The 133565-nt window shown below is 58.3% G+C and overlaps 10 protein-coding genes and 2 long non-coding RNA genes across 35 annotated transcripts; 5 read left to right on the forward strand and 7 right to left on the reverse strand.

Moving 5' to 3' along the window:
* Positions 1 to 2535: 2535 nt before the first annotated feature.
* Positions 2536 to 6556, reverse strand: LOC103345315 (uncharacterized). Of its 6 annotated transcripts, none has more exons than XR_007915451.2 (4): positions 6459 to 6555; positions 5954 to 6055; positions 4303 to 4596; positions 2536 to 2997 (listed from the first exon to the last, which is right to left on the reverse strand). It is a non-coding gene; the product is annotated as an uncharacterized lncRNA (long non-coding RNA). The 6 variants fall into 6 exon arrangements; XR_515262.4 differs by having other exon boundaries at positions 4303 to 4427; positions 4521 to 6059; positions 6459 to 6546; XR_007915452.2 differs by having other exon boundaries at positions 4303 to 4593; positions 5954 to 6059; positions 6459 to 6542.
* A 1886-nt stretch (positions 6557 to 8442) lies between these two features.
* On the forward strand, positions 8443 to 25481 carry CAMSAP3 (calmodulin regulated spectrin associated protein family member 3). Of its 5 annotated transcripts, none has more exons than XM_070067515.1 (19): positions 8443 to 8698; positions 16730 to 16983; positions 17478 to 17600; positions 17686 to 17781; positions 17983 to 18015; positions 18817 to 18864; positions 19105 to 19243; positions 19737 to 19876; positions 19962 to 20055; positions 20141 to 20195; positions 20322 to 20395; positions 20655 to 20724; positions 20889 to 22299; positions 22875 to 23014; positions 23092 to 23408; positions 23997 to 24093; positions 24576 to 24688; positions 24778 to 24896; positions 24976 to 25481. In XM_070067515.1, exons 1-19 carry the CDS (start codon positions 8551 to 8553, stop codon positions 25279 to 25281), a joined length of 3777 nt encoding a protein of 1258 aa, XP_069923616.1. In that variant the 5' UTR covers positions 8443 to 8550; the 3' UTR covers positions 25282 to 25481. The 5 variants fall into 5 exon arrangements, with proteins under 5 accessions (XP_069923616.1, XP_069923613.1, XP_069923615.1 ...); XM_070067512.1 differs by having other exon boundaries at positions 8444 to 8698; positions 20838 to 22299; XM_070067514.1 differs by lacking the exon at positions 18817 to 18864 and having other exon boundaries at positions 8444 to 8698; positions 20838 to 22299.
* Positions 25482 to 26344: 863 nt separating this feature from the next.
* XAB2 (XPA binding protein 2) lies at positions 26345 to 34968 on the reverse strand. Its single transcript, XM_070067517.1, has 19 exons — positions 34822 to 34968; positions 33755 to 33903; positions 33320 to 33443; positions 32934 to 33131; positions 32157 to 32291; positions 31905 to 32069; positions 30456 to 30600; positions 30007 to 30158; positions 29811 to 29930; positions 29550 to 29681; positions 29338 to 29469; positions 29139 to 29252; positions 27843 to 28005; positions 27554 to 27744; positions 27355 to 27477; positions 27093 to 27264; positions 26770 to 26899; positions 26556 to 26665; positions 26345 to 26469 (listed from the first exon to the last, which is right to left on the reverse strand). Exons 1-19 carry the CDS (start codon positions 34870 to 34872, stop codon positions 26408 to 26410), a joined length of 2568 nt encoding a protein of 855 aa, XP_069923618.1. The 5' UTR covers positions 34873 to 34968; the 3' UTR covers positions 26345 to 26407.
* Positions 34969 to 35004: 36 nt separating this feature from the next.
* On the forward strand, positions 35005 to 36489 carry PET100 (PET100 cytochrome c oxidase chaperone). The gene is made up of 4 exons (XM_008249165.4): positions 35005 to 35208; positions 35894 to 35980; positions 36153 to 36185; positions 36351 to 36489. The coding sequence occupies exons 1-4, from the start codon at positions 35182 to 35184 to the stop codon at positions 36432 to 36434; spliced, it is 231 nt and encodes a 76-aa protein (XP_008247387.1). The 5' UTR covers positions 35005 to 35181; the 3' UTR covers positions 36435 to 36489.
* Positions 36490 to 36518: 29 nt separating this feature from the next.
* On the reverse strand, positions 36519 to 42308 carry PCP2 (Purkinje cell protein 2). 4 transcript variants are annotated; one of them, XM_008249169.4, is made up of 5 exons: positions 42257 to 42308; positions 41480 to 41589; positions 37281 to 37395; positions 37044 to 37183; positions 36519 to 36656 (listed from the first exon to the last, which is right to left on the reverse strand). In XM_008249169.4, the coding sequence occupies exons 2-5, from the start codon at positions 41483 to 41485 to the stop codon at positions 36537 to 36539; spliced, it is 381 nt and encodes a 126-aa protein (XP_008247391.1). In that variant the 5' UTR covers positions 41486 to 41589; positions 42257 to 42308; the 3' UTR covers positions 36519 to 36536. The 4 variants fall into 4 exon arrangements, with proteins under 4 accessions (XP_008247391.1, XP_069923620.1, XP_017193470.1 ...); XM_070067519.1 differs by lacking the exon at positions 42257 to 42308 and adding an exon at positions 41846 to 41974; XM_017337981.3 differs by lacking the exons at positions 41480 to 41589; positions 42257 to 42308 and adding exons at positions 37484 to 37502; positions 37949 to 38034.
* Positions 42309 to 42341: 33 nt separating this feature from the next.
* RETN (resistin) lies at positions 42342 to 58276 on the forward strand. 4 transcript variants are annotated; one of them, XM_070067498.1, is made up of 20 exons: positions 42342 to 42491; positions 43550 to 43599; positions 43850 to 43931; positions 44313 to 44389; positions 44653 to 44731; positions 44826 to 44929; positions 45345 to 45493; positions 45597 to 45681; positions 45764 to 45894; positions 45991 to 46098; positions 46266 to 46323; positions 46441 to 46506; positions 46603 to 46683; positions 47007 to 47145; positions 47325 to 47434; positions 47999 to 48094; positions 48644 to 48729; positions 57220 to 57353; positions 57704 to 57781; positions 58065 to 58276. In XM_070067498.1, exons 1-20 carry the CDS (start codon positions 42455 to 42457, stop codon positions 58199 to 58201), a joined length of 1887 nt encoding a protein of 628 aa, XP_069923599.1. In that variant the 5' UTR covers positions 42342 to 42454; the 3' UTR covers positions 58202 to 58276.
* A 5561-nt stretch (positions 58277 to 63837) lies between these two features.
* MCEMP1 (mast cell expressed membrane protein 1) lies at positions 63838 to 66503 on the forward strand. 3 transcript variants are annotated; one of them, XM_008249160.4, is made up of 8 exons: positions 63838 to 63970; positions 64268 to 64413; positions 64643 to 64735; positions 65187 to 65324; positions 65463 to 65513; positions 65600 to 65737; positions 65952 to 66017; positions 66102 to 66503. In XM_008249160.4, coding segments are annotated over exons 2-8 (582 nt in total). In that variant the 5' UTR covers positions 63838 to 63970; positions 64268 to 64319; the 3' UTR covers positions 66104 to 66503. The 3 variants fall into 3 exon arrangements, with proteins under 3 accessions (XP_008247382.2, XP_008247384.2, XP_008247383.2); XM_008249162.4 differs by having other exon boundaries at positions 63850 to 63970; positions 64246 to 64413; XM_008249161.4 differs by lacking the exon at positions 63838 to 63970 and adding an exon at positions 64058 to 64165.
* A 2317-nt stretch (positions 66504 to 68820) lies between these two features.
* Positions 68821 to 70776, forward strand: TRAPPC5 (trafficking protein particle complex subunit 5). Its single transcript, XM_008249159.4, has 3 exons — positions 68821 to 68952; positions 69936 to 70053; positions 70170 to 70776. The coding sequence occupies exon 3, from the start codon at positions 70182 to 70184 to the stop codon at positions 70746 to 70748; it is 567 nt and encodes a 188-aa protein (XP_008247381.2). The 5' UTR covers positions 68821 to 68952; positions 69936 to 70053; positions 70170 to 70181; the 3' UTR covers positions 70749 to 70776.
* A 2023-nt stretch (positions 70777 to 72799) lies between these two features.
* On the reverse strand, positions 72800 to 82071 carry FCER2 (Fc epsilon receptor II). Of its 3 annotated transcripts, none has more exons than XM_051835526.2 (11): positions 81932 to 82071; positions 79471 to 79572; positions 78590 to 78703; positions 78310 to 78363; positions 77807 to 77869; positions 77562 to 77621; positions 77381 to 77443; positions 77194 to 77283; positions 73908 to 74059; positions 73680 to 73786; positions 72800 to 73082 (listed from the first exon to the last, which is right to left on the reverse strand). In XM_051835526.2, exons 2-11 carry the CDS (start codon positions 79490 to 79492, stop codon positions 72854 to 72856), a joined length of 954 nt encoding a protein of 317 aa, XP_051691486.2. In that variant the 5' UTR covers positions 79493 to 79572; positions 81932 to 82071; the 3' UTR covers positions 72800 to 72853. The 3 variants fall into 3 exon arrangements, with proteins under 3 accessions (XP_051691486.2, XP_051691487.2, XP_002722072.2); XM_002722026.5 differs by lacking the exon at positions 72800 to 73082 and adding an exon at positions 73132 to 73424; XM_051835527.2 differs by lacking the exons at positions 79471 to 79572; positions 81932 to 82071 and adding an exon at positions 79150 to 79275.
* An 18170-nt stretch (positions 82072 to 100241) lies between these two features.
* Positions 100242 to 122046, reverse strand: CLEC4G (C-type lectin domain family 4 member G). 3 transcript variants are annotated; one of them, XM_008249153.4, is made up of 10 exons: positions 121862 to 122046; positions 104059 to 104363; positions 103398 to 103508; positions 103077 to 103130; positions 102886 to 102948; positions 102654 to 102758; positions 101754 to 101843; positions 101443 to 101591; positions 100997 to 101115; positions 100242 to 100748 (listed from the first exon to the last, which is right to left on the reverse strand). In XM_008249153.4, exons 1-10 carry the CDS (start codon positions 121906 to 121908, stop codon positions 100610 to 100612), a joined length of 1182 nt encoding a protein of 393 aa, XP_008247375.4. In that variant the 5' UTR covers positions 121909 to 122046; the 3' UTR covers positions 100242 to 100609. The 3 variants fall into 3 exon arrangements, with proteins under 3 accessions (XP_008247375.4, XP_008247379.1, XP_008247378.1); XM_008249157.4 differs by lacking the exon at positions 121862 to 122046 and adding an exon at positions 121488 to 121824; XM_008249156.4 differs by lacking the exons at positions 104059 to 104363; positions 121862 to 122046 and adding an exon at positions 103784 to 103956.
* Positions 122047 to 122585: 539 nt separating this feature from the next.
* Positions 122586 to 124029, reverse strand: LOC138847770 (uncharacterized). The gene is made up of 3 exons (XR_011385727.1): positions 123898 to 124029; positions 123246 to 123333; positions 122586 to 122715 (listed from the first exon to the last, which is right to left on the reverse strand). It is a non-coding gene; the product is annotated as an uncharacterized lncRNA (long non-coding RNA).
* A 2389-nt stretch (positions 124030 to 126418) lies between these two features.
* On the reverse strand, positions 126419 to 131129 carry CD209 (CD209 molecule). Of its 3 annotated transcripts, XR_011385726.1 has the most exons (8): positions 130977 to 131129; positions 130800 to 130886; positions 130531 to 130617; positions 130117 to 130203; positions 129597 to 129748; positions 128943 to 129052; positions 127322 to 127725; positions 126419 to 126937 (listed from the first exon to the last, which is right to left on the reverse strand). XR_011385726.1 is itself a non-coding variant. In XM_017337978.3 (7 exons), the coding sequence occupies exons 1-7, from the start codon at positions 131020 to 131022 to the stop codon at positions 127575 to 127577; spliced, it is 720 nt and encodes a 239-aa protein (XP_017193467.1). In that variant the 5' UTR covers positions 131023 to 131129; the 3' UTR covers positions 127307 to 127574. The 3 variants fall into 3 exon arrangements, 2 of the variants coding, with proteins under 2 accessions (XP_017193467.1, XP_051691470.1); XM_017337978.3 differs by lacking the exon at positions 126419 to 126937 and having other exon boundaries at positions 127307 to 127725; XM_051835510.2 differs by lacking the exons at positions 126419 to 126937; positions 130800 to 130886 and having other exon boundaries at positions 127307 to 127725; positions 130977 to 131098.
* Between the last annotated feature and the right edge of the window lie 2436 nt (positions 131130 to 133565).

Here is a 133565-nt window from a genome sequence, read left to right on the forward strand (position 1 = left end):
TGGAAAAGTGCCCTGAGCCTTGTTCAGCTTCCCGCCCCACCCCTCACCCTGCCAGCTCCTGGGGCTCGCTGAGTCTGCCTCATTTCTGTCTGCACACAGACCTCTCACTTCCAGAGGGAGGGAGAGGAAGAAAGTGGTGGAGTGGATACATAATTCCTTCCTGCCAAGGGCGCACACGGAGGTCTCTCTCACCAGAGCACACCCATGGGAGCAAGCCTTTAGCCTAGCAGTTAAGACACTCATGTGCCCCATCAGCATGCCCGGGTTCCAGTCCCAGCGCCGGCTGCTGACTCCAGCCCTGGGAGGAGGCAATGATGGCTCAAGACACACACAGAGATCTTCCATCCACTGATTCACTTCCCGAATGGCCACAACAGCCAGTGCTAGGGCAGCCCTATGCCAGGAGCCAGGAGCTTCATCCAAGTCTCCCACATAGGTGGCAGGGACACAAACAGTTGAGCCATCGTCCTCTGCTTTTCCCAGGCCACGAGCAGGGAGCTGGATTGGAAGTGGAGCAGCTGGGACACGAACCGGTGCCCATGTGGGATGCCGGCATGGCAGGCAGTGGCTTTACCTGCTATGCCACAGCGCTGGCCCCTTCTGTAAACTTTTAAAAAGTACCCCGGTGTGTGTGTGTGTGTGTGTGTACCCACACAGATAGTTCTATTCTTGAGTGCAGTTGTGTGGGTGTTATTGGGTATACTTGTAAGTGCCTGAGCATGTATTGGTGAGTATTTATTTAGTATTTGTCCTACTATGCCTGTTTCTTTAATCCACTTTATTTTATACAGCAGTGTTGTTCACAGCAAGCCGGAGCATCAGGGAGGGGCTGGCGTTGTGGCGCAGTGGGTTGAGCCGCCACTTGCATGGCCAACCTCCCGCATCAGAGCACAGGTTCAAGTCCTCATTCTTCCACTTCCGATCCAGCCCCTTGCTCATGTGCACCCTGGGAGGCAGCCGTGATGGCTCAAGAGCTGGGCCCCTGCCAGCCACATGGGAGACCCGGATGGAGCTCCTGGCTCCTGGCTTTGGTCTGGAGCTGTTGTGGGCATTTGACGGGTGAATGAACAATTGGGTTCTCTCTCTCTTTGTGTCACTCTGCCTTCCAAACAAATAAATAAATTGCCAAGTTTCTCAGGGTGTTTTCATGACCTGGCGGCTCCTCTCTGGGTAGCCCTGGATTGCTGTTCCACCATCTGCCTGCAGCTCAGGTTATTAATCCCACACCCTACAGAAGGGCGCCTTGGTGGTCCCTGATCCCCCAGTGCTTCTGCGTTCTGAGCAAGGACACGAGGCTCCGCCAGCCCTTTGGGGGTCCCAGACAGTGGTGGAGGCAGGAAGGGAGCCTGGGGCAGGCAGGGGACCGTGAGGTCTCCTTGCCGGCCCTCGGGGACTTGAAACCGCCCCTGCCCCAGGTAAAACTCAACCATCTCTCCCAGCCTCATCTCACGCGCCCATCTCAGCACATGGCGCTCCCACCTGCCCCGTTGCGAAAGGCAGCGATCGTCCAGGCCTCCTCCCTGCCTCTCCTCCCCTGATGGCGCAGGCTTCAGCCAACACCGTCAGTTCGATCTGAAAAACACATTCCGAATCCTCGAGCTCTCTGGGGCCCCAGGGCCACACCCTGGGATGGGCCGCCTTGGTGGTGGCTTCTCTGTGTTTTTTGGGGGCCTGCAGGATTCCCCTGGAGACCCTGGATGGCTCAAGGCCACCCCAAAGCTCGTAGGTACCAGGAGACTTCAAGAAGTTCATGGAAAACTGAATTCAAAGGTAAGTTTATTTTGGTGCAAAAGTGGTTTTTTGTTGCTGTTGTTTGTTTGTTTGTGAGATCCAGGCATAGTTTTTTCATAGAACACGTTTCCCACGACCTTTCTGAAGATCCTCTCATGCATAGACTTCAAGATTTGTTTTTGCACTAAATAAACATATTTTATTAAATTCATTTAAGAGGGAGAAAGAGACACACACACACACAGAGAGAGAGAGAGATCATCCATCCTCTGCTTCACTCCTCAAATACCCACAGTGCCTGGGACTGGACCAAGGCCAAAGCCAGGAGCCAGGACCTCCATCTGGGTCTCCCACCTGGGTGGCAGGGGCCCAGGCACTTGAGCCATCACCTGCTACCTCCCAGGGTGCACATCGGCAGGAAAGTGGGGTCAGGAGCCACAGCTGGGAATTGAACCCAGGGACTCTAATGTAGGATGCTGGCGTCTTAATGGCTGGGCTGAATAACTACCCCTAAGGAACTCTGTCACATTTACAGAAGACTTGAGCAGATAGTACAGAGGCCAGCACACTCGCTTCCCCACAGCACACGTACAGGGAACAGGTGCAGCTGCCACTGCTGCTGTTACCTCACACTTGGAGGCTGTATCGGTTACAATGAATGAACCTGCAGGTGTGCGTCCTCGTGAGCTATCCCCTGCTTCATTCAGATTGCTTTTCTCCATTTTCTCCGTTTGCTCCAGCCTGTCCCAGGTTCCTGTGTGACGTGTAGTATCACCTCTTAGAGTCCTTTCGACTTGGGACCACTTTTTCTTTTTTTTTAAGATTTATTTATTTATTTGAAAGTCAGAGTTACGCACACACATACACACACTCAGAGAGAGAGAGAGAGAGAGAGAGAGAGAGAGGTCTTCCATTTGCTGGTTCGCTCCCCAATTGTCCGTAACGGCTGGAACTACGCTGATCCGAAGCCAGGAGCCAGGAGCTTCCTCCAGGTCTCCCACATGGGTGCAGGGGCTCAAGGACTTGGGCCATCTTCTACTGCTTTCCCAGGCCACAACAGAGAGCTGGATCGGAAGTGGAGCAGCTGGGACTCAAACCAACGCCCATATGGGATACTGGCACTGCAGGCAGTGGCTTTACCTGCTACACATCAGCGCTGGCCCCTTCTTGGACTCCATTAATTTTCAGTGACTTCTGGAGTTTGGAGGACTGGTCAGGTCCTTGCATCCTGACCGCAAATGTCCTGATGTCTGTCTCAGGAGTCCACTGGCAGCAAGAACACAGATGTTAAGTGGCATTTTCCATTTTAAAAAATTTTTAAAAATTTCTTTTCATTTTATTTGAATAGGAGAGAGAGAGATCTTCCATATGTTGGTTCACTCCCCAAACGCCTGTATGGCCGTGGGTCAAGCCAGAAGCCAGGAACACAATCCTGGTCTCCCACGTGGGTAGCAGGGACTCAACGACTTGGGTCCACATTAGCAGGGAGCTGGAGTCAGGAGCCAGAGCCGGGGCTCCAAGTAGGCACCCAGGCAGCCAGGTGGTGTCTTCACTGCTGAGCCAAGCTCCCCCCCAACCCCCGGCTTCCTCTCACCTCTCTTTCATGGATGCTTGCTAAAGGCAAGGGTCACAAGCACATGTGTGTGCACGAGGTTGTCCTTAGAAATCATGGTGAATGTGGGCGCCCATTCAAGACTCAGCTGCTCCACTTCCCTCCAGCTCTCTGCTGTGGCCCGGGAAAGCAGTAGAAGATGGCCCAAGTGCTTGGGCCCCTGCACCCACGTGGGAGACCTGGAAGAAACTCCTGGCTCCTGGCTTGGATCAGCTCAGCTCTGGCTGTTGCGGCCATCTGGAGAGTGAACCAGCGTATGGAAGACCCACCCCCCTCTGCCTCTCCTCTCTCTGTGTAACTCTGCCTTTCAAATAAAAAATAAATAAATCTTAAGAAAAAAAGACATCTTGGTGAACTATTTCGGGCACATCTGCCTGAGATCCTGACAAGAAACTCCTTCTGGGAAGGCCGACTCTGATATAGGGCCGGCCAGCTGGGACGCTGGGCAGGCGGGCGCCCTGCCTGCCTCCTACTGCTCTAGCTCACTGTGGACTGGAGGTGCAGAGAGGGGACCCCCAACCTTCCTGTGCTCTAAGAACCCCACAACCACAGGCCTCGCCCATGTCCCATCCCAGGGGCCTCCATGTTTATAGAAAGTGGAGCTGGCCGGCGCCGCGGCTCACTAGGCTAATCCTCCACCTAGCGGCGCCGGCACACCGGGTTCTAGTCCCAGTCGGGGCGCCAGATTCTGTCCCGGTTGCCTCTCTTCCAGGCCAGCTCTCTGCTGTGGCCAGGGAGTGCAGTGGAGGATGGCCCAAGTGCTTGGGCCCTGCACCCCATGGGAGACCAGGAGAAGCACCTGGCTCCTGCCTTTGGATCAGCGCGGTGCGCTGGCCGCAGCATGCTGGCTGCGGTGGCCATTGGAGGGTAAACCAACAGAAAAGGAAGACCTTTGTCTCTCTCTCACTGTCCACTCTGCCTGTCAAAAAAAAAAAAAAAAAAAAAAAAGTGGAGCTGACCTGAGAAAGGAAAAGGGAAGCGCCCGGGTTCCATCCTTGGTTTTTCCATCTGTGAAATGGGTCTCACACTCTTGGTGTTGTCAGGATCCCCGGAGAGGGTGCTGGGGCGTATTGCAGATCGTGACCTGTTAGGGTGATCCAGGAAGTGCATGGCCAGGCAGGTGATTTTATGGGGATTCAGCTGCCCCCCCAAACCCACCAAACCCTCTGCTTCATACCAGGGCCTGTCTCAGGACTGAAGGAAGGTAGCTCCAGGTAGGGAGGAGGCGGGATCCTGGCAGGCACCTGGAGCTGCTGGAGTGGGGCGCGGGTGAGGGGGCGCGGCACACAGGGGAGTCAGTGTGTCTGAGGCTGGCTGGGCTGCAGGATCCGCCCTGGGGGCCAGGAGGGACCTCGATCCAGCCGGCCCGGGCTGGGCGTGGGCGGGACGTCTAGCTCAGCCAGGCCTTCCAGTTGGCCCGGTGTGGGGGCTGGGCCCCAGGAGGCCTCTGGCGCCCTAGCGAGCGGGCGGGTCCCAGCTCCAGCTCCCCCCGCCTCGCACCTGCGGACGCCCCCTCGCCCCTCCCCCCTCCCAGGCCAGGCCAGGTGAGGGACCTGCGCGCCGCTTCGGGGCTGTGCGTTCTCCACGCACCGCCGGAGCATTTGCTGTTGATGGCAGGTGCTGCCTACACCTGGGTTTGTCCTTGGGGTCTGCAGAGGTCACGGAGCTCTCCCAAAGAGAGCAAACACCACACTGGGAGCCAGCAGGACGCGCGCCACACCCTCCCCTGCTGAGGCCGTGGAGAGCCCCGGATCCCTGGCAGGGCCACTCATGGGGAGCCAGGACATTGTCTGGGCCCCTCCAAGGGGCATGAGAAGGGTGCCAGGCACGAGACTCGAACGTCATCCACCTCTGCACGAGGCTACATACGCACACACACACACCCTCTCCTGCACGGGCACATCCAGGCAGGAGGGCACGCCTGGCTCCCCTCCCTCCGGCACACCCACCCCCTCCCATTCACACGCTCTGGTCCAGGAGACCCACACCCAGAGGGTGTCCCCCGCACTCTGGCGTCTTAACACAGGGCCGGCAAGAGGCCACCATCTGGGACAGCCCTAGTGTTTTTCCATCTCGCAGCGTGTCTTAATATTTGTTTTCAGTTATTTGAAAAGCTGAGTTAGAGTGAGAGAGAGAAAGAGAGAGAGAGAGAGAGAGAGAGAAAGAAGAGAGAGAGAGAGAGAAGAGAGAGGCCAGGGTGAGCCAGACAGAAGCCAGGAGCCTGGAACTCCATCCGGGTCTCACACATGGGTGGCCTCTTGTACTTGGGCCATCTTCCACTGCTTCCCAGGCGCATTAGCAGGGAGCTGGACTGGAAAGTGGAGCAGGTGGGACTCAAACCAGCACCTATATGAGAGGCTGGCCCTGCAGTCGGCAGCTTAAGCCTCTTACAGAATTTTATATGGTAAAGATGTTGGCCAGCGCCACGGCTCAACAGGCTAATCCTCTGCCTGTGGCGCTGGCACTCCAGGTTCTAGTCCCGGTCGGGGCGCCAGATTCTGTCCTGGTTGCCCCTCTTCCAGGCCAGCTCTCCGCTGTGGCCCGGGAGTGCAGTGGAGGATGGCCCAAGTGCTTGGGACCTGCACCCGCATGGGAGACCAGGAGAAGCACCTGGCTCCTGGCTTCGGATCGGTGCAGCGCGCCAGCCACAGTAGCCATTTGGGGGTGAACCAACAGAAGGAAGACTTGTCTCTCTCTCTCTCACTGTCCACTCTGCCTGTCAAAAAAAAAAAAAAAAAAAAGATGTAACTACACAAACACGCACTCACACAGCCTCTCACATGTGACACACACATGCATCTCCATGCACTTGCACACACATCTCCCACCTTCCGTGGACAAACACACACACCTTGGCATCTGGTGAGTCTGAGTAATTGCTCCTACAGACTCTGCATTTGTCCACAAAATTACACCGGTGTAGACGTGAGCTTCACAGACACACAGGCCTGGGAAGCCCTCGCTGTTACCCAGATGTCTGTGCATTCTTAACAATGCTGTGACACAGAACACACAAATGGCCACACGCCGGGGCTTCCACCTTGACAAGTGTACCCAGTCCCACCTGCACGATTGCACACATGTCCCTGCCTGGCTGTGCGTATCACATACTCACGTGCCTTGCTGCTGACACACCCGACAGATTCACAGCACTCATGTACGTGCCATCGCTAGACGGCTGCGCACACACGCACTTCTACGAACGTGTTCAGACACGAGCATTCGCGCATGCGTGTGCCCTGTTTCCCAGGGTTGCACAACCTCAGCCTCAACATCACGTACCCGGACTCACAAATCCCTGGCACACTGTTCACGGGGGATGCGTGTGCTGGAAAGCCCATGCGTGGATTTCAAAACTTTGCGCACCCAAGTCAACTTCTCTTTGCAGTGCGTCTTCCCCCGTCGAGTGTTTCGAAGCCCCTCCCCCGTGCCTCTGTAGGCACAGGAACCAATCGGGAAGGGGGACTGGCTCCAGGACCTCAGAAGATGCGCTGACAGAGAACAGCGTGCTATTTGCATGGCCCCTGCCCACACACACCCTGTAGCCCTTGAATCACCTCTGGAAGATCGCGTGCAGTCATTCGTGCAATGCCAGTGCTATACAAACAGCTGAAAGAGGTGGGATTTGTTCAGGACAGACACCGTTCCTTCCCCCAACTCCCATCCCGAATATTCTCCATCCTGAGGGTGGCTGATTCCTGCAGGAGCAGAATTGATGGCCACAGAGAGTGGACCATACTCGGACATGCACAGAGATGCACATACACACGCCCACACAAAGCCCCGTGCCTGCACACATCCACACACAGACACACCTATGCACAATCAGAGCCCTCCCTCAACAAATATGGCAGACACCGCACATACACACGCGGGCATTTGTAAACATAACCCAGGCACAGCCACAAACCACACCCCCCATAAATACACAGCTGGATGTCAGCCGCACCCCCTGGGGCGTCCAGGTACCTTCAGAGGTACAGATATGAGCATTCCTCTCACCCACGAAACTGAGAGGCCCTCACGTGCACCCTCGGGATAGAGACACCTACACCCACACACAACACGCACTGAACACGCACGCACACACCCTCAGATACATGTTGCCACATTCATGCCCAGAGAGATGAGGATGCTTCCAAAAGTTGACACAAAAGGGAATTAAGAGATATCCTTGGGGTAGGTGTTTGGTGCAATGTTTAAGATGCCACCTGGGACACTGGCATCCCACATCACAGTGCCTGGGTTCGAGTCCCGGCTCTGCTCCCTAGTCCAGCTTCCTGTCATTGCACACCCTGGAAAGCAGCAGATGATGGCTCAAGTACTTGAGTCCCTGCCACTCCGGTGGGAGACCTGGATTGAATTCCCAGCTCCTGACTTTGGCCTTGCCCAGCCCTGGCTGTTTGAAGTCATTTGGGGAATGAGCCAGCAGATGCAAGATCTCTTGGTTTTCTGCCTTTCAAATACATGAAGATAATTTAAAAAAAAAAAAAAAAAAAAACCTATGTGCGTGCACACACACACACACACACATTCATTTGAAGATACAGCAAGGCTTTCTGGAAGTTCGTGGACAACAGAATAACAAGATAAATTTATTTAGGTGGCCCCGAAATTTTGAAAGCCCACAGATACCCTCGTGTACTTGAGGGCGCCACCCAAATAATTCAGACACAGAGGCAGGGAGGCATGCGACCATGTGCCCTCACGAACACCCAGAAACAGGTGCACCACGTGCTTGCCGCGTGCCGGCCAGGCCAGCACGTGACAAACCTGGTGCAGGTGGGGTCCCGCACTCCTGGCCACAAACCCGAGGGTCCCCAAATCTCCCCTGGGCCCCCTGTGCGCGCGCACACACCCGCACACACTCGCGCGCGCGCGCGCTTCCGCAGCGCCCCCACCCCTCGCCAGCACCGCAGCCCTAGACCGCACTGCCCGGGGCACCCCCGTGGCTCCGGGGCCAGGCCAGGACTGGGCGCCTGCCCGAGGTCCGGGTCCGGGTCGTAGGGGCGGGGTGCACCTGGGCTCCGCCCCCGGGGCGGGGCCGACGCAGCGGCGCCGGCGCAAGCGGCCGCACCTGGCTCACCAGCCCCAGCGGCGGCGGTGGCGGCGGCATCGGCGGCGGGCCCGGCAGGGGCGCGAGCGCGGCGCGGCGCAGCCCAGCCCAGTCCGAGCGCGGAGCCGGCGCCCGCAGCCCCGGCGCCGCCATGGTGGAGGCGGCGCCCCCCGGGCCCGGGCCGCTGCGGAGGACCTTCCTGGTGCCCGAGATCAAGTCGCTGGACCAGTACGATTTCTCGCGGGCCAAGGCGGCGGCGAGCCTGGCGTGGGTGCTGCGGGCCGCGTTCGGGGGCGCAGGTACCGGGTCCGGGGGTGGGGGTGGGGGGCGCGGCGGGCCAGGCGCGGCAGGTGCGGGGGGCGGGGCGCCGGGCCTGGGAGGCCAGGGCCGTGGGAACAATGGCGCGGGCCGCCGGGGGTCTCCGGGCCCGGGCTCCTCCGCGCCGGGCCTCCGGGCTTCCTGCTCGGCCCCGGAGGTGGACTTTGCCCGCCCGGCTTCGGGAGCGCCGTTGGGGGTGGGGCCGGCGGCCCAGTTCCGTGCGGGGACTCGGGGGTCTGGATCCCCAGGTGAGCGGGGCGGGGTCTGCGGCCCGGGTGGGGTCTCCGGGCAAGGGCCTCGCTTGCTGCTTCCCACCCCCATCCCTAGTCACCCCCAGGGCCTTCCCCTGCACGCCCCCTCCCCCTTTGCACGCTCCCATCACGCGCCCGCGAGGACCCTTCCTCCTGGCCTCCGGTGCCTGGCCCCAGTCTCGTCCACGGCGCCGCACGCCCCCCGCCCCGACACACACACACACACACACACACACGCACACGCGTCGTTCTGCCGCGCTGCGGGCGGCGGCCCGGGAGTCCCCATCTTTCGCCCCCGCGAGCCCGGCCGGCACTATGAGTATTTTGCTCCAATGGACCGAGGAGCAGGCGAGCCCAGGAGAAGGGACACGAATGCCCGGGGTGGGGGCCCCCATACTCCGCCCTCTCCCCTAGCGCCGCAATTCTTGGGGGGGGGGAGGGATGCGTGGTGGGTCCCCAGCACGAGAGGCCGTGCCCTGCTGGGTCCCTGCTTCCACCGCCCCAGGCCAGAGCCTGGAAGCTGGGGCCTGGCCTTGGGGAAGACGGGTTAATTAAGGTCTGGGCCTTCCTGGGAGCCTGGGGGACGCCTTGCTCTCCCTCTGGTCCTGCCCCCTTGGCAGCAGCTGGGCACGGCCCATCCCCCTCTTGGTGGCCGCCCGATCAACCTGTTCTGGGTGTGGGTCTCGGAGACAGCTGTCCGTTTGGTGGTTCCGCCCTGGCCTGCCTTTTTCCTCTTGCTTTCTCCCGATGTCTCTGGTCCCTTCCACACTCTGCCATCGGCTTTGAGGAAGAAACTGGGTGGTGGTGGGGGTGCCCAGGACTGCCTGTGGCCCTGACATTGGATGTTAGGAGGCCACAGAAAGCTCCACTTTGGGTCAGAATTTCGAGTTCCAGTCCCAGGTTCCACGGGCACATGGCCAAACTATTACCCTCATTCTCTGAGCTTCTGTAATTGATCCATCTCACAAATATTTGTGGGTCTCCCCCCCACCAGGTCAGGAGACCCCAGCACCTTCCTTGCATGGTTGCTGGGAGGGGCTGCAGCAGGTACTGACCCCCAGTGTCTTCAAACTGCCAGCTGGCACAGGGTGCATGTTGGACAGACACTGGGGCGATTGATGGTGGCATCCGATTACTGTTCCATTCTACAGAAAGGAAAGTGAAGTCTCCCCAGGGGGTGTGGATGAGATCCTGATGCCCTGATTGACCAGTTCTGGTCTCACTGGCCCGACATCCAACACTTACGACCCTGAGGGTTGAGTTCAGTCCGGCCCCCACCTGCCTGCCTTAAGCAGGGAGATGGCTCAAAGGAGCAGAACCCCTGCTAGATTGGCAAACTCCTGGACTCTCCATCTGTGACTATCAGGTGCCAGGTGCCGAGGATGTTGGGGGGCGGGGGGGAGCTGCGGCCAGGGCTGGAGGGGGATGGGCATGAAACCGGATCATCCCTGCTTAGAGTGATAAGGTCTGTGATGTGGAGGCGGCAGCAGCCGGGCCTGGGCCAGGAGGTCCCTGCATTTTGGGCGGGATGGAAGATGAAGGTTTGCGCTGTGGGGTAGGCGTTGGCAGGGGGAGGAGACCCTGTGTGCCGAGGCAAGGGGGCGTGGGCCCTCCGGGGAGCCTTCAGGAGGACATGCACGTGGAGGGAACAGGCTGGTGACGCTGGTGACATTCCAGGAGGCCGAGGGTGGGCGGGGATCTGAGGGCACTAGGCAGCCACAGATGATTCCTGGGGACTGACAAGATCAGACCTGTGCGGCCACCCAGCTGGGAGAAGGGGTGGATCCCGGGAGAAGGGGTGGATCCCGTGGCCCCCAGGCGCAGGTGTGAAGGGGCGGAGCAGGAATGCAGGCTGGTGGCTCAGAGATAAGGTGGGCTTATCAGAAGATAAGGTTTGTTTTTGAGAAAATGTGTTTCTTGGTATGCAAGTTTGGGAGAGACTTGCACATCAGTGTGAAGTGTGAGGGAAAACCAGGTTTATTAGCTGTGGAATTGTGGGCAAGTGAGCTCTCTGGGTCTTGTTTTTCTCATCCGTGCAATGGGTATACGTGTTGCAAGGAGTCGATGAGCCAATGCATGGATCGTGGTATAAATAAGTGGGTACAGCTGTGCCGACCACGAGAGCAGCCCCTGGCCACGGGTGACCGCCGAGCACTTGAGACGTGGTGGGTCTTGATTGAGATGCACTGGGAACACAGAGTACGAGGGTACTTCAAAAAGTTCATGGAAAATGGCATTAAAAGATAAATTTGCTTTGGCGCAAAAACATTTCAAATCCGTGCATGGAAGGATCTTGCAAACTTTCATGGAAAGTTAAGACAAAACTGCACGATTTCAACTCTTTTATTTTGCACCCAAGTAAATTTATCTTTTTCAAGATTTGTTTTTACTTATTTGAAAGGCTGGGTGACAGAGAGAGAACTTTTATATGCTGGTTCACTCCCCAGATGGCTGCAATGGCAGGGGCTTAGCCGGGCCAAAGTCAGGAGCCAGGAGCTCCATCCGGGTCTCCCACAGGGGTGGCAAGGCCCCAGGCACTTGGGGCATCTTCCGCTGCTTTCTCAGGTGCATAGCAGGGAGCTGGATCGGAAACAGCAGCCAGGACTCGGGTGTGGCACAGTGTCACAAGCAGCCCCACAGCGACGGCCTGTGTCACGCCTCTCTGGGACAGCATTGCCACGTGGAAGGTGCTTGCGGCACATTCACGGTGCAGGCCCTGGCTTCCCAGCTGGCCACGATTTTGCTCCTTAGCAGAACATTGGCAGCGTCTGCAGACATTCTTGGCTGTCACTCCTGGAAGGAGTCTGCTACAGATCCCACGCCACACAGGACAAAGAACCATTCAGCCCACTGCCGGTGCCGCCATGGCGGGCAGCACAGGTGTAGAATGAGTGCTCCAGGGGCTGCCGCTGTGGCGCAGCGGGTGGGCCCGTGTCCCATATGGGCACTGTTACGAGTCCCAGTGCTTCACTTCCCATCTGGCTCCCTGCTGAGGCACCTGGGAAAGCATCAGAAAATGGCCCAAGTCCTTGGGCCCCTGCACCCAAGTGGGAAGCCTGGATGAAGCGCCTGGCTCCTGGTTTCATCCTGGCCCAGTCCTGGCCATTGTGGCCTTTTGGGGAGTGAACCAGCAGATGGAAGATAGTTCTCTCTCTCTCTCCTTCTTCGGAACTCTTTCAAATAAATAAATACAATTTTTTTAAAAAAATATTTTATTTGTTTACTTGAAAGTCAGAGTTACAGAGAGGCAGAGAGAGAGAGAGAGAGAGAGAGAGAGAGAGAGAGAGAGAGAGATCTTCCATCTGCTGGTTCTCTCCCCAGTTGGCCACAACAGCCGGAGCTGCACCTGATCCGGAGTCAGGAGCTTCTTCTAGGTCTCCCATGCAGGTGCAGGGGCCCAAGCACTTGGGCCACCTTCTACTGCTTTCCCAGGTCATAGCAGAGAGCTGGATCAGAAGTGGAACAGCAGAGACTTGTCCATATGGGATGCTGGCGCTGCAGTCAGTGGTTTTACCCGCTACACCACAGCGCCGGCCCCAATACAATCTTTAAAAAGAATTAGTGTTTGAGAAGCATCTGGGATCAATGGCTCCGGCTCAAGGCTCTGACAAGTCCTGTAGGGGAGACACTTGCTCGAGTTTGATGATGGGAGCAGGGAGTGCCCAGGATTGAGGAAAGATGGGGAAGGGGCTGGATTTGGGAGGCTGCAGCCTGAGACCACCTGATTGGCTGATTGGATTCAGGTTGAGGCCGTCAAGGAGGGATGGGATTAGGGTGGGGAACAGGTTTGGAGCAGCATGCTGAGGCTGGTGGGTGAGGAGGGCCTGGGCTGCAGCGAGAGGCCATCCTCAGATGGCCATGGGAGCCATGGTGGGGCGGGCGTGTCCATTAATGCGGAGACCCCTGGGGGGAAAGGGTTCTGGAAGGAGGAGGTGCTGGACAGAGAGCCTGAGTGAGCTACCGGCCCACAGGTGAGCCTCATGGGGGCTGCCTGCCTTGGGGAGGCCTGGAACAATGAGGGCAGAGGCCAGGGCAGGCAGGAGGCCCGAGTAAGCTGGCTGGAAATCCCTTTGCCTGCTGGCTTTTTAAAAGATTTATTTGTATTTGAAAGGCAGCATTGGGGGGGTGGGGAGTGAGACAGAAACCGGAATCTGCTGGTTCACTCCCCCAAATGGCCTGGGAGGGGTGGCGCTGGGCCAGGCTGAGGCCCGGAGCTTCATCTCCCATGTGGGTGCCCAGACCCAAGAACTTGGGCCATCTTCAGCCGCTTTCTCAGCCACATTAACAGGGAACTGGATCAGAAGTAGAGCAGCTGGCACATGAACTGTGCCCATCTGGGATGCCGGCGTTGCAAGCGGCAGCTCTACCCACTATGCCAGCCCCCTCCTTGCCTTTTTTTTTTTTTTTTTTTTTTTAAGATTTACTTATTTGGGGGTTGGCACTGTGGCGTAGTAGGTTAAGCCTCTCCCTGAGGCACTGGAACCCCGAATAGGTGGCAGTTTGAGCCCCGGCTGCTCCACTTCTAATCCAGCTCCCTACTAATGCACCTGGGAAAGCAGTGGAGGATGATCCATGTGCTTGGGCCCCTGCACCCATCTGGAAGACCTGGAAAAAGCTCCTGGCTGTAGCTTTGGCCGAGCTCTGGCCATAGCAGCCATTTGGGGAGTGAACCAGCCGGTGGGAGACCTCTCTCTCTGTCTTTCCCTCTTTCTGTCTGTAACTGCCTCTCAAATAAAGAGCCTTAAAAAAATAAAAAGTCAAAAAATTATTTATTCATTTGAAAGGCACAGTGACAGAGAGAGCCAGTCTTCCATCCTCTGGTTCTGTCCCCAAATGGCTGCAATGCGCAGGGCTGGGCCAGGCTGAAGCCAGGAGCCAGGAACTTCATCCCAGTCTCCCACATGGGTGCAGGGACCCAAGTACTCCAGCCATCTTCAGCTCCTTTCCAAGCTGCGTTAGCAGGGAGCTGGATCAGAAGCAGAGCAGCTGAGACTTGAACCCACACTCGCGTGGGATGCTGGCATCGCAGGCAGCTGCCTCACTGCTACGCCACACCTATCCTTTCCAGGGGCTTCAGGGAGAGAGAAGGGCACCCAACACAGAGTGGGGCAGTAGGTGGGAAGGTCAAGTGTGGTTGTACGGGGTGGGGGAGGGGTCAGCACAGGAAGGAATGGGAAGCAAGGAGCCTGCATCCTCCCTGGCCAGGCGTCTCTGGAAAGCTGGCTTTGGGGAGGGCTGCCTGGGAGGGGTCTGGTCTGTGCCTCCCATTCTCATCACATCAGAAAGCTCGTGCACAAATGGAATTAAAGAACAAGTTTATTTGTGTACCCCAGATTTTAAATGCAGGCATAGTGTCTTTCTTTAAGATTTATTTACTTATTTGAAAGAGTTACACCAAGAAGGAGAGGCAGAGAGAGAGAGAGAGCACAAGCTGTCTTCCATCTGCTGGTTCACTCCCCAATTGGCCACAACAACCAGAGCTGTGCCAATCAGGAGCCAGGAGCTTCCTCCAGGTCTCCCACGTGGGTACAGGGGCCCAAGGCCTTGGGCCATCTTCTGCTGCTTTCCCAGGCCATAGCAGAGAGCTGGATCGGAAGTGGAGCAGCCGGGTCTTGAACGGGCGCCCACATGGGATGCCGACACTGCAGGCAACAGCATTACCCACAAAGCCACAGTGCCAGCCCCATAGTGTTTTCCATATGCATTTTCTGTGAACTTTTTGAAGATCCCATACATGTGTATGGATTTCAACTTTTTTTTTTTTTTAATTATTTACTTGAGAGAGACAGAGATCCTCCATCCACTGGTTCACACCCCAAATGGCCACAATGGCCAGGGCTTAGCCAGGCTGGAGCCAGGAGCTTCCTCCAGGTTTCTCACAGGAGTGGCAGGGGCCCAAGCACATGGGCCATCTTCCACTGCCTTCCCAGGCACATTAGTGGGAAGCTGGATCGGAAGTGGAACAAGACTCAAACCAACGCTCCCGCATGGGATGCTGGTGCTGCAGGAGTCAGCTGAGCCGCAGTGCCGGTCCTGATGCTTTTTTGCACCCCAAATAAACTTACCTTCTCATTCCGTTTGTTCATGAGCTCTGTGAGGTGCATTCCTGTATGGTGAAGCCCAGGACCCGCTCCCCAGTCTTTCTCATACACAGAACTTGAATACATAGGGCCGGCGCTGCAACGCAGCTCAGTAGGCTAATCCTCCGCCTAGCGGCGCCAGCACACCGGGTTCTAGTCCCGGTCGGGGCGCCGGATTCTGTCCCGGTTGCCCCTCTTCCAGGCCAGCTCTCTGCTGTGGCCAGGGAGTACAGTGGAGGATGGCCCAGGTCCTTGGGCCCTGCACCCCATGGGAGACCAGGAAAAGCACCTGGCTCCTGCCATCAGATCAGCGCGGTGCGCCGGCCGCAGCGCACCAGCCATGGCGGCCATTGGAGGGTGAACCAACGGCAAAAGGAAGACCTTGGCCGGCGCCGCGGCTCTCTAGGCTAATCCTCCGCCTTGCGGCGCCGGCACACCGGGTTCTAGTCCCGGTCGGGGCGCCGGATTCTGTCCCGGCTGCCCCTCTTCCAGGCCAGCTCTCTGCTGTGGCCAGGGAGTACAGTGGAGGATGGCCCAAGTCCTTGGGCCCTGCACCCACATGGGAGACCAGGAGAAGTACCTGGCTCCTGCCATCAGATCAGCGCGGTGCGCCCGCCGCAGCGCACCAGCCGCGGCGGCCATTGGAGGGTGAACCAACGGCAAAGGAAGACCTTTCTCTCTCTCTCTCTCTCTCACTGTACACTCTGCCTGTAAAAAAAAAAAAAAACTTGAATACACAAAACTGGGCTGATCGGAATGAGAGGGAGAAGGGGGCACATCCTCCTTGGTGGCCTCCATCCCTTCCAGCTGTGGCTGTGCCCCACCCCTCCCCCACGGGGAACTGCAGGCCCTTTCCCACCCTCCTCCTCCTCCTCTTTTTTTTTTTTTTTTTTTTTTTAAATTCTTATTTATTTGAAAGGCAGAGAGAGGGAGAATGAGAGACAGGGAGTCCCCCATCTGCTGGTTCATCCTACAAAATGACCGCAACAGCTGGAGCTGGGCCAGGCTGAAGCCAGGAGCCTGGAACTCCATCCCGGTCTCCCACGGGGGTGCGTGCAGGGACCTAAGCACTTGGGCCATCGCTGCTGCCTCCCAGGCTGTGCAGCGGCGGAGTCAGACTCAAACCCAAGCCCTCTGATGTGGGAGACCGGGCAGCATCCCGAATACCTGCTCTCCTGGTCTTATGGGAGTTCTCAGGGCTGCCTCTGGGACCGGCTTCCACCTCCCCACCTGCTGTCTCCCTGTGAGACCCTGCCAGGCCCCAGGCACCTCAGAACACACAGGGTCTGCATTCTGCTGGTCCCTCGCCCACCACCCCTGCGCTCCTCTGCCGCAGCCTCCAAGCAGAGCGAGAATTTGTTTAGGGTCTGGCTTTGCGTGCCAGGCCCAGCCTCCGAGAGCTGTGTGGTCTTGTGCTGGTCCCATTCCTTCTCTGTAAGAGGGCGTTGCCAGGGGTGTGCCCTGCCCGAAGTCTCCAAGCTCAGGAGGGCCCTGGTCACTGCTGCTCCCCGGGGCCTGCCAGGAGGCGCTGTGCTGCCCCCCAACTTCCGGTCCTGGTACCTGCAGGCTCCTCCCTGCCTGGCCACACCTGTGCTCCCTCCCGGCGCCTTCATGGGATGGTGTGTGTGTGTGTGTGTGTGTGTGGTGGCCCTGACCCCCGTGTCCCCCCACGCCCCTGCAGAGCACGTGCCCCCGGAGCTGTGGGAGCCCTTCTACACTGACCAGTACGCGCAGGAGCACGTGAAGCCCCCCGTGACGCGGCTGCTGCTCTCGGCCGAGCTCTACTGCCGGGCCTGGCGACAGGCGCTGCCGCAGCTCGAGACGCCCCCCAGCCCCTCGGCGCTGCTGGCCCTGCTGGCACGAAGGGGCACGGTGCCTGCGCTGCCGGAGCGCCCCGTGCGGGAGGCGGACCTGAGGCACCAGCCCATTCTCATGGTAGCTCCCACCCCTGCCCATCAGGCCCTGCCCAGCGGGCTTGGCCTCTGCCTGCAAGCCCCACCTACCAGACCTGGCCACTCCCCACCAAGTTCCTCCCAGCAGCAGCCTCTTCCCCTCAAGCCCACCCACCCGGCCCTGGCTCCTCCCCACAGGTCCCTCCCACACCAGCCTTGGCCCTCCTCTCAAGCCCCACCCAGCAGCCCTGACTCCTCCCTGCAAGCCCCACCCCCCAGCCCTCACTCCTCCCACCAATCCTGGCTCCTCCCTCAAGGTTCTCCTGCCTTGACTGGTCCTTTGTTCTAATGGGGGTCTTTTGGCCCTCATGACCCAGCACAACCTCTGGGCCATTACAGCCCATCTAAGACCCCCTGTACGGGTCCCTTACCCTATGACCCCACTCACTAACCCTGGCCCCACCCCCTGAGCCCCTCCCACCACGAGGGCTTTTACACCCCGCCCCTGGGTCTCACGCTATAGCCATTTTCCCACAGGGCGCCCACTTGGCCGTCATCGATGCCCTCATGGTGGCCTTTGCCTTTGAGTGGACAAAGACGCTGCCAGGGCCCTTGGCCGTGACCAGCTTGGAGCACAAGCTGCTTTTCTGGGTGGACACGGTAGGTAGGGCGTGAGGCTGGGATGCGGGGCCCGGAATGGCGCTGGGACCGGTGCGCTGACCTCTTCCTCTGCCCTTCCCCCAAGACCGTGCGGCGGCTGCAGGAGAAGACAGAGCAGGAGGCGGCACAGCGGGCATCGCCCGCAGCCCCCGCGGACGGTGCGGCCCCGGCGCAGCCCTCGGTGAGGCCCGGGCATGCGGAGGGACCACAGGGTGGGCGCGGGGCCCGCCGGGCGGTGGGAGCTGGCTGGGCCTTGCGGCGTTCCTGACGTGGTGGGGGGCTGGAGGTGACTCGCCCCTCTCTCTCTCTCTGTCTCTCTCTGGCTCTGCCCTCTGCCCCGCGCCGGCCCCTGCTCCTCTCCTCTCTGCCTGTCTGGCATCAGTGCCCCACGCGCTGGTACTGGAAGCTGGTTCCTGTAAGTGGGGCTCCCTGTCCGCCCCGTCTGCCTGTCCTGCTCGTGACTCTGTTTGTCCCTGTGTGTCTGTGTTCTGCCTGCCTGTCTGCTCCCTCTCCTGCCTCCCCCCAGCTGTGAGCAAAGGAGGTGGGACCCCCCCACCCCAGGAGACCCCCGCTGTGAGGCCCAGAGGGTCCATGGAGTAGATACCCTCCCCAACACACACTCTGTTAACTAAGACACTGGGGTTCCCCAAGCCTATCTCCTTCAGCCAAAGTGGGGAGCCCCCCAGCATGGCTGAAGGTGCCAGCTCCCGCCCATCTGTGAGACACAAAGATGGCGCCCCCCCAGCGGGACACCCCAACAGCCAAGGGGATTCCCCCTTGGGAAGCTGTAACCTCATCCCCACAACGAGCTGTGTGGCCATGCATAGAGTCTAAACCTCTCTGTGCTCCCCGTCAACCGCAGAGGAAAGTGGGGGATATAGGGGGCTGGATGAGACCCCACCTTTGCTCACCTCTTCCCATCCCCCCCACCCCACCCTGGGGCCTGGGTTGGGGGGCTCCTCTCCTGCCTACCTGCTTCCTCCAGCCAAGCTGGGGGGCCTGGGTCTTCTGTGGGCGGAGAACCCCCTGCATGGGAGGCTGCTCTGTTGGGTCCCTCACAGCCAGGAGGAGCTGGGGTGCCCCTAGCACCGGCCAGAGCATGGTCAGGGGGCTGCACGGCCAGGGCTCAGGACTCCCCGCTTCCCCAGCGCGGGCGTGGGTGCCCAGCAGGTCAGCGTGCCTCCCGCCCTGCTGACGGCCGCTCCTCTTCCCCCAGCACGCAATTGCCTTCTGTTTGAAGGAGTCGGGGAACAAACCCCCCATGGTAACGTATCCCCTGCCCCCGCTGCTGGCCTGGCTGCTCGCAGACACCTCTGCCTCTGCCTCTCGCTGCTGTCCCCTCCTTGCTCCAGGCTGGCCCCCCCCACTCTGGCTCTGGGACCCCTGGCTTCCCACCCCCTCATGGTGGAAACCCCAGGCCTCCCCGCCCCCGCCCCCAGCCTGCATGACTGCTGACCTGCACGGCCGGCCTGACTGCTCACTTGACCTGGCTCCTGCCCTGCAGATCCGGTACCGCAAGGACCGTGCCATGGCCCGCCGCGCCCCCTGCTTCCCCACCGTCACCAGCCTCCAGGACCTGGCCAGTGGGGCTGCGCTGGCTGCCACAATCCACTGCTACTGTCCCCAGCTGTTACGACTTGAGGGTGAGTGGGACATCGGCCTCCTGGGAAGCTGGGACTCCTCCGTGTCCGTCCCTAGGCACCTGTTCCCAGGTCCCCGGGTCAGCGTGACTCCTAGGATGCAAGTGGCTATGAGTGTAGCTACTGGAGTCAGCAGGATGTCCCCTGATGAGCTGTGTGACCTTGCATGAGGGTCTAAACCTCTCTGTGCTCCGTACTGAGGGCAGGCTGTGTGCCGGTCCCCGTTGTAGCTGGGAAGGATCCTGGGAAAAGCAAGAAATGGGGTTTTTTTTTGAGGGGAGAGGGTGTTAGGCCTTCCAGAGGGTGATGGGGGATCAGGAGAAGCTTTTCGAGTTTGGGGGGTGGCGAGCTGGTGTTCCAGGGTTAAGGAACCATTGTAGGCTGCACCTCTTGGAAGGGCTCCGGGCACTGCCCGGCCCACAAGGGGCATCTCCCCTGGGTGGCGTCCCTCGGGGTCCCTGTAGCGTCAGGAGCCCCAGGCATCCTGTCCCCGCAGAGGTGTGCCTCAAGGACCCCATGTCGGTGGCCGACAGCCTGTACAACCTCCAGCTGGTGCAGGACTTCTGTGCCTCCCGCCTCCCTCGGGGCTGCCCCCTGGCCCTCGAGGACCTGCTGTACGTACCTCCGCCTCTCAAGGTAAGGCCGGCTCCGGCCTCGTGGGCCCCAGGGGCGCCCAGGGTGTGTCCTGCCGGCTGACGCCCCCACCCCCGCCCCCACCCAGGTCAACCTGGTGGTGCTGCTGGCTGAGATGTTCATGTGCTTTGAGGTGCTCAAGCCTGACTTCGTGCAGGCCAAGGACCTGCCCGATGGCCACGGTGAGCCCCGGGGTCTGGGGTGGGGGTGGGGGTGGGGGTGGGGAGCCACAGCCTGCCTGACTTGCTCCCCCCCACTATGCTGCAGCTGCCTCCCCCCGGGGCACCGAGGCCTCCCCCCCTCAGAACACCAGTGGTGGCAGGTACAGTCTCCCTGTGGGCACTGGGGTGGGGGCTTGGGGGCACCCTCGTCTCCATCCTCCTGCGGGGGGGCGAGGGAGGAAATAGGGGGGTCCCTTCCTCCCAAGGCTGAAGTAAGTTTCTGGCAGTTCTCCCGTCTTCAACTTCCGCCACCCGCTCCTGTCACCCGGTGGCCCCCAGTCTCCACTCCGAGGATCCACAGGTGAGGGGGGGTGGCGGCTTCCGTCCCTGGGGACCCCCGCCCAAAAGAATGCCCCAGCTGACTTCACATTGTCTCCTTGGGATGCCCAGGGTGACTCTCCCCAGTGACTTCTTGGGGACACTGTATAGCGTAGCACCCATTTCTGGCATCTTCCTGCCAATTGGGCCCCCATAATCAGCCCATCAGTGACTTGCCTAGTGACTTGGGAGAGGTCAGCCCTATGGTAACCACTCCCTCTCTCCCCCTGCCCCCACCGCAGGCTCCCTGAAGTCCTCCCCGTCCATGTCCCACATGGAGGCCCTCGGCAAAGCCTGGAACCGCCAGCTCAGGTGAGCCCATCCTAAGCCCCCACCCCTACCCCATCCCTGGACAGTGGAGCCAGCCGGGGCCGGGAGGGCTGAGGCCGCCCTAGGGGCTGACCCCCCTCCCTCCGGCTGCCCAGCCGTCCCCTCTCCCAGGCCGTGTCATTCAGCACCCCCTTTGGCCTGGACAGCGACGTGGATGTCGTCATGGGAGACCCCGTGCTACTGCGCTCCGTCAGCTCAGACAGTCTGGGGCCCCCTCGTCCTGCGCCGGCCCGGACCCCTGGCCAGTCGACCCCAGAGCCCGGCGACCTGCCCACCATCGAGGAAGCCCTGCAGATCATCCACAGTGCCGAGCCCCGGCTGCTCCCGGATGGGGCTGCTGACGGCAGCTTCTACCTGCACTCCCCCGAGGGTCCAGCCAAGCCCCCGCTGTCCTCCTCGTACCCGCCCGACGGGCCCACCAAACCTCCCATCTACGTGCCCCACCCCGAGACGCCCTCGAAACCATCCCCCTGCCTGGCAGGGGAGGTCTCGAAACCGCCAGCCCCATCTGAGGGGTCGCCGAAGGCAGCAGCCTCGTCCCCGGCGGCCACCAACTCCGAAGTGAAGATGACCAGCTTTGCCGAACGCAAGAAACAGCTGGTGAAGGCTGAGGCGGAGGCTGGAGCGGGGTCCCCCACGCCCACTCCCGCCGCGCCCGAGGCCCTGAGCTCTGAGATGAGTGAGCTCGGAGCCCGGCTGGAGGAGAAGCGCCGGGCCATTGAGGCCCAGAAGCGCCGGATCGAGGCCATCTTCGCCAAGCACCGCCAGCGACTCGGAAAAAGCGCCTTCTTGCAGGTGCAGCCTCGGGAGGCTGCAGGGGAGGCGGAGGCGGAGGTGGAGGCAGAGGCAGAGGCAGAGCCGAGCTCGGCCCCTGGCGGCGAGCGGCCAGCAGGCGAGGGCCAGGGTGAGCCGTCCTCGCGGCCCAAGTCAGTGACCTTCTCGCCGGAGCTGGGCCCAGTGCCCCCCGAGGGGCTGGGGGACTACAACCGAGCGGTGAGCAAGCTGAGCGCCGCACTGAGCTCGCTGCAGCGGGACATGCAGAGGCTCACGGACCAGCAGCAGCGGCTCCTGGCCCCGCCCGAGGCCCCCGTGCCTGCCCCGGCACCTGCTGCCTGGGTCATCCCTGGCCCCACCACGGGGCCCAAAGCTGCATCCCCCAGCCCTGCCCGGCGAGCCCCGGCTGCCCGGCGCAGCCCCGGGCCAGGCCCCAGCCCAGCGCCCCGCAGCCCGAAGCACACCCGGCCGGCTGAGCTGCGGCTCGCGCCCCTGACCAGGGTGCTCACACCGCCGCACGACGTCGACAGCCTCCCCCACCTGCGCAAGTTCTCGCCGAGCCAGGTGCCCGTGCAGACGCGCTCCTCCATCCTCCTGGCCGAGGGGTCGCCTCCCGAGGGCCCTGCGGCCCGGCCCGGCCTCATCGAGATCCCCCTGGGCAGCCTGGGAGAGCCCGCCGCCGAGGAGGAGGGGGACGGGAGTCCCCCCGGAGCTGAGGACTCCTTAGAAGAAGAGGCGTCCTCCGAGGGCGAGCCCCGGGCAGGGCTCGGATTTTTCTATAAGGTGAGCGTCACCTAAGCCAGAGTGGGAGGGGACAGGTGGGCAGATGGAAGGACAGGAGGCAGCTCAGTGGTGGATGGGTGAACAAACGGTGGATGGGTGGGTGGATGGGTAGCCAGCTGTGGGGACCGACAGTGGTAGGTGGCCAGATAGATGGGATGGATGGTGGACAGACAGAAATATAGTAGATAGGTAGACAGACAGGAGGTGGGGGCAGGCAAACATGGCATCTTCTCCCCCACTTCCCTTCCCCCAGCAAGTTTTTGCCAGTTCCCCATTCTGACCCTGACCCACTGGGGTCTGGCTGTACTCCCTCCTCTTGGCACCCTCAGCTTGGGCCACCATCATCTCTCAGCCCCAACTGGCGCCTGTTGCCTTCTCCCCACTCCGTGGCCACTGTGCACCATTCCCCCTAGCCCTGTCGCAGCCACCCCAGCTCAGGGCTGTGCAGAGAGCAGGTGCCCACTCGGTGCCTTCAGGGCAGTGAGGACGACGAAAGGACAGGTGGAAGTGCCGGCAGCCTGGGGCGGGCGGGAGGTCGGGGAGGGGTGGCCAGCTGCACTGGGTGTGTGCCCCAGGATGAAGACAAGCCCGAGGACGAGATGGCCCAGAAGCGGGCCAGCCTGCTGGAGCGGCAGCAGCGGCGGGCCGAGGAGGCCAAGCGGCGCAAGCAGTGGCAGGAGGCGGAGAAGGAGCAGCGGAGGGAGGAGGCTGCCAGGTGAGGTGGCCCCGAGGCCGGCCCTTGTCCCGCCACCCCACACCTTCCTCTGACTGCCCCCTCCCCTCTGTCTGCAGGCTGGCCCAGGAGGAGGCTCCTAGCCCAGCCCCTGCTGCCCCTGCACCTGCTGCGGCCCCAGCAGTAGCAGCAACCCCGGCCCCCGCCGCCCGGGCTCCTGCCGAAGAGGAGGTGGGTCCCCGGCGGGGGGACTTCACACGGCTCGAGTACGAACGCCGGGCCCAGCTGAAGCTGATGGACGACCTGGACAAGGTGCTGCGGCCCCGGGCTGCGGGGAGCGGGGGCCCGGGCCGGGGCGGGCGGAGGGCCCCCCGGCCACGCTCCGGTTGCTGTGATGACTCGGCTCTGGCGAGAAGCCCGGCCCGCGGCCTGCTGGGTGAGGAGCCTGTGGGGGTGGGGCCTGCTGGGGAGGGGATGCCATAGGGATGTGGGGGCCTACCGTGAGTGGGGTAGAGGGGTCACACCCCTGTGGCCAGATGGCTGAGGCAGGCTTGGGGGTGTCAGGGGGTGAGATGCTGCCTGTGGGGGCTGGCCCAGTGCTGCTGGCTGAAGCCCCCTCCTCCAGGGCTGGGGGCAGAGGCAGCATTTGGCTTAGTGGTTAAGCAATCGCTAGTTAGGGTGCCTGCAACCCACATCAGGGGGCTAGGCTTGGTTCCTGGCTCCAGCTCCCGACTCTGGCTTCCTGCTAGTGCACACAGGCCATGGTGATGGCTCAAATACTGGGGTTCCCGCCACCCATGTGGGGGACCAGAGCTGAGTTCCCAGCCTGGCCCCAGCTGTTGTGGGCAGCTGGGAACTCTCTCCCCCTTCCCCATAGCAGCTATGTAGGTCAGGCTCTCATGGGCTGTGGAGGAGGGAGGGGACCTGGGCAGGTTCCAGCCACAGCCTGCTTGCTAGGCCAGGGCCCCTCGGGGTACTTGTGGCAGTGAGAGGGCTTCAGGGGTCTAATTCCTCCTGTTCTCAGGTTCGCGGCTCAGCAAAGTCTACTCCCAGTCCACCCTGTCCCTGTCCACCGTGGCCAACGAGGCCTCCAACAACCTTGGTGTGAAGAGGCCATCTCGGTGAGTTCCAGGGCCTGTGGGGGGGTGTGCATCTGTAGGAACCTCGGGTAGGGTACAGCTCCTGTGAGCAGCCAGGCCACTGTGCAAGCTTGTGTTTAGCCTGGTGGTCAGGACCCCCAGCCCCATGTTGGGAGTGTCTGGCGCCTGACTCCAGCTTCCTGCTAATGCGCTGTGGGCACTTGAGGAATGAGCCAGCAAAAAGGGGCTCTGTCTCTCAAAAGAAAAGCTTATTTTGGTACAAAACAAACCCATGTAGTTTCTTTCATAATACATTTTCCATGAATTTCTTGAAGTACTCATGCATGGGCCCCTGACAGGGAGGGGCGTGTGTGCACGAGTGGACCTGAGTGTCCAGGTTAGGGGATGAGAGGATGCGGCGACTCTGGGGAGCGCCTGTGCCGCAGTGAGCCGGGCGGGTCCCTCTGCCTGCTGGCGGCTTCCCCACGCCGACCCCAGCTCCATCCCACGCCTTCCACACGCAGGGCCCCGTCGCCGTCCGGCCTCATGTCCCCGAGCCGTCTGCCCGGCAGCCGGGATCGGGACTGGGAGAACGGCAGCAACGCATCCTCGCCCGCCTCGGTGCCCGAGTACACAGGTAAGCGGGGCCGGGGGACGCACGCACGCACGCACGCACAGCGCCCTCGCCTGGCGCCGCCCACCCTCGCTGACCACCCCGACCCCTAGGTCCTCGGCTGTACAAGGAGCCTAGCGCCAAGTCCAACAAGTTTATCATCCACAACGCCCTGTCGCATTGCTGCCTGGCGGGGAAGGTGAACGAACCGCAGAAAAACCGCATTCTCGAGGTGAGCCCGCGGTGGTGGGGGTGGAGGGGGAGGGCAGGCCCCGCCCCCGCCCCGCTGACCCCGGCTCCGCATCGCCCAGGAAATTGAAAAGAGCAAAGCCAACCACTTCCTCATCCTCTTCCGCGACTCGAGCTGCCAGTTCCGAGCGCTGTACACGCTGTCGGGGGAGACGGAGGAGCTGTCGCGGCTGGCGGGCTACGGCCCCCGCACCGTCACGCCCGCCATGGTCGAGGGCATCTACAAGTACAACTCGGACCGCAAGCGCTTCACCCAGATCCCCGCCAAGACCATGTCCATGAGCGTGGACGCCTTCACCATCCAGGGCCACCTCTGGCAGAGCAAGAAGCCCACCACGCCCAAGAAGGGCGGTGGCACCCCTAAGTAGCCCCGCCCTCCCGGAGGACAGTCCGGCTGTTCCTGGGTCCTGTCTGTCCCCGGCCTTGTCCGGGTGGGGCTGGAGCCCCCACCCCCTAACTCTGAGTCTGGTCCTGCTGTGGGGGCTGAGCTGGGAGGTTCAGGGACTCAGGGCTCAGCTCGGTCCCCTTGTCTGTCCCCCCCTTCTTGAATAAAATAATTTAAAGAGAAGTAGAGTATCCACCCCTTCCTGGGGCTCCCATCTCCCTCACCCCAGCCCTGTCTCTTCTGCCCCCTCCAGGGCCCCAGCGTGGCCTCTGCCAAGGTCTGCGGCCCTCCTGCCGGCCACCCCCACCCCCAGTTTAATCTTCCTCCTACTGTGGCTGCTGTCGGAGGCCCTGCCTGCCATTTGGGCCCCGGCCAACTTCTAACTTGGCCCGTCTCCCCCGCCAGCCAGTCCTGATTTCCAGGTTCAATTACTGCCCCTGAGCCAGGGCTGTTTCTCCCGAGTCCTGCAGCTGAGAACCCACCAGGGCGTCTCGTGTACGGGGCCCACACGGCGACCCTGAGCCAGGCTGGCCAGGTCCTGCTGGCTCACCCTGACCGCCCACGCCCCCAGCTGCCTCTGCCCACACGGCAGGCAGCCTGTGGGACCTGCCTGAAGCACAAATCTGATTATGTCTCTTGATGCCTAAAACCCCTTAATCGCTCAGAGCCCGCTAATGGCTTCCCAAGGCTTAAGGGCAGGACCACGCCCTGGCCACAGCCGAGGTTTGGCTCCTGGGCCGCTGACAGGTCACAGGGCAGGTTGGGGCCTGTGGCTCCAAGGCCCTTGGGGGTTGCTGCCCTGGCCCTGGGGGACAGCCAGGAGTCAGATCCCCACCCCCGCAGGCTTTGGGCTCAAGGACTCTTCGGCAGGCCTGACTCAAGGCCTCAGGCAGAACTGGCTCTGCAGGGTAAGAAGGGGTGGCTCCCTGGCCCAGGGCCCACTGCCCCACCTACCGTACTAGCCAATCGGGGCCTGGGGCCAGGGCACTCCTGAGCCGGCTGGCAGTCCAGGGCACCTGGGCGGCAGGAAGGAGGCTGAGCCTTGGTTGTACAAATGAAGCTGTATTTGGGGGTGGGGGTAGGGGTGAGGGTAGGGAGGGGGAGGACAGTCAGTCCTCTTTCAGGCTCCCAAACACTGCAGCCGGCACACTCTGCTGCTCCAGCCGCACCTCTGTGGGAGAAGGGGAGGAGACAGGAGTGACTCGGAGATGCCACCCTGGCCTGGTCCCGCCCCTCCCCTGCGGGGCCGGCCCTGACCGTTGGGCTCCAGGTCCATCTCGTCCTCGTCTTCGTCCTCGCCCAGCTGGATCTCCTCTGGGTTGGCTTGCTGGGCCAGCTCGGCCAGCTCCTCGCGAGAGGCATTGCTCCTGGGGGTGGGGCCGCAGCACAGCCTCAGTGGGGCTCCCTCCCCAGAACAAGCTGGCTCGGGGCCCGCAGGGTCGTCCACCTCCCGGCTCCTGGCCACTCTCACCTCACAAAAAGGATCTTGCTCTGTGCCCGCGGGGGCTGGTCCCGCTCCGCCTCGGCCGCCAGCTGCTCTGCCCGCTGCTCCAGCAGCTTCATGTCGTCCATGCCGCTCTGCCCCGGAGCCAGGTCGGACACTGCAGGCAGAACGGGCTAAGCCGCGGGCAGGCCCGCTCCGGGCTCACCAGCACCCCCAGGCCCCAGGGAGTCCCCAGCACGAGGTCGGGAGGCCCAGCTGGGCGCCATACAAGCAGGCGTGGGCGGTGCAGGCCGGGCAGTGCCCTAGGCCAGTGAGCCCGTGTGGGCCCGGGGGAGGCGGCGGCTGCTCACCGGTGCCCGTGGCGCTGCCCGACACCTTGAGCATCTGGGAGGCCATGAAGTTGACCTGCGTGTTGTACGTGGCCTGCACGCTGCGGCGGATGCGCAGCATCTCCCGGATGGTGTCCTCATTGCCGTGCCGCACCTCGAAATCCTTCCAGGTCTGCCAGAAGGCGCCGGTCGTCTGCGGAGGGACCGCGGGAGCAAGGGCGTGAGCTGGCCGGCCAAGGCCGCCTCCGGGCCCCCAGCCGCCCGCCCCAGGGCCCCGCCCTACCCGCGGGTCGCAGATCTGGGAGCAGAAGCTGTAGATGGCGCGTGCACGGTCAATCTCCCCCAGCTTGCACTCCATGTCCGCGAACCGCAGGCACATCTCCCGCGCGTGCTCGTCCGACAGCACCTGCGGCAGGGAGGGCGCGCGTGAGGCGAGGGGCGTCCCCCGGGTGCTCCCCCCTGCCTGGCCCCCGCGCGGGCACCTCGATGGCCTTCTGGTAGATGCTGCGGGTGTGGGTGACGCCGTAGATCTCGGCCGCCCGCTTGATGTAGATGTTGAACATGTCGTACTGCTGCGCGGGCTCCACCGCCCGGGTGGCGCGCTCGTACACGGCCATGGCGTGCCGGGCCAGGCCCCACTCCTCCTCCAGCTGCGCGTACAGCAGGTACAGGGCTGCGGCGGGGCGCGGAGAACGGCGCAGGTCAGAGGCCGGCGGCCCGGCCTGGGACACCCGGCCCCCGTGCCCGCCCGCCCCGCCCCGCCCGCCTCACTTTTGGCGTATTTGGGAGGGCAGCCGTCCAGCGCCTGCTCGAAGAGGTCCCGCGCCCGCTCCAGCTTGCGGCCGCCGTAGCGGGCGATGAACTTGGTCAGGTAGGTGCTCCAGATGTCCGACACGTTGGGCCACTTGAACAGCGAGATGCCGCGCTCGTATGCCTGTCCGGAGGGGCCGATGCGTGAGTCCCCCAGGGGACCACCCGACGCTCAGGAAGCCAGGGGACGGCCCTCCCAGCCCTGCGAGGCAGACCGGGGCGTGGGGGTCTGCCTGCTGTCACTTCCCCCCAAGCTGCAAGGACCCCACGGGCAGGGCTCACTGAGCACTGGCTCTGGGCACAGGCAGGCACCGGGACCAGGCTCACAGCCCGGACAGGGGGCAGTGACCACCCCACACAGGCACAACCACCATGCCCGGAGAGCAGAGCGGGGACACCGTCCTGCCACCCCTACACACACGACAGGGCACAGGGCTCACCCAGGGCTGGAGCCGCCCAGAGCCTCCTAGGACATCTGGGTGTCATCTGGGTTCATCAGAATCACTGCGGTGGGTCTTACCCAACATGAGACACACACACACACACCACACCCCACACATCACACACACTGTGCACACACACATCACACACACCGCACACCACACATGCACACACATACCAGACACCACACATCACACACACATCACACATCACACATGCACACAAACACCAGACACCACACATCACACATGCACACAAACACCAGACACTACACATCACACACACACACACCACACATGCACACACATGCCAGACACCACACATCACATACACACTGTGCACACACACACCACACATGCACACACATACCAGACACCACACATCACATACCAGACACCACACACATACCAGACACTACACATCACACACACACTGTGCACACACACACCACACATGCACACACATACCAGACACCACATATCACACACACTCACCTCACACATACATCACATCACACACATACCAGACACCACACATCACACACATACCACACATGCACACAAACACCAGACACTACACATCACACACACACTGTGCACACACACACCACACAGGCACACACATACCAGACACCACACATCACACACACACACCACACACACATGGGAGCAGACGGCATCCACGTGCCAAGAGGCGCCCCAGGAGCCAACCCTGCTGATGCCGTGGCCGCGGGCTCTGCCAGGGCGGCCCAGCAGCGGCACACCGCGGCCCAGGGAGGGGAGCGCCCTTCTGGGACCCCCGATCAGCACGGCTCACCTTGAAGCTCTCCTCGAAGTACTTGTGCTCCTCCAGGAACATGGCGTAGTTGATGACAATCTGCGGCGTGGCGATGCGCAGGTCCAGGATGCGGTCGTACACCGCCTTGGTGGACTGCGGGGACAGGCACGGGCACGGGTCGCAGCAGGGGCTGCGGCGAGTCCCCGGCCCCGGCCGCCCCCAGCCCCGGGCAGCTCACCTGGAAGGTGCCGAGGCTCTCCTCCAGGTCGGCAAGCATCGACCACACCTTCAGGGACTTGTACACGCGGTTCTGCACCGGCTCGGAGCCGTCGAAGTACTCGGCCCGGCGGGCGGGCAGCGCCGTCGCCTTCTGCAGGGGCAGGGGTGGCGTTAGGCTGGCGCTCGGCCAGGCTGGCCCCTGCCGCACAGCCCGCAGCCCGGCGCGCTCACCCGCAGCAGCCGCAGCGCCTCGTCGTAGTTCTCGTGCCGCAGCTCCAGCTCCCCGCACTGGCACCACACGCTCGCCAGGTCGTCCACCTGCTTGAAGTTCACCTTGGTGGCCTTCTCCAGGATGACGCGGGCCTGGGGGCGTGGACGGAGCCCGGCTGAGACCCTGCGCGCCGGGTGACCCCTCCATGGGGAAAATGCACATGCAAACGTGACCCAGTTTCTCTCACACACACACATACACACACGGAGCGTGTCACTCACATCATCCAGCTGCCCGTTGTCCTCATAAAACTTGGCAAATGCTACCCACAGGGTGTGGGGCTTGCCTGTGGCCTTGAAGGGGTCCACCGTCTGCACGGCCTCCGTGTATGTGTTGATGATCTAGGGGCAGGAAGGCCAGGGTCAGAGCCCTGCAGCAGTAGGGCGGTGGGCCCGAGGGGCGGGGGCAGGTGCGCACCTCCCGGGGGCGACCCTGGTGCAGGGCCACGCGTTTGTGCCACTCGTGCACGTGGTGCGGGTTCTGGCGCAGCAGGACGCTGTTCAGCAACAGGGGCCGCCGGCTGATGAGCTGCTCGAAGCGGGCCAGGCGCAGCTCCAGGTCCACGTCATCTGGGAGCCGAGGCCGGGTCGTGAGGGCCAGGGGTCTGGGTGTGAAGGCCTCAGCCCCAGGCCACCCCCCCAGCCAAGTGCTCCAGGCCTTGGAGACCCCGCTGGGCTGGGCAGACCAGCCCCAGCCCTTCTGGAAAGCCCTCCTACCCTGCCAGGCTCTGGCTCAAGCCTGAGAAGTGTCCCCTCTCCAGCCCCACTGCTGGCCTCCGGCCAAGCCTCCCAGGGCTCACCCCATCTGCGACAGGCCCCAAGCTCCCCCAGCCCTTCCCCGCCGGCCAGGGCGGCCCCGGGGCGCACCCTCCTCCTCGCGCCCCAGCTCAGAGGCCGTCTCCATCTTAGCAGCGATCATGCTCTCCTCGAACTGGGCGTAGCTGTCGAACACCTGCGTGAAGTCACGCACGGTCATCACAGTCCGGATGGCTTCCTCGTACACGTCCCGAGCCTGCAGGGACAGATGCAGGGATGAGAGCAAAGTGCTGGCAGGTGAAGGCCCACCTGGTACCCACTGGGGAGCACGGCAAACACCCGGAATTCCCACGGAGCCCACCCGGCCCTGCCCTGTGCTGCTGGAGCCACCTTGGGAGTTCCCATGCCTCCCAGACCCAGGGCCCAGACCATGAGTACTTTGGCACCCAGAAGTGACCAGCAGCTTCCCGGACCCCACAGGTCCACCCTGTAGCAACCTTGACCTCAGCTGCCCACAGAGACCTCCGTCTGTGCTCAAAGGCCCCCTCATGCCTGCCTGCCTCCTCTGGCTCACCTTCTCCCAGCCACCCCCACCCCACCCCTCACCCACTGGATCTCAGCCCCATCTCCCCGCGTGCCCCTGTCTCTGCCAGCATTGGCGGTGCCTCTCTGGATGGGGCGTGGTAAAACGTGCACCTGCTCAGCCCCACTGTGGCTCCCTGAGCCAGGCAGCCCAGGAGCCTCTCCTCAGTCTGCAAGGGCCCCAACAGACCTCCCTGAGCGCTGCCCACCCCAGCCTCCCTCCTCCGACCCCCCACCCCAGCCCCGCCCCACTCAGCTCCCACCTTTTCTCAGGCTGCAGGAACCCCAGCCAGCCCCTTGGGGACTCTCAAAGCCCCACCTGCTCCGTCCCTGTGATACCCCTTCACTGCCTGACAACGAAAGCAGGGTAACAGGGGCCGGTGCTGTGGCAGAGCGGTAACACCGCTACCTCCGATGCCAGCATCCCATACGGGTACTGGTTTGTGTTCTGGCTGCTCTGTTCTAGCTCCCTGCTAATGGCCTGTGAAAGCAGCAGCAGATGGCCCCAGCATAGGCCCCTGCCAACCCATGGGGGAGACCCAGATGAAGCTCCGGGCCTGGCACTGGATGTTACAGCCATCTGGGGGAGTAAACCAGCAGATGAAAGACTTCTGTCCCTCTCTCGATAATTTTCAAGATAAATAAATCTTAAAAAAAAAAAAAAAAAAAAAAAAAAAAAAAAAAAAAAGGCGAGATAGCAAGGCCAGCCACGGGAGAGGGTCCCTGTATCAGGCTCTTGCTTGGTGCCCTGCCAGCGTCTAACAGATCCCCTAGTGGCAAGGGAGCTACCGTACCCTCATTTTCCAGTGGGGTGGCACACAACCAGAGCCTGCCCCAGCCACAGCCAACCCCATGGCGCCACATGGCCCTGCCTTCAGGACAGCTGTGGTCATGGACATGCGTCTGTCACAGATGGCATGTGTTTCCTGCCCATGCTTGCACCTCCCAAGTGTTGAAGGTGGCCTGCCCCACACCCACCTTCTCGAAGTGGCCGCTGCGGATGTAGTAGTCGGCCAGCGAGCACCAGAGCTTGCCCAGCTGGTCGGTGAAGCGGGTGAGGCCCCCGCGGATGATGGCGTCCACGTTGAGGGACTGCACCTTGTCTGGGTTCTGGGAGATGAGGTCACACAGCTCGTGCCACAGCTGCAAGGCAGGTGGAAGGGGCCTAAGCCTGGACTCCGGGCAGTGGCGTCCCCAGCGCCGGCCCCACCCAGCCCCCCACAGGCTCACCTGGTAGTTGGACTTGCCCGCCTTGGACACGAACCGCTCATCATTCACCACGGTGGCCAGGCGCTGGGCGGCCTCATCCAGCCGGTCGCTCGACTTGAGGTACTCAATGTATTCTTCTGCGCTCTCAGGACTCAGCTGGGGACCGCCCGACCCCACCGACGATCAGTGGGGCTGTGGGGCTACACGCGCCACCCCCCGCCCCGTACAGGCTCTGGGCCTGGAGCCACTGACCTGGCCAACAGTCAGCCCCCCTGCCTCCCAGCCCCGCGGGAGCCCTCCCTCACTCCTGACCACTCCAGCCCTCCATCCACCTCGGCCCCACTGGTCCGGCCTTGATGACAGCGGTCTAGCCTGGGCCCCGTGGGTCCTGCCCAGACCAGGCCTTGCTCTCATCACAATCCCCCCACCCCAGCAGTGCTGTGCTGGCTCGTGGCGCACAACTGCCCAAACTGCACCCCACCCTACCCGCACCTGCTCTCTCAACCCTGCCTGCCCCAGCCCCACCCAGCCACCTCCTGCCCTCACCATGGCTGGGGTCTTATCCTGGCTTAGCTGTCAGCTTGAATGCACCTGTCTACCCAGTTAGACTGGAAGCTCCGTGCAGGTGGGGACTGGTTTATTCACACTGATCCCAGCACCTGGTTCTAGGCTGATGTGGAGCAGGGGCCAGCAAACTACTTAGAAAATGAAGAAACAAGTCACGAGCAGAAGCTGTGTGTCTCCGGGAGCCCTCTCCTCCCATCCCACACAGGGCACTGGCCCACCTGATGCACTCACCTTGAGGAAGCGCCGGTAGCCTCGCACAGCGGTCTCCGGCAGGGGGTGTGAGCGCAGGAAGCGCAGGTACAAGGGCCAGATCCGAGAGTGCTGTGTGATGGGCAGGGCCCGGAGGGCGCGGTCAAAGGTGCGGCGGGTGTGTGTGACGCGGCCCTGGTCCATCAGGAACTGGCAGTAATCCAGCCACAGACGGGGCATCTGCATGCGTGGGCGGAGGCAGCCAGCTGTGAGCCGTGACAGACACCAGTGTCCCGTGGCCAAGCTGCCTCTGGGGCCTCGACACAAGTGCAGGACCTAGAGGCCCCAGCTCCAGGGCAGAGTCCAGCCCGACCACGGGGCACAGAGGCCACGGAGCTCCCACCCCTGCCCAGCCACGCCGAGCCCACCTTGTGCATGAACACAAAGGCCCGCTCGTGGCAGTTGTTGACGTCTTCGTAGGCGGGGTCGGTCACACAGCGATGCTTCACCTGCGCCCGCCGCGCCTTCAGGTAGCGGTACCAGAGCTTGTAGCTGGGGAACGAGGGGCCAGACGCTGATGGGTCGGCGTCAACAACCCCTCGCCCTGCCCCAGGGCACAAGGGAGGGGTGACCTGTCTCAGCAATACAGGGGGCACGGACTGAGGCATCAGGGTACGAGCAGAGCGGCTGCCTGGGAGCCACCTGCCAGTTCTGTCGTAACTGGACCGGGAGGGGCGGGAGGGGCGGGGGGGGGGCGGGTGGGCGGGGCCCCACCTGCAGGGCAGGGGCGGGGGCGGGTGGGCGGGGCCCCACCGGCAGGGGCAGGGGCAGGGGCAGGGGCGGGTGGGTGGGTGGGGCCCCACCTGCAGGGCAGCAGCTTGAGCGCCCGCTCATACAGCTGGTTCAGCCTGGGCTTCGGGGCGCCCTGTTTGAACTCGATGTAGCGCAGCCAGCATTTGACGGAGAACTGGTTCCGCATGATCTCCTCCTCGTAGGGGAGGTCCTCTTCCTCCTGTAGGGGCCGGGAGGAAGGGAGATCTGCCCTCAGAGCCGGGAAGCAGCGCCACCCCTTAGGCCCCCCCAGCCCACCGTCCGAGCCAGGTCATCACACACCCAGACTCCTCAGACCGCCGGGCTTCCAGACATAACGCTGTCACCAGGACTCGAGTCCTCCAAATCCCGCCACCCACCCTCTGTCCCAGGTCACCAAGACACCAGGGCCCTGGTCTACACGTCGGACTTGTGAGCAGCACAGGACAGTATCTCCTCACTGCATGCCTCTCCCCAAACGCCAGGTGCTTAGACTCTCGCACCTGACGCCATCTCCACCTCGGCCACAGGAACTGTCAGGTGCAGCTACTAAGTCATTGGCCCACAGCCAGTGTCTGGCTCAGCTCTGCCCCAGAACCTGGAAGCTAGGTCTTTATTTCAGAAGGTATGGGCCAGACACGGAGCCCCTAACCCCTGGACGCCAAGAATCTCGGGGTGATGCCAGGCCTCTACTCGGACATCAAGACTTCCGCCCGATAAGCTCCACACCGCAGGGTTCCCCTAGCTCGGGCAACAAACCGTTACCCCAGAAATCAGAGCCCTGGCCTGGTCACCAACTCTAATTTTCAAGGCCCACTTGGGCGAATCCTCCTCCCGTTTCCCGTGCGCCGCCATTTCAGCCTTCAACCCGAGACGCCAGGCCCTTAACCTCCACAGCAGTTCTTTATGCAGGCCACCGGGATCCGGGCTCGACCCCGGAGCTCTACTCCTGGCCAGTCCAAGACAGACATCACTAGCCGGCCTCTGGCCCGTTAGGGTCCCCTAGCCTTTGCGTTCCCAGTTTTGGCCTAAGTCCCCCGGAAGGCCATGCTCCCATACCTCAAGACATTCAGGTGCATATATCCCTACAGGGGCCACCCCTACCCCAACGCGGACTCACAAAGACAAGATCCGGCCGCTCGGGCCGTGAGATGCGCGCCATCACCACCATTTTCCTAGCTGTCCAGGTAGAAGCGAGAGTCGCGCACTTATGACGTCTCCTATGAAAAGTCCCGCCCCTCGAGCCAGACCCATTTTCTATTGGCTGAACGCTTCTTGACAGCGCGGCCCTCGGTGTTGACTTCCGTGTAGGCGCCGCCAGTGACCGGAAGTCGAGTAGAGGCGCCTGAAGATTACGACATCCTGGAGCTCATTGACCAATCAGCATCAGCAGTGTATTTCGCGAAACACCAGTGAACTGCTGTCTTGCTGGAGAGTCCGCTGTGGGCGGAAGTGGCTTTATAGACCTGGAGAAACGGAGATGGGGGTGAAGCTGGAAGTGTTTCGGGTCAGTGAGCACAGGTGTGGGTTGGGAGGCTGCATCGGGGGAACTACAGAGAGGAAGTGCCCTGGGAAGAAAGCTCTCGAGACTGGAAAGGGCCTTTACGTTTGGAAATCCAGAGGAGGGGGCGGCTAGGTTGAGGGGCTCGGAGTGGGGCGCCCGGGTTGGGGGCTTTGGGAGCCTTGATCTCGTAGGGATTGGTGAGCCCAGGACGGGGCTGTAAGAAGGAAAAGTTTCAGATCCTGAGGGGACTCCTGGGCTCATGGTGGGCGTGGTTGTGGCTCTGATTGGGTGACCCTAGTAGTCTTAGGGCAGGAAACGTGCGGAGAGGCCTCCGGGGGTTTCAGGTGCTCCAGGTATCTGAATGAGGGGGGTGGGTGATGAGGTTTCGAGGGGGTACCTTTGACTGTCATAGGAGCAGCTGCGGCGCTAGGAGCAGTTGCGTGTGTGCCTGTGCGTTGCACATGTGTGTCTTCGACTCGCAGCCTGGAGAGGGTGGTCAGGGATAAGGACTCTGGGGTGATGTGGGGTGAGCTTTTAAGGTGGGAGGCTTCTGCACCCTTGGTGGCGATTTTGGAGCACCTGGGCTGGGCAGGGGGGTGGGCCGTCCGTTCTCAGCCACGCTGCGTGTTACCGGGGGTGGTAGTAGCCATCCCAGCTTCTACTCACCCGCCCACCCCCAACTCTGCAGATGACGCTGTACCTCACGTTCCCTGTGGCAATGTTCTGGATTTCCAATCAGGCCAACTGGTTCGAGGACTATGTCGTGCAGCGCAAGGTGGGCACCCGGAGGAGTGCTCACGGGTCAGAATGCCCCGGGGTGGGGGGAGGGGATGGGACAGGAACCTACCGGGGGACCCATGTCTGCCTCTCTTGGTTCAGCACTGCCCTGGGCGCGGGGCTGGGGAAGCTCCTGGCCCGCGCCCTTGTCTGTGACTTTGTCCCCACAGAGAGAGCTGTGGCCACCGGAAAAGGAGGGCCAGGTAAGCAAGCTACTCCCCCTCCCCCCAGGTGCCCCTGGCTGTGATGGTGGGGGTGGGGCGGTCCCCACTGGACATGGAAGCCGTGGCCTGAGGAAGTAGGGGAGAAGATGGTGGGAGAGGGGCCCAGGTCCCGAGCCGCGTGCCCACCTGCTTCCCCTCCCCCAGCGCCAAGAGCTCGAAGAATTCAAAGAGAGGATCCGGAAGCAGCGGGAGGAGAAGCTGCTTCGCGCGGCCCGGCAGGGCTCCTGAGGCCGCCCCTCCACCCCACAGAATAACACAAACTCAGTTCCGCGTGCTGCTCGCACAAGTGTTTTATTGCCTTCTCTCGGGGGCCGGGGGTGCCAGGACAGCTCAGGGGGCTTGTGTCTGGGGCTGGGGGCTGCTGTTCCTGCGGAAGCTGAGAGCACTCGGGTCCTGAGGGGTGAGCAGGGGTTGGGGACTGAGGGTCCCAGCTCGTTTCTGCACGCCGTCCTGTGGATGAAGAGGGGGAAGGCGGTGTAGGGGGAGGTCAGAGCCAAGGGCAATGCAGCGGGCGCACAAACATGGGAGAAAGGGTGTGGGCAGGAACCCACCTCCCGGTGCGCGACCACCCTTCTGCCCCTGTGAGCGCTTTTCTATTGCCCGCCATTGAGGGTGGTATTTGGATGCTGGGGCTGTCTCCAGGATTCTGCTCAGAACCCAAGCTGTGCATGAGTGGGTACCTGCAACACTCAAGTGCGTCCCAAGTGCATCCCGTGTCCTCCTCCCCCCCCCAGCCTCTCCAAAAACCCTCAGACTCGGGCATGACCTGGGCCCCCGTCCTGACCCTGTCTGAACCTTAGCTGGGCAGGTGAGGGACACCACCAGGACATCACCCACCTTAGGGCCCACGGGCTGGAAGCCAGGCAGGGCACTGATCGTCACACGCTGGTCATCCATGCGGCGGCCCTGGGTGCTGGCCAGCATGTCCATGAGACTGTCCATCTCGGGTGTGGGGCTGCCCTCTGCGGGCAGCAGGGCTGCATGGGGGTGGACACACATGCCGACTCTAGAACACACAGCCCACCACCGCGCCCCCGTCTGCACCCCCACACTGCACCCCAGGCCCACACTCACGGCTCTCGGGGGCCTGGCTGGGCCCGGCCTGCAGCGAGCAGCGCTGCTCCTCCATGCGGTCGCCCTGCACGTGGCTCAGCAGGTTGAAGAAGCCCTCCTGGTCCGGGGAGCCCGCCTGGGGACACACACACACGCTCAGTCCAGTCGGCCCCTCAGCCCGGAGCCCATGCACAGGGCCCACTCCCCTCTCCCTCAGCGCTCACCATGGTCCCTGCCGGTCTGCTGCTCGGCGGAGCTGCTCCAAATGAGACAGGAGCCTCCTGCGCAGGCCCCGCCCCGGGGGCCCCAGCCGGCAGCCACTTCACGTGGTGCCAACAACCCCAAGGGACAGGCCGCCAGGGCTGGTGGCCCCCTGTCCTAGATTGGGGCCTGACTGGGGGACAGCCTGCAGGCTGATACGGGAATCTGGGGAACTGTACCCAGGGGCTGCCCCGAAGTGCCAGCACCCTCCCCCGCCCCACTCCTGGGGTCAGCAGAGGAGCCCTGCCCTCTGTCACGGGGCCATGGTCAGGCCCTTAGACCCTCATGTCCACCAGCACCTTCCCATGGCAGCAACTGGGTCAGAGGTCCCAGGAGGACTGTCTCTCTAATTAGATGTCCTACAAATTAATTAGTCCTGTCAATCATAGGCTCTGAGACCTTGAGGGGTGGGGGTGGGGCCCCCTTACCTTGGTGAGGGGGGCTGACCCTCCCTCCTCTGCCTTCTCGTCCTGCTCCATCACCGTACCTGTCCCCTCCCCTGGACTCTGTCCACCTTTTCCACTGGCCTCTGCCCGCGCCCCACACCAGACAGAGCCTTTTAAATGACCGTGGCATGAGGGTGGGCGGGCGCCCCCTCCAGCCCCAAATCCCCGGCTCATGTCCCATCTGCTCCCACCCAAGCTTAAGCCCCATAAAGATGATCCAGATAATTGTCCGCCCCGGACAATGCTGGATCTCGCGCGGGGGGTAGGAGGCAGGGCCACCTGGACTCCGCGGACTCCCAGGTGGGGTATCCCCACAGCTGGGGAACACAGGCCGCCCGTGGGAACCATGGGGATGTCCCCGCTCCAGCCAGCCAGCTCCCCCACCGCACCTGTCGCCTTGTTCCTGGCCAGGGGTGGGGAAAGACGAAGCCAAAGCCTCCCCACCCTCCTGACCCTCAGGAACCACCGGCCAGCCTGGCTCCCATGGTGCCGTCTCCCAGGCGGTGATTCCCATAGGTCTCCTGGCCACCCTCCCCTCTACTCACTGACCCTGGGGTCTGGGTGCCGACTCCAGCTTCCAGAACAACGACGTCTGGGATTTGCTGTCACCCAGCTACCCACATGGCAAGCTGAGCCGTCTCCTCTGATTCATCACTGGCTCCAGGAGTCGAGGGGCGCAAGTCTACCCCAGCTGCAGCTTCCCCTCAGAGCCCTAGGAGGGGTGCCCGTCCCCAAGATGCCTTTCTCCAAACCAGTGGCAGTTTCTTTCCAGGAAAAACAGGCGGTGTTATCACTGCACCTGCTCCCATCCAGCTCCCAAGTTCTTTTTTAAAAAAATGATTTTTATGTGAAAGGGTGTGAGAGAGATCTCCCAACTGCCTGTTCATTCCCCCAAGTGCCCACAGCAGCTGGGACTGGGCCAGCCTGAAGCCAGGAGCTTGGAACTCCATCTGGGTCTCTCGTGCAGGTGGCAGGGACTCCAAATATTTGAGCCATCATCTGCTGCCTCCCGTTGTGCACATTAACAGGACGCTGGAATCAGGAGTGGAGCTGGGACTTGAACCCGGGCACTCTGATACAGGATGTGAGCATCCAAGTGGGGTCTTAACCGTTGCACCCTAGGCCACACCAGGTGCCAAGATTTTTTTTTTATTTATTTACTTGAAAGGCAGAGAGTTATCTTCCATCTGTTGATTCATTCCCTGCAACAGCTAGGGCTGGGCCAGGCTAAAGACAGAGCCAGGGACTCCATCCAGGTCTCCCACATGGGCAGCAAGGACCAAGTACCTGAACCGTGATCTGCTGCCTCCCAAGTGCTCCTCAGTAGGAACCTGGGGGTCTGGTGCTGTGGTGTAGCAGGTTAGCTCCAGTTTGAGTCCTGGCTGCTCCACCTCCGATCCAGCTCCCTGCTATGAGCCAGGGAAAGCAGCAGAGGATGGCCCAAAAGCTTGGGCCCCTGTGCCTGCGAGGAAGACCCAGATGAAGCTCCTGGCTTTTTTTTTTTTTTTAAGATTTATTTGAAAGGCAGAGTTACACAGAGAGAGAGACAGAATCTCCCATCCGCTGGTTTGCTCCTCAAATGGCCAAAATGGCTGAGGCTGGGCCAGGTCCAAGCCAGAAGTCAGGTGCTTCATCTGGGTCTCCCACGTGGGTGCAGGGGCCCAAGCACTTGGGCCATCCTCTGTTGCTATCTGGGGTGCATTAGCAGGGAACTATATCAGAAGTAGAGCAGCTGGGTCTTGAACCAGCGTGCATATGGAATGCCGGCGCTGCAAGTGGGGACTTCTATGCTACAGCGCTAGCCCCGTAAATTAAAAAAAAAAAAAAAACAAAACAGGGACCTGGATTGGAAAGCAAAGCAACCAGGTCTCTAGCTGACACTCTGGTATAGGATGCAAGTATCCCAAGTGGCAGCTTAACCCACTGCCCCACAATGCCTACCCCATGTCCCAAGTTGTTGGTGCCAGTGTGATGTCCTGGCCTCGGTGGATGGACTCATCTGGGGCTGCCGGGACCAAGTGCACTCAGCTCTGCTTATCCACAGAGAGGGCATCTACGGATCCCCCCAGCTACGGGTGGAAAATAACCAAGATCGAAATGGCAACTGGACCAAGAGCATGCAGACTTTTCTTCTTGTCACTGTGCCCTACACGATGCCGCGTAGCAGCTCTGCACCTGGCATGGCACTGGGTTAGGTATCGCAAGTCACCTGGGGATGAATCGAAGTCCCCCGGATAATGTCTGCGGGCCCTGTGCAAATACGGCACTCTTCTCTAGAAGGGATCTAGGTCTGCAGATTTTGGCATCTGAAGGGATCCTGGGACCACAAACCGGGTGGCCCAAAGCCACACAGATTTCCTGTCTCGGCTCCAAAGGCCAGAAGTCTGAGGCCAAGGCACGCTCCCTTGGAAACCCGTGGACTGCAGGATGGCCTTCCCCAGCTCCCGTGGCAGCTGGCGCTCCTTGAAGTGCCTGCAGCACTTCCGCCTCCGCCAGCGTGGTCACCTGGCCTTCTCCCCGTGTGTCCGCGTCCTCATCCTACGTGGACAGTAGTCATATTGGATTAGGGGCTCGCCCTACTCTCGGATGACCTCATACTAAATAACTGCATCTGTGCCAGCCCTGTTTCCAAACAAGGCCACGTTCTGAGCCACTGGGGATTAGGGCTTGGATATAGTATTCTTCCCCTGCCCCCCATAACTATGGAAGGCCCTGGGCACCCCCAGTATAGTCGGTGTGTGGTGAAGGCGGTGGCAGGCCCTGTAGGCAGCCCCTGGGGGTCAGGCGGAGAAGCTGGGGTGGTCCCAGCTCCACACTTTGCCCCTGTGATCTGCCCTCACCAGGATCTGGAGGGGTTTCCTGTGGCCCCCTAGTGCTGTGGTTATGGGTGGACAACAGTAAATACACTCAGAGCCATCGGCTTGCACAGTTCTGGTGGGTGAATTAGATCTGAAGATTGCTGTTAAGGAGGGAAGCTAAGAGGGAGGAAGAGCCGAGACTCCTGCCTAGAGCGGCCAACCATCCTGGTTCTCCTGTGAGTGTCAGTTTTTAGCACTGCAAGTCCCGTGTCCTGAGAAATGCCTCCATCTCAGCTATACTGGGACAGGTTGGAGCAACCTTGTCCATACGGGCACTGGTCCATGTCCGGCCACTCCACTTCGGATCCAGCTTCCTACTAATGGCTGGGGAAAGCAGCGGGGGACGGTCCAAGTACCCGGGCCCCTGTGCCCATGTGGGAGACCCAGAGGAAGCTCCTGACTCCCGGCTTTGCCTGACTCAATCCTGGCTGTTGTGGCCATCTGGGGAGTGAACCTGGGGATGGAAGATTCTCTCACTGTCTCTTTCAGAATCTCTCTCTCTCTGTTACTCTTTCAAATAATAACAATTTTTTAAAAGTCTGGCTCTTGCTGCTCCCATGTCCCCTTTCTGCCCCATAACCCACCTTCCCCTCCCTGCACAGCCTCCTCACTGCCCCTCCAGGCTCACACCCCCCCCACACACACACCTACCTACCTGCATAGCCCAGGGGTGCTTCTTGATGCCATTCAGAGGTAAGACTAAAAACCACTCCAGCACGTGGTACTTTCTATCCCATGACCACTTATGAAGGTACTATAGAAAGTCTGTAGAAAAATGGGATTAAAGACAAGACTATTTTGGTGCAAAAATTTTTGAAAAAATCCATGCATCATTTTTCCGTAATATACATTTCCCCTTGTGTGCATCGATTTCCAGCTTTTTTTGGCACTAAGAGAAATACATCTTTTAATGACATTTTCCATGTTGCTTTTTTAAGTATACTTGTGTTTGCGAATGACACACACACACACGAGAGAGAGGGACCAGAGTTGTGGTGTGTAGCGGGCAAAGCTGCCCCACCTGTGATGTCAGCATCCCATGTGGGCGTCGGTTCGTGTCCGTACTGCTCCACTTCCAAACCAGCTCCCTGCTAAGAGCCTGGGAAAAGCAGTGGACGATGGCCCAAGTGCTTTGGCTCCTGCCACCCACGTGGGAGACCCGGATTAAGGTCCTAGCTTTGGCCAGGCCAAAGTCAGGAGCCTCTCACGTGGGAGGCAGGAGCGCTGAGCCATCCTCCGGGCTTCGTTCCAGGAACCGTCTGCATTCGCAGGGAGCTGGAGCCAGGCGCTGCAGCCAGGACTAAACCAGGCACTGTGATGTGTGGTCCCAGGCCTCAAGGGGGGCACAGAGAACCCTGTGACAGCGTAGGAGCATGCGGGGATTACTGTGTGTCCGCGGCGACTCGGCACGCGGCTGCGTGAACGCGCTAACCTCGCCACCCTCCGCGGGACTCCGCGTCCTCGCCCGCTGAGCGCACCGGAGGGGGCGGGGGCCAGGTGCTGGGGGCGGGGCCAGGTGCTGGGGGCGGGGCTGTGACCCGCGCGGGGCGGGGCCCACGTGGATGACGCAAGGGCCACGCCCCCACCTTGGGACAGACCCGGAAGCGGCCGCTGAGCTCCTGGGGGGAAGATGGCGCCCTCAGGGCTGAAGGCGGTGGTGGGGGAAAGTGAGTGCCTCCCCCGGGCGGCGATCTGGGGGTCTCTTGGGGGAGGGGAGATCCGGAGGCTCACGGACCTGGGGACCCCGAGACCCCAGGACCCCGGCGGCGAGGGGCTGGGGGCTTGGACTGGGCAGCCGAGCACCTGACCCTCGAGTGGGCAGAGGGGGACTTGGTCCCGGCTGGACACCCCGGGTCTCTGGGGCCCGAGCAAAGTTAGCAAGGGGATACAGGTGTAGGGTGTGGTGTGGGTCGGGGCCGTTCTGGGGTGCCAGCCGGAGGAGCGTACAGCTGGACCCCTCCTAGATCTCCTTGGGCTCTGAGCCGGGCGAATTTGGAGGCTGGACTCTTGGGGGCGCCTGCGGACGACCCCAGGTGCTGTGAGCGCTTAGGGGGGGCGTGTCCAGGTCCTCGGGGGTGAGGCTGGGGACCTCCTCCCCTACAGGACCCTTGCAGCCTGAGGACCCAGGCGCCCCGGGGTTGTTGGAAAGGGTGGAGGTCGCCTCCTCCCCCACCTCGGGTAGTTCCGGCCTCCGCGGTTCCTTCCGCCCAGCCTGCACTGATAACAGTGGGCATGACTCTGGCCAGGGCGGGGCCACCGTATTCCTTCTGCAAACTCCAGGCGGGGTGGACTGTGACTGGAACCCCCAGCACTGCAGTTTAATGGGGAGATGGGGAAAACCAGGGATTCCATTTTACAGAGGAGGAAACTAAGGCCGGAGCGGGGGGGGGGGGGGCAGAGCTGGGAACAGGGAGGGGTCCTGATGAAGGTGCTGTGGGTGTGGCAGGACTGGGGAGGTAGCGGGGGGAGGGGGCACGCTTTGCACTTAGCCCTGCATCTCAGACGCATCCATGGAGCGGACACTTACGCCTCTAAGCATCCTAGCAGCAGGCAGGCGCCCAGGGTGTGTGGGTGTTACCCGTCCTCACAGAACTTCAGTTTTCTTTATGAATGGGGGGTGGTGGTGCCAGGAGCCACCTCCCAGGGTTGAGGGGAGGGCTGACTGAGAGTTAAGCCAGTTCCGAAGACCAAGAGACCAGGAGTTCTCCCTCTCCCTTCTCTGCAGAGATTCTGAGTGGTGTCATTCGGAGCGTGAAGAAGGATGGGGAGTGGAAGGTAGGGGTGAGGGGCCTGGGCACGCCCCCTGGGTACTGAGAGGCAGCCCCTTGTCTGGTCCCTTACGAAGGACCCTGAATGTGGGACCCCTGAGAATCCCCTGGGGAGGCCGTTGTTTGGAAAGGGCTGGGGGAGAGGAGGGGAATCGGGTGGGCGGGGCCTGGATTTGGGCCCAGCCAGCCCTTGAGACCGTTGGTTCTGCCCTCTGCCTCCCTCCTGCCTGTCTGTCCACCCGTCCACCTCCGGGCAGGTGCTCATCATGGACCACCCAAGCATGCGCATCTTGTCTTCCTGTTGCAAAATGTCAGACATCCTGGCTGAGGGCATCACCAGTGAGTGGACCCTGAATGTGGGAGCCCCAGGGGGTGCTGCCCTTGAGTGAGCCCAGGATCCACTCCAGTTGTCCAGAAAGCCCATGTACCACGTACACGGCTCTGCCTGCACAGACAGCTGGAGCTTGTGAGCGAGTGTGGGGGCCCCTGGCTGTGCAGCCCCTGTGGGTGGACTCTGAATGAGACCCCCTGGAGTGCCACCCAGGATATGGCTGTGCAGACCCCTGCCCACGTAGCTCTCAGCTAGATGACCCCTAGGTTATACCTCCTATTCGGGAACCTCAGGGAGCACAGCCCCTGTAAGTATCAGATCCCCAAGCCTGAGACTCCCTATGCACCCCTGCCCCATGCCGCCCATGTGTCCCTTCCTGTCTCTCCTAGTTGTTGAGGACATCAGCAAGCGGAGAGAACCCATCCCCAGCCTGGAGGCCATTTATTTGTTGAGCCCCACGGAGAAGGTGCCCGTACCACACGAGGGAGCGTGTGCATGTAGGAGTGCACGTGTGTGTGCATGCATTGGCACGTAGGGCGCACGCACTGGTGTGCAGATTGCATGTGTTGGCATGCAGGTTGCCTGTGTTGGGTGCATGCACTGGCGTGCGTGTGCACACATCTGTGTGAGTGTGTGTGTGCCCCTGTGCATGAATGAGTAGTAGCTGGGAGGCCCTGGCAGAGAGACATGTCTCAGGGCCAGGCCTGAAGCGTGGTCTCCATTCTGCAGTCGGTTCAGGCCTTGATCGCAGACTTCCGGGGGACCCCAACCTTCACTTACAAAGCAGCACACATCTTCTTCACCGACAGTGAGTGGGGAGAGACGGGGGCGCGGGGGCCTGGGAAGAGAGGGTACAGCGGGCTGCTCTAGTCTGACGCCCCCTCCCTGCTTGCCCGCCCCAGCCTGCCCCGAGCCCCTGTTCAGTGAGCTGGGCCGCTCTCGCCTGGCAAAGGTGGTGAAGACGTTGAAAGAGATCCACCTGGCCTTTCTCCCCTACGAGGCCCAGGTACAGCCCAAGCCGGTCCCCCGTAAGGGTGGGGTTGGTGACCGAGTGTCCCAGGCTCCCGAATCACGGATTTGAGCACAAGGAGATGGTCACCCATGCTGAGGCAGGAAGGGAAGGAGCCCACATCGGGGTGGGGGGACCTAGTGGACAACTGGAGTTCTGTCCCCATTGGGCGGCTGGGGGGAGGGGGACGGGCAGGGGCAGCATGGAAGGCACCTCAAGGTTGTCCCACCCACGGGGGAGCAGGCTGGGGATTTCTCCACCTACCCTTGCAGATACTGGCTGGGGGCTGCCCTGAGACCCTGCAGCAGACTCCAGAGCCCAGCGAAGCCCCCAGACTGCATGCAGGTGGTGGGAGCTGGGAGCTGGGCGGGTATGCACCTGCAGCGGTGCCCATGGCGCTTGTGTCCCCCAGGTGTTCTCCCTGGACGCCCCCCACAGCACCTACAACCTCTACTGCCCCTTCCGGGCAGCGGAGCGGACACGGCAGCTGGAAGCACTGGCCCAGCAGATCGCCACGCTCTGCGCCACGCTGCAGGAGTACCCGGCCATCCGCTACCGCAAGTGGGGGCCCAGCCCAGCCCCCTCCCCGTGCTGCCCCCTGAAGCTGTCCACTGACCCCACCCTGGCCCCTGACGCCCCTCGTGTCTCTGACCGCTCACCCTAGGGGCCCGGAGGACACCGCGCAGCTGGCCCACGCCGTGCTGGCTAAGCTGAACGCCTTCAAGGCAGACACTCCCAGCCTGGGCGAGGTGAGGGCAGTGCTGGGGCCAGAGGGTGAGGTTGGGCCGGGGGTGGGGCACAGTCAGCGTCCTCACCGCTGCCTGCTCCCAGGGCCCCGAGAAAACCCGCTCACAGCTGCTGATCATGGACCGGGCCGCAGACCCCGTGTCCCCGCTGCTGCATGAGCTCACCTTCCAGGCCATGGCCTACGACCTGCTGGACATCCAGCAAGACACGTACAGGTGGGTGCACCCAGAGCCCCGCCGCCCTCCCCTGCTGCCGGCCGGGGTCCCTGCTCCTCCGCGCAGGCCCTGGGACCCCTCCCGCCTCCTCCCCAGGTACGAGACCACGGGGCTGAGCGAGGCCAGGGAGAAGGCGGTGCTACTGGACGAGGATGATGACCTGTGGGTGGAGCTCCGCCACATGCACATTGCTGATGTGTCCAAGTGCGTGCCCGCGCCGGCCGTTCAGTCCCCACCCCGGGAAGGTCCCTGTGCTAGCCACGCCCTCCAGCCTCGCCCCTCACCCCAGGGACCCACCACAACCCTGTGCAGGGGCACCAGCCCCCAGCCTCACGTTGCCCCCGCACCCTCCCTTGTACCCCCACGGCCAGGAAGGTCACGGAGCTCCTGAAGACGTTCTGTGAGAGCAAGAGGATGACCACCGACAAGGTAGGGGCGTGCCTGGGGTCCCCAGGGCTGGGCGCTGGAGGAAAGCCCCTCCCCAGCGGGGGGTGGGCCTCAGCCCGGGCTCACACCCGCCTCCTGCTCGCTCCCGCCCCACTGCAGGCCAACATCAAAGACCTGTCCCACATCCTGAAAAAGATGCCGCAGTACCAGAAGGAGCTGAACAAGGTGGGCCCAGGTGGAGGGTAGGGCTGGGTGGGAGCGGGCACCTTGGCCCCACGCTCTGCCCAGCCGTGTGCCTGGACTCGGCACCCCACCCCGCAGTATTCCACGCACCTGCACTTGGCCGACGACTGCCTGAAGCGCTTCAAGGGCTCCGTGGAGAAGCTGTGCAGTGTGGAGCAGGTGAGGGCGGGGCCTAGCACAGGTGCGGCCGCAAGGGCGGAGCCTGTGGGGGCGGGGCTCCCAGGGACAGGAGGGGCCTTGAAGAAAGGTGGGAAGATGGGTGGGGTGTCAGAGAAGGGAGGCCTGGTTGAGATGCGTGGCCTTGGAGAGGGGGTGGGGCTTCTGAGCACTGTGGGGTGGAGGCGTGGCCTTGGAGAGGTGGGCGGGCCTGGTGGAGGGTGGCACCTATGGGGGGACTGTCTTGGCACTGTGGGAGGAACTTGCTCTGTTGGGATGCCTCCCCGTCCCCTGTCCCCACTCAGCTGACCCCCTGTGTCCCGCAGGACCTGGCCATGGGCTCTGACGCCGAGGGGGAGAAGATCAAGGACACCATGAAGTTGATCGTGCCCGTGCTGCTGGACACCGCGGTGCCGGCCTACGACAAAATCCGGGTCCTGCTGCTCTACATCCTGCTGCGGAACGGTGGGGTCCTGGGGCTGACCCCCCATCTGTGCCTTCTCCTGGGGCTCCTCAGCTAGTGCCTGCCCCTTGGAGACCCCCACACAGAATTCCCCCAAGAGCAGGTCGCACTAGCCCCTGGGACATCCTGGAACAAGGACAGGCACCCAGCAGAGCCCTGGGACCCTTGTTCTCTCCTGCAGGGGTGAGCGAAGAGAATCTGGCCAAGCTGATCCAGCACGCCAACGTGCAGGCCCACAGCAGCCTCATCCGCAACCTGGAGCAGCTGGGGGGCACCGTCACCAACCCCGGGGTACGCCACACAGTGGGCAGAGGGTGGGCCGGGCACCGCTGTGCGGTGTGGAGCCCGAGGCCTGGCTCCGGGGGCCACAGTCGACCTGGGAGCCCCCAGAGGCCTGGGCAGACTCCCCAGCCCCCACGAGCACCCCAAACAGCTTCCTGGGCTCAGCTTCAGGATTAGCCTCTGCTGTCTCTCTCTCTGGCCCTCTGCACCCTGCCTCCCCTGATCCTGCTCCTCCAGGGGTTCAAGGCCCTCTCGTGTGCTGTGTCCGGCGTCTGTCTGCCTCCTTTCTCTCTGCCCCACTTCATTCTCTCTTCCCTGCCATCCCTGTCCCTGCTTCCTCTCTCTGTGTCTCCCGTACTCATCTCTCTCCTCTCCTCTCCTCCCCTCCCCTCCCCTCCCCTCCCCTCCCCTCTCCTCTCCTCTCCTCTCCTCTCTCTCTGTTCCATTTCTCTGTCTCTGTCTCCACACCACTCCCCCCTCCCGCTGCCAGACAAGAGCCCCGCCCTCATGGCCCTGCCTCCTCCCACCACCCCACACCCTGCCACCCTTCCTGGCCTGCCCCGCCCCCTGCAGGGCTCAGGGCCTTCAGGCCGGCTGGAGCGCAGGGAGCGCCTGGAGCCCACCTATCAGCTGTCCCGCTGGACCCCGGTTGTCAAGGACGTGATGGAGGTACCTCGGTGGTGGTGGGGGGGCGCCCCCAATCCCGTCAGCGGCTCAGCCCCTGCTGCTCCTGGCGCTAAGCCCCCGGGGCTTAACGGAAAATCCCTCATTATGGGCATTCCCCTGGCACCGATCAGCTCTGTCGTGGGGGCACCCAAGCCTGCACCTGAAGAACAGGGTGGCACGGGGGCCCCTCGTGGAGATCCTCGCTTCCTCTTGACCCCCACCGCCTCCTCCATGTCCCCCTCCAAGCCCTCCTTATGTGGGGGGAAGAGGGGTCAAAGGCAGCAGCATCGGGGCTGGGCTGGCCCCTGTGGAGTCCCAGCACCTCCTCCCATGTGGGCTTGGTGACCTTGGCCGCCGCCGCCTCCCGTGCACCGTGGGGGCCTGGGGGCTCAGCCACCACATTCCCAGGGGGCAGGAGGTGCGGATGATGGGTCCCGTCTCCTGGGATCTTGGCCCCTGCACACACCGGGGGGGAGGGGGCGGGGGGGAATCCAGCTTTGGGCCCCATCACCTGAGCTGCTCTCTTAAGCACCCCCTGCCCCGGCCGCCCAGGACGCCGTGGAGGACCGGCTGGACCGCAGGCTCTGGCCCTTCGTGTCCGACCCTGCGCCTACGCCCAGCTCCCAGGCCGCCGTCAGGTGAGGGCGCCGGGGATGCCCAGGGTCAGGTCTGTGTGGGCGGGGTCTCTTGTCTGGCCTGACCCCTGCCCCCTCCCCGCACAGCGCCCGCTTCGGCCACTGGCACAAGAACAAGGCGGGCGTGGAGGCTCGGGCCGGGCCCCGGCTGATCGTGTACATTGTGGGTGGCGTGGCCATGTCAGAGATGAGGGCTGCCTACGAGGTGACCCGGGCCACCGAGGGCAAGTGGGAGGTGCTCATCGGTGAGTGGCGGGGCCTGGGGCGCCTGGGGGGCTGGACCCCCATGTTCCCCAGTCTCTGGACTCCTGAGTCTTCAGCAGTCAGGGGCCTTGTTTGCCCAGGGCAGGGCTCCGGCCAGGGGGAGTCTCGGGGCAGAAGCGGCATCCCCACACCTGCAATCCCCGCGCTCCCGCCAGGCTCCTCCCACATCCTCACCCCTACCCGCTTCCTGGACGACCTCAAGATGCTGGACCAGAAGCTGGAGGACGTGCCCCTGCCGTGACCATGACCTTGACCCTGACTCTCTCCCTGTCCAGAAAAATAAAATCTTCCCCGCTCTCTGCCAGACAGCGCCCACCTCACTTTTTTTTTTTTTTTTTTTTTTGACAGGCAGAGTGGACAGTGAGAGAGACAGAGAGAAAGGTCTTCCTTTTGCTGTTGGTTCACCCTCCAATGGCTGCCACGGCTGGCGCGCTGCAGCCAGCGCACCACGCTGATCCAAAGGCAGGAGCCAGGTGCTTCTCCTGGTCTCCCATGGGGTGCAGGGCCCAAGCACTTGGGCCATCCTCCACTGCCTTCCCGGGCCACAGCAGAGAGCTGACCTGGAAGAGGGGCAACCGGGACAGAATCCGGTGCCCCGACCGGGACTAGAACCCGGTGTGCCGGCGCCGCTAGGTGGAGGATTAGCCTAGTGAGCCGCGGTGCCGGCCCCACCTCACTTTCTTCCCAGAAAGCCCCTGGGAGCTGTGCTGCCCCCCTCCCCCCACACACCTGTGCCACAGGCCGCCCCATGCCCTATCGTTCTGCCAGAAGCTTTCCCTGGCCCCCAGGGCCACCCTCAACCGTCGTGGAGGCCAGAACCTGGGCTCTGGTTTTAATCTTGCATTTGAGGTTTGCCAGTTGTGCGGCCCTGGCCGCCGCCCTGCTGGGTTCCCCCGCTGCCCGTCCTGGGGACAGAGAGCGACCAGGGTGGCTTGGGAAAGCTGAAGCGTGGAGGTTCCTGCATTGGCACTGGAATTGTTACTGGAGTGGGCAGCTGGCACAGCACACTCGCCACTGCTTGGCACACACACAGCCCCTATCCGAGCACCTAGGTTTGAGTCCTGCCTCCGCTTCCAGTTCCAGCCCCCTGCAAGTGCACCTGCCACCTCCTAGGAGACCCAAATTGAGTGTCCAGGTCCCAGCTTTGACCTGGAGCAGTCCTGGCTGTTGTGGGCATTCGGGGAGTGGACCAATGGACAGAAGATCGCTCTCTCCCCCTACCTTTCACACACATACATACATACATAAAATGATTACCAATAAGCCTTGCTCCTCCCCGCTTCCCCACCTGTCTCCCCACGTGTCTCAACACAGAGTTGTGTCTAGTTCCCGGAATCAGCATCAGCTTCCGGGCGAGGGTGGGCACACAGCGGACCCCTCCCCAGCCCCCAGGGCATTCGCAGGGGCTCCCGGCTGCAGGATTCATCAGTGCCTTGATTTCACTTGGGCCATCCTCCACGGCTTTCCCAGGCCATCAGCAGGGAGCCGGATTGGAAATGGAGCAGCCGGGACTCGAACCGGCGCCCGCATGGGATGCAAGCGTCACAGGCAGTAGCTTTCACCTGCTATGCCACGGCGCCGCTGCCAGCCCTTCACCAGCACCTTTGACAGGTGTATCTGCTGGGGGCTGCGGTGACCTGGCTGGCATTGAGGGTCTTGTGTCTGGAGGCTGAAGCCCAAGATCAAGGTGCTGGCAGGGCTGGCTGCTTCTCAGGCGGCCTCTCTGCAGGGCCCGCAGGTGCCTTGGGCTGTGTGTGTGTCCCAGGCCATCTTAGACCTAGAACTGACCCTGATGGCTTCTCTTTAAAGACCCTGTCTCCAAACGCAGCCACGTTCTGAGAAGATGGGCTGGGAATTTGGGGGGGAAGACTTAGCCCCCAGCTAAAATGAGATAGGAATCTCAGCCTGAGACAACTGAGGACGCTTCCCCCTGGGGCACCAAGGCACAAGCAGGCAGCTAATCTGAGGCCTGGTGGGGGTGGGGGGCAGGGGCATGGGATCCCAGAGAACACCCTGATCTGCCCTCCCTGGAGCAGTCTGGGAAGGCTTCCTGGAGGAGGTGACCTTGGAGTGTTGAATGAAAAAGGAAAAGGGTCAGGGAAGAGAGGTGGGGAGCAGAGTGGTGGCAAAGGCAAGAACTGGGAATGGAGGCCCCTGCAGAGCTGGGGAGGGGTGGACCAGGGCGGGGATTCAGGGAGTTCCCAGGACATCCAGGCAGGAAAACAGCACCGGTGGTGAGGCCGGTGGGGGCCTGAGCGCAGCCCTGTCTCTGACTCAGCCACTGTGGCTAGGACGCATCACATCCCCCCACCCCAGGACACAAAGACACAAGCAGGTGCAAAAGTGGGTCAGCGCGGACCCCCGGGGCGATGCGTCCTGGATACGGACAACCTTGGAGATGCAGTTTCAAAACTTATTTTCACTTTATTTGAGAGAGAGAGAGAGGGAGAAAGGGAGAGAGAGAGAGGGAGAAAGGGAGAGGGAGAAAGAGAGGGAGAGGGAGAGAGGGAGAGAGGGGGGGAGAGAGAGGGAGGGGGGGGAGAAAGGGAGAGGGAGAAAGGGGGAGAGAGAGAGGGAGAGGTCTCCCATCCACTGGCTCACTCCCCCGATGGCCGCTGCAGTTGAAGTTGGGCCGTACGGAAGCCAAGAGCCGGGGGCGCCATCCACATCTCCCACCTGGGTGTAGGGTTGGCCCAAGCACTTGGGCCATTTCCGCTGCCTTCCCAGGTGCATTAGCAGGGAGCTGGTTTCCCAGGTGGCAGCTTGTGTGTAGCCACTGCTACACAATGGCGCCCCCAAGAGGAGGACAGCAGGGTGACTGCTTGAAGATCATTAATTATTTCAAAACTCCAGCTTCCTGCTAAGGCACGCCCTGGGAGGCAGCAGGTGATGGCTAAGGACTCAGATGGGAGACCCGGACAGAGCTTTGGCCTGGCCCAGCCCCGGCTGTTGTCAACATTTGTGGAGTGAACCAATGGATGACAGCTAGCACTCACTCTCTCTCTCTCTCTCTCTCTCTCTCTCTTTCTCTCTGTTGTCTGCCTTTCAAATAAATTTTTAAAAATTTTTTTAAGTTAAAAGTAACGTGCAGAAATTTCAAAATTCTTCTGCACCAAAATTAATTTACCTTTTAACAAAGATTGACTTATTTGAAAGGCAGAGTGGCCACTACAGCCTGGGCCAGACCAGGCTGAAGCCCAGAGCCAGGAGCTCCATCTGGGTCTCCCATGTGGGAGGCAGGGCCCAGGCACTTGGGCCATCACCACCGCCTCCCAGGTGCATTAGCAGGGAGCTGGGCGGGAAGCGGAGCTGCTGATGAAGCTAGCCGGTGCTCCCATCTGGGATGCCGGCACCCCAAGCAGTGGCTTAACCAGCTGAACCACAGTGCCTGCCCCTAAACTGACCATTTCCCCCCAAACTTTCTGAGGCGCCCTCCCAAGTCCTGAAGTATTTGAGGTGCAGGTTTGAGTTCTTGAACTTCCCTCAATTAAAAAAAAATACAAGAGGTGGGGCAGGCGTTGTGGCCTAATGCATTAAGTCACCGGCTGTGATGCCTGCATCCTATGTGAATGCTGGTTCAAATCCCAGCCACTCCACTTCCAATCCAGCTTCCTGCTAACGCACTAGGAAGGCAGCAGAAGACGGCCCAAGTGCTTGGCCCCTGCACCCATGTGGGACACCCAGAGGAAGCTCCTGGCTCCTCGCTCCAGCCTGGCCCAGCCCTGGCCGTGTGGCCATTTGGGGAGTGAATCAGAGGATGGAAGACCTCTCTGGAGCTGCCGGCTGGGCCAGGGGAGGTGGCGATGGGATGGGTCAGCGGGGACCCAGGCAGCAAGGGCGGAGGCCTCCCAAGGGTGCAGAAAAGGAAGCCACGGATGTGACTCAGTCAGCCGGGGGGAACGCTGTCGAGAGAGCGAACCGTGAAGAAAGAAGACCAGAGGCCGGAGGAGGGGAGACCCAGCCGTGGAGCAAGCTGGGAGCGCGCCCCACCCCTTACTGCAAAGTTGCTCAAAACCCTCCCAAGCAAGTTAGCCAACTGCTGTCAGGAACATTGTGAAAATGAGTCGGGTGAGGCAATGGCCCGGTGAGGGGGCGAAGGCTCTGCTCCTGGAACCCCAGAGGTGGGGTCCCCAGGGCTGGGTCAGGCAGGACAAGGAAGTCACAGCCAGGGGCCGCTCCCCACTGGGTGCCTGCAGTTCCCTTCTGAGACCCCCTCAGGGTCTCCATCACCATGGCAGGCTCAGAAAGTTCTAGAAAGACAGCAAGGAAAGGTGCCATTGGTAAAGCCTTTATGGCGTGCAATCGAGGCCTCATCACGGCCCAGGGAGGTGGTCACTGGTAACGCTCCCATTTTACGGAGGGGGAAGCTGAGGCCAGAGGTGGTTGGCCACCTTGCTCAAGGCTGTGGCCGGGGGGCTTGAGCTCAGGAAGGGGGCTCCAGCATGGACCCTTGAATGCTGAACCTTGGGCACCCTGGGTAAGGCAGGAAGGGGACAGCGCGTCCTGGGTGGAGGGAGGAGTGGGGGTCCCGCCACAATGTGAGTCGGGGAAAGCATTGGCTACAAGGAAGGGCTGTGAGTGGGCTTTTGCTTGGGCGCCTGCCTCCCACATCTGAGGGCCTGGGTTCTGCTCCAGGCTCCGCTCCTGACTCCAGCTCCCCACTGAGGCGCACTCTGGGAGGCAGCACTGATGGCTCCAGTACTCGGGTCCCTACCACTCAAGTGGGAGACCAGGATGCAGTTCCTGGCTCCCGGCTTCGGCCCCTAGTCCACACCGTTGCTGGCGTTTAGGGAGTGGACCAGCACACTGAGAGATCTCTTTCTGTCTGTTTTTCTGGCTTTTAAATAAAGTTTTTAGGGGCTGGCACTGTGGCATAATGGGTAAAGCTGCCGCCTGCAGTGCTGACATCCCATATGAGTGCCAGTTCGAGTCCCAGCTGCTCCACTTCCGGTCCAGCGCCCTGCTGTGGCCTGGGAAAGCAGTGGAAGATGGCCCAAGTGTTTGGGCCCCTGCACCCATGTGGGAGACCCAGAAGAAGCTCCTGGTTTCTGGCTTCAGATCAGCACAGCTCTGGCCATTGTGGCCATGTCGGGAGTGAAGCAGTGGATGGAAGATCTCTCTCTCTCTCTCTCTCTCTCTCTCTCTCTCTCTCTGCCTCTGCCTCTCGGTAACTCTGCCTTTCAAATAATAAATGAATAAATCTTAAATAAATAAGCAAAATTTTTTAAAACAAAAAACAGGTGCCGGCGCCGTGGCTCAATAGGCTAATCCTCTGCCAGCACACCAGGTTCTAGTCCCGGTCAGGGCGCCGGATTCTGTCCCGGTTGCCCCTCTTCCAGGCCAGCTCTCTGCTATGGCCAGGGAGTGCAGTGGAGGATGGCCCAAGTTCTTGGGCCCTGCACCCACATGGGAGACCAGGAGAAGCACCTGGCTCCTGGCTTCGGATCAGCGCGATGTGCCGGCCGCGGCGGCCATTGGAGGGTGAACCAACGACAAAAGGAAGACCTTTCTCTCTCTCTCTCACTGTCCACTCTGCCTGTCAAAAAAAAAAAAAAAAAAAAAAAAAAAAAAAAAAAAGGTAAAAGTAACACTGTAACACCAGAGAAATCCGACTGTAAAATCTACCTGGACAGGCGCCCTCTTGTGGCTGCACCGCGCCTAGCACCGGTTTTCCCGTCGGTAAAGCTGCCTGCGGTGGTCCGGGTCACTCTGGGCTTGTGCAGGAGGCTAGGTTGTCTGCGGGGGGCCGGAAGTGAGGTGGGGGGTATCTTATTTCAGGTGACTGCGGCCAGATGACCCCACCCCTGCATCCATACTCCCTCACTTGGGGGAGGGGAGGATTGCCTCATGCCCACCCACCCCCCATCCCTGGGGGCATGGGGAGTGCGAGGGAAGGCTTATTTCATAAGCGGGCCTGTTCTTTGATTCTTTTAAAAATCAGAATACTTTGTTTCTGTGGTTTCTTAAAGAAAAAGAGATTTACTTGTTTGAAATGCAGAGTGACAGAGAGGAAGAGACACCAAGAGGGAGAGAGGTTCTTCAATCCACTGGTTCACTCCCCAAATGGCCACAACAGCTGGAGCTGGGCCGAACCCAAGCAAGGAGCCAGGAGCTTCTTCTGGGTCTCCCATGCAGGTGCAGGGCCCAAGCACCTGGACCATCCTTTACTGCTTTCCCAGGCCACAGCAGAGAGCTGGATCGGAAGAGGAGCAGCTGGGACTAGAACCAGTGCTCATATGGGATGCTGGCACTGCAGGCGGAGGCTTGGCCTACTATGTCACAGCACTGGCCTCCCATAAATAAAAAGTGAAGTGGGTGTACATATTGTAAGTGAACTTTATTGATGGAGGCTGGCATCCAAATTTCATGTAATTTTCATGTATTATAGAACACTGAATTTTTTTGTTGTTGTTGTTCCAGCAATTAAAAGAATGTAAAATCTGTTATGCGGTTCCTCAACAGCTAAGCATAGAGCTGCCACAGGACTAGGAGTGACACTTCTGGATATGTACCCAAGAAAACCAAAGTCTCAAAATAGACATTCGGGAGAAGGCATTTAGCCTAGTGGTTAAGGCGCTGCCTCAGGTGCCCGCATCCCACGTGGGAGCACCTGGTTCTACCCCAGCTCTCATGCTAGTGCAGACCCTGGCTGGGTCCCTGCCACCCGTGGGAGAGGCCTGGGTGGAATCCCCAGCTTCTGGATCTGACTCCAGCCCAGCCTCGGTTGTGGGGGCTTTTGGGGAGCGAACCAGCAGATGGAGAGTTCTCTCTCAAATAAATAACTTAAAAGAGATACTGCAGGGGCTGGCGCTGTGGCATAGTGGGTAAAGCTGCTACCTGCAGTGCTGGCATCCTATATGGGCACCAGTTCAAGACCCTGCTGTTCTACTTCCGATCCAGCTCTCTGCTATGGCCTGGGAAAGCAGAAGATGGCCCAAGTCTTTGGGCCCCAGCAACCATATGGGAGACCTGGAAGAAGCTCCTGGCTTTGGATTGGCACAGCTCCGGCCATTGCGGCCAATTGGGGCATGAACCAGTGGATGGAATTCTCTCTCTCTCTCTCTCTCCTCTCTCTCTCTCTCTGCCTCTCTGTAACTCTTTCAAATAAATAAACAATCCTTTTTAAAAAAAATAGATACTGTACACCTATGTTCACAGCAGCACATTATCTACAACAACCAAAAGGTAGAAACAATCCAAATGTCTATCAGTGAACGGATAAAGAAAATGTGTATATCTATGAAAATGGAAAATTACTCAGCCTTCAAAAAGGAGAGGCATTCCAACACGCTACAGCACAGATAAACCTTGCCATCATGCTCAGCGAAATCAGCCAATCACAAAGGACAAGCGCTGTGTGCTGCCACTCAAAGGAGGTTCCCAGGGCCGTTGGAGCCACAGACAGGAAGTGAAAGAGGGATGGGAGAGCTGGGGTTTGGGGGTGGGCAATGGGGAGTGCTGAAAGGGGACAGAGTTCGCATCTGGGAAGATGGACGAGTTTCGGATACACTGGTGTTTGCACAACACTAAACCCACTTAATGTCACGGAGTTGGCTACAGCCGTAGATTTTCCATTACATGCATTTCACCATACTGAACTCCCCCGCAGAGGCAGATGCCGGGCTGCGCAGGCTAAGCGGCCACTGAGGCACCTGCGACCTTCATCCTGCATCCGAGCATGGGTTTGAGTCCCGGCTGCTCCACTTCTGATCCAGCTTCCTGCCAATGTGCCTGGGAAAGCAGTGGAGGACTGCTCAAGTGCTTGGGCCCCTGCCACCCACACGGGAGACCCAGGTGGAGCTCCTGGCTCCTGGCTTTGGCCAGCTGTTGTGGCCATTTGAGGGAGTGAATCCTCCATTTAGGAGGATCTCCCCCTCTCCTTTGAGAGCGAGATCGCGGCAGGTGGCAGAGCTTCCGCCCCGCTGCCTGGGGCCCCTGCAGCCTCCCCAGGGCTTCCCCTGGGCCCGGACATGGGAAGGGGGGTTCAGGAACCAAGAGACTTATTAGCTAAGACAGGAAGCCCCACACCCTGAGACCTCAAAGATAAATACAGGCCACAGGAATCTGTGTCTCCAGCGTGACCACTGAGTGCAGCAGGAAGGTAAGTGACAGCTTGGGCCCTTGTCCCTGTGGTTCCCCACCCCCACCTGAGACCCAGCACTGCAGATCCTGCACCCCCAGCTGGAACAGGGCTGACTCCCAGGCACGTGACCTGGTTCCTTCTTGCAGGGCCTGCATGATGAAGGCTCTCTCCCTCCTCCTCCTCCTCCTCCCTGCACTGGGGCTGCTGGTGTCCAGTGAGTCACTGTGTCCGGTGGATGATGCCATCAACGAGAAGATCAAGGGCGGCACCAGCTCCCTGTGTGAGGATCCCCACACTCAACTCCATCCTCTAGAGGCCTCTGTGACCCCTGACACTGACCAGACCCCATCTCACCCCCAAATCCCAACCTCACAGCCACTCTGATCACAGGTTCACTCCCAATCCTCATCCCCCATTCAACCCAACCTTTAACCACAGTTCCAAACCCAACCCCATTAGTCACCCCCAAACCTCGCCTTAGTCCCAAACCCTCAAGCAAGCCATGGGGTCCTGGGAGGTGGCGGGCATGACGCCTGGGCCCGGATCGCCTGGTTGCCCCCTTCCTGTCCGCAAACCTCCCAGGGGAGGAAGAACATAGTCTCACACTGCACCCCGGCCCCCTCCCCTCAGTTCTTAGTGGAATGAGGAGCCTGAACCTGGAATGCCGCACTGTCACCTCCAGGGGGGCCCTGGCCACCTGTCCCGGAGGTGAGTGCACCTGTCATCTAGGAGGAATGCCCCCTCCTCCAACGTCCAACCTCTGTGGAGGCTCAGCCTCCACTTCCCTGGGATCCTGGCCCAGAGCCCCGGGCTGTGCCCCGCACCCCCACGGGACCCCACTTCCTCAAGGCACTTAGCTGTCCAGCCTCTCGCTCCTGCTCCGTGCACAGGGAGGCTTCTCTGGCCTGCGCCTGGAGCTCCCAGACCCCAACTCCCAAGCCCCGCGGCCCCCCAGCTCCGAAGGTCTCCGCAACCCCGCTGCCGCCCGCAGGCTACTCCGTCACCAGCTGCACCTGTGGCTCCGCCTGCGGCTCGTGGGACGTGCGCGCAGAGACCACGTGCCACTGCCAGTGCGCGGGCATGGACTGGACCGGAGCGCGCTGCTGCCGCATCAGGACTAACGCCTGAGCCCATGCGTGCGCCCAGCGCGCCGGGGGAGGGGGCACGGGCTGGAAATAAACCGGGAATGATGGTGATGATGAAGACGTTGGCGGTTACTTCAGAAAGATGTGGGACCGCGCTGTTACTTCAGAAAGGCGTGGGACCCATGTCGGGTCTCCAAAGAGAGCAAGGCGCATGGATGCCGGAGGGAGGAGGGGCGCTTCTGGCTTCTGTGGTGTCTCCCACGCCTTCCTCCAGCGGCGGGACCTCCCCCTCCAGTGACAAAGCCCTCCCCCACTCATGCAAGTGGGGATGTCAGTGTCACCTCTGAGGCCACTTTGTGTCACCCTCAGGTCTCCAGCTTCCCAGATTCTGTTTCCCATCTACCCCGCCCCTCCATGAAAGTCTTCACCCAGCATCCGGGCAGTCTGGGTAGTGGACAGGACTGCCCCACCACCACCACCACCAGGATCCCAGGCTCCCAGCAGCCCTAGGGTCACCGTGGGCCCCTGGACCATCTCTGAGCCCAGAGCCCTGAGCCCCCTCACCCCTCACTCTGCACCTGCAGGGAGGGACTTTGCGAGGCCCAGGGGACACCCAGTCATGGGTGGGCAGGAATCTGCGAGGCTGTGGATCACAAGGTCATGTTTTCGCTTGTGCAGCTGAGGTTTCAAGTTATTACTGCCAGCGGCACCCAGGGCACTTCTAGCCTGGTGAACGCTGCATCCCCAGCGTTTACAATACAGCATGGCACACAGCAGGCGCTCAGCAAATGCTGAATAACCACATGTGCACACAGTAGGTGCTCAGTAAATGCCCAATAAATAACTGCCTGTGCACACAATAGGTGCTCAGCAAATGCTGAATAACCACATGTGTACACAGTAGGTGCCCAGCACATGTTTGATAAGTAACCATGGGTGTGCTTAGACATGCTCCCTGGGTGCACACACCAGTGCACAGCCCAGGTACCACAGCCACCTGGGAATGAAACCACAGGGTGACAGCCACACAGGGACACAGGAGAGTGTCACAGCACACACATGGAAAACCAGCGAGGTGCTCATGTGGGAAGAGCAGACACAAGTCCCAGGTGCAGACACGCCCCACACAGACCCTTGTGCTTCCAGCTTTGAGACCCCACGCCAGCCTGCACCAGTACCTGACACCCTGGGGGTTTAATGTCCCCTGCCCCAGGTCCCCGAGGGGACATATCTAGGTGACTCGGAGTCCTGTGTCCCAGGGAATCCCAACCCAGGAGCCAGGTACCCAGCCTTGAGAGATGCAGCTACAGGTTTCAGAATCTCCAGCATCCCACCTCAAATCCCTGCTTGATTGACCCAGATGAACAGGAGATAGGCTGGGGACCTGGTTTTCAGGATGTCTCCTACCCAGCCCCAACCCATGATGACCCGGTGGCTGTGAACAGGAATCAGAAGCCTGGCCATGGAGCCCACCTGGACTTCAACCCGCGCCTTTCTGATGCCACTGTGGCCACAGGGGTGGGTGGGACCACTGAGCCAGGAGTGTGGCCATGGGATGGGTGTCTTGGAGCAGTGGGTTAAACAGCCTCTTGCAATGCCCACATTCCATGTTGGAGTGCTGTTTTGAGTCCCAGCTGCTCTGCTTCCAATCCAGCTTCCTGCTAATGTGCCTGAGGAAAGCAGCAGTGGACGACTCAAGCGCTTGGACTCCTGCCACTCATGTGGGAGACCCAGATGGAATTTCTGCTCCTGGCTTTGGCCCCCACTGTTGTGGCCATTTGAGAACTGAACCAGCAGATGTAAACATGCTCCCCCACCCCCTGCTTTCAATCAAGCTGTTTTTACAAACCCAAGTGTGGCCAGGACCAGAGAGGGTGAGTCTTGTGCCTTGTGCGCCCCTTCCCCTCGCTGATGTGTGCGCTGGGGGAGACTCCCTTGTCCCCAGACCTCGGTGTGAAGGCCTCTTTGTCTCCAAGTGTCTTTCATCCATTTATGCTTCTATACCTGGGCCCCAAGAAGGGCTTCTTCAGTCCCAGGGAAGGCATTTGGCTCAGCAGTTAAGATGCTCCTTGTGGGGTGGAGGGGGAGAGGGAGGGTTATGGCACACCAGGTTAAGCCACCACCTGCAACACTGGCATCCCACCAGTTTCAGTCCTGGCTGCCCCACTTCCGATCCAGCTCCCTGTTAATGCAATAGAACTTACCTCAAATACTTGGGTCCCTGCCACCCACATGGGAGACCCACATAAAGTCCTGGCTCCTGGCTTTGGCCTAGCCCAGCCTTGGTCATTGCAGCCATTTGGGAAGTGAACCAGGGAATGAAAGCTCTCTTTCTCCTTGCTTTCTCTCTGTAGCTCCACCTTTCAAATAAATAATTTTTTTTTTTAAAAAGATGCCACTTGGGAACCTGCATCTCATATCAGACTGCCTGGGTTCAAGTCCCAGATTTGCTTCTGGTTCCAGCTTCCTGGAATCAGGTTATGGTTCAAGTAATTGGGTTCCTGGCATCCATGTGGGAGATCCAGATGGAATTCAAGGCTCCTGGCTTTGGCCTCTGGCTATGGTGGGCTTTTGGGGAGTGAACTAGTAGAGGGAAATCTCTCTCTCTCTCTGAAAGGAATAAACAAGAGAATCCTCAGTTCACACCCATCATCTTCCTGTCCCAGAGTGCCACTGTGGGTAGTTATCCGCCTGGGTAAACTCGGACAAGCCCCCTTCTGCAATTTTTATTTTCCTATTAGCCAACGTTTAGCCTTCTGTGGTAGGCAAGATCCTTCTGGTTGCAAGTGCTGCAATCTCCATTTCAAACCGGCTTGAGCAAAAATGAAAGGAAGTTTCTGGTTTGTGTAACTGGAAGGTCCAAGGCTAGAGCAACAGGTGCAGGCGTGGCTGGATCCAGGTGTCTCTAGGATCCAGACTCCATCTCTGCTTTCCTGCATGCTGGCTTCAGTCTCAGGTAGCTTCTTCCCTGTCGCAACTCCAGGCTCGCATCTGCTGAGTCTGGGAGCCCCAGTGGCGAGGGGCAAAGAGAGAATTCCTTTTTTCCTGGTTTATCCAACGAAAGTCTCAGATCAGAGCTTCATTGGCTGAGTCTGGTTCAGATGCCCGCCACCGTGCCAAACCTTAGGCTCTGATTGGCTCATATGCTCACCCCAAGCCAATCACTGGTTTGTGGTTGGTGGGACTTAGTGTACATTTTCTTTCTTTTTTATTTATTTATTTATTTTTTATTTTTTGACAGGCAGAGTGGACAGTGAGAGAGAGAGACAGAGAGAAAGGTCTTCCTTTGCCGTTGGTTCACCCTCCAATGGCCACCACAGCCGGCGCACCGCACTGATCCGATGGCAGGAGCCAGGATCCAGGTGCTTTTCCTGGTCTCCCATGGGGTGCAGGGCCCAAGCACCTGGGCCATCCTCCACTGCACTCCCTGGCCACAGCAGAGAGCTGGCCTGGAAGAGGGGCAACCGGGACAGAATCCGGCGCCCCAACTGGGACTAGAACCCGGTGTGCCGGCGCCGCTAGGCGGAGGATTAGCCTAGTGAGCCGCGGCGCCGGCCCATTTTCTTTCTTAAAACAGAGAGTTACCCCATGAATGGTGGGTGCTGGGCAGGCAACGCCATGGATGTTTCCCAGGTGACACGGTTGCCTGTGTGTTTCTAGGGTTGGAGCCTCATTCCAGCTCCATCCATACAAGACATGTGGCTCCGCCCCCCACCTGTCCATCACAGCAGAGCCAGCTCCCAGTTGGTCCTTCTCCTGTTACATCAGCAATCAGAGGTCTAACTCAACAGCTGACTTCTTTCTAAGATCTGATGGAAGAGCTTGGCTTGAATCCCCACTCGATTGATCTTCCTTGGGGAGGCAGGATTTGGCGACTTTCCCAAGTTGTCTTGACTTTAGACAAACGCTTACACTTCTCATTTCTTAAAATTTTTATTCATTTATTTTGAAAGTCAGCTACAGAGAGAGAGAGAGAGAGAGAGAGAGAGAGACCAAGATCAGTCTTCCATCTACTGATACACTCCCCAGATGGCCACAATGGCCAGGCAGAAGCCAGGAGCCAGGAGCTTCATCTGGGTCTCCCACATGGGTGGCAGGGGCCCAAGCACTTGGGCCATTAGTAGGGAGCTGGATCAGAAATGGAGCAGCCGGGACTTGAACCAGTGTTCTAATGGGATCTAATGTGGCATCACAGGCAGCAGCCTTACCTGCCACAACGCCAGCCCCTACTTCTCATTTTGAAAGAAAAGTGCAACACTCTAGACTTACACTGTCCAATAGCAGCCACGAGCACTTGTCTTGTGGCCAGTCCGAACTGAGACGTGTCTTAGGTAGAAATCCACAACTGATTTCCAAGACAGCACACACACACACACACACACACAAAAGAATCAAAACTATTACGTTAGTAATTTTAAAATACTGTCTACATACTAAATAATTTTGTTACTTTTTTTTTTTTTTGGACAGGCAGAGTGGACAGTGAGAGAGAGAGACAGAGAGAAAGGTCTTCCTTTTGCCGTTGGTTCACCCTCCAATGGCCGCCGCGGCCAGCGCATCGCGTTGATCTGAAGCCAGGTGCTTCTCCTGGTCTCCCATGCAGGTGCAGGGCCCAAGCACCTGGGCCATCCTCCTCTGCACTCCCGGGCCATAGCAGAGAGCTGGCCTGGAAGAGGGGCAACCAGGACAGAATCCAGTGCCCCGAATGGGACTGGAACCCGGTGTGCCAGCACCGCAAGGTGGAGGATTAGCCTAGTGAGCCACGGCGCCGGCTACATACTAAATAATTTTAAAATACTGTCTACATGCGAAATACATTACTGGATGCATCGAATTATTTGGATTATTGGATGCATTAAATAAAAACAGGATCACAGTTAATTTGGTGTACCTCTTTTCCCTTTTTAATGTGAGGGCTATAAAGGCTTAAATAAGGGGTGAGCATGTGGCACAGCTACTAGGATGCTGCCTGGGATACCTGCAACTCATATCAGAGGGCCTGGTTTGAGTCCCGGCTGCTCCACTTCCAATCCAGCTTCCTGCTCATGGCCTGGGAAGGCAGCAATGATGGCTCAAGTGCTTGGGCCCCTGTGACCCACATGGAAGACCCAAAGGAAGTTCCTGGCTCCTGGCTTCAGCCTGGCCCAACTGTGGCTTTTGCAAGCAATGGGGAGAATGAACCAGTGCATGGATGCTGTTTCTCTCCGATGGACACATGCAACATTTCAGAAAGGAAAGTTTACATTAAACACATGGCTCATATTGTAGGTTTAGCTGTAAAGACACTGCCAGTACCCTGAACCTCTTGTAGCTCCATTTTCAAGGTCAGGTGAACACAGAGCACATCGAGACACCGACAGAGGACAGGTGTATGGATGCATGCCCGTGTATATACGCAGTATGCAAATGACCATGGGACATGTACAGGAATATGCAAATGATGGAGCATACTGATGGCCGAGGGTGCTGGGAGGGATGTGTGCACGTGTGTGTGCTTGTGCGGCTGGCTGGGGGAGCAGGAGGGTGGACAGATCTGGGGTCTCCAGGTGGAAAGCGGCTGCCCCTCCAGGGCTCCGTCCAGGCAGGGGCCTGGGTGTGGGTCTGACCTTAGCCCCAGCAGTGGGCGGTTGTGGTGCGCTCGTGGTTAGCCCCTGTTGACTCACTTCCTTTCTTTCCCTCAGTGGGGCCTTGGAGAAGCAGAAGCCCTTGAGGGCGAGGCTGAGGGCTGGAACTGGGGCGTGCAAGGGATGGGACAGGGTTGGGGGTGACCCAGGGTCCCTGCCTCCAAGCCTGGATGCCCTTGCTCTAAAAGGTAGGACTCTGTGTTCTCGTAGGTTCTCTCGTGAGACCAAGAGAAAGGCGAGAGGATGGATTTCATGCAGGCAGACACCCACCCACCCACCCACCCACACACACGGCTTCCTGAACGTTCTGGAAAGTTCTGAAACATTCTGTGTCAGGGCTAGCCATTTCTCTTTGAGACCTCTGGCCTTCCCTGTTAATCTGGGTGGGTAAGGATGTCCTAGGGTGGGAGGGTTGTGGATCCCTGCAAAGAGGCGCCTGGCCTCCCTCTCTCCTCCCCCCTAGCTATAGATCCTCTTCTGCCTAGGCGCCTTCCGCTGGGCGGGGATGTGTGTGGACACACGGGTAGCCCGGGCACCATGGAGGCCGAGAAAATCTACATGAACCAGGAGCTCAAGATGCAAGCGGCGCTCCCCAGAGCCAAGAAACAGGTGGCGCCAGCCAGTGATGAAGGTAAAGAGCCTTGCAGTGGGAGAGGAGAGGGGAGGGGCTGAGAGCGGGGGTTGAGGGGCTCCTTTCCCTCCGAGGTGTGTGTGTGTGTCTGTCACTCAGACCCTCATACACCTGCTCGGCTTACCCGTGGAGCAGGTTGTGATCCCAGAAATTTGTCGTGTGCTGGGGTTGGGGTGTACAAAGAGCTCTGAGTAGGTCTGCACCATCCCTGCCACTGAATCACACACAGGTGACCATGACCCTGACTACGAGAACATCACCTTGACCCGCAGAAACCACGACCAGCCCAGGAGCGGGGATGCACCGTCAGCCACGAGTCAAGGTGAGCACATGCCCGCTTGCCTGTGCCCCGCAGCCTTGGAGGGAGCATGCAGGAGGGACGGTGGAGGCATTGGGAATGGTGATGGTGTCCGTGGTGGGGGAGGCAGCTCTGTAGGTAGTGATGGTTGATCGCCGGTGAGAATGAGTGCGAGAAAGTGGTGGATCAGGACGTAAGAGGCGACGGAGCTGCTGATGCTGACCGTGTTGGCAACCATGGATGCTGGTGGATGTAGACAATGACGTCATCAAGGGGGCCTGTCCTGGGTGGTGGCGGTGGGGGGGGTTCCATGATGGTGACATGCTGGTAGCATTGATGGCGACGGCGAATGTCACCAGCGGTCACACATGCTGATGCCATTGGGAAGAGCCAGCTGTGGACGGTGTTACGGATAGTGTCATGGGTCCCCTGGCGGGGTTGAGCCCTGAAGGTCCCCGGGCCTGCCTTTGTCCAGGCGCAGCCCAGCCCAGGCCACCCTCGGACACCGCCCAGGTCCCCCAGTGGCTGTACAAAGCCATCATGAGCCTGTACATCCTCCTCGCGCTGGCCTTCCTCCTCTGTATCGTCCTCTCAGCCTTGGTCCTGGTGAAGTGTGAGTGCTGCTTTGGTTTTGTTTTGTTGGGGGGATGGGAGCAGCTGGGGAGCCCAGGCTCTCTGCCCTGTCTCTCTCCAACCCAAGTCTGCTCCCACGAGAGCATCAATCAAGGCTTCCCTGCCCCTGCCTGAACAGATTCTGAGATGTCCGAGGAGCTGAAGGATTTGAGAACGCAGCTTTGGAATGGTGAGCAGGGTGTGCAGGAGAGGGGCTGCAGCACAGCCTGGGTGAGGGGCGGCCACCACATGGACACCTCTGCTTCGTGCCCTCAGTCTCCAGCTGGACACAACGGTGCCAGGAGCAGCAGCAGACCGGCTGGAGCAACGTGGAGCGCCTCCTTCACGAGGTTGCAAACAGCATTCAGGGCGTGGCAAACAAAGTGCAGGCCGGCAGTGAGAAGCTGAAGACAGGTGCACCGGCACGCTGGAGCCCAGCCTCGCCCTGGGTGCTGAGGATTCTGGGGGAGGGACAGCCGGGTCCTACTCTGTCACACCTCAGGCTTTTTAAGCATCGGGGGATACTTAAACACTGCTGGGAACCCCAAAAAAACACCTGGGGAGGGTGATGGTGGGGGCTTCCTCTGACGCCTCAATCCAGCCCCACCTCTCTCCCGTCTCCCTCCAGAAATAACCCAGATCAACAAAAACATACAGAAAATCTTCGAAAAGCTGGAGAAAAAAGAAAACCCATGTAAGCGAGGCCCCTGGGAGGTAGATGAGGGAGGAGCCGTGGGCAGGACTGTCCCTGACGTGGGGTCTGTCCCCTGTCCCCCAGAGCCCTGGCTTCAACAAGCGAGAAGACATTACCACCACAGCTTGGAGGACGGGGAGGCACCTGCCAGGGAAGACGGAAAACGGCCCCGCCCCCAGTCGGTGTGACCCTGTCCCTCCTCCACCTAGAGAATGCTGTGCTGGGAGCCCTGTGGTTAAGACCCCCACATCCCATATCAGGGTTCTGGGCTCCATACCAGACTCCAGCTTCCTGTCCATGTACACCCTGGGAGGCAGCTCAAAGGGCTGGGTTCCTGCTGCCCATGTCGGGGACCTGGCTAGGGTTCCCGGTTCTGTCCCCAACTTCTGAGGGCATTTGGGGAGTGAACCAGCAGGTGAGACCTCTTGTTTGTCTGTCTCTCCTTTCTCTGTTTCTCTGCCTCTCGAATAAAGAGCAATAAGAAAATCGGGTGTCGGGGTGAGTGCTGTGGAGTGACACGTGTGCACATGTGGAGGGCGGAGGTTTTCATGTGTCCCACGAGAAGGGCTGATGGGCTATCATGGAGGCGGGAATCACAGGCAGTGTGGTGCGCACACCTGTGTCGCTCTAACACAACACACACGTGTGCTGTGTGGGTACAGGCGTGTTCCTGTGGGTGGCTGTGACAGCAAGGGCCCCAGAAGTGTCTCGCTGTACGTGTTAGGGACATGTATTGCATGAGCCTGTCTCCCCATGGCGTGGACACAAATGAGGGTGCTCTGGTGTGCTGTGCGTGTGGAGCGTGTCATGGTGCTGCCTGTGCCAGCGCGAACAGGTGTGCGTCAGTCTGAACATGCTGCGTCATGCCGTCCTGTGTGTTTGGAGCATGTGCACACGTGTGACCATTTGTTTCTGCACTCCCCACTTTGTGACCCGTGAAGACAGGGACAACCAGGTGGCTTCTCCTCCAGGCCCTGAGGAGGCGGAGTTGTTAGTGCTGGGACTTGGGGGGAGGGGGTGAGTTGCAGGGTGACTTGATGTGGACACAATGCTGGGAACCCGGGGACTGGAGGGTGGGCGAGCCTGTATGCCTTGCGCGGGTCCCTGTGCCCCCACGTGTGGTCATGAGCACACGTGTGTCCCCCAGGGTACACAGTCTGCCACGTTCGATGTCCCCCATGGGTGTAACTGTGCACAGGTGTGTCTCTGCTCAGCGGCTCATGTCCAAGACTGTAGGAGGGTACTTCAAAGCATCCATGGAAAACGGAAGGGAAAGATGGATTGATTTTAAAGGCTCTCTAAAAAACTCTGTTTATTTGAAAGGCAGAGAGGGGAAGAAGAGAGAGGGACGGAGCGGGGGAGGGGGCATTCCATGTGCTGGTGGTTCACCCCACAAATGCCTCTAACAGCTGCAGCTGGGAACTCCCTCCGGGTCTCCCACGCGGGTGGCAGGGTTCCAGGCACTTGAGCCCTCACTGGAATTACCGCCATCAGCAGGGAGCTGGAGCCAGGGATGGAGCTGGGCCTCGAACCCAGGCCCGCTGCCATAGGATGTGGCCCAAGTAGCAGCTTAACCACTGGGCCAAACGCCTGCTCAAGACGAGTTTATTATTTTTTATGAAGGTCATGCATGGGTTTTTATAATATGAATTTTCTATACAATTAAAGTTTATTTCTTTGAGAGCGAGCGAGCAAGCTCCCATTGACTGGTGCCCCCCACCTCTCCCCCAAACGCCCCCAAGAGCTGGAGCAGGGCCAGGGAGAAGCTGGGAGATGGGCACTCCACCAGGTCTCCCGCGTGGGTGACAGGAGCCCAACTACTTGAGCCATCCCTGCTGCCTCCCGGGGTCCAGCTGGGGTCTCGCGGGATCTGGGGAGCCAGGGCACGGACTCTGCCAAGATGCAGGGGTCTGACCCTCGGCTAAACTCTTGCTCCCTAAAGGAAAATTTTAAAGATCCCTTGTATGCACAAATTTCAAAATTCTTTGCACCAAAATAGGTTTATCTTTTTTCTTGCATTTTAAAGAATAATTTATTTATTTGAAAGGCAGAGTTTTACAGAGGGAGAGGGAGAGAGAGAGAGAGAGAAGGAGGGAGGGAGGGAGAGGGGAGGGGAAGAAGGGGAGAGGGGGAGTGGGGGAGAGGGGGAGAGGGAGAGAGAGTCTTCTACCTGCTGGCTCACTCCCCAATTGGCCAAATGGAAGCCAGGAGCTTTTCTGGGTCTCCCATGTGGGTGCAGGGCCCATGGACTTGGACCATCCTCAGCTGCTTTCCCAGGTACATTAACGGGGAGCTGGATTGGAAGTGGGGCAGCCCGGACTGGAACCCGTATGGGGTGCTGGCATCACAGGTGGCAGCTTTATTTGCCTTTTTTTTTTTTCACTTTTATTAATTTCATTTCATTTTATTTTTGAAGGGCAGAGAAACAGAGACGGAGAACTCCTACCCGCTGTTCACTCCCCAAATGCCCGCAAAAGCAGGGCTGGGGCTGGGTTGGAGCCAGGATCCCAGAACTCAATACCCGGCTCCCACCTAGGTGGCCGGGGACCCCAGCAATGGAGCTGTCCCCAGCTGCCCCCCAGGGGGTGCATCAGCAGGGAGCTGGAAGCAGTGGCCTCATTACCACGCCCCAATTTTATCTTTCCATTCCATTTTCCACTGCACGCTTTGAGATACCCTCAACGAGCCCGAGGCTCACGGCTGCAGGAGAACAGATGCCCACACAGCTAGCAGGCTGGGCCCACAGCGGCCAGGGCGGTCCCCACCCCGGCACAGCCTCGACCTAAGCGGCAGGCTTCGCGCGCCCCCTTGCGGCAGCTCTCGGCTATTACCCTGAGCGCCCCGCCTACAAGCCCGGCCCGCCGCGCGCCTGCGCCCGCCGCACCTTTTACGGCGCCGTAAAGCACCTCGGCGGAACCGACGGCCGCAGTTGCAGGTGAGACCCGGCCTGCCCGCGGCCCCTGCCCACCCGGGGCCTTCCTGGGTTCCCGGACCCCAGCCCCTTGGACCTATGGGTTCTGGGCCGATGTCACAGTGTCCACCGTCTCCGGCCCACCCGCTCGGGATCGCCGTGGGTGGTCGCGCGGAGGGAGGGTGGGCTCCTCCCCTGCTCACACTCCCAGCCGGAGCTGGGGAGTTGGGGGTCCCGGCCCAGGTCACCCCCTTCCTTGCAGCCCGGCAGAGGCAGGGTCTCGATTACTTTCCTCTGCCATCTCGCGGCTGTGCTGCCCCTGGGCCCCCTCCCATCGCTGACCTTCGCACCCCCGACGTGGACCTTGTTGGGAACCCCTCAAAATTCCCAGCCTCCCCCCCCCCCCAACGGGCTCTGGCCTGCTGCGTGCGTGATGGGGGCGGGGTTCTCAGCTCCCCGCCCCCCACCAGGGCAGCAGCTCCAACCGCAGTGGGCGAGGGTGGGACGGGGGTCCTTACCCCCTCCCACCTCTCTTCCCGCACCCACATCTTCGGCTCCTGGCTTCCCCAAACCCCGTGTCTGGAAGCGGGCCCCTCCTTTCCCTCCCTCTAGTTCTCCCTTTCTCCCAGCCGCCGCCAGGCTCTCGCGTGGGGCTGGGGGCTCCTGACCTCTTCGCTGGCCTCTTCCTTCGCGTCTGGAGAACGCAGGCGCTTCCACGTGGCCCTCGCAAGAGGCGGGCTTCCTGCGTGCCCCTCGGAGCTGTGCAGGGTTGGAGGCGGGGCGTGGCCCGCGCCCCTTCCTGGCTCGCCCCGTGGGTCTCGGCTGTGCTCCGAGACCCTCTAGGCCTGTGGTTTTGGCTCACTCCTACCCCCGGCCGTATTTCTTTGGCTCACTGGGGTGGTCCGTGCTGGAGCGCATGGCGAGCGATTGATTGCCACCTGTCTTGACGCCACCTGGCTTGACGCCCCCGCCCCTAAGCCCCAGGTGTCTCTTTACTCCTACCGTAGGTGGCCGTGAGAGCGGGCATGAAGCTGCTTTGCTGAAATAGTTGCCTGGAGCGCCAGGGTTGGGGTGGCTTCCAACTCCCCCTTCCGGTCCCCTGTTGTTCCCCTGTCCGCCCAGGGGGTAAGTCGGTCCCTCCCACGTTTGTCTCTGGCTGGCTAAGGGAAGTGGGGGGGGGGTGGCAGGGACACCCCTGCCCCTTCGCCCGCCGACGCCCGCGTGCGCGCGTCTCCCCGCAGGGCCGCGGCGGCATGGAGGCGCGCTTCACGCGCGGGAAGTCGGCGCTGCTGGAGCGCGCGCTGGCGCGGCCGCGCACCGAGGTGAGCCTGAGCGCCTTCGCGCTGCTCTTCTCCGAGCTGGTGCAGCACTGCCAGAGCCGCGTCTTCTCGGTGGCCGAGCTGCAGGCGCGCCTGGCCGCCCTGGGCCGCCAGGTGGGCGCGCGCGTGCTGGATGCGCTGGTGGCGCGCGAGAAGGGCGCGCGGCGCGAGACCAAGGTGCTGGGCGCGCTGCTGTTCGTGAAGGGCGCCGTGTGGAAGGCGCTGTTCGGGAAGGAGGCCGACAAGCTGGAGCAGGCCAACGACGACGCGCGCACCTTCTACATCATCGAGCGCGAGCCCCTCATCAACACCTACATCTCGGTGCCCAAGGAGAACAGCACGCTCAACTGCGCCAGCTTCACGGCCGGCATCGTGGAGGCCGTGCTCACGCACAGCGGCTTCCCGGCCAAGGTCACGGCGCACTGGCACAAGGGCACCACGCTCATGATCAAGTTCGAGGAGGCGGTCATCGCCCGCGACCGGGCCCTGGAAGGCCGCTGACCGGCAGGGAGATAAAGGATGCAGAGCACCCTGTGGCCAGTGTCTTGTATGGGGGGCTGGGGCGGTGAGGTCCCGGCCTCTGGGCTGGTGCTTATGGTGGGGGGGAGGGGCAGGCTGAGACAGCAGGTAGGGGAGTGGGCGTGGCCTGGGGCGCAGCCTCCCCTGGCCGCCCCCAGGTCTGCTGGGTCCAGAGGCTGCCGGACCCCCAGGGCATCCTCAAGGAGAGAGGAACCCAGAGTCGTCCAGACACTTAAAATACTCTATAATTATTCTGAGTTTTTGTTGATGGGAGAGAGAGCGCCCATCTGCTGGTTCACTGCCCAAATTGCCTGCAGCAGCCGGTGCTGGGCTGGGAGCCAGGAACTCCATCTGGGTCTCCCACGTGGGTGGCAGGGACCCAAGTACTTGAGCCATCGCCGCTGCCTCCCAGGGTGTGCGTTAGCGGGAAGCTGGAGCCCCGTATTTGAACCCGGGTACTCCCGTGTGGGACCTGGCCACCTGAACTGCTTGGTCTGCCACTGCCGCCGAAGTTTAAAACACATGGCAATATGGGACCACATTTTCCTTATCCAAAAACTGGCACCACGCACCAGGCAGCTCTCCCACCTCCCTGCACTCTTCCTCCCAAAGAGAAGTCCCTGCAGGGTTGGGGTGCCGCCAGATCTTCCCGCCTCCCTCTCCCCGCCCAGGCCCTGAGCAAGCCCGCTCTGACAACCGCAGGGGCCTTGGGCTGGCTGCGCCTCGCTGGCGCAGATGGGGGAAGTTTAAGGCTGGGGAGGGCAGCTCTTGACGTGCTGTTTAGGACACTTCCCCCCACCCCCGCCTCTGGCTGCTGGCAGAGGCAGTGAGCCCAGGTGGGTTTCCTGTCGGGAAGAATAAATAGAAACGGAAGCACCTGCCCTTGGTAGCATGGGGGGTGGCCATGGAGTAGCTGTAGGCTGGGGGTGGGGTGGGGGAGTGGACCCAGGGTGCAGTTAGGGAGGCCGGAGCAGGTGACAGCCTGGATCTGAATGAGCCTAGGAGGCCGACAGGTGCATGGGTTGAGGAGGGAAGGAGGGTGGTTGCTCTGAGAAACAGATCACGGAGCCCAAGGCAGGCCCTGGGCACCCTGGACCTGCCTGGGCCGGGGCCAGGTGACAGGACGCTGGGATGGCACGGCCAGCACTGAAGGATGCCAGAGAAACGTGAGGAGACAGGCTGCTCCCTGAGGGGCTCCGGAATGGGAGGGGGGAGGGGCTGGCCCAGGATCTGCAGAGGGGGAAGAGAGGGCTCTTGGGGGGGCAGCACGTGCAAAGGCCCTGAGGTGGGGAGGGTTTGGATGGACACTGGACTGGGGCTGGCGCTGGTGGGCAGCTTCCCATCGCAGTGGCTGTGACTCGGGTGCCCTGGGCTGCCAGGAGGGTCTCCCTAGGGCCCCCACGGGTGGGTGGGGAGGGGAAAGAAGGCGAGTTCAGCACCGGCCCTTGGTGAGCCCGAGAAGCCACATCACCTCCTTCCTCGGTCCACAACACAGGTTCTGAAAGGAGAGGTGGCTTGTCCATGGCCACACAGATTGATTAGCTTGGCAAATACTTACTGAGCACCTACTAAGCACCACGCCTGGGAGACCCAACAGAAAAGGAGAGAGAGGCAGCTGCCCTGGGGGAGATGGGCGAGAAGCCCACCAGGGAAGGCTGTATTTTGCGGAGCAGGACATGGGGAGAAAGTACAGCAGGGGGCATGGAGTTGGGGTGTCATTTTAGGTGGGGGAAGGGGTGCTCGGGACAGGCCTCGTGGGCAGCAGAGACTTGGGGAACGGCACGTGCAGAGGCCCCGAGGTGGGCTCAGTCTGTGTTAAAGGGACAGTGAGGACCCTGGAGTGGGGGGTGGGTAGCTGGGATCCTACCAGCTTCAAGGGGTCCTGTAGAGCTTTGGCTTTTTTCTCAAGTCAGAAGGAAACTTCTAGAAGGTTTACAGGCAGGGATGAGGGAGAGGCAGAGACAAGTGCCCCAGGATGAGCAGTGGCGGGAGGAGGAGGGGAGGGAAGTGAGCCGGTGCAGCCGGGCCTCTCACAGGGGACAGAAGTATTCCATTTTATTGTATTTGAAAGGCTTCCATCTGCTGGTTCACTTCCTAAATGTCCCCAACAGCCAGGGCCGGGTCAGGCTGAAGTCAGAAGCCCAGAACTCCCTCCGGGTCTCCCGCGTGGCTGGCAGGGACCCCAGTACTGGAGCCGTCACTGCTGCCTCCCAGGTGCGCATTGGCAGGGAGCCGGAGTCAGGAGCGGAGCGTGGACTTGAACCCAGGCCCTCCGGTGTGGGAGGCAGGTGTCGTGCTGGGTGGGCGGGGATGCTCCTGACCAGACGGGGGCCACAGAGGAAGCACTCAGGTTGCAGGTGGCATCTCCGTGCCATTCCCTGCAGGGCTGGGTGCTGTGGAGCAGAGTGGGTCAGCCACCCCCAGATCGCCTCAGCATTCAGCAGGCATCTCAGGCTTGGCTGGGGGTCCTCGGGGTCCGGCCGTGCAGGGTGGGGGAGGGGCCCTCAGGCTCTGCGCGGCCCACATGTGGCCAGGCGCTCGCACACCCAGGCATCCAGCAGGCTGCGGCAGAAGGCGTCGTTCCACAGCCCCGACCCCTGCATCATCACGCAGTCCTCGCCCTGGCCTCCATTATTGGGCTCCCCCGGGTTCCAGTTGCTGGAGCAGACAGTGCGGGGTCAGACGATGTGGCAAGGAGAAGGAGCTCTCTCCCTCGCAGCCTGGCTGCATCCCTGGGAATCGGGGCCACCCCCACAACCCTCACCACAGGTCCCCCTGGGTGAGGCTGCCCCTGGGACACTCCCTCCCCGTCAGTGCCCGGAGCTCCAGCCCCCTCTGCCCCCCAACCAGGGCCTCCCGTGCCCGCCCTCCTGTACCGCAGGGCACACCCTGCCTGAACCTGAGCCCTCTCACCTGTAGTCCATCCGGCTCCCGTCTACCCAGATAAACTCCCCCTCTATGTCCAGGTCCCGAAGGCCAATCCAGGAGCCCCTCTTGCTGACGTGTTTGGACAGGAAGTCCTGGTAGGGAGAGGGGGAGGGAGGACAGGGCTGAAGGACTGGGGCAATGTGCCCGGATCCTGCCCACCAGCTCCAGGAGGCTGTGGTGGGGACGGTCCAGCCACAGCCCGAGCCCAGGCACCTGCTCCTCCTGGCTGTGGATGCTGACCAGCCGCCCTTGCAGGTTGTCACAGGCGTACCGGGCGTGGATCCACTGCTTGGAGCCCTCACCGAAGTAGTAGCACTTGCGCTGGAAATGGACCCAGTTCTCCGGGCACGTGTTGCACGAGGAGCCTGGGGTTGCACACAGAGGGGAGGCTCAGGGGGCGACATCTCTCCCAGGGTCATTCCCAAGTTCCAGCTGACAGCAGACCCAGCCCAGAGCCTGGAGGGTGAGCTCACTCTGATGCTGACACCCCGGACCGGCTCACTCAGCAGCACTGGTGGCCACCAACGCCCCCATGGTTAGCAGGACGTCAGCCACCAGCCCCATCACCATCGGCATCTTGTAGCTATCAACAACGTAACTGCCAGCAACATCTCCACCAGCCCCTCCATCATCATCACTGTAAACACCATGGCCAGTGGCATCTCAGTTGCTGATGGTTTTGCTATCCATATGAGGGGACTCCAAAAAGCTCATGAAAAAGTGGATTTCTGGTGCAGAAACCTTTTGAAATCCATGCGTAGTTTTCCATAATACACATTTTCCACAAGCTCTCTGAAGTATCCCCATAGAGCCATGGTTGGCAACACTTCGGTCACCAGTTCTGCTGTCAGTAACACCTCAATTGCTAACTCCATGACCACTACATGCTCATGTTCAACAACACTTCAACCAGAAGTCACCACAACATTCCTGGCCATTAGCACCTGTGCCGTTGACACCATCGCCACAAATGCCTTTGTGGTTAGCAGGACCTCAACCATCAACCTCTACCACAGCCACCACTGTCGTCAGCAACACCTTCACCACAAATACCTCTGTGGTTAGCCTCATGGCAACCACCAGAACCATCATCACAAAAACCTCCACGATGGGAAGTACTTGGAACACCCAAATTCATCATCTCAAACACCCCCATGACAGGAAGTACCTCCAACACCATCACCACAAACACCTCCATGACAGGAAGTACCTCCAACACCATCACAAACACCTCCATGACAGGAAGTACCTCCAACACCATCACAAACACCTCCATGACAGGAAGTACCTCCAACACCATCACAAACACCCCTATGACAGGAAGTACCTCCAACACCATCACAAACACCCCCATGACAGGAAGTACCTCCAACACCATCACAAACACCTCCATGACAGGAAGTACCTCCAACACCATCACAAACACCTCCATGACAGGAAGTACCGCAACCACCACCACCATCACAAACACCTCCATGACAGGAAGTACCTCCAACACCATCACAAACACCTCCATGACAGGAAGTACCTCCAACACCATCACAAACACCCCATGACAGGAAGTACCTCCAACACCATCACCACAAACACCTCCATGACAGGAAGAACTTCCATACCATCACCACAAACACCTCCATGACAGGAAGTACCTCAACCACCCACACTGTTATCACAAACACCTCCATGACAGGAAGAACTTCCATACCATCACCACAAACACCTCCAAAGCCAACAACATCCCCACCACTACCTACACCATCTCCAACACCGACTTTTCCGATCACACCAACCACATCCTAATCACCAGCAGCAACAGAAGGGAGTGCTGTGGCCATGGCTCGCGGCTTTAAAGTCCCCACTGTCGCCACCAGCAGCTCCAGTTAGGCCCCTTGTGAGCATCGTGGGCAGCACCTCCACACCAGCTCTCCAGGGGTCAGCTGGGTCCCTTCTTCCCTTCTCCCCTACTCTGGGGAGACTCAGGCACTGTTGTTGTCACCAACCCTCCCAGGTTGGGGATTAAGCCCCTGCTGCTGGGTGAACTCCATCTCACTTTCAAGTAGATTTTCTTACAGTGATAGGGAGGGAGGGTCCCTTTGCCTTGATTTTTCAAGGGGGTTGTCCTGGGCCAGCTTCTTGCCAGGAAACCAGAACCAGCACCCAGCCCTCTGACAGTGCAGCACTCAAACGGGAGGAAACTGTCCCTGAGGGGCTGGTGCTGTGGTGCAGGGGGTTAAAGCCCAGGCATGCAGTGCCAGCATCCCATGTGGGCACCAGTTCAAGTCTCGGCTGCTCCACTTCCAATCTGGCCCTCTCTTAATGTACCTGGGAAAGCAGTGGAGGATGGCCTAAGTCCTTGAGCCCCTGCACCCATGCGGGAGCCTGGAAGAAGCTCCTGGCTTCAGATAGGCTCAGCTCCAGCCATTGTGGCTATTTGGGGAGTGAACCAGTGGATGGAAGATCCACCCCCCACCTCTCTCTCTAACTCTGTCATTCAAATAAATAAAATGAATCTTAAAAAGAAGAAGAGGAGGAGGAGGAGGGTGAGGAGGAGGAGAAGGTGGAAGGGGAAGGGGCAAGGGGGAGGGGGAGTAGGGGGAGGGACAAGGGGAGGGGGAGGGGGAAGAGAAGGGGGAAGGGTGGGGGAGGGGGAGAGGGAGGAGGAGAAGGGGGAGGGGGAGGAGGGGGAGGGGGAGGAGCGGGAAGAGGAGAAACCATCTAGGAGCCCTTAAGGAAACTTCTGGAAAGCATTGTGGCTGTCTCCAGGTTACGGGGCTAGACTTTGGAGGAGGGCCTCAGAGACCGAGGAGGAGCCAGGAGGTGACCTGAGCATGAGTACGACCCCAAGGGGACCACTGTGGGGTTTCCTGCTGGGATTCCCAGAGCCACCCCACATCCCAGGGGACAGGGACTCCACGCCTTTTCTCTAGCTGGATGGGGGCAGCTGGGGCTTCCCAAAGGTGCAAGACCCAAAATCAAGGGCAGGACTCCCACCCCACATTCAGAGTGGCTCTCTCTGCCGGCCACTGGGGGAGAGGCCACTGCCCCCATCCCTGTAGACACGACCCCCCTGCAGCACAGTCACCCAGTCTCCCACGAGGGCTGCGGCTCAGGCAAGCCTGCTGAGGAGCCCTCTGGCTCACTCGGCAGAGGGAACAGCAGCAATGGGGGTCGAGCGGTGGTCAGCGCTGGAGGGCGTGGGAGCCCCACCCCCACCCCGAGTTGGTGGTGGGAAGTCAGAGAGACTGGAATGGGCGTTTTCATGTGCCCTGCATCTGTCCTGGCCTGCCATGAACTTACACTCCAGTGACACGCCACTGCCTCACATCACACACACATGTGCATGCTGCCACATGTGTGCTGTCCCATGCCGTCCGCTGCATGCACACACACACACAGTGCACACCTGCTGCTACAGGCCCTGGCCAGTCCCACACCAGCCCCTGCACGACGCACAGGCATGGATGCATGCACACATATACACACACATGCACCTACTCACCGTTAGACACCAGGATCTCCATCCATAGCTTTGCCACCTCTTCCTGCAGTCGCTCCAGCAAATCAGAGGCAGTGCGCCTCTCGTTCAAGCCTGGGGGGCCGGGCAGCGCTCAGATACCACCGGGTAGCCCCTCGCCCTCCCCCTCCCCCTCCTGGCCCTCTCCCTCCCAGCCCCTCCCAAGCCTCACTCTGGGACTTGAAGTTGCTCAGATCCTCTCGGAGTCTGTCCAGGTCCCAGGAGAGCCCAGAGTCTGAGGGGGCACAAAAGGGCAGGGCTGGTCTCAGGGAGGGCATCCTCGTGGTGACACGTACGACACCGCGCCTCGCCCCTCGCCCCAGTTCTCTCTCACCCTGAGACTTGTCTCTCACCCTGAGTTCTTGTCTTCTGGTTGGATCGAAGCTCCTGCAGCATCTGCCACATCTCAGAGGCTGGTGGTGGTGGGAGGGGGGCAGCTCAGGGGTGAACGAGTCATCAAGGTCCCCCTGTGTCCCCCTACCCACCCTCGGTCCCTCTGCCTAGCTTCTCACAGTCACCTGCTCAGATTTCAGGTCATGGGGTGGTGGGGGCATGGTGGTCTTGACCCTGAGCTGTCACCCAAGGTCCCCTTGCTCACCCTGGGATTTCTGGGCCATCTGGTCACCCTGGTATCTTTGCAGATCCTTGGAAACCTGAGAGACTGGGGCAGTAGGGGAGAGGAGAGACATCCTCAGAACCCTTACAGGCTGGTCTTTGAACCCAGCCCAAACCGCAAGCACAGGGGACCTCCCACTCCGGCCTCATGGACTCAGCAGCTGCAGTCTTTTGCTTTCTCATGTTTTTGGTGGGGGGAGCCAGAAACACAGGGAGGAAGGCACAGGTGCAACGAGAATGAGCATGGGTGCCCAGGAGAGAGTAGACAAGCGGCAGGCACTATCTGAGTCTTAGCTTGTGGATGGCTCACAGCCCTGAAATCACGCCTACTTCCTCCCATGCTATTAGAAGGCACCTCACCAAGCCTTGGAGGGTGGAAGGAACACAGCTTAGTTCCAAGACCCGGCGAGGGGTGTTCCCACAGAGATCAGTGGCAGAAGCTGGACGAGAACCCCTGCCCCTGCCTCCACCCCGGCCCCTCCATACCGTTCCGGGCAGCAGCCTCTTCCAGCTGTTTCATATCCCTTAGGGTGTCCCAGTCTGGAGAGGAGGGCACAAGAGGAGAGGAGGGGGCTTGTCAAGGGCCCCCAGCTGCCCGCACCCCATCAAACACTGGGTGGGGGGCAGGGATGCTGGCGGGTGGGTGGAGCATGGGAGGGGGCTGGCGGGATCAAGGGGACAGATGAGAGGGAGCAGCTGGGCTCCGAGGGAGTATCTGGGAGGGACATGGAAGGCTCTAAGGGGTTGGGGCCGGGGCTGTCCTCACGCCACAAGAGCAGTAGGGTCAGCAGCCCAGCCCACAGCGCGGCAGTCACCAGGCCCATCAGCGCCAACTGTGTCTCCCGGCCACAGCATCGCTTCCTGGGAGACTCCGAGAACCCTGCGGGGTGGGGTGGGGGGCGTGAGGGGGGCAGAGGAAGCTGCCTCCGCCCCTCTTCCTCACATGCTGCTGTCACCCTGCCCGCGTCGACTGTCCAGCGTGTGTCCGTCCACACTGCTGGCCCTCTGCCTGCTCCATTCGACACCTGCTCTTCCTTCTGCATACGCTGCCCTGGGCAGGTCGCCATCCAGAGACAGACCTGGGGCCGGGGGCTGGGCCCCCTCTCCCTTCCTTTCAGCCCTCAGCCCCCAGCTTGACGCCTGGGCCAACCATACTCTGAGAGCAGCTCCCAATCCCAAACCCCCTCCAGAAACCCCAGGTCCCGTCCTGCCCCTACACTTGAGGCCCTCCCAGACATCGGCTCCCCCCAGGCCTCACCCCCGGCACTTGAGACCCCCAGAGCTCCACCAGGAAGCCCCACTGCAGCCCCCGGCCCCTCCCCTCACCCTGGCTTTGAGAATCCATCGAGCGGAATCCACTGAAGCCGCGTCCCACTCCACTTGGCCTGGACTCTGGGCTGCCTGTGCCCCAGCCCGAGCCCCTGCTTTGCTTCGGTGGTGTTGAGTCAGAGAAGGGAGGAGCCCTCAGTTCCTTCCCCTACCTGGCTCTGAGCCAGGGAGGCTGGTCGGGGCTCACCTCCCCAGTCTCTCAAAAATTCACCCTACTTTCCACAGAAGGCCTGGGGAACCCCCTCCTTTTCTAAGTTATAGGGTTGGAGGTCAGGGTCCTAGCTTCGGGTCAGTGGTGGCACCAGCGAGCCCTCTTACCTGAGTATCGACTCTCCTCCATGGTGGCCCTGCTTGGTTGCTCCCAGAGATGGGGTGCTCACTACCTGCTGAGGCAGTCCACGTCACGGCTCTGGCTGAGATCTGGGTTTTAATGAGGCTGGTTAGGATTACCCGCCAAGCTCTAGTGACTGGCACAGGATAACGTCTGTGACTTAGAGAACTCAGTGACCCTTGGCTGCTTTGTTTGGACCCGGGCCTGAGTCAGTATTGAGGTCAAGTGGAAGATGGATGCTAGAGAAGTCCCCACCAATGTGGGACCAGAAGCAACCCAGAGCCCATTCCCCGCAAGGTACACAGCAGGTGTCCAGTGTGCTGAGAGATCTCGGCTAGTAGTCGAGCCTCAGAATCTCTTCTGAAATGACATTAATCTCTGCACTGTCGGGCAGTGGTGGGTGTGTATGGACGTGTGAAATGCCCTCTGACGACTGCACAGAAACTCCCAAAATATCAGCCTCCCCTGCCCCCCTCATGTCCCCTACCCCAACCCGCAGGGTTCTCGGAGTCTCCCGGGAAGCGATGCTGTGGCCGGGAGACAAGTGGCTGCCTGTGCAACCCTGGCCTGGAGCTTGACTTTCCTGAGGCTCAGCTTTGCCCTCTATAGAATGGGGATGTTGATATCACCGAAGGCCCGAGGCTGTCACAGGCTCAGACAAGATAACGACATACGAGGAGGGGATCTCAGAAACTTAGTGGATGAAATTCTCTTGAGATGTTTGGTCTGGCGGTTAAACTGCAGGTTAAAAATACCTGTGTCTCATATCGGAGAGCTGGGTTCGAGTCCTGGCTCTGCTCCTAATTCCAGCTTCCTGCTAGTGTGGACCGTGCAATGACACACACCCATGTGAGAGACCTGGATGGAGTTCCTGGCTCCTGGCTTTGGCCTGGCCAACCTCCAACTGTTATGGACGTTTGAGGAGTGAACCAGCAGATGGGAGCCCTCTCTCTCCCTTTGTGTGTGTGTATCTCAAATTTAAAAAAAAAGTAGAGTTGCGGCTGGCGCTGTAGCACAGTGGGTTAACGCCCTGGCCTGAAGCACCTACATCCCATATGGGCGCCGGTTTGAGACCCAGCAGCTCCACTTCTGATCCAGCTCTCTGCTGTGGCCTAGGAAAGCAGTAGAAGATGGCCCAAGTCCTTGGGCCCCTGAACGCAGCAGGAGACCTGGAAGAAGCTCCTGGCTCCTGGCTTCAGATCGGCACAGCTCCGGCCATTGCGGCCAATTGGGGAGTGAACCAGAGGATGGAAGACATCTCTCTCTCCCTCTCTCTCTCTCTAACTCTTTCAAATAAATAAAATAAATTTTTAAAAAAGTAGTTTATTTTGGTGCAAAAGGCTTTGAAACCCATAATCGTCCAAGTAATCCATAACACGCATTTTTCATGAACTTTAGGAGCCTTCTCGCAGGCGTGGATGTCCCAAGTCTTTGGCACCAAAATGAACTGAGCTCTTGACTTTGTTTTCTAGGAGGTATCCAAAGACCTCCTCACATGTGAGGCTTTCGGCTCAGGGATGCACACAGTGGGTCTTCAGATCCTATGCATTTATCAGGCACCTACTGTATACCACATTCTCTTGGAACATACAGAGACTCCGTCTCCTGGGCCTCAGCCTTCTCCACTGCTCAGGCACGCACTGTGTCCTTGAACTCAGTCCTTCTCAATGCACCTACTTGTGCTAGCCAGCAGGCCCAGGGTTCACTGGCTGTCACCCTCCCCTTGCTGGATGACCGTGGGCAGGTTGCTTGCCCTCTCTGAGCCTCAGGGGGCGTAGGGGTGCGGGGCAGCCAGACCTTCAGCCATCGCGGGAGGAGGCCAGAGATGTCATCGTCCCAGGGCCGCTGGGCTTCCTGAGCCCGAGCTGACCAGACCCGGGCCTGAGTCCTAGCCTCTCCGGGGGTAAGTGACTCGATCTGCACATCTGTAAACTGGGCGTGAGCCACAGCACTGGCCCGGAGCAGGTACCTGGTTAGAAGTGCTGTGGGGCCACTGTCTGCACTGCCTCTCCCTGTGACAGTGTGGGACCACAAGGGCCAGCCACGTACTCACCTCTGAGACTGGAACTCGAAGCTGGGATTTTGACCTTGAGTCCTGTTTGCTCTTGCATCCGGGGACACGGCCTCATGGTGGGGTGTTGGCTGCTGAGTGCCAGACTGCCAGCATCCCAACACCAGCCCATCTCGCCAACCTGAGCTCCTGCCCCTGCCTGTAACTGTCTATGGCTTCCGAGGGCCCTCCACGCACAGCCGCCAGCAACACATTATGCTCATCTGCTCAGTCACAGCAGATGGACGGCCCATACGTCCCCAGAGTGGACACCTGCACACACGCCTCCCAGTCCTGCCCACCTCCCTTCCCCACCTGTGCAACCCCCGACACATACACACACACACACCCATGGACAACAGCCACACACGGCCACTTGCGGCCACACGTGCACTCACATGGCTTTGGAGTGTGTCCCTCAATCCTGGTGTGTGGGGCCGGAGAGGGTGCTGGGGGGTACCAGGTGGCGTCCAGACCCTGGAGGCACAGGACCAAGGCTCAAGCCCCACAAGGGAAGTTCTCTTCTGAAAGTGGTCTCGCCAACCACTTCTGCTTCCACAGACCTAATTCTGGGCTTGCCACCGGATACCCGTGTGTGTGCCACACACACGGGGAAGTCCACGCTATTATTATCCACGGGGCTCACGGAGGCAAACCCGGGGGCCAAAGGCACGGGAGGAGGTAAGTTCCAGAGCCAGGAAGTGAACCACAGGCGTGACTGTGTCCTGGGGCCAGCAAGGAGGGCACAGCACAAAAGACACAGGGGCCCCCACCCGAGCCCAGTGTCCATCAATGGTTGCCTTGTGCGATTCGGAAGCTCAATTATTTGTGCCTCAGCACACTTAGTTTTCACCTGCACCCTGGGCACGCAATGCTTTGGCTTCCAGTGCTGGCTTACGAGTGAAGCTGTGTGGGCACAGAGAGGCTTAGCAGCTTGCCTGAGGTCACACAGCTCACAAGTGGATTTGAACCCAAACCGCAGGGGTTGGGCACCTGCAGCCCACACTGCTGTGCTGCCCTACACAGACCCCCAACAGTCTCGGTCCACTGTGCTTTTCTTCCCTGGATCCCTTCTACACTCTCAGCTACAGGGGGAGTGTCCTTCTCCTGAGTCTGCGTCCCTGGAGGGGCCGTCCCTCACTGCGGAGGACGTCGCCTGTGTGCCCCATCCAGGCAGGCTGCAGCTTGACCTCAGTCCCCACCATGAGGAGGAGGGACCTGGCAGGAACGTCCCCTGAAAGCCGCACCCTAGGAAGCAAGGACCACGTGGCCTCCTCTGCCACCGTGGATCCAGGGGACCTCTGGACACTCCTGTTGGATGAATATCTCTGGTGGGCTGAGCCTGTTCATCCTGATCCCCCACCCCCTCCAGGGTCCCTCTCAAGCTTCAGTCTGGGCCATCACGGGTCCACGGCAGTGCCTGGCACGTGGCCGAGGTTGGGCGGAGTCATCAGGTGAGTGTGGGGGCCCTTGCTGGGAGAGCAGAGGGCAGCGGGAGGCTGTGTGTGTGTGTGTGTGTGTGTGTGACACGGGGAGGGGGCTGCTCTGGGGACCAGGAGGGAGGGAAGACCCAGGAGGGTCTGTATTTTCAGGACAAGGCAGGAAGGGGGGTGCTGTCACAGGGACCAAGCAGGTGCAGTGTCATTAGAGGCTGGCTCAGGGGTGCCCTAGCAAGGGCTGTTGTCCAGTTCTGGGGGCCGCAGATGGCAGCTGCTCAGGGGCTGGAGAGAAGCGAGCTGCTGGGGGACATGATGTGAGGGTGGGACTCAGCTGAGCTGCCCCAGACTCTGGGGAACAAGTCCTGGGGGAGCTGGATGGAGGACGTGGATGGAGGGTGCTTCTCAGAGGTCCCAAGCCTAGGTGCACCTGCCAGGGTCCCATGTAGACCCTCCAGGTCTGGGCAGGTCACCACCTGCTGGGTCCCAACACTCAGTCCAAGCTGGACAAGAGGACACTCTGGGGACCCAGGCAGGCCCGGCCACACACCCGCCCCTGACCACCTTCTCCTCTTGCACACTTTTGGGGGAAAAACAGGAAACCAATGCGGATGTGAGCATCAGATCTGAATATGCTGGTTCTCTTTTTGAGCGAGCCTCACTCACCACCCATCCTACATCCCAAATTCGCAGGAACAACGCGGGGCTGCAGCCATGAGGACCCCTCTGCTGGGATCCCCAGCTTCAACTCAAGCCCAGTGATGCTCTAATCCCAGCCTTACCAGGGGCTTGGTGCAGAGTCCCAGCCACAGCGCTAACTGAAGAAGCTCAGCACCTAGGACAGAACCCTGCGCACCTTGGAAAGGACCCTCCCTTCTCACCCCCTCCCCCTTACGGAGCTGACCCCATGTCTCCACCTTCTGGCATGGTATTAGAAGGAAGGAAAAGGTATATATTTGAATTGGTGGAAAGGAGGAGGTAATAGACTTGTCAAATCCAGGGGGAGATGTCTTAATTTTTTTTTTAAACTGTACAGTGGGGACAGCACTGTGGTGCAGCAGGTTAAAGCCCTGGCCTGAAGTGCGAGCATCCCATATGGGCGCCGGTTCAAAGTCACAGCTGCTCCTCTTCCACTCCAGCTCGCTGCTATGGCCTGAGAAAGCAGTAGAAGATGGCCCAAGTGCTTGGGCCCCTGCACCCACAGGGGAGACCAGGAAGAGGCACCTGACTCCTGGCTTCAGATCGGTGCAGCTCTGGCCATTGACGCCATTTGGGGAGTAAACCAGCAGAAGGAAGACTTTTCTGTCTCTCCCTCTCACTGTCTGTAACGCTACCTCTCAAATAAATAAATTTAAAATAAAAACTGATACACTGTTGTTGTACATACATACTGATACAATGTATATGACACCCAATGAGTAGATCAGAGCCACCAGTGCATCTACCACCTATCTCTTTGTGTTGGAAATATTCAAAATTCTGTTGCTGTTTTGCAATATGCAATGAGTTATTGTGAACTACAGGGACCCCACTGTGCTACAGAATGTCAAAAGTGGGGCCAGCGCAGTGGCTCACTTGGTTAATCCTCTACCTGCGGCGCCAGCATTCCATATGGGCGCCGGGTTCTAGTCCTGGTTGCTCCTCTTCCAGTCCAGCTCTCTGCTGTGGCCCGGGAAGGCAGTGGAGGATGGCCCAAGTGCTTGGGCCCTGCACCCACATGGGAGACCAAGAAGAAGCACCTGCTCCTGGCTTCGGATCAGTGTAGCTCTGGCCATAGCGGCCATTTGGGGAGTGAACCAACGGAAGGAAGACTTTTCTCTCTGTCTCTCTCTCTCTCACTGCCTAACTCTATTTGTCCAATAAATAAAAAAAAAAATAATGCCAAAAGTGACCCCTTTTGTCCCTTTGCACCCTCCACCTGACACCAGTCTTCTCAGAAGCTAAATCCCAAATTTGGGCTTCTCTGAACGGCATCTTGTGCAGTGCCTGCAATGCTTGTGTCTCACAGCAGAGTGCCTGGGTTCGAGTCCCAGCTCTCTGCTGATGCACCTGGGAGACAGCAATGATGGCCCAAGTGCTTGGGCCCCTGCATCCATGTAGGAGACCCGAAAGAAGCTCCTGGCTCCTGGCTTCAGCCTGGCCCAGCCCTGACTGTTGTGGGCATTTGGGGAGTGAAGCAGTGGGTGCCTTTCAAATACAATGAAAGGGCCCAGCGCTGTGGCGCACTAGGTTAATCCTCTGCCTGCCATGCCAGCATCTCATATGGGTGCTGGGTTCTGGTCCCAGTTGCCCCTCTTCCAGTCCAGCTCTCTGCTGTGGCCCGGGAGGGCAGTGGAGGATGGCCCAAGTGCTTGGGCTTCTGCACCCGCATGGGAGACCAGGAGGAGGCACCTGGCTCCTGGCTTCTGATTGGCGCAGCGCTGGCCATAGCGGCCATTTGGGGAGTGAACCAACGGAAGGAAGACCTTTCTCTCTGTCTCTCTTACTGTCTGTAACTCTACCTGTCAAATAAATAAATAAAAATCTAAAAAAAAAAAAAAAAACAAATACAATGAAAACAAAATAAAATTTTAAAACCAGGAACATTGCTTGGAAGCATCCCTCCCCAGCCCCAGCTCCCCCCCCAGCCCCCCGCATCCTGCCTGGGGAGGGCCTGCATGGCTGGATGTTGGGTGCTGGCTGCTGGCTCCTTCTGACTCATGACTGTGCTCACAGCCCAGAGTCCCCACCCTGCCCCAGCCAGGGAAACCCCCATCTCGGCCTCCCTGGAGTGTGCCATGTGGCTCCAGCAATCCCTGTCCCCTCGGGCCTCAGTGTCCCCACAAGCCTAGGGTCCCGAGCCCATCACCCCTGGCAGGAGCTCAGTACTATAGGAAAGCGGGAATTCTGAAGAAGCAGAGCGGGGCCTGCGGTGGTCATGGTGACTGAGCCAGGTGAGGAAGGTGGTGAGGGGTCCCCGATACACAGGTGCACACTCAGCACTATCACCTGCCAGGCCTCACAGACACACACGTGACGGACACATGTGATGGGGCCAGGGACACCCAAGCACAGCACAGCTCAACCACAGGTGCAGAGACAGCACCGGGAACCCACACACATGCAGCACACAACACACACACAACACTGTGAGCCACACACACACTGTCCACAGACATCTACACAACACAGACCCAGACCCAAACACACACACACAACCCACGGATGTTTACACAACACATGCAGCCCACAACACACAACACACACACAACACCATGAGCCACACACACAGCCCACAGACATCTACACAACACAGACCCAGACACACATACACAACCCACAGATGTCTACACAACACATGCAGCCCACAAAACACAACACACACACAGCCCAGACATCTACACAACACAGACACAGACCCAGACACACACACAGCCCACAGACATCTACACAACACAGACCCAGACACACATACACAACCCACGGATGTCTACACAACACACTCAGCCCACAACACACAACACACACACAATACCGTGAGCCACACATACAGCCCACAGACATCTACACAACACAGACCCAGACACACATACACAACCCATGGATGTCTACACAACACATGCAGCCCACAACACACAACACACACACAGCCCAGACATCTACACAACACAGACACAGACCCAGACACACACACAGCCCACAGACATCTACACAACACAGACCCAGACACACATACACAACCCACGGATGTCTACACAACACACGCAGCCCACAACACACAACACACACACAGCCCATGGACATCTACACAACACAGACCCAGACACACATACACAACCCACGGATGTCTACACAACACATGCAGCCCACAACACACAACACACACACAGCCCAGACATCTACACAACACAGACACAGACCCAGACACACACACAGCCCACAGACATCTACACAACACAGACCCAGACACACATACACAACCCACGGATGTCTACACAACACACGCAGCCCACAACACACAACACACACACAGCCCATGGACATCTACACAACACAGACCCAGACACACATACACAACCCACGGATGTCTACACAACACACGCAGCCCACAACACACAACACACACACACAATACCGTGAGCCACACATACAGCCCACAGACATCTACACAACACAGACCCAGACACACATACACAACCCATGGATGTCTACACAACACATGCAGCCCACAACACACAACACACACACAGCCCATGGACATCTACATAACACAGACACAGACCCAGACATGCATACACAACCCACAGATGTCTACACAACACACGCAGCCCACAACACACAATACATACACAACACCATGAGCCACACACACCACCCACAGACATCTACACAACACATGCAGCACACAACATACACTATACACACACAACACTGTCAGCCCCACACACACCACCCATGGACGTCTACACAACACATGCAGCACACAACATACACTATACACACACAACACTGTCAGCCCCACACACACCACCCATGGACGTCTACACAACAAGACACAGAGACCAGACATAAAATCTATGGACACAACATCAGAAATCCACATACACACAATGCCATAGGCATACACAACTGGAACACACACAGGTGCACAGAGACAGTGAGAAATACATGGAAACACAGATGGATACAATACAACCAAACCACACACACATGTACAACACAATCAAACCCAGATGCAACTCTGGACATCTACACAACACCAACACAGAGGTGCAGATCACACAAGCAAACCACACACTCATAAACACACATACACACAGGCACAACACAGGCTACAGACTCACATGACACAGAAACAGGTAACTACATAGACATACATGCAGGTGCACACGAAACACACAGCATAAACACAAAGACAGAGACACTGCAGTCAACCGTAGATGCACAGTAGGTACATCACATACACACAGAAACACACACAGCATGGAACACACACATGCACCAGCACATAAACAGGGACATGCATATAAACGCACAACACCAGGGGCCGACGCTGTGGCGTAGCAGGTAAAGCCACCGCCTGCAGTGCTGGCATTCTATATGGGTGCCGGTTCGAGTCCCGGCTGCTCCACTTCCAATCCAGCTCCCTGCTGTGACCTGGGAAAGCAGTGGAGGGTGGCCCAAGTGCTTGGACCCCTGCACCTGCATGGGAGACCTGGAGGAAGTTCCTGGCACCTGGCTTCGGATCAGCGCAGCTCTGGCCATTGCAGCCAATTGGGGAGTGAACTAGCGGATAGAAGACCCCCCTCTCTCTCTGCCTCTGCCTGTAACTCTACCTCTCAAATAAATAAATAAATCTTTTAAAAAAATTCACAACATACATGCACACAACACACACATACAGAGACATGTAACACAAAGATGTGACACAGACACCCACGCAGGTGTCCAACCATGCACGCGCGCACACACACACACACACACACACCCCGTCTGCTGGGCTGCAGAGCTGACGGATGAAAGCCACCACCTCCCCCTGCAGGCCTCAGTTCCCCCTGTGGACCCTCCCACCTCCTCTCACCAGCCCTGGACTCCACTCCCCCACAATCCTCACTGACCTCCCCCCCACACCCCGTCTCTGTCCTTAACCCCGGGCCATCCTGCGCTTCATTTCTTCATTCACTCACTCAGCGGGAACTGGTTTTCATTGTATTTGAAAGGGGGGGCGGAGAAGAAGAAGGAGGAGGAGGAGGAGGGGAGGAGGAGGAGAGGAGGAGGGGGAAGGAGGAGGGGGGGGAGGGGGGAGGAGGAGAGGGAGGGAGAGGGGGAGGAGGGGGAGGGAGAATGAATCATCTGTCTACTGCTCACTCCCCAAATGCCCACAACAGCCTGGACTGGGCCAGGCTGAAATCAGGAGCCCGGAACTTCATCCAGGACTCCCACACGGGTGACAGGGACCCAGGTACTTGGATCATCACCTGCTGCCTCCCAGGGTGCGCATTCACAGGAAACTAGAGTCAGGGCTAGAACTAGGACTTGAACCCAGGCCCTCCCAGATGACTTAACCACTGTGCCACACTTCTGCCCCTCAAAGCGAGGGTCTTTGGGCTCCCACAGTGGGCCAGGCACTGTGACAAGCACTCAGGGCCACAGCAGCAAATGACCCATGCCTTCGGAGCTGGCGAAATGGACAGGTGTGAGATGGTGACAAGACACAAAAAGCAGGTGGGGGCGGAGTCACAATGGTGCTGGGGCAATAGGGCAGTTGGGGGAGCCCTCTGAGTGCGCTATGTTTGAACGGGGACTTCTAGAAGGAATGACAGAACCAGCCTGTGCAAATCCAGGGGAAAGGGTTGTTGTCCTGCCCCCCAACAGCAAGCGCAAAGACCCTGGGGCCTCCTGGTGCATGATGTGCTGGGTGAACACCATCAAGGGGGCCGGGGTGGCCAGAGCAGAATAAGCCAGGCATGGCCCCTGCCCTGAGCTGACCATAGCACTGTCCCCTACCCCCTACCCCCAGCCATGGGCCAGAGCCCTGCATGTCTGCCCCACTGTTTCCTGGCTCGCATGCCCCAAGCATCACCTTTTGCTCTCTCTTGTCCATTCCCTTCAACGATATCAACAGCAGACGCTCCTCCCCTGGCCTCCCCAAGACCATCCTCAGGCCTTCCCCTGAATGGCAGCCACCTCTGCTCCCCACATTCAGTGTTCCATGGCTCCCATCTGCTTGGGGCTTGAAGTTTCAGGCTCCCCCTCCCCCCCGCAGCCTGGAATTCAAGGGCCTCTCTAGCCACACCGAGACGCCCCAGTACCTGAACCTGCTCTGGCAATGCCATGCCCCTCTGCTACCGCCAGGCCTTGGCGCCGTCAGTCCCCCCTGCTTGGAATGCCAGGTTGCACCGAGGCCTCCCTGGCCATGCAGACTGGGCTGGGAGTGTCTCCACTGAGTCCTCTGTGGCCCTCAGGTGCCCCCTGCATCCAGCCCCTGCACAGGCCCCTCCTGGGCCCACTGCTCCCCAGGGACAGGACCTGTGCCCCCTCCCCAGTGGCATACTCCCCCCATGCTCCCCTCACCTCTGGGGGGAAGTCACCAGGGAGAGGGAGGAGGTGTGGCGAGCACCTGGGTCTGCACTTCAGACTCCCCAGTCCTGTGTGTCCTTGGGGGACTGTGATGCGTGGTCTGGGGTCCTCAGGATGAGACCCCCCCGAAGCTTCAGGAGGGAGTCCCAGACCCCCCACCCAGCCCAGCCCCCTCTCCCCTAGGTCTCAGCCCATCCTGAGGCTCCAGGACTGGACTGGGCAGACTCAGGGACTTCTCTGAGAGCACGGGGTCTTGTGTGGTGGCCCCTGGCCCGAGATGCAGCAATCCTAGACCTCAGACGCCATCTTCAGGGGCCCAGCCCCAGACCCTTAAGAACTTTGGCGTGGGAGTGTGTCCCTCCACCCCCACCCCCCAGCCCCTGGCTGTTTTGTGCGCTGGTTCCCAGGGTGGGAACACCAGTGCCCCCTGGTGGGAGCACTCGGTCACTGCCTCCTCTAATGAGAAATCCTCTAGTGGGAAAAGCAAGAGATCCCTGCTCCACTCCTTCCCGCCCTGTGTTTCCTCATCTGCAAAGTGGGGTTGTACACAAGGATTTCAACGCAAATGCTGGGCACAGGCAGGCCCTCAGGAAAGGGAAATATTTCAAACTTTTTTTAAAAAATGTTTATTTTATTTATTTGAAAGGCAGAGTCACAGAGAAAGGGAGAAACAGAGACTTTTTATCCACTGGTTCACTCCCCAAATGGCTGCAACAGCCAAAGCTGGGCCAGTCAGAAGCCAGGAGCCTGGGACTCCATCCAGGTGCCCCATGCAGGTGCAGGGGCCCAAGCACTTGGACCATCCTCCACTGCTTTTCCCAGGAGCATTAGCAGGCAGCTGGATGGGAAGTGGAGCAGCTGGGGCCTCAATGTACGCCCACAGAGCATGCCAGCATAGCAGGTGGTGGCTTAACCCGCTGCGCCACAACACTGCCCCTCCCCCCCCCCCCGCCTCCATCTTATCAGGACCCTGTGATGACACTGGGTGTGCACAAATAAGCAAGGATCATCTTGCATCCCAAGTTCCTTCTTGCAGGGTTGGGCATTGCGGTGCAGCCACCTGGGGCACGTGCACCACCTATCAGAGTGCCGGCTCCAGTGCCAGCTGCTCCACTAGCGATCCAGCTGCCTGCCAATGCACCCTGGAAGGCAACAGGTGATGGTCCAAGTACCTGGCTCCCTGCCCCCCATGTGGGAAACCAGGATGGAGCTCCTGGCTCCTGGCTTCAGCCTGGTGCAGCCCTGGCTGCTGTGGGCATTTGGAGAGTGAATCGGAGAACCAGCAGATGGAAGATTCTCTCTCTTTCTCTGCCTTCCAAATGAAGTGAAAATAAATAAATATCTTTTTTAAAAAATCCTCAACCTAATCTCAGCTGTGAAGCCCCTTGTGCCGTATGAGGTGGTTTCTGTTTTCAGGGATTAGAATGTGAGCTTCTTTAGGGTGCAAATATTCAGTTGGCTGCAGTACCCTAGGAGGAATATTCTACAACTGCCATTATCATCATCATCGTCATCATCATCATTCCCATTTGATGGATGCAATAACTGAGGCTCAGAGAGGCAGAGTCATATCCTGAGGCTCACACAAGCAAGTAAGCGGCAAGCATGGGTCTCGGGCTTGGTGCTTCCTCTGGGCACCGCCCACATGCACCCATTCAAGCGTCTGCACCCAGCTCCAGGACACAGAGGAGTCCATGCCCTCCCGGGAGCTTATGGGGAAGGGGCTGCCAAGGGCAGGGGGACAGCACAGCTCAGCTCAGCTTTGGAGAGCCCCCGGGGGCTTCCCCAACTCCTCTGCCTTCCTGCGAAGAAGGCATCAGATCCCTGGGATCCAAGGGGGTTTCCTGGGATGGGGGGCAGGAGCAGGAGGCTAGGAGGGACAGGCTCCTGTATCTTAAGGCCATTTCCTTGGACAGTGGGGTGACGGTGGGGCCGGTGCATCCAGGAAATCCTGGTGGGACTCCAAGGTCACCAACCACTTGCTGACTCAGCCCCAGAACAGTGGTCAGGTGGTCACTGAGTGGGGGCTGTAGGGGGGCTGTGGGGGGTGCACCTTCTACAAGGGGTCAGAGAAGTGGCTGGAAGTTGTCCCTTCCCCGCCCGGCCTCCAGCAGAGCCCCCGTGGCCTCTCCAAGGCAGACTTCACCTCTCCTCCCCACTCCCACGCCGAGCTTGGGTGCTGGAGTCCCCTGAAGTCGGCGCTGAGAGAACGGAAGCTTAGCCCAACAAAGGGACGAGGGTCACCAGGGTGGGCGCCCCGAGAGAGGATCGCGGTGGCCTTCTGCAGAGGGGCACAGTCAGGCTCTCGCGTCCCCCGCTGCGGGATGTCCTGGGCCACCTGCACGTCTTCCAGGAGGAAGCCACCGCCAGACGCCGGCTGTGGACGCCCCAAACCGTGAGCCCAGACCAAGCTCTTTCCTTCCCAGGAGCTTCGCTCAGGTGTTTCATGACAGAACTGCAAAGCTGTCCGCCCACAGCCACAGGCAGGCCAGAAACGCGAGGGAAGAGGGATTTCCTCCACCGCCAGCCTCCCACCCGGGCGTACCACGCCTCTCTGTCCTCATGGCCTCCTCTGGCTGCGCGGCCACAGCAGTCACAGCACGGACCCTGGGATTTCTCAGCTTTCAGGTGTTCAGGAAAGCTGGATGTCATGTTCTGGAATGTACCGTATGCTTGCTTTACCGTGGATCTGTCCGCCCCACGTTCCTCAGCCCACCCCTCCATCCACCTTATTTATTTAAAAGGCAGCGGGCTGGCGCTGGGGCGTAGTGGGTTAAGCTGCCGTCTGAGGCGCTGGCATCCCATATGGGCACTGGTTTGAGTCCCGGCTTTTCCACTTCCAATTGAGCTTCCTGCTAATGACCTAGGAAAGCAGCCGAGGATGGCCCAAGTCCTTAGGCCCCTGCATCCATGTGGGAGACCAGGATGAAGCTCCTGGCTCTGGGCTTCAGCCTGGCCCATCCCCGGTGGTGCAGCATCTGGGGAGGGAACCAGCAGATGGAAGATCTCTTTCTCTCTCTAATTCTGACTTTCAAATAAATAAATAAATCTTTTTAAGAAGGCAGTGAGAGGGACCGGCATGATGGCACAGCAGGTTAACGCCCTGGCCTGAAGCGTCGGCATCCCATATGGGCGCCTGTTCTAGTCCCGGCTGCTCCACTTCCGATCCAGCTCTCTGCTGTGGCCTGGGAAAACAGTAGAAGATGGCTCAAGTCCTTGGGTCCCTGCACCCATGTGGGAGACCCGGAAGAGGCTTCTGGCTCCTGGCTTCGGATCAGCGCAGCTCCGGCCGTTGCGGCCATCTGGGGAGTGAACCAGTGGATAGAAGACCTCTCTCTCTGTCTCTACCTCTCTCCGTAACTCTTTCAAATGAATAAAATAAATCTCATTTTTTAAAAAGGCAGTGAGAGAGAGAGAGACAGAGAGAGATGAGAGAGACAGAGAGAATATGAACCTTCTGCCTTCTACCCATTGGTTCACTCCCAAATGCCTGCAACAGCCAGGGCCAGGCCAGGCTGAAGCCAGGAGCTCCCTCCAGGTCTCCCCCATGGGAGGCAGAGACCCAAGCGCTTGGGTCATCACTGCTACCTCCCAGGGTGCACATTAACAGGAAGCTGGATCAGAAGCAGAGATGGGGGGCCAGCACTGTGGCATAGCAGGTAAAGCTGCCACCTGCAGTGTCAGTATCCCATGTGGGTGCCAGTTTGAGTTCCAGCTACTCTACTTCCCTTCCAGCTCCTTGCTAATGTGCCTGGGAAAGCAGCAGAAGATGGTCCAAGTGCTTGGGCCCCTGCACCCATGTGGGAGACCCAGAAGAAGCTCCTGGCTCCTGGCTTTGGATCAGCTCAGTCCCAGCTGTTGTGGCCATCTGGGGAGTGAACCAGTGGATGGAAGCTCTCTCTCTCTCTCCCTCTCTCCCTCTCTCTCTGCTTCTGTGTCTGCCTCTCTGAAATTTTGCTTTTCAAATAAATAAATAAATCTTAAAAAAAAAAAAAAAACAGCAGCAGCAGAGCTGGAACCCAAATCCAGGAACTCCCACACGGGACGCGGGCGTCCCAAGCAGCAACTTCACCTGCTGCACCAAACACCCTCTTCCATGTTATCTTAAAATTGTTTACTTAAGAGGCAGAGAAAGAGAGCGAGAGTAAGAGAGCACTCCCATCTGCTGCTTCTCTCCCCAAATGCAGGCCATGGCTGCTGGCAAGGGCTGAAGCTGGGAGCCAGGAACTCAATCCAGGCCCCCCAGGTGGGTGGCAGGGACCTACCCTTCCTTGGATACCAAGGGATGACTGCACACAATTTTTATATGCTAATGAAAAATTAATTAAAATATTTTCTAGAATGGGGGCTGGCCTTGTGGCACAGCAGGTTAAGCCGCCACCTCCAAGGCAAGCATCCCATTCTGCAGCACTGGTTCGAATCCCAGCTGCTCTGCTTCCAATCCAGCTCTCTGCTAATACACCTGGGAAAGCAGATCACCGCCCAAGTGCTTGGGTCCTTGCCATCTATATGGGAGCCTCAGATGAGTTCCTGGCTCCTGGCTTCACCCTGCCCCAGCCCTGGCTGTTGCAGCCATTTGGGGAGTGAACCAGCAGATGGAAGACCTCTCCCTCCCTCCCTCTCCCTCCCTCCCTCTCTCTCCCTCTCCCTCTCTCCCTCTTTCCCTCTCCCTCTCCTTCTCCCTCTCTCCCTCTCTCCCTCTCTCTCCCTCTCCTTCTTCCTCTCTCTCTCTCTCTCTCCTTCTCCCTCTCTCCCCCTCTCCCTCTCTCTCTCTCTCCCTCTCTCTCATCTCTGCTCTCCTTTCTCACTCTGCCTTTCAAATAAATAAAATAAGTCTTTTTTTTTAAATGGAGAGAGAATGTTATATTGTTTATGGAATAATGAGAAGAAAAACTGTATGTGTTCAGTCCAGACCATTTTTTTTTTTTTTGGACAGGCAGAGTGGACAGTGAGAGATGAGAGAGAGAGACAGAGAGAAAGGTCTTCCTTTGCCGTTGGTTCACCCTCCAGCGGCCGCTGCGGCTGGCACGCTGTGGCTGGCACACCGCGCTGATCCGAAGCCAGGAGCCAGGTGCTTCTCCTGGTCTCCCATGGGGGTGCAGGGCCCAAGGACTTGGGCCATTCTCCACTGCCCTCCCAGGCCATAGCAGAGAGCTGGACTGGAAGAGGAGCAACCGGGACAGAATCCGGTGCCCCAACCGGGACTGGAACCCGGTGTGCCAGCATCGCAGGTGGAGGATTAGCCTAGTGAGCTGCGGCGCCGGCCTAAATATATATATTTTCAAAACCCAACCCTCCTGTATCCATCCATTGTTGCCTCCAGAAGCCCACCTTGGGGTGCAGTCACCAACCCCTCTCCTTGTTTCTGTTCCATCTGGGGGCCCCAGTCCCTCCCCTCGGGCTGTCACTCCAAACATCAGGGGCCTTTGGACACACCTCCCATCACTTCCATGCCTGCTCATCTCATGAAGCCATGTATTATCAACCACGTGTGATGGCCACTTCCTGTCTTCTGATATTATCTGCATCAACGCTCAGCTTCCTCGCCTCCCCTCCCGCCCTGCCCTGCTCTGGTCCCTAGAACTGCTGCAGTCTCTCCAAATTCCAAAAGCAACCCTCCCCGGGCAAGAAGAACCCCGACATCTTGCTGGTGGGAGTGGGTGAAGGCGCCGCTACTCATGACCCACCCCTCGGTATTTGCTCAAGGGAACTTTTTTTTTTTTTTTTTTGACAGGCAGAGTGGACAGTGAGAGAGAGAGACAGAGAGAAAGGTCTTCCTTTTCTGTTGGTTCACTCCCCAATGGCCGCTGCAGCTGGCGCGCTGCGGCCAGCGCACCTCGCTGATCCAAAGGCAGGAGCCAGGTGCTTTTCCTGGTCTCCCATGGGGTGCAGGGCCCAAGCACTTGGGCCATCCTCCACTGCCTTCCTGGGCCACAGCAGAGAGCTGTGGAAGAGGAGCAACCAGGACAGAATCCAGCGCCCCAACCGGGACTAGAACCCGGTGTGCCGGTGCCGCAGGCGGAGGATTAGCCTAGTGAGCCGCGGCGCCGGCTCCCAAGGGAATTTCTTAAATCCACCTGCTATGGTTTCAATTTATCCCCTAAAATTTCATAGGCTGGGGGCAGGCGTTGTGAGTTAAGCTACTGCTTGGGACACCCACATCTCTGTTGGAGGGCCTGGGATTGAGTCCTGCCTCTGCTTCCGATCCAGCTTCCTGCTGATGCACCTGGGAGGCAGCAGGGATGGCTCAAGTAATTAGGTCCCTGCAACTCACATGGGAGACCTGGATGGGGTTCCTGGCTCCTGGCTTTGGTCTGGCCCAGCCTCGGTTATTGCCAACATTTGGCAAATAAAAGAGTGGGTGGTTTATCTGTGTGTGTCTCTGTCACTTTGCCTTTAAAATAAGTAAATGCATTTTTTAAAAAAGATTTTGAGGTGGGAAGGTGTTGTGGGATGAAGACTGTGCTGGTCTTTGGCCCTGGCTCCTGGCAGAGCGGGTCTAACTCACAAGAATTTCCCAAGTGATGGGCACATCCTTGGGAAGCCATGGGCAGCGAGCCTTGGGCTGCAGCTGAGTTTACCCGGAGGACATGGCTCAGGACGTGGGCTGTTCATGCCAGAGAGACCAACTATGCGGGTTGAGATTTCCAGCTGCCTGGCCTCTGAGGAGGAGGGGGTGGGAGCTGGAGACGGAGCCAAGTCACGTGGCCAGTGGTTCAGCCATCTCGTGCATGGAACGAGACCCCAGTAAAAACTCTGCACGCCCCAGCTCAGCAGCGCCTCCCAGCTGTGGGGGAGAGGGTGGCACCCTCCAGCTCTGCAGGGCGAGGATGTGGGAGCTCCGTGCTTGGGACTGCCCCAGACCTCACCCTGCGTGTCTCTTCCTTGGGTGCTTCCTGATGTGTATCCATTGTGATAAACTGTAATTGTAAGCACAGTTATTTGCTAGGTTCTGGGGGTCATCCTAGTGAATTAAGGAGCTTTGCAGGGCACTGAGAATGCCTGAACCTGCAGTCAGTTGGTCAGAGTGTGGACGCCTGCGGTGGGGACTCCTGAACTTGTGGCTGCTGTCTGCAGTGACAGTGTCTTTTTAAAAATTATTATTTGAGGCTGGGCCAGGCTGAAGCCAAGAGCCAGGAGCTTAATCCAGGTCCTCCATGTGGATGGCAGGGACCCACCTACTGGGGCCATCTCCCGCTGCCTCCCAGGGTGTGCATTAGCAGGAAACCAGAATCCGAAGCAGAGCCAGGATTCAAACCCAGGCACTCCAAAGTGGAATGCGGGCATCTTGCCAAGCAGTATTTTTAGCCACAGCACCAAATGCCTGCTGTGTGAGGGCAGTCTTTTGGGGACTGAATCTTTAACCTGTGGGTGGAGTCTGAATGAACTCTGGGTGGTTAAAGCCAGAATTGCATTGGAAGATTCGAGGACATCAATCTGGTCTCATTCTTATTTTTTTAAAAGATGTATTTATTCATTTGAAAGTCAGAGTTATACAGAGAGAGGAGAGGCAGAGAGAGAGAGAGAGACAGAGAGAGGTCTTCCATTTACTGGTTCACTCCCCAGATGGCCACAATGGCCAGAGCTGAGCTGATCCAAAGTCAGGAGCCAGGAGCCTCTTCCAGGTTTCCAACGTGGGTGCAGGGGCCCAGGGACTTGGGCCATCTTCTACTGCTTTTCCCAAGCCATAGCAGAGAGCTGGTACAGAAGTGGAGCAGCCGGGACTTGAACCGGTGCTCATATAGGATGCAGGCACTGCAGGTGGTGGCTTTACTCACTACACCACAGTGCCAGCCCCTGGTCTCATCCTTATAAATATCCTTCTACAGAGCTGGTGCTGTGGCACAACAGGTTATCCCATATGGGCATAAGTTCAATTCCTGGCTGTCCCACTTCTGATCCAGCTCCCTGCTAATGCACCCAGGAAAGCAGCAGAAGATGGCCCAAGTGCTTGAGCCCCTGCATCTACATGGATGACCCAGATGGAGTTCCAGGCTCCTGGCTTCAGCCTGGTTCAGCTCTGGCTATTGTGGCCATTTGAAGAGTGAACCAACAGAAGGTAGATCTCTCTCTCTCTCTCTCTCTCTCTCTCTCTCCTTCTATCTTTGTAACTCTGCCTTTCAAATAATAATTCAAAAAAATAAATGTCCTAATAAGGAAGAGATAGATACTTGACAGAGAAGAAAGTAATGTGACCATAGGAGCTAGATGCAACCCTACCGGCTCTGCAAATGAAGAAGGGGCCAAGTGCTAAGGAAGATGAAGAATTTATCTCTAGAAGCTGGAAAAAGCAAAAAAATAGACTTTTCCTAGAGCTTCCAGTGGGAGCTTGGTCCTGTTGACACCTTGACCTTGGCCCAGTGGAATTTTTTTTTTTGACAGGCAGAGTGGACAGTGAGAGAGAGAGACAGAGAGAAAGGTCTTCCTTTGCCATTGGCTCACCCTCCAATGGCCGCCGCGGCCGGCACACTGTGGCTGGTGCACCGCGCTGATCCAATGGCAGGAGCCAGGTGCTTCTCCTGGTCTCCCATGGGGTGCAGGGCCCAAGGACTTGGGCCATCCTCCACTGCACTCCCTGGCCACAGCAGAGAGCTGGCCTGGAAGAGGTGCAACCAGGACAGAATCCGGCGCCCCGACCGGGACTAGAACCCGGTATGCCAGCGCCACTAGGTGGAGGATTAGCCTAGTGAGCCACGGCACCAGCCAGCCCAGTGGAATTTGTTACAGCAACTGGAAGAACCTCACACACTCCAAGCTGACTGTGCAGACATATATCAGCCTAGGGCTCTGGCCAGCACAGGTAAAGTGACCGCTGGGTGTGTACAGTGCCCTGTTCTGTGCTGTGGCTGCAGAGGACTCAGGGAAAGGCTGGGGATCAGGCTGGCTACTCACAGCATGGGAAGGTTTCTGCCTGGCCAGGCAGCTTGGATGGAATCGTCACTGCTGGCGCTGGCTTGCCTCAATCCCTTTTTGCCAACAGTGACTTGAATTTTGGTTCAGAGATATGAAAGTAGGGATGGCAAAGCAAAGGTTTATTCAAGTACTTTCCAAGGGCCAGTGGACAGGGCATGTGGCAACCCTCCTTCCTGGTCTGGGGCTTTTTTCCCTAAAGGACGAGGGGCGTTGACTGGTGATGTGGCCTTGACACTCATGATTGGCATCTGTGATGGATACCTGGGAGTTGCACAACTTTGGGCTCACTGTGCATGTGGCTACAAACCAGAACCTTCCAGTTTGGCTGAGCTCCCGCTGTATCACAAGTTAAACTGCAACGTGGGCAGTCTTGGGTGGGTCCCGGGTGGAGATCAGGGTCGTGGTCCCTCTCCTGTCACTCATGTCTAGCTACCTGACAGGACTGCTGCTTCCTGCCTGGCTCCTGCTGTCACAGCTGGTCAGCATTTAGTTCTGGACCCTGTTTGGAAGCAGAACTGGAAGATGCCACCATCCTCAGACCTGTGTTGCTTGGGAATTCTCAGAGAGCCCCCGGGTTTCCAGGATGGAAGCAGGAGGCCCAGGGAGTGCAGGGTGAATTCTGATCAAAAAGTCCCCTGTGGATAAAGCCAGGCTCTGTGCAAGCTGTGCCCTGCTGTGAGCTCACCCAGACCCCACACTCTCTGGTCTCCCAGCCTTGCTTCTACAGGGGCTTCCCGAAGGGTCCACCCTTCCCAGCTTCACCTGCTGAAACCCCATCACTCCTCAGAAGTCTGCCTTCTCTGGGGCCACAGGTGGAGCTCAGAGGGCCCTGGTTACACAGTCAAGGCTGACCCTTCCTCCCCAGCCCCCTGCCTCAGGGCCTTGACTTGGGCTGCCTGAAATCTCCACTTTGGGGTGACACACCTTCTCCTCCAGGAACAAGGCACCTGTGCCCTGCACAGCAGAGTCCTTCTTCCCAAGGATAAAGGAGGCTTCCCCACAAGGTGTCCTTCCTGCATGAAATCACTGGTACATTATTCCTGTGCCCAGCGTGCGGAAGTCCCAAGAGTAAGATCTGGGTTTGACCCATTCCCATGTCCCCAGCACCAGGCCAGGGACTGAAGCAGTGACAGCACCGAGTGGGAAGCAGCCTCTACCTACATGACTTCCTGGTCCCCGGGTAGGCTACCCACTGGGTGTTAGGGGCACCAAAGGGCCGTGACGTCACCTAGAGAGGTCAGAGGTCACTTATACCAGCATCTCTTGGGAAAAGCTTAGATCAGCTAGCCAGAGCCAGGAGTCCAGGTTCACGCCTCAAATGTTTATTGCTACTTCCCCAGACTGTGAAACCTGCTCCCATTCCAGGGAAAATGCCAGAACATCAAACAGCTCCACCTCTTTGCCACCTTAAGGTGACTAGGGAGAGAGATGGGGCATATCCCAGGAGCCTTGGAGTGGGGGGTTTGGGGAGAGACAGAGGTCAGGTTAGGTCTTCAGACTGCAGCACAGGTCTCAGGCCACAAGCACCCGACAGGGCTGGACTGGGCCGAGCGGTTTTCAGTAGTGGTGGATGGGAAAAAAAAAATCTTTGGCAGTGGGTGCCAGGAGCCACGACGGTAATGCAGTACCTGGCGCCCCATGGGCGTGGCTCCGGGGCACTGGGCGGAGTCAGCAGCTGCGCCTCTTCTCACAAATCCAGTTATCTCTCGTATTCCCACAGGGGGCGTCATTCCACAACCCGGAATCCAGCATCATGACACAGTCCTCCTGGCCCCTGGAGTCATTGGGCTCCCCAGTGTTCCAGTGGCTGTGGGGGTTAGACAGGGTGTTGCCGGAGCTTTAGGCGGTGGGTGGACCCGGGATCCGACCCTCTGAGCCCTACCTGCAGTACCCAGCTGACGGCCAGAATTTAACCCCCAGGCTGTTCCTGGGAACTAAATGACCATGCCTAAGACTCTAGCCTCGCATCAAGCAGTTCCTGAAATCAGCCAAAGCTCTTCCCCTAGAGTCTCACCCGTCCCTCTCCACAGTTGTCAGCCGGAAGCCATCCCTCACCTGAAACTGAGCGGGACTCCGTCCACCCACTGGTAGCCTTCAATCCTGCCCCGCCGACGCACGGCCCGGAGGCCCAGCCAGTAACCGTACTTGTATTGCAAATTCCGGCTCAGGAAGCCCTGGAAGGGAAGCCCAGAAGCTGAGCCTGGAGACTCGGCCTTGCCCACTCACGTGCCTGCCACGCCCACTCACGTGAACACGTTTTGCCCATGCATGTGGGCCCACCCCACCCATTCACCTGCCTAATCCCCACTAGTGCCAGCCCTGCCCAATCACGTAGCCCCACCCACTCAAGCGGTCCCACCTATTCACGTGCCAACCCCGCCCACTCACGTGGCCCCGCCTTGCCCACGCCTATGGCCCCGCCCCACCCACTCACGTGCCCACGCGGGCCACGCCCCCTCGCGAGACTGCCCTCAGCCCTAGGAAAAGCCCCAACAGCGCACCTGCTCCTCCAGGCCCCCAACAATCACCAGGTGCCCACTGATAAGTGCGCATTGCTGCTGCGCCTGCTCCCACGTGTCCGGCCTCTCGGAGAAAAAGTAGCAGGAGCCCTCGAAGAGGAGCCACTTGTCGGGACACGGCTCGCAGGAGCCTGGGGGGTGGCCACGGTCAGAGAGGCGGCTTGCTCCAGGGCAGTGCGTGCCGCGAGGATGGGGGCAGAGCCGCAGTGGAGACCTGGCTCTGCGGATTTGGGAACCCAACGCCCCACCCCCACCGGCAGGGCCCCACTGGTCTCCTCCCCCGCCTGGCTCACCATTCTGGACCTTGGTGTTGTCCAGTGCCCGGTACAGCTCACTGCGGATGTTCTCGCGGTCCCTGCTCGCTTTAGCCACCTCCTGCGTCACTGCAGAGTCAAGGCCACGGGGATTAGGGCTAGGGGCAGCGGCAAGCAGGGGCAAAGGTCCGAATCCCTGTCCGGGGTCAAGACTAGCTCTTAGGGGTGGATGTCTGGCCCAGCATTCGAACCACTTGTTGGCTTGCCCACATCCTATGTCTGAGCTCAGGTTTGACTGAATTCTGCTTCTGGCTTCTGACTCCAGCTTCTGGCTAAAGCACACCCAGGAGGCAGCAGGCTGAAAGAGGGGGGGCCCTGCCATCCTGGGGTACACCTGGATGGAGTTCCTGGCTCCTGGTTCTAGCTCAGGCCCAGCCCTGGCTGAGGTGGGCATTTGAGGGTTAAACCAGCAAATGGAAGAGCGTTCTCGTTCTCTCTCTCTCTTTCTCTCTCTCCTAACAACAACAAAACCACAGGGAAGAGGTGTTTGGCACACTGGTTAATTCTCTGCTTGGGATGCCTGTATTCCCATATCAGAGTGCCTGGGTTGAATCTTGGCTCTGCTCCTGAATCCAGCTTCCTGCTGATGCACATTCTGGGAGAAAGCAGGTGATGGCTCAAGTGTTTGGGTCCCTGCCACCCACATGGGAGACCTGGATGGAGTTCCAGGCTCCTGGCTTCAGCCTGGCCCAGTCTCAGCTTTAGTATTTAGGGAGTGAACCAGGTGTCTGTGTTAAAAAAAAAAAAAAATGACATTTAGGGTCCAGGTATGGCTGGTTGGAGTTAGGAGTGACAGCCAAGGTCAGTATTTAATGGTAGGGTCAGGGACCCAGCCTTCACCAGGGCTCAGGGGTCGGGGTCTGGACACACGGCCCTCACCGCGGGTGGTCAGTTCTTTCAGGGCGCTCTCTTGTTCCAACAGCTTGGCCTGGGTAGCCGCCAGCTCCAGGACTGCCTTCTGCAGCTGAGCCTTGTTTTCCTTGCCTAGGAAGGACGGGGGAAGGGGAGGAGAGAAGGGAAGGCCAAGGCTGGGAGCCCGACTTCTGAGACCAGCCCGCCCCGCCCCCACGCGCCTCTTCACTCCCGGCAGCAAACGTCGCCCCCGGCTCACAGCAGCTCCCGCAGGCTCCGACCTCCTTCTTCAAGGTATCCAGCGCCGTCGCGTGCTTGGAGGCTGCAAAGACCCCAGCCCCACGCACTCGCTGGGTCATCCTTCCCCGTCCTGGGGACCGTGGGGATCCCCACACCACCCTATACCGCCCCGACCACCGCCCGGCCCCGGGCGCCGCGGTTCGCACGCACCGTTTGTACTCAGCGCGTCCTGGTGCTGGAGTAGCGCCTCCCGCTCGCTGGAGGCTGCAGAGAGAGGAGCTTGCAGGAGCGCGGCCGGGGATGGGGAGTGCAGGGGGAGGGAGCCGTGGACCCTCCTCTGGCCCTCCCCCGCTCCCCTGTCCCGGGACCCACAGAGAGAGTAGTGCGCACAGGCAGGCACGAGGTGGGGCTCCATGGCAGGGGGTACAGGGGCCCATGAGGGCCATACTGTTCCGGCGCACTCACACTCAGGTCCGCACGCTTACCACAGAAGGCCTAGACATAACCTCTCCTTTCTAAGGGGTCACTCACCCTCGGACAAGAGGACACTCAGGATGAGCGCCCACAAAACTGTGGCCACCAGAACAGCCAAAGCCAGGAAGAAGATTCTGTGTCTCCAGGATGTCCAGCGTCCCCAGTGCCCTGGGAGGACAAAAATGAACTCCTGGGTCCCCTCTCCAGCCTCTAGGGGGACTGAACCCTGGGCACTTGGTCTCCTCCCAGGAAATGGAGGTTCAGAGAGGGTGAGAGACCTGCCTAGGATCACACAGCCACCACATGGCAGAGTTGGAATTTGGAGGCAGGTGCAGCTGGTTCCACGGCACCCAATACCTGGATGACTTTTGCCTTCCCCTCCCCCTCCCCCATCAAACCTGTGACACCTCGGGCAGGAAGAGACCCAAGGCAGAGATTCTTACCCCGGGACACGTCCTCAGACATGCCGTCCCACTTGCTGTACCCGGGGGTGTCCATAGCAATGCACAGGTCCAGCCTGGTGCTGAGATACTAATTTAGCCCCTACTCCTCCCTGACCCCACCCACTCTCCCTTCCTTCCTATTTCCTTAGCCTAATTCTCGGCAGTAGGAGCTAACCAATCATAGCACCAGGCCCTAGAAGGGCTGGGAAAGGGGGAGGGCGTGGGAGGTGGAGGGGATGGTCTCAGCCTTCCTGTCCTGGGAGTTGCAGCTATACCCCTTAGGTGGTCGCTGGCAGCTTCTCTTTGGAGTTTGGGCCTTATTTCCTGTGGACATGGGGTTGGCTCCCAGCCAAGAGGCATGCGCAGAACCCAGCCAAGTTCTGACACCTGCTGGGTCCCAAGAAAGTCCCCTCCCCCAGACCAGCTCAGCTTCCCTTCTTCAGCTCTCCTGCAGCTGCCTGGCAGGGGCGGGATCTTCCGGCCAGAGAGGAGCAGGCACTTGTTGGGGGTGAGCAGCGTGGCTGTTGGACACCAGGACTGGGTGGAGGGGGCGTAGGTAGCTTCTAGAAGCTTCAGTTTTCTGTGACATGAAAAAGGGGACAAAGGGACACTGTGATAAAGAAACGAGGTGGAGCCGACACTGTGGCACAGCGGGTTAATGCCCTGGCCTGAAGCGCTGGCATCCCATATGGGCGCCGGTTCTAGTCCCGGCTGCTCCTCTTCCGATCCAGCTCTCTGCTTTGGCCTGGGAAAGCAGTACAAGATGGGCCAGGTCCTTGGGCCCCTGCACCTGCTCAGGAGACCAGGAGGAAGCTCCTGGCCCCTGGCTCTGGATCGGCGCACCTCCAGCCATTGCGGCCATCTGGGGAATGAACCATCGGATGGAAGCCCTCTCTCTCTGCCTCTCCTCCCTCTGTGTAACTCTGACTTTCAAATAAATAAATAAATCTTTATTAAAAAAAAGATAAAGAAACTAGGTTATGCTCATCCAACCTTGCACGGTCTTAGGCACATAAAAAACAACGTTCATACGTTCTCTCGACAAGTAAGATTACAAAAATATCATAGAAAAATGGAATGAAAAGAGAGGTTTTAGGGGGTGCAAGAGAATACTAAAATCCTTACAGAGTTGGTTCCCAATATGCCTTTTCCATCAATGTTTTCTTAAAGATTGGTTTATTTGAAAGGCAGTTATAGAACAAGAGCGACAGAGAGGAGAGAGAGATCTTCCATCCACTGGTTCACTCCTCAAATGGTTGTAATGGGCCAAGTGGAAGCCAGGAGCCAGGAGCTTAATCTGGGTCTCCCAAGTGGGTGTAGGGGCCCAAGCACTTGGGCCATCTTCCACTGCTTTCCCAGGTGCATTAGCAGGGAGCTGGATGGGAAATGGAGCAGGGGAGACTCGAACCGGCACCCATATGGGATGCCACAGGCAGCGGCTTAACCCACTGTACCACAATGCCAGCCCCTCCATGAATGTTCTGAAGACCTCTTGTGAACACTGTAATATATTCCACATTGATCTGGAAACTGGCGCTACCTCAATGTTCAAAATTAGCAGATTTTAACAGATTTCCTCCTCCTCATTGCCAACATTTTTGTGCCACTTGGCACTACAGTCAAAAAATACGTTGTCACGTGTGGTGTTCTCAACCAGGGGCAATGATGCCTACCGAGGGATATTTGGAAATGTCTGGAGATGTGTGTGTTGTCAGATTGGAGGGAGGAAAAAAGGGGGAGGGAGAGAGAGCGAGCTAGCAAGGAAGCGGGAGCCAGTTGTAGACTGTAGCTTCTGCTTCAAACCCCGCAATGCAAAAGACTGCCTCCCACCCTTGGTGAGGAATAATCCAGTTCTAAATGTTCTCAGTGCCAAGAGTAAAAATGCTAATAAAGTCCAAAGGACCTCCAAAAATTTTGCGGAAAATGGAATTTAAAAATAATCTGGGGATAGGTGTTTGGTGCAGTGGTTAAGACAGCATTTGGCATGCCCACATCTGAGACCTGGCTCCACTTCCCTTTCCAGCTTCCTGCTAATGCACACCCTGGAAGGCAGCAATGATGGCTCAAGTACTTGGATCCCTGCTGCCCATGTGGGAGACGCAGATTGGATTCTGGGCTCCTGGCTTCAGCCTAGCCAATTGGGGAGTGAACCAGTGGATGGAAGACCTCTCTCTCTCCCTCCCTCTCTCTCTCTTTCTCTCTCTCTCTCTCTCTCTTTCTCTTTCTCTCTCCTCTGCCTCTCCTCTGTGTAACTCTAACTTTCAAATAAACAAATAAATATTAAAAAAAATCCAAAGGGGGAGCTTCAAAAAGTTCACGGAAAAGGCATAGGCTGAAAAAAATCAATGAATGGATTTCAGTTTTTTGCACCACAGTAAACTGCTCTTTTCATTGCGTTTTCCGCAAACATCTTGAGGTATCCTTGCAGTGTATTTCATAAGTCCTAAGTGCTGTGAAGAAAGAATACATGAAAGGGAGAGAAAGTCCAGCAGGATAAATGGCGTGGCAGGGTGGTTATGGTGAGTCCCCTCTGAAACCCATGCTGGAGTCTGTTTGTTTATTTGTTTGCTTTATCTTTTTGTGTTGAAGCACAGAGAGATCTTCCATCTGCTGGTCCACTCCCCAAGTACCCACAACAACAGGGGGCTGCGCCAGGCTGAAGCCAGAAGCCAGGAACTCCGTCCGGGTCTCTCATGTGGGTGGCAGGAGCCCAAGCACTTGGGCCAGCTCTGCTGCCTTCCCAGGCACAGTTAGCAGGGAGCTGGATCAGAAGTGGAGCAGCCAGGACTCAAAGCAGGCACTCTGATCCGGATGTGGGGATCACAAGTAGCAGTGGAACTCGAGTGCCAGGTGATCCCCCACTGTGCCATCACAGGAAGGTGGAAACCTGAGCCCACGGTGATGTGCAGAGGCGGGACCTCGGGGAGGTGAGTAGGACTCAAGGTCAAGGTCATCAGGGTGGAGCCCCACGAGTGAATCCTGGAGCCTTTGAAAGAAGCGGGAGAGACCAGAAGAGATGCAGACAGAGAGACACAGACACACAGATACACATATAGACACACACAGAACATACATAGAAACACACACACAGACATGCACACACGTGTATTCCATGTGTCTCTCGCTCTGTGGTTTCCTGTGCCCCCTTGCTGCACTCTCCCAGCAAGAAGCCACCAGGAGAGGTGGCTGCTTGACCTTCAACCTGATGAACTGTGAGCCCAGACAGATCCAAGGTGGGTGGCGGAGTTGCTCATTTTTTGTTGCTTTTTTTGTGATTTTTTTTAAAAAGATTCATTTATTTACTTGAAAGAGTTCCACAGAGAAGGAGAGGCAGAGAGAGAGAGGTCCTCCATCTGGTGGTTCACTCCCCAGATGGTTACAACGGCGGGAGCTGTGCTGATCCAAAGCCAGGAGCTTCTTCCGGGTCTCCCACTTGGGGTGCAGGGGCCCAAGGATTCGGCCTATCCTCTACTGCTTTCCCAGGCCATAGCAAAGAGCTGGATCGGAAGTGGAGCAGCCAGAACTAGAACCGGCACACACACGGGATGCTGGCAGTACAGGCTGCAGCTTCACCCAGAGTGGCACAGCGCCGGCCCCTTGTGAATCATGTTTACTCTTGTTCACGAGAGCTCTCATGCCTGGTCAGCTCTAACTATTAAACAGAGAACACATGACTCACTCCATTTTTTTAAAGCACAGTAAGTGCAGAATTGGGGAAATTAGCACCGGCCAGTTGCCTGATATTGCAGTGGCAAAGTTAAAGCTCTGGTTTGCAGTATTTCTCCAGGGCAGATATAAGACAAGGAACATGCCCTATGGAGTAACTCCCCAGCCTCAGGAAGCAGGCTGCAAGCCCTGTGAGGCGCTGGCCAGGGCTGGATGACCCAGCAGATGCGGGGCAGGGTGGGGGAGTTCCCCAAAACTCTATGCAAAAGTGGATTTTTCAATTTATTTCATTTATTTGAAAGGCAGAGCGCTCTTCCATCCACTGATTCAGGCCTCCAAATGCCCACATCAGCTGGAGCTGGATAAAGCCAGGAGCTGGGAGCTCCATCCGGGTCTCCCATGTGGATGGCAGGGACTCCACTACTTGAACCATCACTGCTGCCTCCCAGAATGCACTTCAGCAGGGAGCTGCAGTCAGAAGCAAAGCCAGGAATCAAGCCCAGGCAGTCTGAGAGGCTGCAGGTGCCCCAGTGGCATCTCAGCTGCTACACCTGATGCCCATCCCTGGCATTTACTCTTTTTTTTTTTTTTTTTTTTGACAGGCAGAGTTAGACAGTGAGAGAGAGAGAGACAGAGAGAAAAGTCTTCCTTTTTCCATTGGTTCACCCCACAAGTGGCCACTACGGCCGGTGCGTTGTGGCAGGCGCGCTGCACCGATCCAAAGCCAGGAGCCAGGTGCTTCCTCCAGGTCTTCCATGCAGGTGCAGGGCCCAAGCACCTGGGCCATCCTCCACTGCACTCCCGGACCACAGCAGAGAGCTGGCCTGGAAGAGGAGCAACCGGGACAGAATCCGGCGCCCCAACCGGGACTAGAACCCGGTGTGCCAGCGCCACAAGGCGGAGGATTAGCCTACTGAGCTGTGGCACCGGGTGGCATTTACTCTTAAAGTGTACACGCTAACATAGCAGCACAAGCACTGCAGTGAAGAATCAATGGAGGGGCCGGTGCAGCAGCAGGGCGGGTAAAGTCGCCGCCTGCAGTGCCCGCATCCCATAAAGGTGCCAGTTCAAGTTCCGGCTGCTCCACTTCTGATTCAGCTCTCTGCTGTGGCCTGGGAAAGAAGTAGAAGATGGTCCAGGTCCTTGGGCCCCTGCACCCATGTGGGAGACCCGGAAGAAGCTCCTGACTCCTGGCTTCGGATCAGCACAGTTCCAGCTGTTGCGGCCATCTGGGGAGTGAACCAGTGGATGGAAGACCTCTCTTTGTAACTCTTTCAAATAAATAATAAATAAACCTTAAAAAAAAAACCATATGGGAGACCTCGATTGAGTTCCTGGCTCTGGCTTTGGCCTGGTCCATCTCTGGTGCCCCCAGCACTTTGGGAGTGGGCCAGCAAATAGAATCAATCAATCTCTGTCTCTCTCTCTCTGCTTCTGAAATAATGTCTTAATTTTTTTAAGATTTATGTATTTTGAAAATAAGAATTGCAGAGAGAGAAGAGAGACAGAAAGAGGGAGAAAGAGAGAGAGAGCAAGAGAGAGAGAAAGAGAGAGAAAGAGGGGGAGAGAAAGAGAGAATCTTCCATCCACTGGTTCACTCCCCAGGTGGCTGCAATAGCCAGCACTGGACCATGCCAAAGCCAGGAGCCAGGAGCTTCATTTAGGTCTCCCACAGGGGTTCAAACACTTGGGCCATCATCCACTGTCTTCCCAGATATGGTAGCTGGATGGGAAGTGGAGTGGCCGGGACATGAACTGACACTCTGCTATGCGATGCAGCAGTCCCAAGCAGCAGCTCAAACCACTGTCTCACAATACCCACCCCTTATTCTCAAATTTATGTGAAAGAGTAAATATTTTATGAATTGTCAGTTTTTTTAAAAAAAGATTTATTTGTTTAGTTGAAAAGCAAAGTTACAGAGAGGCAGAGGCAAAGGCAGAGAGAGAGGTCTTCCATCCACTGGTTCACTTCCCAGACGGCTGCAACGGCCAGAGCTGGGTCGATCCGAAGCCAGGAGCCAGGAGCTTCCTCCAGTTCTCCCACACAGGTGCAGGGGCCCAAGGACTTGGGCCATCTTCTTCTTCTTCTTTTTTTTTTTTTTTTTTTTTTTTTGACAGGCAGAGTGGACAGTGAGAGAGAGAGACAGAGAGAAAGGTCTTCCTTTGCCGTTGGTTCACCCTCCAATGGCCGCCGCGGCCGGCGCGCTGCGGCCTGCGCACCGCGCTGATCCGATGGCAGGAGCCAGGAGCCAGGTGCTTTTCCTGGTCTCCCATGGGGTGCAGGGCCCAAGCACTTGGGCCATCCTCCACTGCACTCCCTGGCCACAGCAGAGAGCTGGCCTGGAAGAGGGGCAACCGGGACAGAATCCGGCGCCCCAACCGGGACTAGAACCCGGTGTGCCGGCGCCGCTAGGCGGAGGATTAGCCTAGTGAGCCGCGGCACCGGTTGGGCCATCTTCTACTGCTTTCCCCGGCCATAGCAGAGAGCTGGATCAGAAGTGGAGCAGCCAGGACTCATAGTTGGGATGCCAGCACTGCAGGCAGCAGCTTCACCCGCTATGCCACACGACCAAGCCCTGTCCATCAGTTTTGAGGGGAAAAATCAATATAGGGAGAACCCTCCCATCACATAGTACATGAAATTATAGTAAAACATGAACTGAAACTTAAACGAAGGAATTGAGAGCAGAGTGTGATGCAGGTGAAAGTGGAGGCGAGCAAACGGAAGAGAAAGCCCCTGCCACGACCAGGTTATAGCCTGAGGTTGGGAAAACTGACTCACACGACGGAGAGAGAAATAAGTCGGACCCTTCCTGACCCCGTGCTCACGGAGTTGGGCTTGGGATGGATCACGAAGAGAAAGGTGGGAGGCAAAACTGTTAGGCTCATGGAAGAAAATGTAGACAAATATCCCTGTGGCCCACGGTTGTAGGAAAACTTGTAGAGGTTGATCCCAACACAAAGGAGAAGAAAATAGGCATTTGGCTGTATCAAAATGATGACTGTCAAGCCAAGGACATTATAGGTACAATTAACACGTGGGTAGCAGACTGGACGGAGGTGCTTGCCATGTCTATAATGAAAAGGTAACTCTGTCTCTTTCTCATTCTCTGCCTCTCTGTGTAACTCTGACTTTCAAATAAATACATAAATCTTTAAAAAAGGCGGGGGGGGGGGCAGTGCTGTGGCATAGCGGGTAAAGCTGCTGTCTGCAGTGCTGGCATCCCATATAGGCATCGGTTCGAGTCCCGGCTGCTCTACTTCCGATCCAGCTCTCTGCTATGGCCTGGGAAAGCAGTAGAAGATGGCCCAAGTCCTTGGGCCCCTGCACCCACATGGGAGACCTGGAAGAAGCTCCTGGCTTCAGATCGGCACAGCTCCAGCCATTGCGGCCAACTGGGGAGTGAACCAGCAGATGGAAGCCCTCTCTCTCTCTCTCTCTCTCCGCTTCTCAGACTTTCAAATAAATAAATAAATCTTTAAAAGGGGGGGGGCAGTGCTGTGGCTTAGTGGGTAAAGCCGCTGTCTGCAGTGCTGGCGTCCATATGGGTGCCGGTTCGAGTCCCGGCTGCTCCACTTCCGATCCAGCTCTCTGCTATGGCCTAGGAAAGCAGAAGATGGCCCAAGTCCTTGGGCCACTGTACCCGCGTGGGACACCTGGAAGAAGTTCCTGGCTCCTGGCTTCAGATCAGCGCAGCCCCCGCCATTGCGGCCAACTGGGGAGTGAACCAGCAGATGGAAGACCCCCCCCAATGTAACTCTAACTTTCAAATAAATAAATAAATCTTTTTTTAAAAAGTGACTGATTTCTAGGATATCAACAGTACTTCTGCAGGACCAGCTGTTTGTCACCGCAGTTGGGACAACACTTGAGATGCCCATGTCCCATATCAGAGGGCCCAGGTTCAAGTCCCGGCTCTGCTCCTGATTCCAGCTGCCTGCTGGTACACACCCTGGGAGGCAGCAGTGAAGTCTCAAGTGCTTAGCTCCCTGCCACCCACAGGGGAGACCTGGATGGAGCTCCTGGCTCCAGTCTAGTTCAGTTCAGGCTGCTGCAGTCATTTAGGGAGTCAATCAGAAGATAGAACACATCTCTCCCTCCTCTCTCTCTCCCCCCTCTTCCTTTCAAATAAATATTTCTGTCCCCATAAAAACAACACAAAAAAATCAACAGAAAAATAGGTCAACAGTAAGAAAAAAAGCCATTCACTGAGGAAAAGCTTAAACTGATTAGTAATTCTTAAAATAGTAATGAGATTCCACCCTCTATGGATTAAAATGCAAATATTCAAAAGCAGACTGTCCCTTGTTGAGGCCTGCTCACAGCCAGATGAGGGTGCTATTCAGTCCAGTGTTTTCTTTCTTTTTTCTATTTTCTTTTAAAGATTTATTTATTTATTTATTTGGAAGTCAGAGTTACACAGAGAGAGGAGAGGCAGAGAGAGAGAGAGGTCTTCCATCCAATGGTTCACTCCCCAATTGGCTGCAATGGCCAGAGCTGTGCTGATCCGAAGCCAGGAGCCAGGAGCTTCCTCCGCGTCTCCCACGCAGGTGCAGTGGCCCAAGGACTTGGGCCATCTTCCACTGCTTTCCCAGGCCACAGCGGAGAGCTGGATGGGAAGTGGAGCAGTCAGGTCTCGAACCGGTGCCCATATGGGATGCCGGTGCTTCAGGCCAGGGTGTTAACCACTGTGCCATAGTGCTGGCCCCTCTTTCTTTTTTAAGATTTATTTATTTATTTGAAAGGCAGAGTTACAGAGAGGCAGAGGCAAAGAGAGAGAGAGAGAGAGATCTTCCATCTGCTGGTTCACTTCCCAGATGGCCACAATAGTTGGAGCTGTGCTGATCTGAAGCCAGGAGCCAGGAGCTTCTTACGGGTCTCCCACGCCAGTGCAGTGGTCCAAGCACTTGGGCCATCTTCCACTGCTTTCCCAGGCCACAGCAGGGAGCTGGATTGGAAGTGGAGCAGCCAGGACTCGAACCAACGTCTATATGGGATGCTGGCACTGCAGGCGGCTGGACCAGTGTTTTCTGAAATATATCTGCAGCTAGGTAGTGAAATGAGGATCCCCTATCCTGAAAACAGATACATCATCAAGCCTCCTAGACTGGAAGGATGTTCACCACAGTGTTGTTTATAGCAGCAGAGTAAAGCAAACCAGTATGCAAAACTTGGAGTGGACACATTTTGAAACAAATGAATCCTAAGCTGTAACATGCTGGATTTCGGTCACCTAGAGTGAGGAGTAGAAATGAGTTGAGGGGGGTCTGTGCTGTGGCATAGTGAGCTAAGCCTCTGCCTGCAGTGCCGGCATCCCATATGGACACCAGCTTCTGTCCTGGCTGCTCCACTTCCAATCCAGCTCTCTGCTATGTCCCCAGGAAAGCAGTAGAAGACCGCAAGTGCTTGGGCCCCTGCACCCACATGGGAGACCCAGAACCTCCTGGCTCCTGGCTTTAGTCTGGCCCAGCCCCAGGGGAGTGAGCCAGCAGATGGAAGACCTTTCTGTCCATCTCTCTTTCTCTCTCTAACTCTATCTCTCAAATAAATAAATATTTTTTAAAAAAGTTGAAAAGCAGATAAGCATATATACCCGACGATGCAAATATACACAGCCTCAAGTGTTGTATCAGACCCATCGGGGCCAATGTCCAGGGCACAGAGGCAGGAGGACTGTTAAAGCCCAGCAGTGCTTGAAGGACAATGCACGGTGGAGAAGAGTCATTTTCCCCAAAATGCGATGACCTGAGTCAGCTTCCCAAAAGCGCTTTTCCAAGATGTAAGACCCCTCTCAGCCTCTTCATCAGAAACGGGTTCTGCGTCACCAGGTGCCAGCCGCTGACTTGGCAGGAGGACTGGCCTGCGGGCAGAACTTTCTGGTAGACCACACCCTGGGCTGCACTTCGTAAGAGGAAACGAGAAAATGAGAATTGCACAAGTTTGACCGCAGCCATCAGAATGTATTCTAGGGAAAGAGGATGCAGGGAACTGATTCATCTGCCCGCGTGGGGGGACAGGGGAGAGTGAATTCATTCACGGGGATCCCGGTGGGGGCTGGGCACTGGAGCAGGGCCTTCAAGGCACACACGGACAGTGTTGGCAGAAGAGACGGCATCTGGCACAGCCCAGGCAGAAAGCAAGGATGCCGAAAAGGGTAACCCTACAGCGGGAGCCACCTTGGAGAGCCAGGGTGGAGCTGTCCAGCCCAGGCAGGAATTCGGAAGGCTGCCCATGCCCTGTCCTGCACCCAAAACCTGCTGCAGGGGAATGGAAGTCCCGGGTACGAGGCTGGCCACAGACCACTCACCTTCAGCCTTGGGGCAGGACTGGGAAACGGGGCTGATCGTTGAGGGGCGAGAGTGAGTGAGAAGGCGATGAGGCTGGGAAGGTTGGGAGGCCATGACAACCACAGGTACCTAACTGAGCCTGAAGGACCTGGGAGGGCTTCCTGGAGGAGGTGGTACATGGAGAAGGAGGCAGAATAATTCTAGAGGAGATGAGCGAGTGAAAGAATGTCCCATCAGGACGTGCAAGGATTGTGCAGAGAGGGAACAGAATTCTCGGGAGAAGCAGAGACGAGTGCGATACTCTGGGGCTGGGGCGTCAGCTAGGGCAGGGTCACACCAGGGGCGCAATGGTCGGGATGTGGGTTGTTCCCACCAAGACGCAGGTTGGAACGAGGGACAGGCATCTGGCGTGGTGGTTAAGACTCCTACATTGCATATCACATGTCCCCTCTCTGCTCTCAATTCCAGCTTCCGGCTCATGCCGACCCTGGGAGGCAGCGGTGATGCCTCAAGTACTTGGGGTCCTGCCACTCACATGGGAGACCTGGATTGAATCCCCGGCTCCCAACTTTGGTGTCACCCGCCCTGGCTGTTGTGGGCATTTGGGATGCTCCATCCACACGGGATGGAGCTCAAGCTCACTCATTCTCTCACCCTCTGTGTGTGTCTGTCTGTCTGTCTCTCTCTCTTTTTAAAGATTTATTTATTTATTATTTGAAAGTCAGAGTTACACAGAGAGGAGAGGCAGAGAGAGAGAGAGAGAGGTCTTCCATCCACTGGTTCACTCCCCAGTTGGTTGCAATGGCTGGAGCTGCGCCGATCCAAAGCCAGGAGCCAGGAGCTTCCTCCGGGTCTCCCATGCAGGTGCAGGGGTCCAAGGACCTGGGCCATCTTCTACTGCTTTCCCAGGCCATAGCAGAGAGCTGGATCGGAAGTGGAGCTTCTGGGTCTCGAACTGGTGCATAGGAGACCATAGGGGATGCCAGCACTTCAGGCCAGGGTGTTAACCTGCTGCGCCACAGCGCCAGCCCCGTCTGTGTCTCTTGATGAAATAAATCAATAAAAAGTTTAAAAGGCCTCTGCTTCCCAGTGTGATGGTGTTCCCGGGTAGTGGAGCCCTTCCCAGCTCATGAAGCCAAGGAGGGCTCCACTCTGAGGAAGGGGCTGGTGACCCTCTCTGGGGACTGCATTAGGTCTCACAGGAGAAAGCTGGGTCTCTAGCAACTGCATTAAGGACCCCAAGAACGGGTTGTTTTGGTTTTGTTTTTAGAAAAGTTTCTTCCAGGCCGGTGCCGCGGCTCACTAGGCTAATCCTCCGCCTAGCGGCGCCAGCACACCGGGTTCTAGTCCCAGTTGGGGCGCCAGATTCTGTCCCGGTTGCCCCTCTTCCAGGCCAGCTCTCTGCTGTGGCCAGGGAGTGCAGTGGAGGATGGCCCAGGTGCTTGGGCCCTGCACCCCATGGGAGACCAGGAAAAGCACCTGGCTCCTGGCTCCTGCCATCGGATCAGCGCGGTGCGCCGGCTGCAGCGCACCAGCCGCAGCGGCCATTGGAGGGTGAACCAACAGCAAAGGAAGACCTTTCTCTCTGTCTCTCTCTCTCACTGTCCACTCTGCCTGTCAAAAAATAAAAAAAAAAGTTTCTTCCTTTATAAAACACTAGTGATCTTTAAAATTCTTATTTGAATGGCAGAGAGAGGGGGAGAAAGAGGCCGGCAGACTGGTTCACTCTCCAGATGCTCACAACAGCTGGGACTGGGCAGGGTCAGAGTCAGGAGCTGGGAGCTCCACCCAGGTCTCCCACAAGAGTGACAAGGACCCAGGTACTTGAGCCATCACCTGCTGTCTCCAAGGGTGGGCATAGCAGGAAGCCAGAATTGGAAGCAGGGACAGGACTCCCACCCACACACTCTGATGGGGAAGTGGATGTCCCAGGCATCTTAATCACAGCACAAAACACCCAGCCCCCTTCCCAGCGTCCCAGCTGACTCCAGTTCCATCTACCACAAGCCCCTTATCAGAAGCCAAGTGGGTACTGGTGCCTCGCTCTTGGACCGAATGCAGAATAAACCCCCTTTCTTTAGAAACCGCAGGTTATCTTGTTACAGCAATGCCCAGATGGACTACTAAGACAAGGTGGAAGTCACAGGAGCCAGTCCCACGGTCCCCAAGGACAGGGCCACCCCTGTCCCCAGTCCCTCAGTAGGTGGGAGACTCAGGAGAACCCCTGAAACCCAGCTCAGTGCAAAAAGGATGTCATGGTTTGGTGCTTGCTGTGAATGGCACCTTTCCTTTTTTTATAATGAAAGATATCAAGCACATTGTTATGCAGAAAGAAAAAAAAAGAAGTGGATTCGTTCTACTCTGCTTTACCAAGTTTTGACATCTGCACACATTTCAGATCCTCTTCAAGTACATAAATCACAAACCAACAGGGTGCACATCCTGTGGACCCCTGTGTGGTCTTATTTCCAATTTTCCTTCTCCGAGACAGCTGCTCCCCCAAATTTGCTGGGGTTCATATTTGAAAAATGCTTAGATTGTGTGTGTACCCATGAGTTGTTTTGCACATTGGGGAGCTTTATAAAAACATGCTCACGTGGTCAATATCCTTCCTCAACTTGTTATTGTCCCTTCCAGGTTACAATGTGACCTTTATCTACTCAACACACATCTTTCACATGAAAAAGAAAAGATAAACACAAGAACACCCATGCCTACTAAACAAAAAAACAGGATCCAGCTTCCTTAATTTGATAACAGGCCACTTGCAGAAACTTTAAGAAATGTTTTCCTTAATAATGACATGTGAGGGGCCGGCGCCGTGGCTCACTTGGTTAATCCTCCGCCTGCAGCGCTGGCATCCCATATGGGCGCTGGGTTCTAGTCCTGGTTGCTCCTCTTCCAGTCCAGCTCTCTGCTGTGGCCCGGGAAGACAGTGGAGGATGGCCCAAGTGTTTGGGCCCCTGCACCCGCGTGGGATACCAGGAGGAAGCAACTGGCTCCTGGCTTCGGATCGGCGTAGCTCCAGCCATAGCGATCATTTTGGGGGTGAACCAACGGAAGGAAAACCTTTTTCTCTGTCTCTCTCTCACTGTCTAACTCTATCTATCAAATAAATAAATATATATATATAAAGACATGTGGGCCGGCGCCGCGGCTCACTAGGCTAATCGTCCGCCTAGCAGCGCCGGCACACCGGGTTCTAGTCCCGGTTGGGGCGCCGGATTCTGTCCCGGTTGCCCCTCTTCCAGGACAGCTCTCTGCTGTGGCCAGGGAGTGCAGTGGAGGATGGCCCAGGAGCTTGGGCCCTGCACCCCATGGGAGACCAGGAAAAGCACCTGGCTCTTGGCTCCTGCCATCAGATCAGCGCGGTGCGCCGGCCACAGCACGCCGACCGCGGCGGCCATTGGAGGGTGAACCAACGGCAAAGGAAGACCTTTCTCTCTGTCTCTCTCTCTCACTGTCCACTCTGCCTGTCAAAAAAAAAAAAAAAAAGACATGTGAAAAATATTTTTGGTAAAAATCAAGAACAAAATGAAGATGCCTACATGGGTGGACATTGATTTGTGTCCCCAAAAAAGGTATGTGGAGGCCAGCCCTGACCTCTGCTGCCTGTAAAGGTGACCTCATTTGGAAAGATGAAAGGTGGTCCAGAAAGGTCACAGAAAATGGAATTAAAAGATAATTTCACTTTGGGGCAAAAATATTTTCAGATCTATGCATGTCATAATACATATTTTTCATAAGCTGTCTTCAAAGATTCATTTATTCACGTGAAAGGCAAAGTAACAGAGAAGAAGGGAGGGGCGGGAGGGAGGGAGGGAAGAGGGGGAGAGAGAGGGAGAGAGGGAGAGAAACGGAGAGAGAGAGAGAGAGAGAGAGACCAAGACCAATGGAAATTTGCTGGTTCACGCTCCAGATGGCTGCAACAGCCAGGGCTGAGCCAGACTGAAGCCAGGAGCCAAGAACTCCACCTGGGTCTCTCACCTAGATGGCAGGAGCCCAAGCACTTGGGCCATCTTTCCGGGCCTTCCCAGGCACATTAGCAGAGGTAGATCAGAAGTGGAGCAGCCGGCCGGCGCCGCGCCTCAACAGGCTAATCCTCCGCCTTGCAGCACCGGCACACGGGGTTCTAGTCCCGGTCGGGGTGCCGGATTCTGTCCCAGTTGCCCCTCTTCCAGGCCAGCTCTCTGCTGTGGCCAGGGAGTGCAGTGGAGGATGGCCCAAGTGCTTGGACCCTGCACCCCATGGGAGACCAGGAGAAGCACCTGGCTCCTGCCTTCGGATCAGCGCGGTGCGCCGGCTGCAGCGGCCATTGGAGAGTGAACCAATGGCAAAGACCTTTCTCTCTCTCTCTCTCTCACTGTCCACTCTGTCAAAAAAATCAATAAATTAAAAAAAAAGGAAGTGGAGCAGCCAAGACTCAAATCAGTGTTCATACGGGATGCCAGCGGCATGGGTGGCTTAGCCTGCTGCACCACAACACCAGCCCCTTTCAGGAACTCTTTGAAGACAGCGTGTGCACAGATTTCAGAACTTTTCATGCAAAAACAAATGAAAGTTTTATTAATTTTTACAGTTATTTACTTGAGAGGAGGAGAGGCAGAGAGATCTCCATCTCCTGGGTCACTCCCCCAAATGCTCGAATGGCCAGGGCTGGGCCCAGCCAAAGCCAGGAGCTGGAAACTCAATCCAGATCTCCCACATGGACGGCAGGCACCCCAGCACCCGAGCCATCACCTCTGCTTCTTAGGGTGTGCATTCGCAGGAAGCTGGATCAGAAGCAGAGGAACCAGGACTGGAATTCAGGCGCTCCAACATGGGATGAAGGCATCCCAAATGGCACTGAACTCCAGTGGCTGGCACTGTGGCGCAGTAGGTTAATCCTGCACCTGAGGTGCCAGCATCTCATATGGGCACCAGTTCGAGTCCTGGCTACTCCTCTTCCAATCCAGCTCTCTGCTGTGGCCTGGGAAAGCAGTAGAAGATGGCCCAAGTCCTTGGGCCTCTGCACCCACATGGGAGACCTGGAAGATGCTCCTGGCTCCTGGTTTTGGATCATCCCAGCTCCAGCCACTGTGGCCATTTGGGAAGTAAACCAGCAGATGGAAGACTCTCTCTCTCTCTCTCTCTCTCTCAAATAAATAAATAAAAATCTTTAAAAAAAAAAAAAAGCTGGCAGCAAAATTACTCTGTAAAAGGAGAAGTTTTCTTATGTCTTAACAACAAGCATTTGCAAATAAAGGAGAAAACAAGTTCCTTCACAATGCAGCAAAAACTCTAATCACAAGAATACAGAGAATGCTACTACACTTAACTATGATCTAATAAATAGATGCAGCACGAGTTCTTAACAAGAACACTATGTACTTCAAAGAGGTTAATTCGTCCCAAACCAATTTATAAGTCCAATGCCACCCCAAATAGATTCTTTTTTTTTAAAATAATTTATTTTGACAGGCAGAGTGGACAGTGAGAGAGACACAGAGAGAAAGGTCTTCCTTTGCTGTTGGTTCACCCTCCAATGGCCGCCGCGGCCGGAGCGCTGCGGCCAGCGCACCGCGCTGATCCGAAGGCAGGAGCCAGGTGCTTCTCCTGTTCTCCCATGGGGTGCAGGGCCCAAGGACTTGGGCCATCCTCCACTGCACTCCCTGGCCACAGCAGAGAGCTGGCCTGGAAGAGGGGCAACTGGGACAGAATCCGGCGCCCTGACCGGGACTAGAACCCGGTGTGCCGGTGCTGCAAGGCGGGGGATTAGCCTAGTGAGCCACAGCACCAGACCCAAATAGATTCTTTGACAGAGACTTTGTGTTCAGATATGCGTAACAGAGTTGACCATTTTAAACATTCAGAGTGTTCAATTCAGTGCCATTAAGTACATTCACGTCAAGGTGGGTATTTGGTGCCCTGATTACGCCACTGCTTGAGACACCCACATCCCACATCAGAGGGCCTGGGTTCGAGTCGCAGCTCTGCTCTAATTCCAGATTGCTGCTAAGACAGACTTTGGTGGGGCCGGCACTGCGGCGTAGTGGGTAAAACCTCCTCCTGAAATTCCGGCATCCCATATGGATTCTGATTCATATCCTGGCTGCTCTTTTTCCAATCCAGCTCTCTGCTATGGCCTGGGAAAGCAGCAGAAGATGGCCCAAGTGCTCAGGCCCCTGCACCCACATGGGAGACCTGGAAGAAGCTCCTGGATCCTGGCTCCAGCTATTATGGCTATTTGGGTAGTGAACCAATGGATGGAAGATCTATCTATCCCCCTCTCTCTCTGTAACTCTACTTCTCAAATAGATAAATCTTTAAAAAAAATTAACTTGCATCTGCTGGTATATGATGAAGAATACAACTCAGAACAGTCCAAGGGGACAGGTGCACCAGACATGAGATAACATGGAGGGGACATTGTGGAGTTGCCACGCCCACAGAAGGTACATCACACACACAGCACCTGTATGCGCTCACCCACCCAGGACCCCTCAAATCTCACTTGTCAAGCTGGTGTTGTGGGTTAAGCTGCTACTTGCAGTGCCCAGCAGCCTATATTGGAGCCCTGGTTCGAGTCCAGGCTGTTTCATTTCCAATCCAGCTTCCTGCTAATGCACCTGGGAGACAGTCATTAATGGCTGAAGTGCTTGGGCCCTTGCCACCAACATGGGAGGCTGGGAGGGAGTTCCAGGCTCCTGGCTTCAGCCTGGTCCAGTCCTGGTTGTTGTAGCCATTTGAGGAGTGAATGAGTGGATGGAAGATCTCTCTCTCCATCTCTGTCACTCTGCTTTTCAAATAAATCTTTCTCTCTCTTTTTAAGGGTGTTTATAGAACACAATCTCCAATGAGCCATCACCTATTTGGTCTCTCTGGTGATCAGGCCATTCTGAGGCCATCTAGGGGTTCATTCACATAAACCCAGGTGTGGTCAAAGGCACCCCCATCACTCCGAAATTAGGACAGACACCACCGACCCAATAGATTCTCCCACACAGGAGTCGCCCCTCCAAGCTGTCCCATACTGAGCCAAGACAGCCAGACTTTCACTCACTTGCACCTAGGTAAGCTGTGCCAGGAAGGGGCCTGACTATGAGAGAGGCAGCTCCGTAATGAAATCTCTCTCCAAAGCAGCAGACAAGGTGATGGCTGCCTGCCAACAGAACTCCTAGCCACGGGGACACCGTGTCCTTCCTTGAAGGATGTGAGGGTCGGGCACTGGGGCACAGCCACCTGACCTGCTGCTTGGGGCAGCAGCGTCCCATATCAGAGCATCTGGTTCAAGTCCTAGCTCCTCCACTTCCCATCCAGCTCTTTGCTCGTGCACACCCTAGGAGGCAGCAGGCCTTAGCTCAGGGGCTTGGCCCCCTGCTGTCCACAGAGGAGACCTGGATTGAGTCCCCAGCTCCTGGCTTTGACCTGGCCCAGCTCTGGCTGTTGTGAGCATTTGGTGGAGTGAACCGGTTCAGCGTTTATAATGAAAAACTTAAAGAAAAAGAGTAGCCACTCTAGAGCCAGCAAGGGAGGAGGGAGCTGGGGTGCTTACACCCCAACTCTCAGGAGGCACTGGAATTAATTCCCTGTCAAATGAGCTCCAGAAACCAGAGAAAGGGTGCAGGGTACGGTTACAGGGACGCAGTGCAGGGATGAGGGCCGCAGGAGGCACAGCAGGTGCACGGGGCAGTCCCTGAGCTGAACCGAACGCAGGAAGCCCCCGAAGCCGCCCCACATCCGCTCTCCAAGGGTGTGCCAGGACCACAACCTGGAAGCCAGGGGGCGGGGATGGCCGCGCCGCGTCAGAGGCAGCCAGAACCCCGCTGTGCCCGTTGGAGACGCAGCACCAGACGATTTCAATCCTGGCGGGTGGACGAGGCAGCCCGGGAGGCGCCGTCTTCCGTCCTGGCGCAGGCGGCTGCGGCTCCGCGGCTTGCACACCTGGAGTCTTTCCAGCCGTGGCCTCTGAACTCCCCTCTGACGTGGGTGGGCTCCCCGGGGTTCCGAAGCCTGGCGAAGCTGCGCAGCCCGGCCCGGAGCGGAGCGAGAGCCTCCGCCCCGCCCTCCCGCAGCGGGACCCAGGGCGAGACGCGCGTGGGAAGCGGGATTCCAAGGCAGCTTCGTTTAGGCTTAAACACTCACAGTGCAAGGAGGAAACGAAGCCTGGATTTCGGTCGTCTTTTGTGCATCTCTGGATTCTGTGTCCCACGAGCGTTTTGCAGCCACGTTCCCTACTGTTGTGAACCTGACGACGGGACGGCAGTCTTGCGCATCGCTGCTGGGCGGGCCGGGTTCTGGGCAGCTCAATCACCTGGCCTTTCCTCTCCTAGCCAGCCCTGGGGAGAAGCCCTCCCACCTGGGGGCGTGGTTCAACATATAAGTCAATCAACGTAGAGGTCACGCCCCCAGCCGCCATACTGGTTCTTTCTCTGGAGGCCACAGTACACCTGCCTAGATTAGGAGCCCGACAAGCCCCTGTGGACCAGAGAAAGGGTTCAGACTCGTGACCCTGCCTGGCCCTTTTTCCCCCACGGACACCATCACAAAGCTCATGCCCACCCCCCACAGCCACCGCCTAAAGTGCACCCTGGTGTTTCCCTGTTTGTGCCCTACCTTTGCTGGGACCTACATCCTTGCAATGACCTCTTGGACTCACTCGACCTTGGATTTTTCCATTAATACACCATGATTAAAAAACATCCGCCCAGGGTGCCGCTCTGATGATGGAATTTGGGGCACCTGCTGCCTGATTTGACCATGGCTACGCCAGTCATATCCGGAACTCCATGAAAGTCCCAGCCGCTTATGCCCAGGGGGTTTGGAGGATTCCCCAGGTGCAACTGAGGCCCGAGTTCCCTTGCCACACCACCTCTTCCCCGCACCTACTTGAGTAGCAGAGGCAAGCCATCCACCTGTGCCACGTGCCCTCCTTACTGAAGGCTGAGAGTCCATCCAGGCGGAGCCTGCTGTCTTAGAAGTCGGCTGTGCAGGAAGGACTGGGAGGGATTGGAGGAATGAGGAAGGAGCTCTGCCTGCTGTTTTGCGGGCTCACTATCCTCCCCCCAAACTCTCGGCAGGAAGTTCTGCTTGTAGTCTAACCTGCAGGTGTCCAGAGTAGCAGGTCCTGAGCCCCTTGGGAGCTGCAGCCCCTGGACACCCGGGCTCTGACTGCACACAGAACATGCACATCTTACTAGGGCTGCAGATGTCTCTGTCTTGCATGTTCTGAGCATGGGAACTGGCATTAATGTGCTGGTCCCACGCCCCTCTCCACCCCACCCACAGAGACCCTTCTCCAGCCCAGCAGAACCCAACAATCCCAGACCTATCGCTGTAGAGCTCAGAATGGAGGGGAGGAGATTGGCTCTAATGGAGTGCCCACTGTATACACAGCCCCTGTGAACACCAAGTGCAGCCGGCACTGCAGTGCTGTCTTCCCATTTCACAGATGAGGGCCTCAAGGCTCAAACAAATCACACGACACAGAGGCCCCTTCCGGCCCTGGACGCTGGTGTCCACAACTCACCCACTCCTGCCTTCAGCTGCCTCAGATCCTGGATGATCTCTCCCCCTCTTCTGCCGGCCCCTGTTTGTGGCAGCTCTGGACTTGGAGACTAAGCCAAGAAAAGCAGGATTGCAATGATTAAACACCTACTGCGTGCCATGCCCTGGGATGTTGTGTTGGAGAGTCAAGCTCGAGGTGTCCCCTGAGATGCCCTGCAGGCGAGAAGGACAGTGGCTGCAGGCCAGTGACAGCCAGGCCCGGCCCCCACCTCCCGGGAACCAGCAGTCCAGGGAGGCAGGGATCTGACGTGCATCACAGCACGCGTGTTCCAGGAATCCAGGGAGGTGGTGCTTCGGCGATCCGAGGCCCCTTATGGCACGGTCAGCCTGGGGGGCGCTCCGTGGACTCCTCGTCTTGCCAGGTCACCCCCCTCCCCCACCTTTCTTCCTGGAGTCTCCATCCCTTCCCACCTCCAGGTTCAGCTGCCTGGGTTTGCTGATGTCTTCTGTTACAGGGAATACTGCTGGCCTCAGCAGCCAGGGCTGAACCATGGTGTCTCCTGTCCCTTTAATGGCCCCTCTTTAATGCCTGTGAGTACCGTGGCAGGACACTTTGCTAACTGCTGTCCATGCCCATCCACTCCTTCTGCCCGTCCTGTGATCCGTGGTACAACCTCTGTTCGACAAGTGAGAAGTTTGGGTAACTGGTCCAAGGTTATATGACTGCTGACTGGGGAAGTGGAATTTCATCCCTGGCCATCTGCCTCCACGCTGTTGACCAAAGAGCATCCAACAGTCTCTAGGAAAAAAGAGAAAGATACTTAGAGCTTTATTCTGAGAAGTCCCTAATGAAAAGTCCCAAGATCCACCAGCAAAATGACAGCAAGAACGATGATCTGTTCAGAGAGTAGAGTTCTATACAGCAAAGAAAAAGGAACCTGCTAATGCATTCTACAATGTGGAGGTCTCACACAAGAGCAAAAGAACCAAGACATAAAGACCTCACCTGCCGGAGCTGACTTAACGTGCACGTCCAGAACAGGCAACTCTTGGGACTTGTTTAAAATCAGGGTTCACTGCATAGGCTAGGGGGGGTTGACAGCGGGGGAGGATCGGGATTTCTTCTGCGTGCTGGAAAGTCTCTATTTTTGTCATAGAGGTTATTGCATGGATTTGTTCTTCCATAAAAGTGTGTTCACCATGTGGACGTTTGGTGCAGCAGTTGGGTCACTGCTTCAGACACCTGCTTCCCATCTCAGAGTGCCAGGGTTTGAGTCCCGGCCCTGCTCTCCACTCCAGCTTCCTGCCGATGTACACCTTGGGAGGCAGCAGGTGATGGCTCAAGAACTTGGAGCCCTGCCATCCAAATGGGAGACCTGGATAGAGTTCCTGGCTTCTGGTTTCAGCCAGCAGCTGTTGTAGGCATTTGGGTGTTAACCAGTAGAGGGAGATCTCTTCTCTCTCTCTCTCTCTCTCTCTCTCTCTCTCTCTCTCTCTATCCCTTTCAAAAACATACATTTTAAACATAAGCACTGAAGTTTAATAGACAAGAAAGATGTACAGGTGGTCAACAGGTGCATAAACACAACATCACTGATCATTAGGGACATGCAAACTGAAACCACAGGGAGATTTCATCTCACACCAAAGAGACAACTAAAAACAAAACAAAACAAAACCTAGAATAACCAACGTAGGCAACGACGTGGAGAACTTGGAAGCCTGGTACACTGTGGACGCGAAGTCAAAAATGATGCAACTTCTGAGAAGAATGGACCGGCAGCTCCTCAAAACCCTCAAAGTAGAATGACCCCAGGATGCAACCACTTCACTGCTGGGGTGGACCCAAAAGAGTTGAGATTGGGGATTTAGTAAGACATTCGTCCTCCCCCCCCCTCCATGTTCAGAGCAGCCTGGTTCCCAGTGCCCAAAAGGGAGAAGCCACACAGTGTACCTGTGGGCAGAGAGGCAGCCAAGCCTAGCAGGTTGTGCACCTGCAGGGGAAGAGTATCCAGCCCTTGCCAAGGAACAAGGTCTGATGTGTGGCAACTGAAAGAAGCCAGGTGCAGAAGACAAACACTGCGTGGTCCCACTTACTTGAAGTCCTTGTCATGGACAAAGTCTAAGAAGCAATAAGTGGAACAGTATGGGGCTGGTGTGGTGGTGTAGAGGGTTAAGTTGCTACCTGTGGTGCCTGCATCTCATATGGGGGAGGTTCGTGACCCCACTGCTCCACTTCTGATCCAGCTCCCTGCTAATGTGCCTGGGAAAGCAGTGGAGAATGGTCCAAATGCTCGGGCCCCTGCAGCTACATGGGAGACCTGGAAGACGCTCCTGGCTCCTGGCTTCAGCCTGGCCCAGCTCCATCCGTTGTGACTGTCTGGGGTGTGAAGCAATGGATGGAGGATATCTCTCTCTCTAAGCAATGGATGGAAGATTCTCTCTCTCTGACTCTGCCTTTCAAATAAATAAACCTTTTTTAAAAGTTTATGAGAATGCATTTCTGAAAAGACTATGCATGTATTTTACAAATTCGTTGCACTAATGGAACTCATCAACTTACTCCACTTTCCCACGAACTCGGAGACACCCTCGCAAACGTGCATGCACCTGGAACCCAGTGAAATCCACTGTGCAACAGTTTCCGCAGAGCTCCTCCACAGAGGTGGCTGGGTGGGACTGAAATCCCCAAACCTAACCACTGTGGTGTCTGGTCTGGTCGCTGAGCCTCGCCCCCAGGCTCAGGCAGGGGGCGGGGCGGGGGTGGAGGAGCCTTGCCCTAAGCCACCTCAGTCACATGACTCAGTTTTGTTTTGTTTTGTTTTTACAGGCAGAGTGGACAGTGAGAGAGAGAGAGAGAGAGAGAGAGAGAGAGAGAGAGAGAAAGGTCTTCCTTTTGCTATTGGTTCACCCTCCAATGGCCACTGCAGCCGGTGCACCACGCTGATCTGAAGGCAGGAGCCAGGTGCTTCTCCTGGTCTCCCATGGGGTGCAGGGCCCAAGCACTTGGGCCATCCTCCACTGCACTCCCGGGCCATAGCAGAGAGCTGGCCTGGAAGAGGGGCAACCGGGACAGAATCCGGCGCCCCGACTGGGACTAGAACCCGGTGTGCCGGCGCCACTAGGTGGAGGATTAGCCTATTGAGCCACGGCGCCGGCTCAGTTTTGACACAAGACATCACTACCATCCAGGAGTTGGGGACAAATTGTAGAAATATATATTTATTTATTAACATCTGAGAAACAGAGAAAGATAGATAGACCCACAGAAAGATCTCTCAAATGCTGGTTTACTCCCCAAGTGCCTACATTGGCTGGGAATGGATCTGGCTGGGGCAGAGCCAGGAGCTAAAAATGCAATACAAGTCTTCCAAGTGGGTGGCAGGGCGCCAAGTATTTGAGCCATCAGGGCTGCCTCCTAGGGTGTATAGTAGCAGGGCGTTGGAATAGGGAGTGGAGCTGGGACTGGAACCCAGGCGCTCTGCTATGGGAAGGGGGAATAGCTCCCTGGTGCTGCCAGCCTGCTGAATGAGCCCCGGAGTCCAGAGAATGTCCTCCGTAGAAAGGGTTCAGGGCATGGTTAAAGGGACACAGTGCTGGAACGGAGTCCCCCGGGAGGCACAGCAGGTGCACGCGGCAATCCAGACCTTCTGACCTTGCCAAGGAAGCCAAAGCTAAACGGAACGCCCCCCAAGGCTGCCCCATATCAGCTTACTTTATTTTTTTATTTTTATTTATTTTATTTATTTTTTTAACAGGCAGAGTGGACAGTGAGAGAGACAGAGAGAAAGGTCTTCCTTTTGCCGTTGGTTCACCCTCCAATGGCCGCCGCGGCCGGCGCGCTGCAGCCGGTGCACCGCGCTGATCCGATGGCAGGAGCCAGGAGCCAGGTGCTTTTCCTGGTCTCCCATGGGGTGCAGGGCCCAAGCACCTGGGCCATCCTCCACTGCACTCCCTGGCCACAGCAGAGAGCTGGCCTGGAAGAGGGGCAACCGGGACAGAATCCGGCGCCCCGACCGGGACTAGAACCCGGTGTGCCGGCGCCGCTAGGCGGAGGATTAGCCTAGTGAGCCGCGGCGCCGGCCCATATCAGCTTACTTTATTAAACTCCAAGTGTATGCCAGGACCAGCACCTCAAAGCCTGGGGGAGCCTGGAGGTGTCAGAGGCAGAACAGAACCCAGCATGGACCATAGGAGTTGGAGACCAGGATAGAGAGAAGTCCCAGGGCGCCTGTGAAGATGACAACCCTTGCGGGTAGGCGAGGGGTCCCGGTGCCAGGGCGGGTGAGGTCCTGGCCTCCACCCCCGCCAAGCGGGCTGGGGCTGCAGCCGCGCGCTGGGGATGCCGCCTTCAGTTGTCGGCGCAGGAGTTTGCGGGCTGCTTGCACACCCAGAAATTCTCCACCTCGCACTTGTTGTCGTTCCAGCCATTGCCGCTGAACTCCCCGCAGTCTTCCTCGCCGTGGTTGTTGGGCTCTCCTGGGTTCCAGTACTTCATGAAGCTGCAGGGGCCGCGCAGGACGTGACGTGAGCCTCCGTCCCTGACCCCCGGGGTTGCAGCCTGGGGCTGAGCTTCTATGGCTTTGATCTCTGAGCACCTGCTCTGCACGCATGCGTGGACCCCACCCGCTCTGTTCCCAGGGCCACCTGGTAAGAAGCTTGCAGCGTGAGGATGACGTGGCCCCCGGACCCTTCCATGAGCCCCTCCCTGGAGTCTTCCACCTGTCCGGTGGTTTTCAGGGAGAATCAGAACCGGTCCAGAGTCGCCAGCCACACCTCCCTCACTGACCTCTCCTGCTCTGGGCCGCCCTAAAGGCAGCCCCTGGACCCTGCAGGCTCACCCATGACTTGGCCTCCCCCACGCCTTCCCGGGAAAGCACCATAAAGGGTTGTGCCCCGGGTCACCCTCCCTGTGCCTCGGAACAATCCTGGTGCTTCCCCAGCTGCCTGGATCTGCGCTCCTGTTCTGGGAGCTGGGAGCTGGGAGCAGAACCATCTATCTGTTTACTGGCAGCTGTGTCCTGAATTCCTGGCCTTCCTCTACTTCAGATCTTCCCTTTCATAAACTATGTTGGGGGATGGCGTGGTGGTGCAGCAGGCGAAGCTGCGTTTGGGACGCCGGCATCCCGTATTGGAGCGCAGGTTTGAATTCTGGCTGCTCCACTTCTGCTCCAGCTCCCTGCTGATGCACCGGGGAAAGCAGCAGGGGATGGCCCAAAGGCTTGGGCTCTAGCACCCACGTGGGAGACCCGGATGGGGTTCCTGGGTCCTGGCTTCAGCCTGGCTGAGCCACAGTGGCTGTAGCTACTTGAGGAGTTCACAAGCAGATGTTGCTCTCTCTCTCCCTCTCTCCCTCCCTTCCTCTTTCCCCTTCTGTCTTCCTCTCTCCCATGCTCCCTCTGTCACTCTTTCAAACAACTAACTAACTAAATAACTAAATAAATAAAGTGCAGTTTTCAAACATCTGCCAAGGCTGCAAGATCCACCCACAGCTCTCATGGTGGAATTCACAGAACCTGCTACCCCATTGGGCATAGACGTGTTCATCACATTCTGAACTCAGCAAAATACCCCCCGGCATTGATGCTGGGGTGAGGCAGGGGTGGGGGAGGGGCGTCGGGAGTGGGAGAGGACCCGTGGGAATCACTGAGGTCTGATGCTCAGAGCCCTGCCCCCCCCACCCGGGGAACAGGGTCTGCCCCTCCCCTCTGTACCCCACCTGAGCAGCAGAGCTGAGCCATCCACCCAGTGCCACGTGGCCTCCTTGTTCAGGTCTGACAGCCCCATCCAGGTGGAGCCTTTGGACTTGGAGGTCTGCTGTAGGAAGGACTGGGTGGGCAGAGGAGACATCAGGAGACAGCTCTGCCCTGCCTCCCCCAAACTCTCAGCAGGAAGTTCTACTTGCAGTCTAACCTTCAGCTGTCCAGGTCCTGAGCCCCACGTGGGCTAGGATGGCTGAGTTGCTTGTACAGCATAGCCCCTGGACATGTGGGCTCTGATTTGCTTGCACAGCATGCACAGTGCGATGTCTTCATAGTCCCCCCCGCCCCCGAGGGAACATTCCCGTGGGAATGTTTACACCAGGGAAATAGGCAGATGCCACAGCCCACTGTGCACCTGTGAGTCGGGGCCTCAATGCTGGCCAGCGCACCCCTGGAGCTTAGGTGCATTTTAGGGGTCCCCTAAAGCATTCTCCTGAGTCCACATCATATCTGGGGCCCCGTGCAAGGCACCTAGGACCTCCTCAGGGGTGTCCTTCTCCCCCCTACCTTCCCAAGTGGAGTGGGAGGCCCTGCACCCAGAAATTGCCCCCTGGTCATCTCTCGTGGACACATGGCCCAGGCCAAGACGCACGCCTCCCCGCCCAGCACACCTGCTCCTCAGCACTTTGGACGATGACCAGCTGGGCCCCCATTTCCTGGCACGCGGAGAGGGAGTCATGCCAGTTCCGCTGGGACTTGGAGAAGAAATAGCAGTGTTCTTGGAAGAAAGTCCAGTCCCAGGAGCAGCGGCGACACAGGTGGGCTGTTGGGGGAGGCAGGGGAGGCTGAGACCCCAATGTGGAGGCCGTCACATGCCCAGTCACCCTTCCAGGCCTGGAGAGTCACGCCTGTCCCTGGGTGCACCACGCCCCTCTCCACTCCACCCACAGAGACCCTTCTCCAGCCCAGCAGAACCCAACAATCCCAGACCTATCGCTGTAGAGCTCAGAATGGAGGGGAGGAGACTGGCTCTAATGGAGTGCCCACTGTATACACAGCCCTTGTGTATACCAAGTGCAGCCGGCACTGCAGTGCTGTCTTCCCATTTCACAGATGAGGGCCTCAAGGCTCAAACAAATCACACGACACAGAGGCCCCGTCCGGCCCTGGACACCAGTGTCCACGACTCACCCACTCCTGCCTTCAGCTGCCTCAGATCCTGGACGATCTCTCCCTCCTTTGACAGCTCCTGTTTGTGGCAGCTCCGGACCTTGGAGACTAAGCCAAGCAAAGCATGCAATTATCATATACCTACTGTGTGCTGCAATTATTATACACTTACTGTGTGCGGTGCACTGCCCTACACGTCAGGAATACTGTTTCTGAGAGCCAAGGTCTTGGCAACCCAGGTGGAAGATGAAGAAACTGACTCCTGGAGCCAAGGATTTCTCCCTCCCCTCCTTTACCTGCCAAGATGTCAGGGGCAGGGGGGAGAGGCTGCCTAGAAGCCCCGACCCCGGCTTTCTCAGTCATTTCTCTCCCTTCTGTGGCCCCCAGCCCAGGGCCAGGTCAGGGATCCCCAGACCCTCAGGACCTGCACCTGACCTTGGGCGAGGATGGCCACCAGGAGTACAGTGAACAGCGTGAAGCACAGGAACTGCAGCAGCAGGTGCCGGTGTCTCCCGAGATGCCCTGCGGGGAAGAAGGACAGCGGCTCCAGAGCCACGCAGTCCCTGCCTCCCCTGGCCCGGGGACAGCCAGGCCCGGCCCCCACCTCCCCCTGGGATCCAGAAGTCCAGGCCCCCCATTCTCTTCTTCCCCAGAGCTGGGCTTCTCGGAGGACCTCTCCCCTTCTCCCCATGCATTTGCCGCACCTGCAAAGCTCTTGAGACCTTGAACCCTTCCCAACCCAAAGTCTGTCCTGGAGTCTCGGGGGCTGCCTCCGATGAGATCTTCCTCCTCTGAGTGGACAGAGCATCTGTCAGAGCCTGGGCCAGCCGGGACCCCAGTGCACCCTCTCCTGAGCCCAGCCAGTGCTGACCCAGCCTCACCTAGGGGGTCCAGCGGCTGCACCCTCGCAGCCTTGGTGTCGTTCATGTCATCCACTGTGTCTCCACACCTGGGACTGCTGAGGCCTGTCGCCTTTAATTCCTGCCCCTCGCTCCTTATATATTTATGGTCACCCAAGAAGAGGAAGAGGAAACTGGGCAGGGGCTCCAGAAAGGACTGGGGGGAGTGGGAATAGGGGTGGAGGGCAACATGCAGCTGTATCAAGGCACACGTGTTCCCGGAATCCGGCAGGGGGTGGTGCTGGCAGAGGTCTGAGGCCCCTTGTGACATGGCTGGCCTGGGGACACCCTCCTCCACCCGCCTTCCTGGTAGTGCCATCCTCCTAGCAGGCTGGGCTGCCTGGGTTTGCTGATGTCTTCAGTTATGGGGAATTCTGCTGGCCTCTGCAGCTGGGGCTGAACTGTGATTTCTTGTGATTTAACCCCTGTGACCACCATCGCTGGGCATTCTGCCAACTTTATATGGCTTTTAATTCTGTCTGTAACATAGGATCCATTTTACAGAGGAGGGGAACTGAGTCATGATTAGTTTAAGTAACTGGCCCGAGGTTACACAGCTTGTCTTGGGATTTCGTCCCTGGCAGCCTGCTGCCACAAGACCACAGGGTTAACCAACAAGAGTTCAGTCACCTCCGGAAGAGACAGAAAGATTCCTGGGAACTTTATTTAAAATGGTCTCTATCTGCAAAATCCCCAGGGCCACCAGTGAATGAATGAAAACCAAAACGGTGGCCTCTTCAGAGAGTGGAGTAGTATGCAGCCATGGAAAGGGACCGAATCCGTCCAATGTTGTGGGCGAATCTGACACAAGAGCGACAGAATGAGTAGGCATGGTAAGATCTGGTTGGATATGAACTTCAAGAACAGGCAAGACACCAGTTGAGGGTTACCTGGGAGGAGGCCTGTGTGCAGATGACCCAGGAGAGGGCACAGGGACATCTTCTGTGTGCCCGAAGTGTTTTCATTTGATCTGAGAGCTGTGCAATTTTTTGTATGGGTGTTATAATTATTTATAAGTGGAAAATATATATTTGCTTCATGATCAAAGATGTCTTGGTCTTTTTCTTTTTATTATTATCTCTTTTTTTCATTTGACAGGTTGAGTTATAGACAGTGAGAGGGAGACAGAAAGAAAGGTCTTCCTTCTGTTGGTTCACTCCCCAAATGGCCACTATGGCCGGCACTGCACCAATCAGAAGCCAGGAGCCAGGTGCTTATCCTGGTCTCCCATGGGGTGCAGGGCCCAAGCACTTGGGCCATCCTCCACTGCACTCCCGGGCCACAGCAGAGAGCTGGACTGGAAGAGGAGCAACTGGGACTAGAACTCGGTGCCCAAATGGGATGCCGGTGCTGCAGGCAGAGGATTAACCAAGTGAGTCATGGTGCCGGCCTTTATTATTTATCCTTTTAAAGATTTATTTATTTAGGCCGGCGCCGCGGCTCACTAGGCTAATCCTCCGCCTAGCAGCGCCGGCACACCGGGTTCTAGTCCCGGTCGGGGCGCCGGATTCTGTCCCGGTTGCCCCTCTTCCAGGCCAGCCCTCTGCTGTGGCCAGGGAGTGCAGTGGAGGATGGCCCAGGTGCTTGGGCCCTGCACCCCATGGGAGACCAGGAAAAGCACCTGGCTCCTGGCTCCTGCCATCGGATCAGCGCGGTGTGCCGGCCGCAGCGCGCTGGCCGCGGCGGCCATTGGAGGGTGAACCAACGGCAAAAGGAAGACCTTTCTCTCTCTGTCTCTCTCTCTCACTGTCCACTCTGCCTGTCAAAAAATAAAAATTAAAAAAAAAAGAAAAAAGATTTATTTATTTATCTGAAAGGAATAAAAAAGAAAGTGACAGATCGAGAGAGACGAGAGAAAGAGAGAAAGACTTCCATCCACTGATTCATTCCTCAAATGGCTACAACAGGCTGGGGTGGGCCAGGCTGAAGCTGGGGTCTGGGACCTCCATCTGGGCCCCCCAGATGAGTGACTGGGACCCAAGTCCTTGAGCCATCACAGCTGCCTGCCAGGGTGTGCATTAGCAGGCAGCTGGAGCTGAGAGTCAGAGCCAGGGGTTGAAACCAGGCACTTTGATGTGGGACTTAACCAGCAGCTTAGCTGATCCTCCAAATGTCAGTTCCAAGATCTACATTTTTAAAAAAAAAATCTTAGGGCGAATATTTAGTGTAGCAGTCAAAGTCACTGGTTGAAAATCCCATGTCCCATAGTAGAGTGCCTGCTCTGATCCCAATCCCAGCTCCCTGCTACTACACACCCTGGAAACAGAGGGCCCAAATAGTTGGGTCCTTGCCACCCAAGTAGAGGGTCTAGATTGAGATTCCAGCTCCTAGATTTAGCCCTGGGCCAGCCCCAGCCATTGCAGGCACTTGGAGTCAACCAACAGGTGGGAAATATTTCTCTCTTCCTTATCCTCCTCCTCCCTCTCCTCCTCCCTCTCCTCCTCCTCCTCCCTCCCCCCTTCCTTCCTTCCTTCCTTCCTTTTTTCTTTCTTTCCTCTCTTCTCTCTCTCTCTCTCTCTCCCCCCCCACTCCCTCTCTTCCCCTCTCAAATAAATTTAAAATTTTTTTGAA

This window comes from Oryctolagus cuniculus (assembly GCF_964237555.1).
Source record: "Oryctolagus cuniculus chromosome 16 unlocalized genomic scaffold, mOryCun1.1 SUPER_16_unloc_1, whole genome shotgun sequence".
Classification (NCBI taxonomy): domain Eukaryota; kingdom Metazoa; phylum Chordata; class Mammalia; order Lagomorpha; family Leporidae; genus Oryctolagus; species Oryctolagus cuniculus.

Bases quoted from the DNA above. Each gene is read 5' to 3' on its own strand.
- CAMSAP3 (XM_070067512.1), top strand. From the start codon at position 8,551: ATGGTGGAGGCGGCGCCCCCCGGGCCCGGGCCGCTGCGGAGGACCTTC. The intron at 22,300-22,874 runs GTGAGCGTCACC...TGTGTGCCCCAG, and splicing joins GGCTCGGATTTTTCTATAAG to GATGAAGACAAGCCCGAGGA. The intron at 24,094-24,575 runs GTGAGTTCCAGG...TTCCACACGCAG, and splicing joins GGTGTGAAGAGGCCATCTCG to GGCCCCGTCGCCGTCCGGCC.
- XAB2 (XM_070067517.1), bottom strand. From the start codon at position 34,872: ATGGTGGTGATGGCGCGCATCTCACGGCCCGAGCGGCCGGATCTTGTC. The intron at 33,444-33,754 runs GTGGGGCCCCAC...CTCGTTCCCCAG, and splicing joins CTCAAGCTGCTGCCCTGCAG to CTACAAGCTCTGGTACCGCT. The intron at 32,070-32,156 runs GTGAGCCTGTGG...CCTGCCTTGCAG, and splicing joins CGGGCAAGTCCAACTACCAG to CTGTGGCACGAGCTGTGTGA.
- PET100 (XM_008249165.4), top strand. From the start codon at position 35,182: ATGGGGGTGAAGCTGGAAGTGTTTCGG. The intron at 35,209-35,893 runs GTCAGTGAGCAC...CCAACTCTGCAG, and splicing joins TGAAGCTGGAAGTGTTTCGG to ATGACGCTGTACCTCACGTT. The intron at 35,981-36,152 runs GTGGGCACCCGG...TTGTCCCCACAG, and splicing joins ACTATGTCGTGCAGCGCAAG to AGAGAGCTGTGGCCACCGGA.
- PCP2 (XM_070067518.1), bottom strand. From the start codon at position 37,999: ATGGAGCAGGACGAGAAGGCAGAGGAGGGAGGGTCAGCCCCCCTCACC. The intron at 37,396-37,948 runs GTAAGGGGGCCC...GTGTGTCCCCAG, and splicing joins GGTCAGCCCCCCTCACCAAG to GCGGGCTCCCCGGACCAGGA. The intron at 37,184-37,280 runs GTGAGTGTGGGC...ACCCCCATGCAG, and splicing joins CAGCCAGGCCCCCGAGAGCC to CCCTGCTGCCCGCAGAGGGC.
- RETN (XM_070067498.1), top strand. From the start codon at position 42,455: ATGGCGCCCTCAGGGCTGAAGGCGGTGGTGGGGGAAA. The intron at 44,390-44,652 runs GTGCCCGTACCA...TCCATTCTGCAG, and splicing joins TGTTGAGCCCCACGGAGAAG to TCGGTTCAGGCCTTGATCGC. The intron at 45,682-45,763 runs GTGAGGGCAGTG...GCCTGCTCCCAG, and splicing joins ACACTCCCAGCCTGGGCGAG to GGCCCCGAGAAAACCCGCTC.
- MCEMP1 (XM_008249160.4), top strand. From the start codon at position 64,320: ATGGAGGCCGAGAAAATCTACATGAACCAGGAGCTCAAGATGCAAGCG. The intron at 64,414-64,642 runs GTAAAGAGCCTT...AATCACACACAG, and splicing joins GGCGCCAGCCAGTGATGAAG to GTGACCATGACCCTGACTAC. The intron at 65,325-65,462 runs GTGAGTGCTGCT...CTGCCTGAACAG, and splicing joins AGCCTTGGTCCTGGTGAAGT to ATTCTGAGATGTCCGAGGAG.
- TRAPPC5 (XM_008249159.4), top strand. From the start codon at position 70,182: ATGGAGGCGCGCTTCACGCGCGGGAAGTCGGCGCTGCTGGAGCGCGCG.
- FCER2 (XM_051835526.2), bottom strand. From the start codon at position 79,492: ATGGAGGAGAGTCGATACTCAG. The intron at 78,364-78,589 runs GTGAGGACAGCC...CCTCCTCTCCAG, and splicing joins GACCCTACTGCTCTTGTGGC to ACTGGGACACCCTAAGGGAT. The intron at 77,622-77,806 runs GTGAGCAAGGGG...CACCACCACCAG, and splicing joins GATGGCCCAGAAATCCCAGG to CCTCTGAGATGTGGCAGATG.
- CLEC4G (XM_008249153.4), bottom strand. From the start codon at position 121,908: ATGCACAAAAGACGACCGAAATCCAGGCTTCGTTTCCTCCTTGCACT. The intron at 101,844-102,653 runs GTGAGGGCCGTG...TTGACTCTGCAG, and splicing joins GAAAGAACTGACCACCCGCG to TGACGCAGGAGGTGGCTAAA. The intron at 100,749-100,996 runs GTGAGGGATGGC...TAACCCCCACAG, and splicing joins GGAGTCCCGCTCAGTTTCAG to CCACTGGAACACTGGGGAGC.
- CD209 (XM_017337978.3), bottom strand. From the start codon at position 131,022: ATGAACGACACCAAGGCTGCGAGGGTGCAGCCGCTGGACCCCCTAG. The intron at 130,618-130,799 runs GTGCGGCAAATG...TCTTCCCCGCAG, and splicing joins AGGTCTCAAGAGCTTTGCAG to GGCATCTCGGGAGACACCGG. The intron at 129,053-129,596 runs GTGTGCTGGGCG...CTGCCCACCCAG, and splicing joins TCCAAAGTGCTGAGGAGCAG to TCCTTCCTACAGCAGACCTC.